The sequence below is a fragment of the Hypanus sabinus genome, unplaced genomic scaffold (genome assembly GCF_030144855.1).
Source record: "Hypanus sabinus isolate sHypSab1 unplaced genomic scaffold, sHypSab1.hap1 scaffold_782, whole genome shotgun sequence".
NCBI classification, from domain to species: domain Eukaryota; kingdom Metazoa; phylum Chordata; class Chondrichthyes; order Myliobatiformes; family Dasyatidae; genus Hypanus; species Hypanus sabinus.
In genome coordinates this window covers 22,121-166,299 of record NW_026781633.1, presented here as the reverse complement: position 1 = coordinate 166,299, position 144,179 = coordinate 22,121, and the positions used below count along the sequence as shown (strand labels likewise).

General features: G+C 44.6%; 2 long non-coding RNA genes across 4 annotated transcripts; one reads left to right on the top strand and one right to left on the bottom strand.

Annotated features, from left to right (window-relative positions):
* The first annotated feature begins 30,953 nt into the window (after window positions 1-30,953).
* LOC132390135 (uncharacterized) lies at window positions 30,954-105,768 on the top strand. 3 transcript variants are annotated; one of them, XR_009510797.1, is made up of 6 exons: window positions 38,273-38,368; window positions 42,007-42,099; window positions 49,911-49,946; window positions 64,087-64,156; window positions 104,515-104,579; window positions 105,701-105,768. It is a non-coding gene; the product is annotated as an uncharacterized LOC132390135 (long non-coding RNA). The 3 variants fall into 3 exon arrangements; XR_009510796.1 differs by lacking the exons at window positions 38,273-38,368; window positions 105,701-105,768 and adding an exon at window positions 30,954-31,412 and having other exon boundaries at window positions 104,515-104,650; XR_009510795.1 differs by lacking the exons at window positions 38,273-38,368; window positions 42,007-42,099; window positions 49,911-49,946; window positions 64,087-64,156 and adding an exon at window positions 90,901-91,033.
* On the bottom strand, window positions 42,113-110,976 carry LOC132390136 (uncharacterized). The gene is made up of 4 exons (XR_009510798.1): window positions 110,660-110,976; window positions 49,962-50,126; window positions 48,261-48,307; window positions 42,113-44,138 (listed from the first exon to the last, which is right to left on the bottom strand). It is a non-coding gene; the product is annotated as an uncharacterized LOC132390136 (long non-coding RNA).
* Window positions 110,977-144,179: the final 33,203 nt, after the last annotated feature.

Genomic DNA, 144,179 nt, shown 5'->3' with positions numbered 1-144,179 from the left:
GAATATTCGACCTCTGCTGACGAGACGGTTTCATTTCCATTCAATTTAAGCGTAATTGTAATTCCCTCTTACATGAACACCCATGACTACACCCAGTACCAAGCTGCAAAACACACAACTTCAGCTGCACACCGCACAAAGCTCACATAATATGTATAATATATAGAGAAATGAAACACGTGTGGCATATCTGTAAAAACATTTCTGCTATATGTACATAGACACACACACACACACACACACACACACACACACACACACACACACAGGCGCCCAGAGGCTCCGATATATGCATCTATGAAGCTACATGAGTCCCAGGGGACAATGAATGCTAACAAAATCTACAATCGACCGCAACAAAGCTTGTCTTCTGCTGAACGGTCACTAGGGGGCGGTAGAGACTCCTGCCTAGAGGTCCGCCACAGCGCCCCCATGGCGTGCATCTCCTTCATTTCCTCAGGCTTTAGTCATTCTCTGACTTTACCCCTGAACTAGGATGGAACTGAAATCCCAGCGGGAAGGTTTGCCATTAAAATGGGGAGTGATGCGGTTTAAACCAGAATTGCAGGGGGATGAACACCAGAAAGGCATAGCATGTAGTGGAGTGGTTTATGGGACAAAGTCTGAAAGCAAAAGGCTGATTCTGCTGGGACTCATGTTCTGAGCTGCTTGCGTTTCAACACAGGAAGCAATGTACGAACGCAGATGAGCTGATGGCAGGCGCCAACGCTCGGATGCATGATATTTTAGAATAGAGAGCAAAATCTATGAGCAGACGTCGGATTTTTTTTGTTTCTTTTCTCTGGAGCGGGGCAGTCTGGGGGAACAGCGGACAGTTGTTATTATCATTACGAGAGACACAGATAGAGCAGACGTCAGGTATTTATAGCCCTAGGATGGAAATGTCTAATCGCAGAGCACCCTCATTAAGGTGAGAGCACGTAATTTCAAGCGTTGATGAGTTCGGAAAGTTTCTGTAGTCACAGAGAGTGAATTATGATTGCCAGCGCTGGTTGTGGAGAGAGATTCCCAGGGGCGTTTAAAATGCTCTTGAACAGGCACGGAGGTGTGCAGGGAACTGAGGGAAACGGAAGTCCCGTCACCAGAAGAGCTTTAGATTTATTGGGATGTCACGAATTTATGAGCTGACGTGTCTGTTCTCTTCTGAGATATACGTTCTCGGTTCAGTAGAAAGAGCAGAGAGAGAGATTTTAACTCATTGTTATAAACATAGAAAACCAGCAGGACAGTACAGGCCATTCGGCCCACAGAGCTGGATCGAACAAGTCCTTATCTGAGAAATTATCTCGGGTTACTCATCGTCCTCTAGGGGAAGAGCTGGGTGTTTGGCGCATCAGGGAATTTGACGATCAATTAACAAACACAAGGAAAAGCCACCACTAAGAGCAGAGGCTGTGAACGGGACTAACAACAGTCACCGTGACAGAGACACTGAAGGATTCTTCACAGTGTTTCGGTGTCACCGACTCAAACCCCACCGTGACACGAATACGCCCCTCATCGGGACACCGACAAACGGACACGCCCTGCCCCGTAACAGAAACTCACTATTCAATGATACTGACGCAGAGTTACGAGGTTCACCGCAGCACGGCAACACTCCTCCAGGTATGAATAACTCCCTCCCTTAAAAAAACCCGTCCTCTTCTCTGACAACCTCAACCTCTCTTGCACTATTCCTCACCTCCGTTATGGACTGACTGTGCAACATTAGTCCAGCCTCTGACACCATGCTCTCCCGTGCAAGTTACCCCGTCTCCGTCACCCATTCCATCTCCTGAAAACGTCCCCATCTTCGTTATCTCCTACCTTCTCTACGGTACAACCCGACTCCGTGAACCGCTGCTTCAGCTAAAAACCTCCCCAAGCCCGTCGCCGCCCCACTCTCTTCCCTCTCTGTGTTCGGAGGCAATTGTGGGAGTACGAGGAGGAGTTGACGTCTCCCTCTGTATCTCCCCTTCCATCTGAAATCCACCAACAGGTTCTGAGCCTGTCCACAACTCTGCATGCACAGGCCAGTGGAGTGCTTCTCCACCACTTCCTCAGTGGCTGCAACCTCACCACCCTTTCCCTGGCCTCCTCTCTCCTCCCCTTCCTTCCACTTCCCGCAGCTCTCCATCCGGTCACACAGACACAAACACACACACACACACACACACACACACACACACACACCATCTCCGAGAGACACACACAATTCGAGTCTCCTGGAACGCCGAAGTGCTGGGCATTGGTGAGTGGGGAGACCAGGGGAGGTGAGGGAGGGAGTTCTGGACTGTTTCTGACTCTAGTAGAGTGTGCTACGATGGTGCGGGAGCTACTTCACCTGTCTGAGTCCACAAGTGTGATGGGATAACATTTAGGGAACTTCTCTGGTTGTCTGACCCCGGGAGCGTGTGATCAGACGGTTTGTACGGAGGTTCACTGTGTGTCAGACCTCGAGAGAGTGTGGAAGGGTTGTGTGGAGGGAGCTTCACTGTGTCTCACCACCGGAGTGTGTGATGGGACGGTGTGGATGGAGATTCACTCTGTGTCTGACCCCGGGAGTGTGTGATGGGACGGTGTGGAGGGAGATTCACTCTGTGTTTGACCCCGGGAGTGTATGATGGGACGGTGTGGAGGGAGATTCACTCAGTGTCTGACACCGGGAGTGTGTGATGGGACGGAGTTGAGGGAGTTTCACTCTGTGTCTGACCCCGGGAGTGTGTGATGGGACGATGTGGAGGGAGATTCACTCTGTGTCTGACCCCGGGAGTGTGTGATGGGACGGAGTTGAGGGAGATTCACTCTGTGTCTGAACCCGGGAGTGAGCGATGGGACGGAGTTGAGGGAGATTCACTCTGTGTCTGACCCCGGGAGTGTGTGATGGGACGGTGTGGAGGGAGATTCACTCTGTGTCTGACCCCGGGAGTGTGTGATGGGACGGTGTGGAGGGAGATTCACTCTGTGTTTGACCCCGGGAGTGTATGATGGGACGGTGTGGAGGGAGATTCACTCAGTGTCTGACCCCGGGGGTGTGTGATGGGACGGTGTGGAGGGAGATTCACTCAGTGTCTGACCCCGGGAGTGTGTGATGGGACGGAGTTGAGGGAGATTCACTCTGTGTCTGACCCCGGGAGTGTGTGATGGGACGGAGTTGAGGGAGATTCACTCTGTGTCTGACCCCGGGAGTGTGTGATGGGACGGAGTTGAGGGAGATTCACTCTGTGTCTGAACCCGGGAGCGAGCGATGGGACGGAGTTGAGGGAGATTCACTCTGTGTCTGACCCCGGGAGTTGTGAAGGATCGTTGCGGATTGAGCGTCACTCAATGTGTGATTCCAGAAGGGTGTCATTGAATTATCGATCGGGAGACTCGCTTTGGATTTTCAATGTTTAAACAGACTCCGATTGGAGATAGGGAGCAAGAAAATGGTGCCTCACACATTCTGCAATGTCTGGAAGCTGGTAACACTTTCTGTGTCCTCCACTCTCCTCCCCTTCCTTCCTCATCTCTCAGCACAGCATTCCGTCTCTATGATTCTTAAATGTGTGAGTGAGTAGCCGGAGGTCCTGGTACAAAATGGTCACAATAGCATCGGTATGTATAGGAAGGTGGTTACACAAAGTGAGGTCGGTGATTCAGTTATTCTGCCAGGCAGAGGAAGAACGTACAGCTTATCACGAGTCTCAAAAGTAGGTGTAGCTGTGAAGGCTTCACAATTTGTGATAATTGTGTCTTTTCCATGGAAGGTGGGATCTGGTCAGAAGCGATGGAAGACGGTTGACACCTAAGCTGTAGGGGAACGAATATCCGGGCGTGAAGGTTTGCAGTGCTGGGCATGAGAGTTTTAGAGGGAGTTGTTAAACTCCAGTTGCAGGTGGTGGGACTCTGAGTTGCAGAGCAGAAAGCGGAGTCGATGTGGAGACAGATATTGCAAAGAAAGGCTGGAATCAATCTGTCGAGCATGATGCTACTAGTGTCCTGAGCTGATCAATGCTGGAAAATTTAAATAAAGGCGGGGGTGTTCAGGGCATGAATCAACACATTGAATTCTGATATTGTATCCATTATTGAGAGTTGGTTGCAAGAGGAGCAGGCAAGAGAGCACGATTTTTCGGGTTTTCTTATTTTAAGACGTGAGGTAGCGGAAGAATTAAAGGAGGAAGGGTGGCATTACTAGGCAGAGAATACTTCACCGCAGCGTAGAGTCCGAACAGACAACAAAACTCGTCCAAGTGAAGTTTGATGGGAAGAATTGTCGAATAAGAAATGTATGACAATGTTCATGGAGCTACTTTATAGAGCAACCGACAGTCCAAAGGATTGGGATAAGCAAAAATGTCGAGAGATGGCAGACTGCTGCAGGAAAACAAGATTGTGAGTACTGGTGATTTTAGCTTTCCACCTATTGACTGTGAGTCGCATACTGCAAGAGGACCAGTGGGGTAGTTTGTCAAAAATGTCCCAGGGAAGATTCCTTAATCCGTACGTAGAAAGCCCAACGAGAGAGAACATTAATTGATCTCCTACAACGGAATGAAACAAGGCAGGGGCACAGTTTGTATCTGCTGGTCACAAAGCCATTAGTTTTACGGCGATTATGGAAAAGTGTGGGACTGCCCATCGGGTGTAGATTCTAACCTGGAGCAAAGCCAACTCTACATTGGGTCAGAAAGGATCTGGTAAGTGGGGATTTTGACAAGCTGTGTTCTGACAAAGATGTACTTGGTAATTTAGAGCCCAAAAACTCTTACAGCAGGACGTTTTAAAGAAAGGAAGTTGAGCTCAGGGCATGAATCAACACATTTAACTATAACTTTGTAGCCATCATTGAGAATTGGGTGGAGGAGCAGCTAACAGGACATCACGATATTTCGGGGATCCGTATTTTTAGACGTGCGAAAGCGGAAAGTGTTAAAGGAGCAGCGCTGACATCAACAGGCCTGAGAAAATGTCACTGCAGTACACATTCAGGACAGACAAGAGAACTCGTCTAAGTGAGGCATTGTTGCTGGAAATGACGAATGCGAAATGTAGGACAATGTTCTCTGGGCTTCATTATAGACCAGCATACTCTGACCTTAAACTGTGAACTGTGGATGTAGTCGCACCTAATCTCTGTGGTAAAAGTCTACTTGCGTTTACCTGAAAAACACCCCTCATAAATTAGTATACCTCTATCAAATCTCCTCTCAATCTTCTACATTCTAAAGTGTACAGACCTGACCTATTCAATCTTTCCTTCTAACTAAGATCCGGAAGATCCAGCAGATCCAGCAATATCTTTGCAAATTTTCTCCGTACTCTTTCAAGCTCCTTTGCAGCTTCCCTGTAGGTGGGTGACCAAAAGTGCACACAATACTCCAAATTAGGTCTCACCGATGTCTTAAACGATTTCAAAGTATATTTCATCTCCTGTACTCAGAAATTTGATTTATGAAGGCCAAAGTCTCAAAAACATTTTTTTTACGATCCTGTTTACCTGTGACACCGTTTTGATCGATTTATAGACCTGTATTCCTCCCATTCCGTCCTCTGCCTTGCACACGCCTCATCGGTTCACACACACACACACACACACACACACACACACACACACACACACACCACACACACACACACACACACACACACACACACACACACACACACACACACACACACACACACAATCTGCGAGAGAGACACAAACTCCGAGACGACTGGGACGCAGAAGGAATTGTGAGAGGCGAGGAAGGAAGCTTCGATCTGTCTCTGACTCCCGTAGCGAGTGCCTCGATTGAGCCCAGGGAGGGGTGCTTCACAAACTATCTGAATACAAGAGCATGATATGAGATGGTGGGGATGGAGCTTCCCTTTAGTGGCTGAACCCTGGCAGTGAGTCATGTGACAGGGTGGTCGCAGTTTCACTCGACGTCTATCTCCCGTTTTGTGCGATGAGATAGTGTGTCTGGAGCTTCATTTCTTCTCTGACACCGGTAGTGTGCTTTGGGATGAGGAAGAGAGGGCTTCTCTGTGTCTGACCCCGGGAGTGAGTGATAGGACAATTAGAAAGGAACTGCACTCCATGCCTTATCAAGGAATTGTGTCATGGATCGTTGGGGAAGAGCCTCTCTCTGTGTCTGACTCCGGGAGGGTAGATAGGATGGTATGGAGTGAGCCTCCCTCTGTGTTTAAGTCAGACAGACACATGGTATCGGCGTCTCCAAGCACAGATCAGGAGCCCGGTAAATGTCACTCACACGGGTGGGCGAGTACAGATTAAAAAGCAGCGATTCCCGGTAAGACCTGTGAGGAAATTCTCACCGGTCATATCTCTGGCACCGAGCATGGTCCTGTGAGTCAGAATGGAAGCAGGGTTGGGAGGATGAGGCGAACTGTAGTGAAAGGGGCTTCGGATATTTGTTTCTTTGGGTTCTCTTCCAAAGAATGTGCAACCGGTACAGAAGAGACGGTTTCAATTCAATACAAGTTGCATTACAATTCAACCGTACATGAATACCCATGAATACAAACAAGTGAGTCTCCGTTACTGCAGGTCAAAGGTGCCAAACACAAAACCAAGCGGGTGCAGAATATCAGTAAATTACATTCATGTATTATTTCATATGTTTGTCAGGCTGAAGGGAGAGTTGATGCAGGTCTCTATCATGACGAGAAACAGAGATAGATCATTCAACCGGGGTATTTCTCCCCGAGAGAGAAATGTCTAATACCACGGAGTGACAGGGGAGAGGGAGTATCTTTTCAGGAGACGTGCGGGGCAAGGTTTTGTTACCACAGAAAGCGTGGGTGATAGGCATGTGATGCTAGGGGTGGCGGTGGAGGCAAATTGATAGGGGTGTTTTACAGGCTTTTTGACAAACACGTGGATAAGCACGTTTTGGAGGGAGAGGAACATTGTGTCTGTGAAGACAAATTTGCTATGTAGTATTACTGGTGTAGCAAACATTTCGGGACAAGGGGCCTGGTCTGTTCTGTGATTTACACTCACTGCTCTGCATGAGCGAAAGATAGTAATTTGAATTCAGAGGATGGGAAGAACAGTGGAGGGGTAGATCATGGAATATGACGATGGATTGACAGAAACAAGGAACGATTTTTTTCCCACAGGCTGTATGGACAGTGAACGACGTACAAGGAGAGCCCGATCAGACCCAAGCATATGGCTAATCTGCGTTTTAACAGCGACCCTCAGTATCACGGGTATCTGCTGGAGGAATTGTGGTGAGTCTCACACCGGTCGGAACGACCAAACCGCAGAGAATAGAAAATGACCACTGTAACAGCGACTCATTCCCAACATTTCCCAGAAACACCCTTTACGGTGATATCAACACACCGCTCACTGTGGTACTGGCGGGTCTCTCAGCATGTCCACGACTCACCCCTCACCGTGACACCGACAAAACCCCGACCAACACATCCCTCAACATGATACCGACACAGAACCTAATGTAATAACGATTCTCTGTCACACTGACACGCCTCTCGCCGTGGCACCGACAGGTGACGCACTGTGACGTGAACACATCCATCACTGTGACACAGACACGTCCATCTCTTTGAACCAGACTCATCTCTTATCATGACAACAAAAGCCACTCCACCGAAACACCGATATATCACTCACCGTCACAAAGACTCATCACTCACCGTGACACCGACAAGCCCTTAGAGCGTCACCCACACAGACCACACCGCGCCAAAAAACACTACACTTACTACGACGCCGACACATCTACCTTGACCGCTACAGGTCCTTCCCCGTGACACAGACACACCCTTCACCGTGACATCGACATTTTTTTCCACTGTCACACCAATACACCAGACACAATGACACAGTCGAATCTCTCACTGCAACACCGTCAAACCTCACACTGTGACCCCGACATATCTGTCACCGTGACATAGAGATACACCGCGATGTGACCCGGTACTCCCGGTGCGCCGCAGTTGTCGGCTCTATTCCCACAACTGCTCAGGATATATATTTACGATCTGGAAGAGAGGTCCGAGTATAGTGTCCCGAAGATGGCTGATGGTACACACATGTTCACGATATTCATTAACGGTCTGGAAGACAGGATCGAGTGTTGTGTACCTAAGTTTGCTGATGATACTAAATTGACTGGAAAAACAATTTTTGCAGAAAATACTGAGAGTCTACATAAAGATATAAATAGCTTATGTGGCCGAGGGACTGGCAGACGGAATACAATGTTGGTAAATGGGATATCATCCACTTTGGCAGGAAAAAAAATACAGAAGAGCAGATTATTATTTAAATGGTAGATGATTGAAGCATGCTGCTGTGCAGAGGGAGTTACAAGTTGAGGGGCTGAACTAAAGCGCAGGGAGGTTATGATGGAAATGTACAGGGTCCTGGTGGAGCCACACCTGGAATGCTGCGGGCAGTTCTGGTGTCCTTACTTGAGGAAGGATATACTGGTCTTGGAGGAGGTGCAGAAGAGGCTCAGTAGGTTCACTTCGGGGATGGCGAGTGGGAGAATATGAAGAGATATTGAGTCGCCTGGCTCTCTACTCACGGAAATCCAAAGAAAGAGAGGAGATCTTAGAGAAACAGATAAAAAGAGATAGATACGATAGAAGCAGGGAAGCTGTTCCACTGGGAGCTGAGACGAGAATGAATGGACGATGTCTCCAGTTTCTCCTAATGCGAGGATCGAGGAAGCGAGGAAGGTAGGAGAGAAAGGGAGTGAGAGATATGGTGGGGAAAGGGGAGAGTGATGGAAGTATGGAAAAAGAGAACGAGAGAAAGAGAGAGTGAGTGAGAGAGAGATAGGGAGAAGAAGGGCCACTGGATGCGAGAGGCGAGGAAATCCTGTGGATGCAACGAGTTTACTTCACTCGGAGGGCGGCGTGAACTCACTCAATTCGGTGCGTGATCGGGCTTTGACCTGATCGTGGCTTCTCACGGACTGAAGGCCTGGAGCCCTGGCGATGAGCAGGAACAGACCAACATCCAAACCATGAACCAACGGTGGATGCATATCTCCCGGGAAATACAAGTTATGTATGAGTGACACAAATCCCTCCGACATTCTCTCCTGCCCTCAATATTTTCTCTCTTCCTTCCATTCCTTTTCTTTTTCTCCCCCTGTTTATCTTCCGCTCTCAATCCTTCATATTCCTCTCCTCCATCCCTTCCCACGGTTCTCTTTTCACTCTCTGAAGCCCTCTCTCTCCCCTTCTCTCTCCTCCACTCTGCCTCTTCTCTTTCCGGCTCCCCCCTCCCTCTCTTTCTCCCGTTCACCGCCTCTTTTCTCCCGCTTTCCCAATTTTTCGCCGGAAGTCACCCTCTATTCTGTACATCCCTCCTCCCTACTCTTGTTTCCCCATTTCTGTCACGCTTAGCTTCCATCTCTCTCCACACACTACCCCTTCTCTCACCCCCTCGACCTTCTGTACACTCCCGCTCACCTCTTCTCCGCTGATCTCTCAACTTCCCCTCTCACCCCTCCCTCTCTTTCTCCACACTGTCAATATTCTCCCAGCTCCCACCACTCTAATGTCTCTCAGCAACGCACTCCCATTTCCGCATTCTCTGGCCTCTCCGCAATTCCTCCCCCTGCTCTCGGTTCCTCTCTTTATCAGCTGTCCACCTGGAGTTCGCTGGTGTCGGTTTGACCGCCTTCTCATCACGGGTTTCCTCCGACAACGGTCGTTTTCAGCTCAGAGACGCAGAGAGTCCTGTACAAGATGGATGAGGGCAACGTGAGGTTTGCAGAAACGGATGCACAGTCTCCTTCCAACTGTGAGTGGGTCGGATAAAAACGGGGGTAGAGAGACCTACAATCTGTGTTTGATCCCGGGTGTGTGTGATCTGACGTGTGAAGGGAGCCTCACGGACTCTCAATGTTCTGTCCCCAGCTGAACCTGATGTATCGTACGTGGATCTTAATCTCAGGACCATCTCTGTTCCCCGGCTCCGGACAGGTGGAGGTCAGTTTCATCTCTGTCAGTTTGACCGCCGTTAGGTGACGTGTTCGCTCATGTCGGGAGATCTCAGGGAAGGCGCTCAATTGAACCTAACCATCAGTCAGAGGGACCCCACGAACCCACGATCCCTGGGTTCACTATTCTGTCCCCAGCTGAAAGGTGGGATAGGCGATGAGGTGGGAGCACTGTTGGAGGATTGACGCAGAGCCTGCACTCGGGGTGGGGGAGTGGAAACATAGCTGGGGAGGGGAGGTATAGAGGGAGTCATATGGAATAGGATGAAGAGAGAGTATTGTGGGAGGAGTCAGTAAAGAGCGAATGTCATAGCAAGGGCGTTATGTTAGTTGTACTGCGGGAGGGGTGTTGAGCAGGAAACATTAAGAAAGGAGCGCTGTGGGGATGGCAGAGAGCAAGAAAAACCGAGCGAGGACTGATGAGGATATAGGACAGTGGGAGGTACGCAATATAAAATTAAAATCTCACTCTACTCTTACTTACCCCAGTCTCTATTCCATCTCCTCACTGCCCTCTTTCTCCTACTACCTCACTAACCCTCTACCAATTTCCCCCGTTCTCGCCCGTCCCTCTTGTTCATCCTCTCTCTCCACATTTTCTCACACTTCTTCCTCTATTCCCCTTCTCTCTCGACTTTCACCTTACGTCTTTGCCTTTCTCCATCTCTCAACCCCTTCTCTCCCCACTCTTTCCCTCATCTCACACTTTCTACCGACTCTCTCCTTCATTCTCTCTCTGTTCAGACGCTCTACAGCCCCTCTATCACACTGCCCCTCTCCCGCTCTTCCTCTTCCCGCATCCTCTCGCTACCTATTATCTCTCTCAATTGATTTCCGTGTCCATCCCCTCTCGCTCCCCCCCCACCATTTTCCACTCACTACCACTCCACACACTCTCCTTTTCTCTACCCACCAGTCCCCTCTTTCTGCTTCGCGCACTCTCCGGTCTCTATTATCCTTCTGTTTTCCCCTCTCTCACTCTGTCTCCCTCGCTCTCCTTGTCTCTTCACCCGTCCACCTTGTCCTCACTTCTACCTCTCCCCACTTATTCTCTCTCTCACCCCTGTCAATGTTCCTTCACTCATCGTCTTCCATCCATTTGCTTCACTCTCTCTCTCTCTTTCTCTCTCTCTCTCTCTCTCTCTCTCTCTCTCTCTCTCTCTCTCTCTCTCTCTCTCTCTCTCTCTCTCTCTCTCTCTCTCTCTCTCTCTCTCTCTCTCTCTCTCTCTCTCTCTCTCTCTCTCTCTCTCTCTCACTCACACACACACACACACACACACACACACTCACACTCATATTCTCCGTCTTTCCTCCCCAGACCGTCTGATCTCCACCTATGCAGAACTGAACTTTTCGAAAGCCGAACCCCTCATTGCTGAGTTTGAGGATCACGGCAACGTCTCCCATCCTGGCGAGCAGACAATCACTGCACAGACAGGTCAGTGGTCGCAGTATTGACGTCATTCTGGAGAGTCTCACAAGTCATGCCCCCAAGTCTCCACGTTCCTAATGTACCCGAATAGACCACTTCCTCTGACAGCTCGTTCCATAGATGGTATAACATATGGGTAAACATAGAAACATAGAAAATCTACTGCACAGTACAGGCCCTTTGGCACACTAGCTTATGGCGAACATGGCCCTACCTTAGAAATTACTAGCCTTACCTATAGCCCACTATTTTACTATGCTCCATGTATCAATCTAAAAGCCTCTTAAACGACCCTATCTTATTCGCCACCACCACCGTTGCCAGCAGACCACTCAACGCACCCTCCACTCTCTGAGTAAAAAAAAACTTACCACTGACATCTCCTCTATAACGACTCCACATCACCTTGAAACTGTGTCATCTTTGGGAACCATTGCAGCCCTGGGGGAAAGCCTCTTACTATCCAAATGATCAATGCCTCTCATCATCTTTTACACGTCTGTCAGCTCTAACTCATAGTCCTTCGCTCCAAGGAGAAAAGGCCACGTTCACTCAACCTATTCTCATAAGGCATGCTCCCCAATCCAGGTAAAATCCTTATAACTTTCCTCTGCACCGTTTCTACGGTTTTCCCATCCTTCCTATAGTAAGGCGACGAGAGCTGAGCACAGAACTCCGGGTGAGTCTTAGCAAGTTCCTATAGAGCTGCAACATTACATCTTGGCTCGTAAATTCACTTCCACGATTGATGATGGCCATCGTAACCGCAGAGTCAACCTGTGCAGATGTTCTGAGCGTCCTAGGGACTCGGACCCCAAGATCCCTCTGATCTTCCACACTGCCAAGTGTCTTACAATTAACACTATATGCTGCCATCGTATTTGACCTACCAAAATGAAGCACTTCAAACTTATCTGGGTTGAACTCTATCTGCCACTTCTCAGCACAGTTGTGCATTGTATCAATGTCCCGCTGTAATCACTGACAGCCCTCCACACTATACATAAATCCTCCAACCTTTGTGTAATCTGCAAACTTACTAACCCAACACTCCACTTCCTCATCCAGGTCATTTATAAAAATCACGATGAGTAAGGGTCCCAGAACAGATTCCTGAGTCACTCCACTGGTGACAACCCTCCATGCAAAATATGACCCGCCTACAACCACACTTTGCTTTCTGTGGGCAAGCCGGTTCTCGATCCACAAAGCAATGACCCTTGGATCCCATGCCTCTTTACCTTCTCAACAAGACTTGCTTGTGGTACCTTATCAAATGCCTTGCTGAAACCCATATACAGTACATCTACTGCATTTTCTTCATCAATGTGTTTAGTCAAATCCTCATAAAATTCCATCTGGCTCGTAACGCACAACCTGCTCTTGACAAAGCCATGCTCACTACTCCTAATAATGTTATACCTCTCCAAATGTTAAAAAAAATCCTGCCTCTCAGGATTCTCGCCATCAGCTTACCAACCACTGGGGTACGACTCACTTGAGTATGATTTCCCGGGCTATCTCTTCTTCCTTTCGGGAATAATGGAACAACATCATCAACCCTCCAATCCTCCGGAACATCTCCCGTTTCCATAGATCATACAAAGATCATCACCAGAGGCTTAGCAATCTCCTCCATCGCCTCCCATAGTAATCTGAGGTACATGCCATCCGGTCCCGGCGACTTATCCAACTTGTTGCTTTCCAAAAACTCCAGCACATCCGTTTTCTTCATATCTAAGTGCTGAAGCTTTTCAGTCTGCTGCGTCATAACTACTGTCAAGAAGATTATTTTCCATAGTGAATACCGAAGCAAAATGTTCAAAAAGTACCTTCGCTATTTCATCCGGCTCCATACACAGTTAGCCCACTGTCACATTTGATAGGTCCTATTCTTTCACGTCTTATCCTCTTACTCTTTTCATACTTGTACAATCCCTTGGGGTGCTCCTTAATCATACACGCCAAGTCTTCACTTGGCCCCTTCTGGCTCTCCGAAATTCCCTTTTAAGTTATTTCCTGTTAGCCTTACAATCTTCTAGATCTCTAACATTACCTAGCTCTCGGACCCTTTTGCAAGCTGTTTCTATTCTTCTTGACTAGATTTAGTACAGCCTTGCTACACCACTGTTCCTGTACCTTACCATATCTTCCCAGTCTCATTGGAATGTACCTATGTAGAACTCCACACAAATATCCTCTACACATTTGCCAGATTTCATCCGTACTTTTTACTGGTATCATCTGTTTCTTATTTAAGATTCCAATTTCCTGCCTGATAGCCTCGTAATTCCCCTTACTCCAGTTAAACGTTTTTCTAACTTGTCTGCTCCTATCACTCTACAGTGCCGTTGGATAGCTGATAGAATTATGATCAATCTCTCAAAAATGCTTTCCAACTGAGATTTCTGACACTTGGCCACGTTGATTCTCCAATACCAAATCAAATACAGCCTCTTCTCGTGTAGGCTTCTCTATCTTCGTGAACACAGCTAATAAACTCTACCCCATATAAACCCCTTGTTCTAGAGAGATGTTAATCGATACTTGGGAAAGTAAAATCTCCCATCGCGACAATTTTGATAGTATACATTTCCAGGATCTGTTTCCATATCTGATCCTCAATATCCCTGTTACTCTTGGGCGGCCTATAAAATAAAACTGTAAATTTATTGACCACTTCCAGTTCCAAACCTCCACAAAAGAGACTCATTAGACAATCCCTCCATAGCGTCCACCTTTTCTGCAGCCGATGCTACACAGATATGTGGAGGAACTGCTAGTGTTGAAGAAACAGAGAGACTTCGGTAGTTTAGAAGAATGGAGAAAGAAGTGGTAAATGAAATACAGTGTTGGAAAGTATATGGTCATGCACTTGGATGGATGAAATAATTCAACAGACTATTATTTAGATGCGGAGAAAATTCAAAATGTAGAGATGCAAACGTACTTGGGAGTACTTGAGCAAGGTACCCTAAAGATTAATTTCCAGTTTCGGTCGGTGGTGAAGAAAGCGAATGAAATGTTGACATTCAGTTCTAGATGTACAGAATATAAGAGCAGGGATGTGTTTATGAGGCACCAAAATTCACTCATAAGACCACACTTAGAGGTTTGTTTTTGCTGTTTTAATCTCCATATTCATACTGATATCATAGTCAATAGACAATATATTCAGGAGTAGGCCATTGGGAAACTGGAGCCAGGAGCGGCAGTCAATGTGATCATGGCTGATCATCCACAAACAGTAACCCGTTCCTGCTTTCTCCCCAGATCCCTTGACTCCGCTATATTGAAGAACTCTATCTAACTCTTTCTTGAATGCATCCAGAGAATTGGCCTCCACTGTCTTCTGAGGGACAACATTCCATAGATCCTCAGCTCTCTGGGGGAAAGTGTTTTTCCTGAACTCCGTTCTAAATGGTGTACCCCTTATTCTTAAACTGTGGCCTCAGGTTCTGGGCTCCACGAACATCGGGAACATATTTCCTGCCTCTAACGGGTCCAAGCACTTAATAATCTCATATGTCTCAATCATATCCCCTCTCATCCTTCTACATTCCAGTGTATGCAAGCCCTGTCGCTTCAATCTTTCAACATATGACAGTCACGCCATTCTGCGAATTAACCTTGTGCCTACGCTGCACTCCCTCAATAGCAAGAATATCCTTCCTCAAATTTGGAGACCAAAACTGAACACAATGCTCCAGCTGTGGTCTCACCAGGGCCCTGTATAACTGCAGAAGGAACTCTTTGCTCCTATACTCAACTCTCCTTGATATGAAGGCCAACATGCCACTAGCTTCCTTCACTGCCTGGTGTACCTGCATGTTTACTTTCAGTGATTTATGTACAAAAACACCTAGATCTCGTTGTACATCCCCTTTTCTTAACTTGACACCATTCAGATATTAGTCCCCCTTCCTGTTCTTGCCACCAAAGTGGTTAACCTCACATTTATCCACATAAAACTGCATCTGCCATGCATCTGGCCACTCACGCAACCTGCCCAAGTCACTCTGCACTCTCCTATCATCCTCCTCATATTTCACACCGCCACCAGCTTTGTGCCTGCAAATTCGCTAAGGTACGTTTAATCCCTTCATCTAAATCATAAATGTATATTGTAAATAGCTGCGTTCCCAGCACCGAGCCTTGCGGTACCTCACAAGTCACTGCCTGCCATTCTGAAAAGGATTCGTTTATCCCTATTCTTTGTTTCCTGTCTGCCAACCAGTTTTATATCCATGTTAGTACCCGACCCCAATACCATGTGCTCTAATTTTGCCCACTAATCTCCTAAGTGGGGCCTTATCAAAGGCTTTCTGAAAGTGCAGGTACACGACATCCACCGGATCTCCCTTGTTCATTTTCAGAATTACATCCTCAAAAAATTGCAGACGATTATTCAGGCATGATTTCCCCTTAGTTCCATTCGAGAGGGTTGAGGGAAGATTCCCGAGAATGATTCCAGGAACGAAAGGTTTTCTGCATGAGAAACGTTCGGCAGCTCTTGGGCTGTGCTCCCGGGAGTTCAGGAGAACGAGGGAGGATCTGATAGAAACATTCCGAATGATAAAAGTCCAGGACACACTAGATATGGAAATGTTCCTTCCCGTGGTGAGGGATTCCAGGACAAGAAGGCACAACTTCAGGATTGAAGCTCATTCTTTTAGAACTTAGATGCGGAGAAATTACTTCAGTCAGAGGGTGGAAAATCTGTGGATTTTTTTTTACTACCAGCACCTGCGGAAGCCAAGCTACTGGGTGCATCTAAGGCAGAAATAGACAGGTCCTTGAGGAGACAGCGTTTCAAAGAGTATAGGAAGAAGGCTGAGGAGTGGGGATGACGAGAAGTATTAGATCAGCCCATGCTTGAATGGAGGAGCAGACTCGATGGCCCGAATGGCCTACTTCTGCCACCTAATCTTATGGTCTTATGGTCGTGTGGTCTCTCCACAGCTGCGCAAGAACGTAAGTCGAAAGTGAAGATCGGAAATAGACCGTACCGTCTGATCTGCCGACTCTGCCTCATCGTGATTGTGGTCGGACTGTCGATCCATGGTGAGTGGAATGGGCTCCCGGTGGAGTCAGACGCTAAATAATGACACCCACACGCCCCTCACTGTAACACCGTTTAAAACCCATCACCAAAACACGGACACACCGCTCACCGTAATAAAAACACGGACTTAACCATAACACAATGAAGACACGTGCTATTCACTATAATATCAGCAGCACTGTCACGGTCACGAACTTCAATTAGACACAAGAACACTCCTAACCGCGACACTGACACGACCATCTCCGGGACACACACATAACATTAGCACTGACTGCAACGCACCCCTCACTGTAACATCGACATTCTCCTGACCGTATCACTGATAAACTCCTCAGTGCCACAACAAAACACACCTCACAGTGACACCGACACGCTCTTCACCGTGACACTGGGGAACAATACACCGGGACACCTTCACGCTCCTCATCGTGATCCGCTCTGCACCGCACCATGACAAATGCACACACGTCACTGTAACACCCCTTACCGAGACGGTACCGGTACTCAACCTAGCTCACTGAGGCAATTACCCACGCCTCACCCTGACACAGGGAAACCCCTGAACCTGATACCGACACCTAAATTCCCAATGATATCGACATATTCTTCTCTGTGACACAGTCACAGAGTTCAGCGTGATACTCTTACACACACCGGGGCAATGACATGTCTCTCACCGTGACACAGACATACTTGAAAACAACACACCATGACACAGACACTCCACCCACGGTGAAACGACAAGGCCCTTCACCCTGACATTTTCTTCGCCTTGACATCGAGATACACTTTATTGTGTACCGGTACACCTCTCACCGAGGCACGGAGACTCCTATCACAGTGACACCGACACGTCCCTCACAGCAACTCGGACATTCCCCGCACGATACTGACGCAGATCCACAAAACCATCATCGGGACATTGATATACCCCTCAGCGTGACACAGACACGCCCCTCAAGGTGGCGCCTCCCAATGAGCCACAAGCGCATCCTTTAGATATTTTTGTATTATGAGGACACTCGTTTATTGTCATTGAGAAATGCATGCATTAAGAAATGATACAATGCTCCTCCAGAGTGATATCACAAAATTAAAATAAAAGACAAACCAAAGACAAACAGTGACAAAAGCACATAATATAGTCACAGTAGTGCAAAGCAATACCGTAAATTGATAAAAAAACACACCATGGGCACAATTTAGTAAAAAGGTCTCCAGTCCCGATCGACTCCAATAGTCCCGATATCAGGCAGCAAAAGGGAGAATCTCTCCCTGCCATAAACTTCCAGGCACTGCCAACTAATGCCTCGAAAGTACCCGAAGACAGCCGACACGGAGTCCGTCCGAAAACTTCGAGCCTCCGACCAGTCCCTCCGATATCGTCCCCCGAGCGGCATCCTCTGTGGAGCCCCTTCGACCTCGTCCCGGCCGCCGAAACAAGCAAAGCGTAGGTCTCAGCGGCCTTCTTCTCCGGAGATTGAATACCGCACAGTAGCAACGGCAGTGAAGCGGGCATTTCAATAGTTTCTCCAGATGTTCCTACACGCTCTCACGTCTGTCTCCATCAAATCAGGATTGTGCAAGTATCCCTACGTAACAGATCTGAACGTAACAGATATCCATACTTCAGAGAGGCGCCATTTTCTCCTCCTTTAATGTGACACCCTTCACCGTCACACTGACATAAAACTCTCTGTGACCCGTTCGGTAGCGCGATACGAAATCACGTGTCACTGCAAACGCGAAAAATCCTTCACCATTTCTCTCAGTATCGCAGATACGTCAGTCTAAGGTCACCTCGGATCGAAACTACCATGAGTTAAACTCAACCCTTCAATCCAAGCTTTCTGCGCTCAACTGTAATCTGTCCGTTCTTGAACGGATGCACAGCGATCTCCGTCACCAGTTCACTGAGATGGAAACGAAGTACAGATCTGACAACGAAACCAAGGCTCAAATCTGTGAAATTTTGACCAGCAGAAGAGGTGACGCAACATCCCGCACTTTCACTTGCTCCTCATCATAGGGCAGGCATGGAGAGAGGAAGCGTCACTCTGTGATTGACATCGGGAGTGTATGGTTCTGGTATGGAGGGTGATTCACTCTGTGTTTGACCCGCTGAGTGTGTGATGGTGCAGCTTGCAGGACGTTTCACTCTGTCACTTAATCCAGGAGTGTGTGACGGGACGTTGTGTATGTGGATTCACTCTGTGTCTGACCACGGGATTGCGAGTCGTAACATTACAGCCTCACTCTGTGACTCCCTCCGGGAATGTCTGATGGGACTGTATGAATCCAGCTTCATTCTGTGTCTGACAGCGGGATTGTGTTATGAGACGGTGCTCATAGAGATTCACCCCATGTCTGACCCCTGAAGTTATGGCACCGTGGAAAGAGCGTTTCACTCTGAATCCGGCAGTGTGTGATGGGATCGTGGAGAGAGAGCTTAAGTATGTTTAGGACTCCGGGAGTCCGGGAGAGCGGGATTCACTCTGTGTTTGAATCCGACAGTGTATGATGGGATCGTGGAGAGACAGCTTCCCTCTGTGTCTGACACTTTGCTCTGTCGTGTGTCGAGAAGCTGTTGATGGACAATCACACTCCCCCGGAGACATCGGGAGATTTTAAAAAGCGAGCAGATTAACGGAGCGGGGGACGGAGCAGGGGAGGCAGAGTAGAAAGGCTGTGGCTCGAGAGGCTTGGACGGGCAGAGACTTGCTGCCAGTGAGGTAAGGCCGGTTAAAATCCTTTAATTAATTTAATTAACCGGTGTTGGTAATAGAGGCACGGTTAGGGCAGTATGTGAGAAGTCAGGAGAGCACAATTGTCCCTGATGACTACACCTATAAAAGGTGCATCCAGCTGCAACTCCTGACAAACTGAGTTCGCGAACTGGAACTGGAGCTGGATTAACTTCGGATCATTTGTGAAACAGAGGCAGAAATAGACAGGAGATTCAGGGAGATAGTTACCCCTAAGAGTCAGGAGACTGGTAGATGGGTGACTGTCAGGAGAGGGAAGGTGAATAGACAGAAAGATCAGAGCACCCCTGTGGCCGTTCCCATCAACAATAAATATACCGTTGTGGATACTGTTGGTGGGGTCAAACTACCAGGGACAAGTTGCAGTGGTCACGTCTCTGGCACCGACTGGACACTGAACTCAGGAGGGAAAAGCGGAGAACAGTAGTGTTAGGAGATTCAATAGTTTGAGGTGGTAGATTAGTGGTTATGCGGGAGAGATCGAGAATCTCGGATGGTCTGTAGCCTTCCTGGTACCAGGGTCCGCGATATCTCGAATCGAGTTCTCAGTATTCTCAAGAGGGATTGCGAGTAGCCAGAAGTTGTGGTCCATGTAGGGTCCAATGATGTGGATAGGAAGAATGAGGAGGTCCTGTAAAGAGAGTTTAGGGAGTTAGGTGTAAATCTGAAGGACAGGACAGGCAGAGTTGGAATCCCAGGACTGCTCCCGTGCCACGTGCTAGTGAGGACAGAAACAGAAGGATAATGCAGCTAAATACGTGTCTTCTACTGCTGCCCGAGTTGCTATGGAGAGAGAGGAGTTACATGATGGACAGCAGATGTTCAGCGTGTGTGAGGTCGACTGTCTTTCTCGCAGACAAACAGAAGAGACTCACAGAGGCCGGTGACGAAGGAGTCACTGGATGAACTCTTCGAGTGCACGCGAGGCTGGTTTGAGGATCGATCAAGTGAGATTGATCAGAGGCCGTCACAGTGAGTACAAGAGTGACGCTGTGCAAACTACCGGTGTGTTTAACCCTGGCCTGGGTGAGTAGATTTTCCACTAATGTCGGTACCCTTAGGGGAGTCACATTTGATTAACTTGAAGAATTCAGAGGAGAACGGCAAGACCGACGACACCTGTTTATTCAGATTACAAATACCTCTCTCTCACCTCAGTTCTGTGGATTGAACTGAACTTTCTTCCAGACCATCGTCAGACTGTAACTCTTGCCAGCCGAACTTGAATGAGTTTGGGAACTTTATTTTATTCGCCTCTATCAGCAAAACTCTGCTAACCTTCGATTTCCCTGGTTTAAGATGCTATTTTAAGTGGTTGCTAATTGAATAATGTTTGCTAACAGCAAAACCGGACTCCAGGTCTGTTCTATTGCTGATGATGGTTTTATCACACACATTTCCGTGTACCTAACACTCCCAATCTCCGTTCTGAAAGGACGGACCTCCATTCCGATGTGGGTCCGCTGGTATTGACTGTCCCGCCACGGGGAACCTTCTCTCCACATCTACTTTATCGATGCCTTTAAACATTCGATAATTTCCGAAAACCACATCCGTCCGCCTCATTCTTCTGAGATCCAGCCATCAAAGGCATTACATGTTTGACTATTTTGCCTTAAGTCTGTGTAATGCTCAATTCAATGGGCATCGCAAACCCGCTGACACCCCTGCACGCCCCATACAGTGTCACAGGGCAAGAATCATTTCGAACAGTTCACAAAATGCCTGGATCCAGCATAAAGTTAGATGAATACCGGTGAAAAGTTCAAGGTGCATTGATTCCGATATTATCTCTGAATGAAACAACCTTCAGGTATCTAAGAATTCCAAATCACTGAATCTGTTCGCAAACTCAAATTAGTGTGTGAGGACATATTTGCCGAAATCTGTAAACATTCACATACTGGCCTGAATGCTCCTAGATCAATGAGCGTTACGAATCAGTGTGCATCTCTGTATTGCCGGACACATCACTGAATCTGTTCGCATCCCCAGACTGGTGTGTGAGGGCACATTTGCCGACACCACCCTAAATCTGCGTAATCCCAAAAATCAGTGCTCTCTCCATACACGCTGACTCCCCAGCATGCATAATAGATTATCTCAGAGCAGGAATCATTTCAAATCGATCAGAAAATGATTGCTTCGACATTAAAATCAGCACGCATCCCGAAATGCATTTGCAATTCCAGATCGTTTGACACACACAGATCTGGGTTTAACCTGTGCACCTCCATATTAGACAACAGATGCCTAAATCTGCGCACATTCCCAAATCCGAATTCAACCATAAATCTGTGCGCATGACCGAGTAAGAGCTCGCCCTAAATCCATATGCACCCCAATCCAGGTCAAACAGTTCACAAAATAGCTTCGCGTTCAAAAGTCTAAAACAAACTTCCAAGTTCTATTATTAAAGTATCTACAAGTGAAACAACCTTGTGAGTCGTCACATCCCCCAATCTACCGACACACCCAAATCCGTGTGAACCCAAACTCGCCGCGCACATGTCAAAATCTCTGAGAACCCCCAAATCCGAGTCCGCCGATACATGTACAATTGTTTATCCTGGAGAGAGAAACATTTCAAATATTTCTCAAGATAGCTTAATCCACTTTAAAAAATAGCAAGAACAAGGCTCAACGTTAAAGTGCATTATTTATCCGAGTATCTGTAAAATAAACAATTTGAATTTTAGCATTATATCCAATTCCTCCGACAACCAAAATCCACGTGCACTCCCAAATCCGTATGCACACCCAAATGGGTGCGCACTCCGAACCTGTCAACACCTCCCACTTACAGATTATCCGAGATAAGAAATAATTTCAAATAGTTCAGAAAGTAGCAACTTCCAACTTAAAAATCACAGCAAGAGCAGAGTAGAAAACTGGAAGTGTATTTATTAATAAAGTACCTATCAATGAAACAACCGTGAGATTTGTTAGGACCCCAAATCTGAGAGCATCTGCGATCGTGTACATCAACTGATTTTCCCAAAGGAAGAGTCACCTTAAAGAAATCGCGAGGGCATAGTGCAGCTATTATTAAAAACACTATAAATGAAATGACTTTCAGATACACCACAACCCCAATTCGACAGACTATAACAAATTCGTGCGCCGACACGCACCTAACCCTGTCCTCGTCCCCAATCGTCAGGCACCCGTGTGCACCCCAAATCCATAATGACGTCCTATTGGTTCCTAATCTTGTGCTGCCTCCCAATCAGAAAGTGATTTTTGATCACTTTCCAAATCCACACATCACTGTGCACAAGCACTCGCCGAAACTCTCCTAAAGAGAACAAATCTGTGTGTACCCCCAAATCCACTGATTTTACTAAATCCGTTCTCATAGCAAATCGGTTGCTGCCCATATATGCCGAAGCAGCACTAAATCTGCACAAACCCAAAATCGGCGCGCACCCCAAACCCTCTGACACCCGAGAGGCATAATGGATTATCCCAGACAAGCAACATTTCAATCAATTCAGTGAATGACCGTCTCGTGTTTAGCAAGCCATATGTGCGCCAAAATCCTTTTGCAGATCGGCGACACACCCAAATGTGCGCGTCAACCCAAATCTGTCTGCAGTCCCGTATTCAAGACTACACCCCGAACTGATTATTAAAATCCGAACGCACCCCACAGGCATATTACATGACCCAGACGGATAATCATTGCAATCACAAACTGGCTGTCTGGTAAAAACCACCACGTATCCCAAAGTCCCTACGTACGTCACCAAATGGATATGCACTCACAAAAACGTGGAGACTCTACTCTACATTTGCTCTCCCTAAGAAGGTGCGCACCCCGATATCGGAGCACTCCGCTAAATCAGTTTGCAACCCTTTATTACTCTCCTAAATCCAGGCACAACCCTAAATCCACATAAACCACATGGCTGTGCGCAACCCATAGTCGACGACAAAAAATAAAATTGCGCTATCGCAAGTTCAGTGCGCACCCTAAACCCAGGGACTCCGCCACTTGTACATCAGATTTTCCCGGAGCAACAATCAATAAAAACAATTGAGAAAATGGCAACCTCGACATTAATAATCCGCACGCAAATTTTGATCCGTCAACTCACCAAATCCCATGATCGAAAAGGCAACCGAAATCAGCGAACATCACCTTGTGCATCGTCAAATTGGTGCGCATCACCAAATCCATGTGCATCGTCAAATTGGTGCTCATCACCAAATCCATGTGCATCGTCAAATTGGTGTGCATCACCAAATCCATGTGCATCGTCAAATTGGTGCTCATCACCAAATCCATGTGCATCGTCAAATTGGTGCGCGTCACCAAATCCATGTGCATCGTCAAACTGGTGCGCATCACCAAATCCATGTGCATCGTCAAATTGGTGCTCATCACCAAATCCATGTGCATCGTCAAATTGGTGCTCATCACCAAATCCATGTGCATCGTCAAATTGGTGCGCATCACCAAATCCATGTGCATCGTCAGATTGGTGCGCATCACCATGCGCAGCCCAAACACGCTGAAACCCCCACATTCATATGTGGGGTCCGTTGTACACAGATTTTGTAATCTTGTGAATGTCTGTTTTTTTTTCTTTTGAGATAATCTAATTAGCGGGTGTGTGTCCACGGTTTTGAAGTTGTGGGGATGCTTTCGCATTTGAAGATGCACACGGATTTCTCACGTATTTGGGGTGCCTGCGATTTGGAGGTGTGCCAAAGAATTCCATTTCGATCACGTGAATAATGAATTTAATTTGAAATTTGACTTGAAGTATTTTAAACGATAATTCCTCTGGGATAATCTAATGTGCGAGGGGGTTTCTCCGCGGGTATGATATTCACATGAATTTTGGGTGCTCTCCGAGTTGATGCGGTGCCCATATTTGAGGTATACATGGATCTGAGATTGTGTACATGTAAATACGGATTTGGGGTGAGATAAAGGTTTGGGCGTGTCGGCGGATCTGAAGTTGCACATGAATTTTGGGCTGTGTGCGGATTTTAATTTCGAGGCATCCATTTTATGAGTTCTTGAAAGGATTCTCAACTGCATGTCAGGATGTCAGCGGTTTTGGGGTAGCACTGAATTGGGTCGTGCAGATATTGGGCAGCGTCAGAGAATAAGGGGTGCACACTGCTGTGGTGTGAACATGGATTTGGGAATGCGCACAGATTTAAAGTTGAGTCCACAAATATATGGGGTGTGTACAAAAAGCACCCCCGAAAACGCTGTCCAGCGCGCGAAGCGACCTGCTCCAGCTGCGGAAAGCGGGGCCATTTCGCCGAGGTCTGTAAGTCTAAACTGCGAGCGGAGTGCAGCGCTGCTGGTGAGATGTGGGGGCCGCCATCTTGCATGCCAGGATGTGGGCGGCCATCCTTTTCGTCGTCAGCATGCCCCGCCCCCGACCCGCGGATGCTTACAGGGTACCCCGGATGTGGGTGGCCATCTTTGTCGGCGTCAGCATGCCCCGCACCCGACCCGCCGATGCTTACCGGGTATCCCGACGGCTCGTCTCTGGCCACTGTGACCCTCGACCAAAGCGCCCCACACCAGCTTGCAAGGTCAATGATGGATATCCGGGTGGAGGGGCACAGGACTACATGCCTGTTTGACACGGGCAGCACTAAAAGTTTTATTCACCCGGACACAGTGCAACGCTGCGGACTCGCAACACGGCCAGTAAGTTAGAAGATCCATTTGACTTCTGGGTCGCATTCCACAGACATCCGGGCGGGTTGTGTAGCGACATTGGTGGTGCAAAGCACAGCATATCGGAACTTTGCGCTGCTGGTCATGCCTAATCTGTGCGCACCTGTGCTGTTGGGGCTGTACTTCCAGAGCCATCCCGAAAGTGTGACTGTGGTGTATGACGGGCCCCTCCCACCACTCACTGTCCGGAATCCTCAGTTCTGTGGAACTTCATCACTGCTGACCACACACACACAGCGGCACACACATCCCATCCAGCATGACAGCTGCGCTACCGACACCACTTGCAGTCTCTCCACTCTCCAGGGCCCTCCCCCACCGCTGTCAGCCAACCTGACCCGACTGTAAACCTGTGGCGACTAAAAGCAGGCGGTACAGTGCGGGGGACAGGGCCTTCATTCAGTCAGAGGTGCAGTGGCTGCTCAGGGAGGGGATCATTGAGCCAAGCACAAGCCCTTGGAGGGCCCAGGTGGTCGGATGGCGGCCCCAACCCCCCCTCACTAACTCCTATTCTCTTCTTCCAGGAAGTCTGTCACTGGGACCACTCTACCAGTTTGGCTGATGTCCCCGGGGCCAGTGCTGCTCCGGAAATATGTGAGCAGCAATAAATACTCCCCGCTGGTCGAGAGGGTTCACCTTCTGCATGCGAACCCCCAGTTTGCCTACGTGGTCTTACCTGATGGGCGGGAGGACAAGGTCTCCATCCGCGACCTGGCGCCCGCAGGTGCAGCAGACCACTACCCTGAACACTCTCCGGTAACTATGAACCCTGTACCCGAGGTGACACCGCGCTCACCAGGCCCTACATAGACTCCTCATGACACCTATATACCAGGTGCCTCGCACATGCATGAGCTGGAACCAGCACAACCTCCGTCTCCTGTGCAATCACCAATATCGCCGGCATCGGTGCAATCACAGCCGGTGCTACGTAGATCGCAGCGACAGATTCGACCACCTGATAGACTTGACCTGTAAGAAACTTCGCCACATGGGTACACGTTTAAACAAAGTGGGGGGGGGGGGTGAATGTGGTGAACTATGTGCCTGTCTGGACACGCTCCTCCCACAGGCCCCTGTATAAAGGCGATCGAGGTCTGATCCTCTGCCTCATTCTCCAGGATGTAGTATGATGGTCACTCGCTGCTGGTTCCTTCTTCAGACAATTAAAGCCGATATCTCGCCTTACGAATCAGAGTGAGTTATTGATGGTGCATCAACCACCTCACACCAGCTCCTCAGCCACCACTTTACCTGGGGTTTAGAAGGCGCCAGAAGCGTGGTCTATATATCCTAATATCAGTCTTATCCTGTTCCTCTATGTGACCGGACTTTCATTTCCCTCGCGACCCAGAGGAACAATTGTTCTGATGAATTAACCCTCTTATCACTGGAAGTGACGGCCCCCTCGCCCACCAACTGCTGTGTGTGAGGGCGCTCGCACTGGCCATGGGGCCGGGGAGCGACAGACCGAGTTTCTCGGGTATTTCCGGAATGGAAAAGCACTTCCTATAATTTAAAGCATGAGAATCAGCAAATTCCCAGAAAACCTTCAGTGTGTACGTGTTGTGTGAGGGAGGTTTTTTTTTTCCGCTCGAGCGCTGTGCTGCGGATAGGAAATTGCCGGGCCAAGTAAAGTGAAGGCGGAGAACAACACAAAGACTCTTCTAAGAGCCACCCAACACCTCACAGAGGGAGCCGTGTCCACAACCTTTTAATTATTTTTATCGATATATTTGGCTTAGTTACTTTTGAAGCAGATTAATCCATGATACAATTAATGGTAAATAACATGAAAAAGTAATCAAGCACCGTTGCTGGGTGCTGGGAAAATTGGCGGGTGATTTGAAATTAATCCTGCGCCAATCACAATGTATTCTGATTGCATGAAGTCCGACAGCCAGTAAATTCCAAGGAATCTTTCAGTATGCACGTAGTCTGTAAGGCAGTTTTCTTTCCCCTCTCTGGAGCTCTGTGTTTCGGATAAACCATTGGAAATTGACGGGCCTAGTAAAGTGAAGGCGGAGCTGGACGATGAGAGGCCGCTCTCGGCTCTGTCCGTCACTCTGACTCTGTCCCCTCACTCCCCGCTCTGTCTCTCTGTGTGTTTCTTGGGCAGGAGTAGTGGCAGAGGATTGGAGGATGGGTTATGTTATCCTGTAACTTAGGAAAGGATCGAAGGAAAACCAAACATTGTTCAGATTCTGGGGGGTCTCGGCCTGAAACGTCGGCTATTTACTGTTTCTCACAGATGCTGCCTGGCCTGCTGAGTTCCCCCAGCACTGTGCGTGTATCACTGGAAGGAAAAGCCTGGGAGCTGAGTCAGGTCTGCTGCTGCAGTTCAATCATTAAAGACTCGGCTGACAATGTCAATGCCCGGCTCAGCAAATATGCAGATCCCTTTAAAGAGTGAAAAAATGTAACTAGCAATACAACAGGACGGTGATCAATGAGCTCAGTGATTTGAGGAATGTGAGATAGAAACATGGAAAATAGGTGCAGGAGTAGTCCATTCTGCCCTTCGAGCCTGCAAACAAGAACAAGAGATGTTCCATTGTCATTCACGAACCAGGGCAGAACTGCCGTGGGGAATGGTCGGTCCCTGGGAGTGCTGTAAAACAGAGATATCGGGGTGCAGATATCGAATTCCTTCAAAGTGTAAACACAGGTAGGCAGGACGGTGAAGAAGGTGTTTGCCACACCAGCATTCATCGGGAGAATGACGTACATTTATAGTTGCCCTGTGAGCAGAGGGTGACATTAAACTGGAGAGGGTGCAAAATGGATTTAACAGGAGGCTAGATAGGCTGGAAATTCCTCATCAGAGTGTATGTGACATTAGAGAGGTTGATAACATAATGGCAGACATTGATATGTTCAGTAGTGAATCTGTTATCTCCAGGGTCATGGAGTTGGACGCTAGAGATTCCAGGTATAAAGTGAGAGAGGGAAGATTTAAATGGGACCATGAGGAGCAGGTTTTGTACACAGAATGCGCTATTTACTTGTAACAAACTACCGCCAGTGATGATATAGGTGGGCACCATTGCAATATCTCTTGCACTGTAGAGAGGGAAGTTTCACAGGGACATGGGCCAAATGTAGGTAACTGAGAATGGTTTTGTTTGTCCACTTTGTCAGCATGGATGTGTTGGGCTGAAGGGCCTGTTTCTGTGCTGCACGACTCAGTGACAACGTCTGTTGCTCTCGCAGAGCGGAACGGACAGTGTCAGTAGTGAGAAGGTTTGGGGGATGTAGAGAGGAGAGTGAATGGTTGAGGATGGGGCGGATGGAAAAGAATGTGGGGAAAAGTGAGATCACCTATTCCCAGGAACAAACTGTAAGAGTCATTTCCACATGGGGATGTTCAAAGGGACCTGGGTGTCATTGTAAACAAATCACTTGAGTTAACATGCAGATACAACAAGTAATGAGAGGGGCAAACAGTATTTTGTCCTGTGATCAGGAGGAGTGGAGAAGAGGGGTACAGATATCTCAGTGGATTCTATAGGGTCCTGGTGAGAGCACACCTTGAATGTAGTGACCGTGTTTGGTCACACTTCCTCAGGAAGGATATCCCTGCAATAGAGGGAGTGCAGTGACTGTTCCCCACACTGACTGGGCTGGTTCCAAGGATGGAGGGTTGGTTATGTGAAAGGACAGTGAGTGGGCTGGGTCTGTATTCCTTGCACTTAATGAGAAAACGAGGAAATCTGTTAGATTCTTTCAGGATGTGACAGACAGTAGGCAAGGAGGATCTTTCCCCTGAATGAGAGTTCCATAATTGAGGAAAATACCCTCAGAATGAGGTGTAAATCGCAAACACGAGAGAATCTGCTGATGCTGGAAATCCAAAGCAACACAAGATGCTGGTGGAACTCATGAGGACAGGCAGCCTGTATGCCAAAGAGTAAACAGTTAACACTTCGGGCCAAGACCCTTCCATCAGATCACAGTGTGAAGGTTCTCAGCCCAAAGCATCATTACTCTTTTACATCAGATTGCGGTGACATGCATTCAAGATGGAAATGGAATTATATCTTTTTAATCAGAAAATGAAGAACTTCTGTATTCGCTGGATAAGTAATCTGGAGCCTCAGGTGCTGGGTTGTGTCAAAGCTGAGATCACCAGTCTCTGGGAGAGTTTTCGTCACTCAGTCCATAAGACCATAAGATATAGGAGCAGAATTCAGCCATTTCGCCCATCGAGCCTGCTCTGCCATTTCATCATCACTGATCAATTTATCCTCTTACCTCTTATCTGCCCTTGTATCCCTTTATGCCCTGACCACTAAAGAATCTATGAATCTCTGCCTACACCCAGTGATTTGGCCTCTCCTGCTGCCTGTTGCAAAAAACTCCACCGATTCACCACTCTCTGGCTGAAGGAATTCCTCCTCCTCTCCATTCTGAAAGGATATTCTATTTTGAAGCTGTGTGGTCTGGCTTTAGACACTCCCACCACAGGAAAAATCCTCTCCACATCCACTCAATCAAGCTCTTCCACTATTTGATAGGTTTCAATTCGGCAACCCTTCTTTCTCCAACGTCACGGGGAAGAGAGGCCCAGAGCTAGGAAACGCTTTTCATATGACAAGCCATTTAATCCTGGTAAAATTCACCATTTGTGACGTCATGTCAGCAGAAAAGGTTCTGGATTTCAGAGATTTTTGTATTTTGGAATAATGGACAAATCTGCAAACCTCAATCATTAACCCATGCAATCCCAGGCACACAGATGCAAAATAAAGACAGATGTAAATTTAAAGCAGGAAAGTGGAACCTTACGAGGAGGTAAAGCCTGATTACAAGGCCTCAGAATATTGTACTCTCCAAATGGTCAAAATACAGCCAAGTAACAAGTTCGAAACTACCCACAACTTGCAGAATTACAGTGCCTCTGATTATCTTGGTCCATGGGATAAACACAAGCTGGGTCTGATCAACCCTGGCTCGGTCACCTGGGTAAGAGAGTCTCATGATTAACGACCCGAAACCCCCAATGACCCCAGGTTGCAGTACTGATGATGTGTCCCTTTGCACACCCGGTTCTTTAAGCCAAGTGGGAGTCAGGCCACGTTAATGAAAGGCATCGGCTAGATTAAAGTGGCTGCACTACACTACCCTATCCACCATAGTCCCACATATCTCACCATACTAAACTCCACAGCTTTATCTCTTCCAGCCTCACATATACATCCACCAGCCCTACCCTCAAACCCAATCCTAAGAAGGGGCACCCACCGCTTCTAACCCTGGCCACACACCCACAAACCCGAAGCCGAGTGTACGGAGGAGTAAGATCCAACAAAGGCAAGTGTTGGACCTGGTGGATGAAGGCATGGGCCGGATCAATGTGGCAGCGTTGCATGAGACTGAATCGAGAGTGACGAGATGAAGAAGCACAAGAGGGGTGATTCTCCGACTGCCCGCATAATCTCTTTGTTATTTTGATTTTGTTCTGATAGTCCTCTGTCTATTTGAATATGTTGGTATAATTCATATATAATTCCAGTGTTTCTTGTCAATGTTGTGTCTGATGAAATGTGTCTGTGATGCTGCTACAAATCCGTTGTTCCTTTCTCCTGTGTGCATAAATAAACTCGATTTGAACTTGACTTTGAAATGTCCAAATCTCTCCTTCGCTCTCCTGCTGCCCTGTGTCATGAACTGAACGTCTTCGTGTTTAATTTTACAATATTTCATCTAATTTTATTTTCGTACTGCTTTTGAAATTTGCGTTTCCCTTTTCAATTGCAGCCCGCACCCCCGCCTGTCTCTGCCCTCTGTCCTTCCTCCTGTATTAAACGCAGCGCGAACCGTCACACATTGGTGCCGCTTCCCATCCCCCAGCGTTCCGCTTGGTGATTCCTTTCTCCAAGCAGCCAATCGGAATGCTCAGCGTCGCCATTCTAATTAACATACCATTTTGTGCGCTGCCCATTTAGTCCGAGCTCCGAACAGTTTCTGATTATTATTGTGTTTGAAACCGACGGGGAAGTGCCTGATCCACCGAAACCCGCTCCCAAGAAGGGCGCCAAGAAAGCTCCGTCCAAACCGGCGAGCAAGTCTGGCAAGAGGTCGAGGAAGGAGAGTTACAAAGTGATGAAGCAGGTTCACCCCGACACCGGCATCTCCTCCAAGGCCATGAGCATCATGAATTCATTCGTGAACGATATCTTCGAGCGCATCGCGGGTGAGGCTTACCGCCTGGCCGACTACAACAAGCGGTCCACCATCAGCTCCCGGGAGATCCAGACCGCCGTGCGCCTGCTGCTGCCCGGGGAGCTGGCCAAGCACGCCGTGTCCGAAGGGAAAATGGCGATGACCAAGTACACCAGCTCCAACTGAAGACAAGTTTACTGACAAAACAAACGGGAAAATCAAAGGATCTTTTAAGAGCCACTCACGGTTTCATTAAAAGAGTTACAAAATATTGAGAAATGGACTTGAGGTAAGTTTGAAAATTGCTTTATGATGCGCTCATTCAGAATCTTATCTCCGTTACTCAGAAATTGCTGTCCACTATTCAGCAGAATCCCGATTTCTCTGTTACATTCCTGCGTACTGCACAGGCACGGAATCGTGACGCACCCCTTCGCTGTCATTTCCTCTCGGTCATCAGGTTTCTCTGAAGAAGACACTAATTGTTGCTTCTGTTTTAATTACCGTGGAGAATGCGGTTCTTTGAGTTTTGGCCCATTTTGGTTACTTCTCTTAACCCCATTCCAACACGAGAGCTGAACACTCACGGTTTGTTCGCACTGTATTTGTTAAAGCTTCACTTTCTGAAGGGCCATCCGCTGGTAAACTGACTTGAGTTTACACAATGACCGTCCGCGAACATTTATCAATTGAAAGAAATCGGTGAACTAAATCTCCAGACACCGTGGCAATATTAACTACACTTAGTTTAAATCTGTTTCACCAATCATAAACGTCCCGCTACATTTCTCCAGACTGTATATGAAGGGAGAATACGCATATTTCCGGAAGCCAGAATTTTTCACGGTCAAGACTCCAAGTTTATTTCTGATTTATCAAATTTATCTGACGTTGTATGCATTCAGGAAACCTGGTTTCCCACATTTAAATTCTTCCTTCCAGGATTATATTGTAATAAGGCGTGATGGATTATTTGGTAGAGAAGGTGCTATTGCAAATTTTATACAGAAAGGGAGAAGGCGTACAGTTGTGGATGTGAATGAAATGTATGAGACACTTGTAGAAGTATTTGATTCAACATGGAGCGACATTAAAGAGGTATATTATTATAACCATGGTGGAAAGCTTTCGATTGATGTGTTAGAGTATATGTAGCTCCAGCTCACTAAGGGTTGTATGGTTGGGGATTTTAATGCATAGACTTAACTGTGGGCTTATTCTCAGAATGATGGTGCTGGTTTGAAATGCAGAAGAGTTTTAGATATTTCACTGTGTCTAACTGGTTGGAGAGTTATGAGATTTAATGTCCATAATAGTTCTGAAATTGCTGTAAATTTAACTTTGGTTTCAAACATTCATGCTGCAGTGAGTGGGTGGTATGTCATGGGAGATGAAACATTGGGGAGTGATCATTTTCCTCTATTTATAAGCCTGGGTTTAGACCAAGATGCCACTTTGAGGAGGTGGAATTTCGGTAAAGCAAATTGGAGAAGTTTTAATGTTTTATGTGATGAATGGAACATCTGTGTGGATGGAATGGTGAGCATGATGTCGATTTCTGCAAAGAAAGGTTGTCACGTTATTCCTCAAATTTGCTGGAAGAGACTCATATTAAAAAGTGCATTAATAGGAGAAAAGCTGTACCATGGTGGACGGAGGAGTGTGCAGAGGCAATTATTGAGAAAAATGTGGCATTTTGGAAAGTTAAGAAGTATCACTGTCCGCGTGATCTTATTAAGTGTAACAGGTCACAGGCCGTGGTGAGGAAAGTAATGAAGGTTGTGAAAAATATTTACTAGAGGTCATATTGTGCTAGAATTCGAAGGACTATTAAACTTGGAGGTGTTAGGGGAATGATTAAGAAAGTGGGGGTGAGGGATTCATAGGGTTCCCAGTATTGATTAAAGAAGGTGATACAATTGTGACTGAAACAGAGAGGGTTTAGTTACTGGCTTGGTCATTTGCTGTAACTCATAATCAAAATAATGAAGAGACTAAACAATGTAGGGATAAGCTGTTAAGTGAATACCCAGACGTGTTGGAAACCTGCTGTAGCAATGACAGTGATGTAGAGTTTTATTTGTGTGAATTTAGGAAAACGATTATTAATACAGGGCTGACGGCTCCAGGAAAGGATGATATAAGTTATTGCATGTTTAAACGTATGGCCAGAGCTCTTTGGAGATAATATTACATTTTTGAATCCTATTTGGCATTCAGGCCATCTTCCCTCCTCATGGAAAATTGCAATTGTAGTGTCTATTCAGGATCCTGGTAAACCCCTGTTGGATCCTCCTAGTTATAGACCAATATTCCTGATGTCCCATTTGTGTAAACATATGGGATATATGGTATTAGAGTGGTTGAATTATATTTTGGAAAAGGGAGGGGACATGTTGTTGTTAATATACTGGATTAGTTTGAGGGGACAACTGCTGGTTCAACAGCACATGTCCCAAAAGCAGTCAATGTTTTTATGCAGAAATCTCAGCATCTACTTCAACACAGCAAGCTTCCAGAAACAATATAGTCAGTGGAAATGTCAATCCATCGCCTCCTATATTGTCGCGATGAGGCCACATTCAGGTAGGAGGAACAACACCTTGTATTCTTGCTGGTCAGCCTCCAATCTGATGGCATGAACATCGATTTCTTGATCTTCCGGTCATGCCTCCCCTCCCTCATCATTCCCCATCCACTTTTCCCTCTTGTCGCCTGCCCATCACCTCCCTCGGGTGTTTCTCCCACCCCCACTTTTCTTTCTTCCACGGCCTTCTGTTCTCTCCTATCAGACTTGCCCTTCTCCAGCCCTGTAGCTCTTTCACCAATGAACTTCCCAGCTCCTTACTTCATCTCTCACTCTCCCAGTTCCAGTTATCACTTTGTGTTTCTCTCCCCCTCCCCCACCTTTAAATTTACTCCTCATTGTTTGTTCCCCAGTCCTACTGAAGAATCTTGGCCCAAAATGTAAACTGTACTTTATCCACAGATGCTGCCTGGCCTGCTGAGTTTCTCTAGTATTTTGTGTGTTCTTGGATTTCAATAACTGCAGATTTTCTCCTCTTTATTACTCAATGTCAACAGGCATTCTGTATGACAACTGTCAAAGTCCCACTGCAGATATGAGACTCGAGGTTCGGCAGATGCTGAGAATAAACTGCAAAGTAACACACAAAGTACTGCAGGAGCTCAGCAAGTCAGGCAGCATCTCAGCAGAGAAATAAACAGTCTAGGTAGGATGAAGTGTTTGGGCCCATAATATTCACGATTTATTCCTCTGCATAGATGCTGCTGGGGCTACTGAGACCCGCCAGCATTTTGCAAACATAAACCTCTTTTTTTTCAGTCAATCAGTTTCCAGATGTTGCTGAACTTTCATTTGTAGCCTCATCCTCCTGCTCTGGTTCCATCTTTCTACTCCCCATCAACTCGAGCCTCCATCACATCTAGAGCCTCCTTTTTGCTGACCCCACTTGTTTCTGCTCCATCGAATATTTACCCACCATTCTGCTCATACCTTAGAGGAGAGCATTGTATTGCAACAGTCTGGCTGTGTGTGGCACGGCCCTTCAAAATCAGTGAAAATCACCCAAAACAGTCAATGGAGAAGGGCAGAGCCTATATTACCAGCAATATCGAGGAGCAGATAGGGAAACAGATTCCGGAAAGGTGTAAGAATAACAGAGTTGTCATGATGGGAAATTTTAATTTGCCAAATATAGATTAGCATCTCTCTAGAGCAAGGGTTTTTATGAGGTGGAGCTTGTTAGGTGTGTTCTGGAAGGCTTCTTGACACAATACGTAGTTAAGCCTACAAGAGGAGAGGCTGCACTTGATTTGGTATTGGGAAATGAACTTGGTCAGGTGTCAGATCTCTCAGTAGGAGAGCATTTTGAAGATAGTGAATATAATCCTGTCTCCTTTACAATATCATTGGAGAGATATCGGAGCAGACAAGTTAGAAAAGCATTTAATTGGAATAAGGGGGATTATGAGGCTATCAGGCAGGAAATTGGAAACAAATGCTCTCAAGGAAAAGTACGGAAGTAAGGCAAATGTTCAGGGAATACTTGAGTGAAGTTCTGCAATAGTTACGTTCCAATGAGACACGGAAGTGATGGTAGTGTGCAGAAACTCTGGTGTACAAAGGCTGGTCAAGAAGAAAAGAAAACATTACTTCTTACTACTTACTTCTCCTGACAGTAAGAGTGTTCACTTTGATCTGTAAATATGTGGATTTCATCTCCAGGCACAGTGAGGATATAAAATCCCCATTTGAATACACTCAGATATGAACTGATTGTTCATAGTCACAGTGCATTGATTACTCCTCACAAACATGTCTATCCAAATAGAAACTATTTGCGCCATTGCAAAATACTCCACTTGAGGTTCCTCCCCTCCCTGAATCACAATATATAGGGGACAACCACCTAAATCTGATACAGCAGCTCAAAGAAAGCAACTTCCATTTCTTTGTTACAGGTACATCTGATTTTTCTGAGTCTTTCAGAAATAATTATTGTCAAGCATTAAATGTAGATGGCTTCATTGGTAAATTGGAAGATGATGAAACAATTGATAGAGCTGTGGATAGTGTGGAGGACTGGCAATAAATACAGCAAAATGTAGATCAATTGCAGATATAGGCTGGGAAATGGCAAATGGAATTTGACCCAGATAAATGTGACGAATTGCACCTCAGTAAGGCAAACGCAAGACAGAACACTGTTATGGGCAAGGTCCTTTGGTGTTGCTGAGCAGAGAGATCATGGCATCCTAGTTCATTGCTATTTGTAAGTAGCTACACAAGATGGTATGTTGTTTTGAAATAGGCTTACAACATGCTTGCATTTATTATTCGAAGCATTTAGCTCAATAGTCATGTTCCTACTTTGTAAGACTCTTGTTGGGCCACATCTGGATGACTGCATACAGTACTGGTCGCCCCACACTTGGAAGGATGTGGAGGCTTTGGAGAGGGTGAAGAATATGTTTACCAGGATGCTGCTTCATTTAGAGGGTGTGCGCTATCACAGGAGGCGTAATAAAATGTTGTTTCCACTGGAGCTCCAAAGGCTGAGGGGTGATCTGATAGAGGATTACAGGAAGATGGAGGGTATGGACATGGTATAGGCAGGAAGGATTAGTGTTTGGGTGTTTTTGATTTGCTTTATAGCTAGTTCATCACAACATTGTGGCCCTAATGGCCTGCTGTTGTGCTGTACTCTTCATTGTTCTATGTTCTCCTTTGTTCTCAAAGCATTTTCATAGCAAACTGGCCCATTTGACAGTTACCTTGTAGCTGTTGGTTAAATCCTTTGCGATTTACAATTTGCTATTTCTAAACTCAAGGTAAAGATTCCATTTAGTATTTTAAATCTCTCACAATATCATTAGACATTTTGGCTCTTAAACCACACAAGCAGCAATGACGTTAAATTAGTTTCGTCATTCCCTGTTCATGAGATGTTCTTCTGCACACCATTGATTTAACATGTGGTAATTTAATAGCACCTTTCTGTCAGCTTAAACAGTCTGACATATCACAGAAACAAACGTTTTCACTGATAGAACTGCCAATGATCAAATGACTTATCTTTAAACGCTTTAAACACTTGTACATGAAAGTCGCTGAAGGCTCTGATATTCTCAATCCACCTTGCCTGGTACAAATGATCAATCCATGGTCAAAGTCACTAAGATCTCATTTCTCTCCCATGTTGTTGTTTGGTCTCAAGAACAAATGAATCTCTTGACCATTCTTGCATGCTTTTATGCATTAAGTTTCATCGACAATATTGGATGATGAGATATCGGCACTAACAAGTGTAATGGGATGTACGGGTGTTCCTAATAAAGTGGCCACTGAATGTATTATGCTCTGCTTGGGCTGTCCTGAACCATTTCTCTGTCATTGAGGTATTTTAGAAGTAGAGTTTCTGATAAATTGGAAACACAGCAACCAACCTCACACATGCAGCAATGTTATGCCCTGATAGAAAGGAAAATGACTCAAAACCAGGGAGAACTTGCTCATCTTTTCCAAGGTATATGGAAATCACTCAAGAGGCTTTAACATATCTGCCTGGATTCATTCAGGATGGCATTGAAATAGCATCCTAGAATTTGAACTGTTCACTCGATTGGACCTCAAACCCACGCTATAGCCTCAAGGAAATAATCACACCACCTTGTCACTCTTGACACTGTTAAGAACTCAGCATAGAAACAACTTTAGGGAAATGGAAAACAATCAGCTCAGCAAAGGCAGCAGTACAGGAACTTGCAGCTCATACTGAATGGAATCTAAATTCATACTCTCTGTGATTAAAGAAGAGAATAGTAATTTTAATATTATTCTATCTACAATTGAAAGGTGTCCCAAAGTTGTCTTCAAGGCTACCAGAGTCTGTACTTCTGCAGATAATCTATTAACTTCAGTGACAGTGTCTGATTGTACAAGACAATATGTGGGAACCGAATTCAGCCCAGATATACTATAGCCTATTGTTGAACACACACAACTTAAACTAGAAAAAATACAGTATTGCCTTTAAAACTGATCTGATTTACTGTCCCAGCTATCCAAAGATAAGTCATTCTTGTCATATAGTAGTATGTCTGTATTCATTTTACCTGTATTCTCAGTTTTCTGAAATATCCTCCCTCTCAATTTGTAGTTTCCAAAAGTCATAGGAGCAGAATTAGGCCATTTAGAACCAACGGGTCTGCCCATCATTCCATTTTGGATGATTTATTATCCCTCTCAACCCCATTTGCTTCCCCTGCTCCGGAACCTATCACAAACATATTAATGAATAATCTATCAACCTCCGCTTTATCCATCCCCAATTACATAGCTTCACAGCTGTCTGTGGCAAGCAATTCCACAGATTCACCACCTTCTGGCTCGAGAAATTCCTCCTCATCCCTGTTGTAAAGGGACATACTTCTACTCCAATGCTGTACCGTCTGGTCCCAAACTCCCCCACCACAAAATACATCCTCTCTACTTCAACTCTATCTAGGTCTTCCAATATCCATAAGCTTTCAATGTCCTTCATTTCTCTTTACCAGAGCTATCAAAAGTGAGATACCTTCCTCCAGATAATGGCCTTCCAAAAAACACTGGTCGTCCTGGTGTTTCTCCTGCTGATTGTTAACACTGAGTTTTCCAAAGCCCGAGGGGTCAGACGACTTGATATCAGATTAAACAGTAATGCAGAGGGAATTTCTTCACAGGTAGGATTGTCTTAGCTCCACTTCTTTAACCAAACGAAACAACATTCCTCTGCAACTTGCTCCAACCACAGATCATTGATCGCACAAAGCACGTAAAACTAAATATTGTCAAAAATAAGTGCATAAAATATAACTCACAATGCATGCAGTGTGCAGCACATTAAAAAAACAACTAACAGTAGAGAGCTCACTGTCCTGTGATGAGAGGTCGGTTGTGGCAGGGCATTCATTGGTTTTGTAACCTAATGGAAGAAGCCTATTACCCAGTCTAGCAGTCATAGTCCTCAAGCTCCAGTGCCTCCTTCCCGATGATTATAGGTCAAAGAGATTGGGAGATATGTGCCAGGGATCCTCAATGATGCTTTGGGCTTTGACTAAATCAAATGTGTCAGATCATTAATATTCCAAACAACATTTTATTTAAAGTCAAACATCTATTTTTTGATATAATGAACATACTGAAATGCAATAAAAAAACATTAATTTTTCCAAGTCAAATTGAGTTTATTCTTATTATCATAAGTTGAGTGAGGTACGGATTCAGTACCAAGGAAAATTTGCATGCAGCAACATCACAAAGATGAAGGGACAGACAGCACACAGAATATAGATTATGCATTAGATCTACCTTAAGTCATGTCATATGCAATAAAGTCGATTTGCCATCATGAGTATATATTTTCAGAAGTTAATTGGCTGGAATAGTAATGAATGGGAGATTGGTTTGACTAGACAAAATAGATGAATGTCACTTGAGGCAGGCATCCCCAAGAGTGCTGAAAACATTGTCAATTACGATTTCCCACGAGACTTTACTCACGGACAGTTATACAAAATCGTGTAGGTCTTGTAATGGAAATGTTCCCATGATAGTTCAGGGTTTATTCACCGAGAAGATACTTTGATTGATGCACAAGAGGGGTGGGAGGTGGACGGGGTAATATTTTGGAAATATTTTCTGAGGAGCTGACTGGTCAAACTAAATAGTGAGAACTGGTGCCGAATACTTTCCTGTATTCAATGGTGGGTGAGGTTCACCAATGACGGACTGGGCCATATTTAGTACTTATTACAGGCTTTTCCGTACAATGGCATTGATGCTTCCATATCAGGCCAAGATGAAACTCGTCAATAAACTCTCTAACAGACATCTGTAGAAATTAATCAACGTTTCAGATAATAATTCAAATTTTGTCAAGCTTCCAAGAAAGCATACCGTTTTTGGTGACATTCCAAATCTCCTCAAATTCCTATTGAAATATAGCCGCCGTCACACCTTTTTTACAGCTGTATCAATATTTTGGGTCCAGGTTAGCTCTCGGACATACTGGCACCCAGGATCTTAAAATAGCTCCCTCACTGCATTTCTGATTCCTCCATGAGGATCAGTGTGTGTCATTCACTCAACTATTATGTGTCATCTGTCCTCATACCCGAACTCCGGAAAACACGTTGAGGAATTCTTCCATGGGCAAAAAGTCAATGGTCTGAGATAACTGAGCAGCAAGTTGACTTCACAATTCTTTGTTAATTGTCAATTCAAATATGAGCGAAAGTCTGAGAATCAGATTCCCACGACACAATAGGTGACTTTGTGGTTTGTTAGAAGTAAAGGTCTGTTAAGATCTATTAAGAACTGTGCATTCCAGTGATCCACCACTCTCTGAATAAATAAAACCCTACCCATCACATGCCCTTTGAACACACGCCTTCTCACTGTAAATGCCTGCCCTTTGGTATTTGACATTTCAACCCCGGGAATCAGATACTCCCTGTCTACTCTATCTATGCCTCTTTTAAACTTATAAATCTTCATCGGAATTCCCCTCAGGCTATGGTGCTCCAGAGGAAACAACTCACCGTCCTTTCCAATTGTATCCAGTCTCAATTGTAAGCCAGACTGACGCTGTGGAAATACAGCTCCAGAAATATGATTTTTATTTCTACAAGGAGCATGTGTGTGTGTGGCAAATATCCGTCGACATTTCCTGGTACATGCTTCAGAGCATCGACTGATGATAAGAGGATGCTCACCATGACACTGGAGTAAACTCCAGATGTCTCCTTCTCCTGTATAGTAAAGGACTTCAATTTGCTGCATCCTACTACAGGTTCTGAGTTATCATAATTCGAAAATGAGCAATGCTAAAAGTTCAGGTGCAACTGTTTTATTTAAATTTTCTGCCCATTACACTACTGGTGTTTTGGCAGCAATAAAGGTCTTCCTTCTTTGGCTGTGTTCAGGGCTTCCTTCATCATGTCAGTGTTACGCCTGTGACAATAGACAATAGGTGTAGAAGTAGACCATTCAGCCCTTCGAGCCTGCACCGCCATTTTGAGATCATGCCTGATCAATTACTATCAATACCCTGTTCCTGCCTTGTCCCCTAATCCCTTGATTCCCCTATCAATAAGATACCTATTTAGCTCCTTGAAAGCCTCCACTACCTTCCGAGGCAGTGCATTCCAGACCCCCACAACTCTCTTGGAGAAGAAGTTTTTCCATAACTCTGTACTAAATGACCTTTTTTAATGATCCTCTTTTTAAAACGTTTTTATTGCGTTTTCAAATAATTACAGAAAGAAAAACAAATATACCCTTAGCCCCTCCCCTCTAACAACCCTACAGAAAAAAAGAAAATGAAAAAAAAGAAAGAAAGCGAGAGTGCCTGTATATCTGAAGATCCCCACATGCTCCACGGAGTTCGTAATAACTTTATTATATATACTTGTTTCTTTCCCCAAATAACCAATTATTTTATCTTCGGAGCAGTCATTTGAGATCTTAAGCTGTGTTGCCTTTAAGGCATTTGTTTAGTTTATTATACTTTTGCTTTAGTAATTTGTTTGTTATCATTTTCTAGTTAAAGTTAAGGTTGTTTAAAGTAAATTCGTTTTCTGTGATATATAGCGGCATGCGATGACGTCACTCCCGGTTTCGCCGTGTGTTGTGGGAGAATACCGGTTTGGAGAAACAGGAAGGAGGGGGCTTATGTGTACAGTATCAGCGCGAGAAAAGTTTTCTTTCTACGCACGAGAAACATTAGTGAATCAACGCCCTAAGTTCATGAGATAATCGATATGTTGAATTAAAAATGTTAACGCTGATTCTGTTAAAAGTAATGATGATTGATAAAGTTTATGTTTTTTGTTATTTAAAGCGTTGCGGATAGTTTGTGTTGAAATGTATTTAAAGCCAGTCAATGGCATGGGTAGATTCTGACTGTATGTTGCACTTCAATGTAAGATTGTTGTTGTCGTTTTACTTTTGCAAGTGTTTATGATGTAAATGTGATGTCAAGAAGGAAACAAATACAGTATGTTTTTTGTATTGTTTTATCAACAGTTTTCACCATACCTTAATGTGGAAGAGTGAACATTAAATGGTTAATCTTACTGGGACCGCCTCATTGATTGGTTTATGCTTGGTGTTTAGTTCAGAGTTATTTTACAGCTGTGCGAGAACACTACATAAGCATTTACGAGAATGACACCATCTGATTTCAAATCCCAGAAAATCCTGCAGTCTCGTTCCTGCAGTTCTTCCATTGGAGTGAAAATCATATAGATATTGGAGATGATGTATGTTGCCGTATGTCGATTACAATAATGACATTTGTGCTGTTCATTTTTTTCAGACAGCTGCACCATAGACCCTGAAAGTGACATCAGGAATATCTTCTCCGCAAGTTACAGTGAGCATCTGGGTTAAATCTGATCAACAGCACAAGGTCAGAAACTTAGTGTCACTACCAAAAGTTCCAGCCAATAGAAGTTCAACACTGTATAATGTGTGTTAAAGAAATGTGAAATAGTGCAACACTTGTAATAATAATTAACAATCAATGAAGCATACAAACAATGTGTTCTTCATTAGCATTTATTGTAAGACTGGAAGTGGTTACTACTGATATTGGCAACATTTATTCACCATACCTAATATCTGTGCTCTTGAGATTGTCCCCATTAAACACAAAATTATTATAAATAATTAATTTTAGACGTACTTATTTAAGACCATATGACATAAGAGCAGAATGAGATAATCTGGCCCATTGAATCAGCTCTGCCATTCAATCACTGATGATCCTTTGTTTTATCTCCTCCTCAACCCCATGAGAAAGTAAGGATACATGGGATCCAAGGAGACACTGCTTTGTGGATCCTGAACTGACTTACCCCAAGAAGGCAAAATGTGCTTGGAGACGGGTCATATTCTGCATGGAGGCCAGAGTCCAGTGTTGTGCCTCAGGGATCTATTCTGGGACTCCAACTCTTCGTGATTTTTATAAATGACTGAGACGAGGTAATTTAATGAGATGAGGCATTAATAAGATGCAAAACTGGGCTGAGAAATGGTAGATGGAGTTCAACCCAGATAAGTGTGGCCTGGTTCATTTTGGTAGGTCAAATATGATGGCAGAATGTAGAGTTAATGCCTAGACTCTTGGCAGTGAGGAGGATCAGAGGGATCTTGGGGTCCCAGGCCCAAATTTTCTTTAAATAACTATTTATGGTTCTTAGTAATTGTTCCATCCAAATAAGTAAGTTTATTTCTTACAATTTTAAAAGGAAGGTTAGTATTAATTGATACTAAATGATTCAATAGAATAAGTTCACTCTTATCCTGAATACTGACTAAAACTGGAGACAAAAGAATGTACGATAGCTAATAAAGTCTCAACATTAGGAATATAAAGCAAAAGGTCATCGGCATAATGCAAAATTTCTAAGGTAAGGACATGTTCGGCACAGCTTTGTAGGCTGGAGGGCCTGTATTGTGCAGTAGTTCCGTGTTTCTATGTTTCTATAATATCTGTTTCCTCAACATTTCATGTCCCTCCACCAATATTCCTAATATCTGCAAACCTGGCAGGAAAGCCATCTATTCCTTCATCTAAGTCATCATATACAGCATAAAAGTAAGTGGCCCCATAGGAACCCTGCGGATCACCACTAGCCACTGGCAGCCAACCAGAACAGGATCCATTTATTCCCACTCGCTGCCTCCTACCAATCAGCCAATGTACTACCCATGTTAGTAACATTCTTGTAATACCATGGGCTCTTAATTAAATGCGCAGCCTTCTGTGTGGCACTTGTGTCAAAGGACCTCTTAACGCCCAGATATACAAAATACACTGCATCCCCTTTATCTATCCTACTGGCATTCTCATCAAATTATCGCAAAAGGTACATATTTTTAGCCAGATGGTGGAGGAATTATGGAATTCGTTGCCACATACAGTGTGGAGGCCCAATCATTGAAGGTGCTTAAGGAGGAGATTGATAGGTATCTAATTAGTCAGTGTATCAAGGGATATGGGGAAAAAGTCGGAAATTGGATCTAGATGGGAGAATAGTTCAGCTCATGGTGGAGTGGCAGAGCAGACTCAATGGGTCGAATGGCCTCCTTCTGCACCTTTACCTTGCTTGAAATGTAATATGAATTATTAATAGAGTAAACGAATAGACTATAACAGAGACAGTACTTAGCTCATGACGAATTAATGTTGTCACAAATAAAGTGACTATGAATCACTGATTATTTCTACTTGGCATAATTTATAATTATTTAATTATTTCTGGTTAAATATTGCTATATTTCTACACAATTCCTGCTTAGTATGAATGTAACGAGACCCAATTTCCTTCGGGATCCATAAAGTATGTCGTTCAGTCTGTCTGTCTGACTGAAGTTTCTGGCAGACTGAATTCCTTCCGATGGATCATTGCTGGGAGTGCTCGTTCCTTTTGGGCAGCTCGCCATCTACAACACAAGTTCAGAAATATTCATTTGTTACTGAAAGCATAGTACCTTAAAACCTGGAATACAACAAATGATTAATATTGAATAGGATAAAAAAAAACCTGACACATAAAGGTTTGGAACAAGAGGAAGTGGATTATGATGAATGTTAAATTGTGCCAATGCTTGAAATAAGGGATGGCAATAAATAAAGGGCAGCAAGAAGACCACAGACATGTCATCAGGTTTGAAGGACCATGTGCCTCAATGACACTGAGTTCTATTTTGTCTGGAGTCAGGGCCTTCTGCTTTAGCTCTTGGTAGTATCAGCCATACCTAACAGGTCAATAAGTAGCGGCCAGGCGAAGATATGTCCATGGGTCCTGCCCGTTCAGGGTTTCAGTTCAGCAATAAAAATTCAGACTGGTAAATCAAAACTGGTCTGGAAAAGCAATAAAGAATAATTCTACATCTGAGTGTAACTGTATTCCTGAGTCTCCACATGAAATGCATACTAGACAGTAGAGAAAACTAAGTGGAAGTACTGACATGATGAAGGAAGCCCTGGACACAACCAGAGAGGAAGACCTTTATTGCTGCCAAAAACACCGGTAGTGTAATGGGCAGAAAATATAAATAGAACAGTTGCATTTGTCTTTCAGCATTGTTTGTTTTCGAATTATGATAACTCAGAACTTATAGTAGGATGCAGAAAATTTAATTCCTTTACTGCACAGAAGAAAGAGACATCTGGAATTTACTCCAATGTCGTGGTGAACATCCTCTTATCATCAGTCGTGTGCTCTGAATCATGCACCAAAAAATGCTGCTTGATATTTGCCACACACACATACTCCTTGCAGAAATAAAAATATTATTTCTGGAGCTGTATTTCCTCAGTGTCAGCTTGGCTTACAATTGAGACTAGATACAACTATTGTATTATACAATATTAATTAAAGTTCATAATGTGCTCCTTTGTTGCCTTTACATAGATCTAGTTTTATCAAGAGAACAGAAACATTCCCCGATATGTGACACAGCAGACTCTGCTTAGCTAATATTATAGACTGATTACTTTTGTTGAAAGTTATCAATATACGTTATCAAATGACAATTTTAATTAAATTACAAAGCAGTTCAAATCACTACAACAGGACTGACGATTTGGTATTCACTTAATGAGTGACATGTCAACAGAAACATTGAGAAAGTTTGTAGTATGATACCAAAGCAAAACGGATTATTGTGTAATGTGGGCATTGATTGCAAATTGATTGGAACTCATTGTCCTGTAATTCTGTTTGAGGCATCATGGTCGTGGAATTATGGAATTCGCTGCCACATGCAGTGTGGAGGCCCAATAATTGAGGGTGTTTAAGGAGGGGATTGATGGGAATCTAATTAGTCAGGGTATCAAGGAATATGGGGAAAAAGTCGGAAATTGGAGATGGGAGAATACTTAACTTCATGGTGAAGTGGCGGAGCAGACTCAAGGGGCCGAATGGCCTACTTCTGCTCCTTTACCTTGTCTTGTCTTGACATGTGAATTATTAATATAGTAAATGAATAGACTAAACTCAGAAACAGTGCTTAGCAGATAACGAATTAATGTTGTCACGAATAAAATGACTATGAATCACTGATTACTTCCACTTGGCATAATTTATTATTATTTAATTATTTATGGTTTTATATTTCTATATTTCTACGTGGGCTTTTCTGCCGGCTTTCACTATTACGCTGTTACAGGAGTTCTAGCCTTTCTTCTGGTGCGTCTCAAGGAGCTGTTCCCCAGACCCTCTTTTATCCCCACTCATAGGGTCTCAGATGTCACTCAGGGTGGAATGATGCCATCCCCTAACCTGCCCACGTTGCCTGAGGGCTTCCATGAAGCAGAGTACTCAATACACAATTCCGCCTCCAAGAAACAATGACCTTTTCCGTGGCTTTGTATCGCTGGGGGCCAGGACATTCCAAACTTCTCTCTCTCATTTCCTGGGTCTCCTACCCTGACTTAATAGCGATCTTGCAATTCTCAAAAATGAAGAGGGAGAAAACAGAGAACTATCGACCTGTCAGCCTGACATCGGTGGTGGGAAAAATGCTGGAGTCCATTATTAAGGATGAAATAGTGGCATATCTAGATAGGAGTGATAGGATTGGCCCGATCCAGCATGGATTTACCAAGGGTGAATCATGCTTGACTAATCTGTTGGAGTTTTTCGAGGAAGTAACCAGGAAGTTAGGCGGGGGAGATGCAGTGGATGTAGTGTACCTTGATTTTCAGAAGGCATTTGATAAGGTCCCACATAGAAGATTGGTGGGTAAAATCAAAACTCATGGCATCGGGGGGAAGGCATTTACATGGATAGAACACTGGTTGGCAGATAGAAAGCAAAGGGTAGGTGTGAATGGGTGTTTCTCGGAATGGCAGGTGGTGACTAGTGGGGTGCCACAGGGCTCGGTATTGGGACCACAGCTGTTTACCACTTACGTTAATAATTTGGATGAAGGCATAAAAAATAACATCAGCAAATTTGCTGATGATACTAAGCTGGATGGCAGTACGACATGTGATGAGGATGCTGGGAGAATTCAGGGTGACAGATAGGCTGGCTGAGTGGGCAGATACTAGGCAGATGGCGTTTAATGTGAATAAGTGTGAGGTTATCCACTTTGGGAGTAAGAACAGGAAGGTAGATTATTATCTGAACGGTTTAGAGTTGGGTAATGGAGCAATAAAATGAGATCTCGGAGTCCTTGTTCATCAGTCACTGAAGGTGAATGAGCAAGTGCAGCAGGCAGTGAAGAAGGCTAATGGAATGTTGGCCTTTATTGCAAAGGGAATTGAGTACAAGAGCAAGGAAATCCTTCTGCATTTGTACAGAGCCCTGATGAGATCTCACCTGGAGTATTGTGTACAGTTTTGGTCTTCAGGGTTAAGGAAGGACATCCTGGCTGTAGAGGAAGTGCAGCGTAGATTCACGAGGTTAATTCCTGGGGTGTCTGGACTGTCTTACGCAGAGTGGTTAGAGAGACTGGGCTTGTACACGCTGGAATTAAGGAGATTGAGAGGGGATCTGATTGAAGCATGTAAGATTATTAAGAGATTGGACTAGATAGTGGCAGGAAATATGTTCCAGATGCTGGGAGAGTCCAGTACCAGAGGGCATGGTTTGAGAATAAGGGGGAGGTCATTTAGGACAGAGTTAAGGAAAAGCGTCTTCTCCCAGAGAGTTGTGGGGGTCTGGAATGCACTGCCTTGGAAGATAGTGGAGGCCAATTCTCTGGATGCTTTCAAGAAGGAGCTAGATAGGTATCATGGATAAGGGAATCAAGAGATATGGGGACAAAGCAGGAACAGGGTATTGATAGTAATTGATCAGCCATGATTTCAAAATGGCGGTGCAGGCTTGTAGGGCCGAATGGTCTACTGCACCTATTGTCTATTGTCACAGGCGTAACACTGACATGATGAAGGAAGCACTGAACACAGCCAGAGAAGGAAGACCTTTATTGCTGCCAAAAACACCAGTAGTGTAATGGGCAGAAAATATAAATACAACCGTTGCACGTGAACTTTTAGCATTGCTCATTTTTGAATTATGATAACTCAGAACTTGCAGTAGGATGCAGCAAACTGAAGTCCTTTACTACACAGGAGAATGAGACATCTAGAGTTTACTCCAGTGTCATGGTGAACATCCTCTTATCATCAGTCGATGCTCTGAAGCATGTACCAGGAAATGTCGATGGATATTTGCCACACACACACATGCAGAAATAAAAATCATATTACTGGAGCTGTATTTCCTCAGCGAAAGCTTAGCTTACAATTGAGACTGGATACAATTGGAAAGGACGGTGAGTTGTTTCCTCTGGAGCACCAGATCATGTGTGGAATTCCGATGAAGGTTTATAAGTTTAAAAGAGGCATAGATAGAGTAGACAGGGAGTATCTGATTCCCGGGGTTGAAATGTCAAATATCAAAGGGCAGGCATTTAAAGTGAGAAGGCGTGTGTTCAAAGGGCATGTGAGGCGTAGGGTTTTTTTTTTATTCAGAGAGTGGTGGATCACTGGAATGCACAGTTCTTAATAGATCTTAACAGACCTTTACTTCTAACAAACCACAAAGTCACCTGTTGTGTCGTCGGAATCTGCTTCTCAGACTTTCGCTCATATTTTCCTGTGAATTGACAAGAAACAAAGAATTGTGAATTCAACTTGCAGCTCAGTTATCTCAGACCATTGACTTTCTTGCCCATGGAAAAATTCCTCACCGTGTTTTCCGGAGGTCGGGTTTGAGAATATAGAGTTCGGGTATGAGGACAGATGACACATTATAGTTGAGTGAATGACACACACCAATCCTCATGGAGGGATCAGAAATGCAGTGAGGGAGCCATTTAAAGCCCCTGGGGGCCAGTATGTCCGAGGAGCTAACCTGGACCCAACATATTGATACAGCTGTAAAGAAGGTGTGACGGCGGCTATATTTCAATAGGAATTTGAGGAGATTTGGAATGTCACCAAAAATGCTATGCTTTCTTGGAAGCTTGACAAAATTTGAATTATTATCTGAAACATTGACAAATTTCTACAGATGTCTGTTAGAGAGTTTATTGACTGGTTTCATCTTGGCCTGATATGGAAGCATCAATGCCATTGTACGGAAAAGCCTGTAATATGTACTAAATATGGCCCAGTCCGTCATTGGTGAACATCATCCACCATTGAACACAGGAAAGTATTCGGCACCAGTTCTCACTATTTAATTTGACCAGACAGCTCCTCAGAAAATATTTCCAAAATTTCCGTCCACCTCCCACCCCACTTGTGCATCAATCAAAGTATCTTCTCGATGAATAAACCCTGAAGTATCATGGGAACATTTCCATTGCAAGACCAACACGATTTTCTATAACTGTCCGTGAGTAACTTCTCGTGGGAAATTGTAATTGACGTTGTTTTCAGCCCTGTTGGGGATGCCTGCCTCAAGTAACATTCATCTATTTTGTCTAGTCAAACCAATCTCCCATTCATTACTATTCCAGCCAATTAACTTCTGAAAATATATACTCATGATGGCAAATCGACTTTATTGCATATGGCATGACTTAAGGAAGAGCTAATGCATAATCTATATTCTGTGTGCTGTCTGTCCCTTCATCTTTGTGATGTTGCTGCATGCAAATTTTCCTTGGTACTGAATCCGCACCTCACTGAATTTATGATAATAAGAATAAACTCAATTTGACTTGGAAAAATTAATGTTTTTTTATTGCATTTCAGTATGTTCATTATATCAAAAAATAGATGTTTGACTTTAAATAAAATGTTGTTTGGAATATTAATGATCTGACACATTTGATTTAGTCAAAGCCCAAAGCATCATTGAGGATCCCTTGCACGTATCTCCCAATCTCTTTGACCTATAATCATCGGGAAGGAGGTACTGGAGCTTGAGGACTATGACTGCTAGACTGGGTAATAGCTTCTTTCATTAGGTTACAAAACCAATGAATGCCCTGCCACTCCCGACCTCTCATCACAAGACAGTGAGTTCTTTACTGTTAGTTGTTTTTTTAATGTGCTGCACACTGCATGCATTGTGAATTATATTTTATTCACTTATTTTTGACAATATTTAGTTTTATGTGCTTTGTGCGATCAATGTTCTGTGGTTGGAGCACGTTGTAGAGGAATGTTGTTTCGTTTGGTTGTATATCTGTGAAGAAAATTGAATTTGAACTTGAGTTCCTGAACCTGTTCAATTTTTGGGATTGCAGGCAATTTCAACAATGAACACTGTTAAAGAAGTGGAGGTAAGACAATCCTACCTGTGAAGAAATTCCCTCTGCATTACTGTTTAATCTGTGTTCAAAATGTCCGGTCATTTGAGCTTTGGAAAACTCAGTGTTAACAAGCAGCAGGAGAAACACCAGGACGACAAGTGTTTTTTGGAAGGCCATTATCTGGAGGAAGGTATCTCACTTTTGATAGCTCTGGTAAAGAGAAAAGAAGGACATTGAAAGCTTATGGTTATTGAAAGACCTAGATAGAGTTGAAGTAGAGAGGATGTATTTTGTGGTGGTGGAGTTTGGGACCAGACGGTACAGCCTTGGAGTAGAAGTATGTCCCTTTACAACAGGGATGAGGAGGGATTTCTCGAGCCAGAAGGTGGTGAATCTGTGGAATTGCTTGCCACAGACAGCTGTGAAGCTAAGTGATTGGGGATGTGTAAAGTGGAGATTGATAGATTATTCATTAGTATGTTTGTGAAAGGTTCCTGACCAGGGGAAGCAAATGGGGTTGAGAGGGATAATAAATCAGCCAAAATGGAATGGTGGGGCAAACCCTTTGGGTTTAAATGGCCTAATTCTGCTCCTATGACTTTTGGAAACTACAAATTGAGAGGTAGAATATTTCAGAAAACTGAGAATACAGGTAAAGTGAATACAGACATACTTCTATATGACAAGAATGACTTATCGTTGGATAGCTGGGACAGTAAATCAGATCAGTTTTAAAGGCAATACTGTATTTTTGTAGTTTAAGTTGTGTGTGTTCAACAATAGGCTATAGTATATCTGTGCTGAATTCAGTTCCCACATATTGTCTTGTACAATCAGATACCTGTCACTGAAGGTAATAGATTATCTGCAGAAGTACAGACTCTAGTAGCCTTGAAGACTACTTTAGAAGACCCTTCAATTGTACATAGAATAACATTAAAATTACTATTCTCTTCTTTAATCACAGAGAGTATGAATTTAGATTCCATTCCGTATGAGCTGCAAGTTCCTGTACTGCTGCCTTTGCTGAGCTGATTGTTTTCCATTTCCCTAAAGTTGTTTTTATGCTGAGTTCGTATCAGTGTCAAGTGTGACCAGGTGGTGTGATTCTTCCCTTGAGGCTATAGAATGGGTTCAAGGTCCAATCTTGTGAACAGTTCAAATTCTAGGATGCTATTTCAATGCAGCTCTGAAGCAATCCAGACAGAGATGTTAAAGCCTCTTGAGTGATTTCCATGTACCTTGGAAAAGATGGGCAAGTTCTCCCTGGTGTTCAGTCCTTGTCCTTTCTATCAGTGTCATTATCAAACACATTGTCGTAACATTGCTGCATGAGTGAGATTGGATGCTGTTTTTTCAATTTATCAGAAACTCTACTTCTAAAATACCTCAATGACAGAGAAATGGTTCAGGACAGCCCAATCAGAGCATAATACATTCAGTGGCCATTTTATTATGGACACCCGTACATCCCATTACACTTGTTAGTGCCGATATCTCATCATCCAAAATTTTCGATGTAACTTAATGCATAAAAGCATTCTGGAATGGTCAAGAGATTCATTTGCTGTTGAGACCAAACATCAGCATAGAAGAGAAATGAGATCTTAGTGACCTTGACCATGGATTGATCACATGTGCCAGGCAGGGTGGTTTGAGAATCTCAGAACCTTCAGCGACTTTCATGTACAAGAGATTCCAGCGTTTAAAGATAAGTCATCTGATCTTTGGCAGTTCTATGGGTGAAAATATTTGTTTCTGTGATATGTCAGACTGTTTAAGGTGACAGAAAGGTGCTATTAACTCAAATTACGACATGCTAAATCAATGGTGTGCAGAAGAACATCTACATCTCATGAACATGGAATGTCGAAACTAATTTAACGTCATTGCTGCTTGTGTAGTTTAGGAGCCAACATGTTTAATGATATTGTGAGAGATTTAAAATTCTAATTGGAATCTTTACCTTGAGTTTAGAAATAGCAAGTTGTAAATTGCAAAGGATTTAACCAACAGCTACAAAGTAACAGTCAAACATGTCAGTTTGCTATGAAAATGCTTTGAGAACATAGAACAATGACGAGTACAGCACAGCACCAGGCCATTTGGGCCACAATGTTGTGATGAACTAGCTATAAAGCAAATCAAAAACACCCAAACACTAAACCTTCCTGCCTATACCATGTCCATACCCTCCATCTTCCTGCAATCCTCTATCAGATTACCCCTCAGCCTTTGGAGCTCCAGTGGAAACAACATTTTATTACGCCTCCTGTGATAGCACACACCCTCTAAATGAAGCAGCATCCTGGTAAACATATTCTTCACCCTCTCCAAAGCCTCCGCATCCTTCCAAGTGTGGGGCAACCAGAACTGTATGCAGTCATCCAGATGTGGCCCAACGAGAGTCTTACAAAGTAGGAACATGACTATTGAGCTAAATTATTTGAATAATAAATGCAAGCATGTTGTAAGCCTATTTCTAAACAACATACCAACTTGTGTAGCTACTTAGAACTAGCAATGAACTAGGATGCCATGATCTCTCTGCTCAGCAACACCAAAGGACCTTGCCCATAACAGTGTTCTGTCTTGCGTTTGCCTTACTGAGGTGCAATTCGTCACATTTATCTGGGTCAATTTCCATTTGCCATTTCCCAGCCTATATCTGCAATTGATCTACATTTTGCTAAATTTATTGCCAGTTCTCCACACTATCCACAGCTCCATCAATTGTTTCATCATCTGCCAATTTACCAATGAAGCCATCTCCATTTAATGCTTGTCAATAATTATTTCAGAAAGACTCAGACAAATCAGATTTACCTGTAACGAAGAAATCGAAGTTGCTTTCGTTGAACTGCTGTATCAGATTTCGGTGGTTGTCCCCTATATATTGTGATTCAGGGAGGGGAACAACCTCAAATGGAGTATTTTGCAATGGCGCAAATATTTGGATAAACATGTTTGTGAAGATTAATCAATGCACTGTGACTATGAACAAACAGTTCATATCTTAGTGTATTCAAATGGGGATCTTATATACTCACTGTGCCTGGAGATGAAATCCACATATTTACAAAATCAAAGTGAACACTCTTACTGTTAGGAGAAGTAAGAACCAAGATGCACTTATACCTCATCCGTAGCATGGACTCTCAAATTGCACCGTCCACTGCAATCTTGGTCAGCAACCAATAATTTCCTATCTTTTTCCTTCCTGTGTTCCTCAGGAGTAGAGTGACATTTGTGATTTCCCGGTCACAGGGAGCAATTCCTGACTAATTATTCTTGCACTATGAATGCCTTCACAATCGCTTCAGCCTCTTTTTGCGAATCCGTGGTGTCTTGTCCATCCACCGTCAGGATTTACAACTCTCCAAGCAATATCTCCTTATTAAAAGTGATGATACTCAATGCCGCCCAGGCTTCAATTTCTGGCATCTCTTCATGACGGAAAACATTGGAGACTGACACAAAGTACGTGTACAGTTCTCTGCCGTTTCAGTGTATCTGACAACTTCTCCAGTGTCATTTCCCAGAGGTCCAATATCCATTCTACACTCTCTTTTACTGTTTATACATCTGTAAAAGTACTCTTTGTATCCTCTTTAATATTCACAAAAAGAATTAGGTTTAATATCACTGCTATATGTCTTGAAATTTGTTATGCTCGAGAAGTACATCGTAATACATTATAATAAAACCAGTAAATCACAGTGAGATTTCTATAAAAATAGTATAAAAAAGTTAAATAAGTAAGAAATCCGATGTCAGATGGGAAGAGGCTGTCGCTGAACCATTGAGTGTGTGCCTTCAGGCTCCTGTACCTCCTCCATGATGGTAGAAATGGGAAGAAGGCATGTCCTGGGTGGTGGCGGTCCCTCATGATGGATGCTGCCTTTTTGAGGCAGCGCTCGTCAGTGATGTCATGGATGCTATTATTTCATCCATACTTTTCCTTAATTCTATTGTAATTATTCAGCACATTATTCTACACCTTCTGCATTATTAATGTTTTACCTTATCCTACCTCATTACACTGTGTAACGATATGATTTGATTTGTCTCAAGGGTACACATGCAAAACATTCACTATTGCGGTACCTATGGCAATAATAAAAACATTCCAATTCCAATCTGTTGAACCGACTTCCCTGCTATTTAGTGAAATACAGTCCACAGCCCTAGTTATGTGATTTGTCAGGACTTCAGACCTAGCATGTTTCAGCTGGAACCTGTCCAATCAAATCATCTCCATCCTTCCCCAATAGTGGAAGCAAAGTACCATGAATCTAAGCACTCTTCTCTTCCTCCAGCCAGCCCTCCTGTCACCCGGAGCCATTGGATCGTCCTGACTTAAGGAGGGACAGCTGTCGCCTAATAGGGGGCAGGTGTTTATAAGGGACTCGCGGACTGAGCCTGGGTGTGGGTTGTCCTACTCCGAAGCCGGTTTTACCCGATCTGTACCTGGGCTGCCGGCTCTGAATTCTGCTCTTTCCCTGGTTGCCGGCCTGCTCGGAATCCTGTTTTGCCCTGGTTGCCGGCCTCTTCTGCATCTGTTCTGTCCGGTTGGTCTTGTTCCACTGCTTCTCTCCTGTGCGCTGGTCCCGCTGTTCCGCCTTAGTCGCCTTGCCTGCGCTGTCACGCTGTCGGTTGCCCTTCCCAATAAACCGGTGTATCATGGTAGCCCTACTGCTCTCCCTGGACCCAACTTTCTTCTGATTCCTTGCCTTCCTCGGGCAGGACTGGCTGGACTGCCGCTGCCCGGTGGGGATTCTGCCCTTTCCACCCATTACTCACTAAGGGTTGTGCCCCGCACCTGCCCAGGTGTCCGCTCCTTGCAGATGCCTCCGTGTTTTTAGCCTGGGAGGTGGCCCTGCCCGGGATCCATGCGGCCCGCCACGAGCTCTGGGATCCTCCTGCCCTATCACGAAATCGGGGATCCAGCCCCGCCTGCATAAGCCCCTGCATGCCATGGCATCCCCATCCTGTCCTACCCCTAGTACTTCAGTGCCTGCGTTCTGCATTTGGGTCCAATCCTGTCCCCGTCCTGACAAGCTCCTGGAGACTTGATACTATCAAAAGGCTTGTCAGGAGGCAGATAAGAGTCAGGAGTCTAGATGTAGGGATGAGAGTGAAGAAAAACCAGAATGGGTAAGGATGGGATTTCTCTATTAGGTCTCCAGATAGAGTTTGAATAACCAACAGACTTATGATCTGTTATGGCTTCTGTCACATGAAGTGGATGCTTTTCACTGGGTACTGTAAAACAAATGGAAAGTTAAAAACAGTATATTCCCTGAATGGATGGTTACGTACTCGTGACATGACAGTGGTGCCCTTGTCACTTGACAGGGGTTGAAGCTGTACTGGACTTGAGGTAATGGTCTTGTGATGGTGAAATAACGTCAGTTTCCCACCAGTAGAGATCATGTGACAGTTTTTTTTTTAACTGGTTATAAAAGGAAGACTCCACCCTGTGAGGAGGGACAGCTCGTGGCTGGATTTGTCAAGTTGATTTCATGCCACTGCGTGATTTAATGGGATGACGCAGTTTAGCTGAAGGGTGAAGTTTTATCAAATGCCAAAAGTTTAAAAGATCATTGCCAGCAGGTTCTTGAAATACTGCTAGTTCCGAAATCAGTGGAGAGTGAAGATCGAAGATCGAGGAGGATCTACTTCGACGGTGAAACGGGTTCGACCTTATTTAATCCTTATTCGAAAGGATTTCGTGGACTGTTCACGTGTTAATCTCTGCGGGAAAGCAGGAGATTGAGGACAGTGCGATAAAGGAAAGGTCAGTGCCTTTAAGCCGTTCCGTTTTGTAAATTCGTCGTGGGAGAAGTTCGACATCGGGTATCGAAGTGAAGCGACGTGAAAGAAAATTTAAATAGTCTTATAAAGTCTCTCCTTTTAGCTGAACTGTGAGCATATCGAACTTTTGGCAATACTACTTTAATGAACTGTTTTTGCAATATCGCTTTAAGGACTGTTTGAGCTGCCGCACAACAGCTGTTTCCGGTTACGTTAGTGTTTGGTTACTTTTGGGGGGTTTGTTTTCTGTGTTTAATAAACGTGTTATTTGTTATACAGAACCCCTTGCCGAACTCATATATTCATTGTTGCCGGAATATGTAACAGGATGACATCAGCTTTTCTGTCAATGCAGAAGCATCTCACCCACTTCCACGTAGCAAATCAGTGGTCAGCACTTTACACCACTTAATATCTTTGAATCCAAACCCCAGCTCCTGAAGGGAAAAAAGGTAGGTCATCGGGCATCGTGAATAAATTATTGAGATTTATTTCTCGTCAGCTGAGGAATACTATGTTACCCTGCAGACTTTGTATGAATTGAACGAGCTGGTCTTTGTGCAACAGATGTCAAGTCTGATCTCTAATTGCGACTAATACGTATCCGTGGAGGGAAATCCCCATAACTGGACAACTGTAAATCCTGCATTGGACTCAGCCGACGGCCCCTGTGCTCCACCATAGACTTTCCATAGAGTCCAAAAAGAGAGAGTGACATTCCACAGATCTTCCCAGTTCACAAGCTGGGAAATCCCCTGGCTAAATTCATCTCAGATTTACTAAGTACAAACTAAGTTAATAGACATGTTTATACCATTTAGAAGACATTTGGACATGTGCATTGATTAGAAAGGTTTAGAGGGTCATTGAGGGCAAATAAGAAGCTCATTCAGGTAACTTGCTCAGAGTGGATGTGTTTGGCTGAAGTGCCTGTTTTCTGTGCAGTATATTTCTCCAAATCTATTTTATTAAGTAGTTCAGATTATTTTCTTTTTGTAATAGTGGACATGTGTTTTCAGCCGATGAATCTTTAACACTGAGTTTGTGGAAAAAGCTCCTCACTGATTGCCGATGTCAGCAGAGCAGCAGCTCGCTCTGGAACTGGCCCTGTGCTCTTCGAGTCCAGCTGATGTGCAGTCAGCTGGCAAACCAGTGCAGAGGATCAATTGTCAAACTGATCTACTGTCACTGGTGCTTCCAGCTCCCCTGTGAGCTGACTCCGTTATCGAGTGTGACTTTATATATAGTAGCACTCAGCTTTCGGGCTTAATACTGAATTAACCCCATGGACTGGCGTTATGAAGTGTCTGTGGGCCAAGATGGGATCATACCCAGATGAATTGTCGTAGGCCATGCTGAGCAGGTTCTCCAGAGAACAATTGTAGTAAGAGGACAGCTTGCATAATGTAGATTTTGAGTGAATGATGAGTGATAATCTCAAACACTTTAGAATCTCAGTGTTTCCTGTGGGACTACTAAACCTGTTCCACTATCCAGCAGAGATCAGAGGCTGGTCACTGTCTGAACTTGATAGATTCATGGTGTTCTTTGCCTTACATCCACATCAGGTTTAAAAATGTTACTGGTGTTTATCTGCTGCACCTATATTTCCAGTACGCTCATCGCTACCCTTTCAGTGACAGATCTGAATGCCACTCGTATTGACCCAGACATTTACATTCGGACCTAAAATATCCTCTTCTACACCTCACCAATTGTTCACTTACATCGAAACAGTGCATCGTATTCCAATATATTTTCTGTGCAGTCATAAAAAGTACAAATTGATCAATGTATATTTCACCCTTTGTGTGTTCTACTGGTGCCTGTCGACCATGTGGCCTTGCTTATCTTGTTGCTGCTCAGTTCTGTTATTCAGCTGATGGAAGACTGACGTATCATAGAGGGAGAAAGATGAACTTAGAGAAATGGAGACTGCAAGAACTGCTTCTGTTCTCAGCCATTCTCCATGACAACAAGAATTCTGGACTGGCTGGTTGACAGGACACGCTCAAGGAACAAAGACAGAATGAATGTTAACAACGTTTGAGGGCAGCATTCGTGAAATAACGAAGTTGAATTTGTTCAGGTCTCGTACCACACATCCGCCAATCTCTTTGACACCCACAATCTTTAGGAATTAAATGCTGGAGCATCAAGTCTACGACTGCCAGACTGGGTAACAGCTTCTTCCCTCAGGCTGAGAACCTAATAAATATCCTCGCACCACCAAGGTCTCATCACGAGCAATGTGAGCTGTTTATTGTTTACTGTTTACTCTTTACAATTCACCCGTGCTGCCCACTGCATGTATTGTGAATTTTATTTTAGCCATTTATTTGTGACAATGGTGTGTTTTATGTGCTGTGCTTTGTGGGTATATGTTTTCTGAGTGCACCATGGTTTGGAGGAACATTTCTTTATTTGGTTGTCTGTACTTGAACTTGAATTACTGAACCTGTTGAGCTAGTGTGTTTGTCGGTGCAGGTTAACAATGCACAAATTACAGAAGTGGAGGAAAGTCAAATTCACCTGTGCAGACTGAGGTAGATCCACTTTGCCTCTGATACTTTTGAGTATAAATTGGGCTCTGGAAAAATCAGGGTTAACAAACAGAGGCCAAGTGTATTTTGAAAAGGCATTTACCTTTAGGAAGAGATCTCACTGTTCATGGCTCTGGGAGAAATTCATTGAACCAGGCGGGTTTGTGGATCTTGGATATGAAGTAGAAATGTTGGTTATGGGGTGAGGGTACTATTATGTTGGTGGCAGTCTAACATGTCTGGTGCTATGAAAATGCTTTGAAAACAATGCAGAGTACTGTTGGGGGAGACAGTCTATGGGGGAAGCAACTATGGTGGCACTTCTGACACAGAGTCTGCCCCTGTGACTCAGATGACAGGGACATCAAAGATGCAATAATAACAGGGTTGACTTAGTGGGCGATTTTAATTTCCCAAATGTTAATTAGCATCTCCATCGAGCAAGGGGTTCAGATGGAGTGGCATTGTTAGGCGGGTTCAGGAAAGTTTCTTGCCAAAATATGATGATAAGCCTACATGAGGAGAGGCTGTACTTGATCGAGTATTGGGAAATGAACCTAGTCAGGTGTCAGGTCTCTCAGTTGTAGAGCATTTTGGAGATAGAAATCACAATTCTATCTCCTTTACCATAACATTGGAGAGAGATAGGAACAGATAAGTTAGGAAAACGTTTAATAAGAGTAGGGGGAAATATCATGCTATCCGGTAGGAACGTGGAAGCTTGAATTGGGAGCAGATGTTATCAGGAAATGTATGGCAGAAATGTGGTAAATGTTCAGTGGATGTTTGTGTGGATTCCTGAAGAGATGTGTTCTAATGAGACAGGGAGAGGATGGTACGGGACAGGAACCATGGGGTACAAATGCTGTTGTAACTCTAATCAAGAGGAGAGCAAAAGCTCATGAAAGGTGCGAAAGACTAGATAATGATTGAGATCTAGAAGATTGAGGCCAGAAGCGGCCAGGTGAAGGATTGATGAGCAGGATAAAGGAAAACCCCAAGGCATTCTACAAGGACAGGAATAGCAAGGGGATAAGACGTGAGAGAATAGGACCAATAAAGAGTGCCGGGGGATACGTGTGAATGGAACACAGGCGACTGTGGAAGGCGAGGGGTGGAGCCCATGGCAATGATATTTGCTTCATGAATGGGGACAGAAGTAGTTCCGGAGGATTGGAGTGTTGCAGATCTTGTTCCATTATTCAACAAAGGAAGCAGAGTTAGCCCGGGAAATTGAAGACCAGTGAGTCTTACTTCAGTTGATGGTTAGTACTTTGGTGGAGAGATCCCGTGAGGTCGAATTTATAAACATATGGAGAGGTATAATATGATTATAAATTAAAAGCATGGCTTTGTCAAAGAAGGTTGTGCCTTACGAGTCTGATTGAATTTTTTGAGGATGTAACTAAATATATTGATTAAGGTAGAGCGGAAAATTTAGTGTATATGGACTTTAGTAATGCAATTCATATGATATCCCATGGAAAGCTTATGGAGAAACTAAGCAGGCATGGGATCCAAGGGACATTGCTTTGAGCATCCAGAACTAGCTTGCCCACAGATGGAAAAGTGTGATTTTAAACGAGTCATATTCTGCATAGAGTTCGGCGACCAGTGGTGTGCCTCAGGGACCTGTTCTAGACTCCCTTCTCATTCTGATTTTTATAAATGGTCTAGATGAGGAAGTGGAAGAGGATTTAGTAAATTTGCTGATGTCACAGAGGTTGGGCGTGTTGTGGATAGTGTGGAAAGCTGTCAGATATCACAGCAGAACATTGATATGGTGCAAAACTGGGCTGAGAGTTGGCAGATGGAGTTCAACAAAGATAATGTGAGGTGGTTCATTTTGGTAGGTGAATTATGATGTCAGAATATAGTATTAATAGTAAAATTCTTGGCAGTGTGGAGGAACAGAGGGATCTTGGGGTCCAAGTCCATAGGACACTCAAAGCTGCTGTTCAGGTTGACTGTGGTTGATGAGACATACGGTGCATTGGCCTTCACCAACTGTGGGATTGAGATCAAGAGCCGAGAGGTTAATATTGCAGCTATATAGTACCCCTGTCAGACCCCACTTGGAATACTGTGTCCAGTTCTGGTCGCTGCACAAAAGGAAGAATGTGGAGACTACAGAGAGGGTGCAGAGGAGATTTACGAGGATGGTCCCGGTAGTGAGGAGCATGCCCATTGAGAATAGATTGAATGATCTTGTCCTTTTCTTCTCAGAGCAACGAAGGATGGGTGGTGACATAATAGAGGTGTATAAGATGATCAGGGGCTTTGTTTGTGCAGATAGTCAGAGGTCTTATCCCAGGGCTGAAAAGGCTAATGTGTGAGGGCACATTTTGAAGGTGTTTGGAAGTAGATACAGAGGAGATGTCAGGGGTACGTATTTTAAGCAGTGAGTGATGAGTTTGTGGAATGGTGCAGGAGGATACAATAGGGTATTTGAAGAGACTCCTGGGATGGAACATGGAGTTTAGAAAAAATAGAGGGCTATGTGTAATCCGGGGTAAATTCAAAATTCAAAAAAATGTTCGGTAAACCATTGTGGGCCAAAGGACCTGCATTGTGCAGGAAGTTTTCCATGTTCTATGTTCTAAATGCTCTTCATATTACAAGACATTCAATCCTCGGTTTTATATTCTGATTCTCTTGAAATAAAATTTTACACGGCATTTACCTTCCTGACCACAGAATCAACCAACAAATTAAGTTTTCAAATGCTGCACAGGAATCCCAAATGCTTTTGCACTTCAGATTTTTATGTTTTATTTCCATTTAGAAAGCAGTAAAACTTTCATTTCTTCTAACAAAGTTTACAACCATAAACCTCTCAACATTGGATTCATCTGCCACTTATTTGACCATTCCCTTAATGTGTCGAATTCTTCTGTATCTTCCCTATTCTTTCAAATCTACTGCCGATTCACTTATCTTTGTATCGTCTGCAAACTTTGCAACAAGGCCATCAATTCCATCAGGTCCATCAATCCCATCATTCAAATCATTCTCATATAATAAAAAAAAATTGGTCACAACACAAAGCCATGAGGAACACCAATAGTCAAGGTAATGAATCAGAAAAGGATCCCATTCTCCCCGCTCTTTTCCTCCTGGTAAGCAGCACTTCTTGAATCCGTGCTGGTATCTTTTCAATAATACCATGGGTTTATAGTTTGTTAAACAGCCTTATGTGTGGCAGATTGTGAAAAGCTTTCTGAAAATCTATGTCCACAACATCAACTTATCTATATCGACACAACATCAACATATTTGTCTATCTCATTTTTTTCTTTCTTCAAAGAATTCCAACAGATTAGTCAGGCATGGTTTTCTCAAGGAAACCATGCCTCCGACAAGCTATTCGTGCCTCCCAGAATCCCTAAACCACATCCCTTACAATCAACTCCAACATCGTCCCTACCACTAAAGTCTGATTATCTGGCCCCTTCTTTCCTATCTTCTGCCTTTCACATTTCTCAAAGAGTGGGGCGACTGGGACGTTCCGGAGTTTGGAGAACAATTCCAGTCCCATCATGCTCGGAGTCTCTTTACATCCACTGAGTGGAAAGCTTGGGATATTCCCGACTGATCGAGTTTCTTTTCACGGTTCAAAGACCGATAGGCTTGGGAATTGATCATTACAAATTGTCCTGTGATTACACAGCTTGTACCTTGGTTTACTAGGTGGCGCAGCTTGAGGGGATGGAAGTCCTTGTTCCATCTTGCATCTCAATAAATAAGTAAATAATAGATTTGGGGCAACACATCTGAACTGCGGAGGAATTTGGGGTGGGAGAAAAAAAATGATCAGTGGTCCTGGTCCAGGTGAGTCCAGCAAATAGGATAACCACTGAAAAGTGACTGCTAAGCAGCTAAGAAATAAATATAGGAATCAGAATCAAAAGGTTAATATACTCTGCATTGTTATGTAAAGTGCGTGCGCTTGTTACAGGATCAATTAGATTAGGGAGTTAAAAGTGTGCCTCAAAGACTGGAGGAAGATTGCTGATATTCATGATACTTTGGTCCCACTTTTGGGGAGGAATGGAGATGATTTGATTGGACAGGGTACAGCTGAATCATGCTCGGACTGAGGTCCTGACAAGACACATAACTACGGCTATAGACAGTCTTTCACTAAATTGCAGGGAAATGGGTTCCACAGATTGGAAATGTTATGGATGATGTTTACGTGTATCTTGTTTCTCACTTCTTCTGGCAGCAATAGTGTTAACTTTGATGTCTAAATATGTGGAATTGATCCCAGGGTCAGTGCGCACATACGACCCCCAACTGACGACACTGAGTCAGGACCTGTTTGTTCATGGTCACCTTCAATTGATTATTCTTGGCAAACTTGTTTATCCAAATAGAAGCTATTTACATAGAGCTTGATAAGGGTAGGCAGTGCGTGTATCTACATTGATTTTACTCAGGCGCTGGGCAAAGTCTTTTTGGATGGTAATCCGGAAAATTCAGATGCATGTGGTTGGCAGGGAATTGGCTGTTTGGAGTCAGTACTGGCTTTCGCATAAGAGACAGGAGGAGTGGTTGAAGGAAAACATTGGAGCTGGAGGTCTTCGATTAGTGGAGTTTCACAGCGATCTATTATGGGACCTCTGCTGCTTGTAATGTCTCTAGATGTCCTGGATGAAAATGTAGATGGATTCGTTAGTAAATTAGCAGATGATACCAGGATTGACGGAGCTGTGGATAGTACAAGGGAGTGGCAATAAATACAACAAAATATAGATCAGTTGCAGATATAGGCTGAGAAATGGCAGATGGAATTTGACCCAGAGAAATGTGAGGAACTGCAACTCTGCAGGGCAAATGCAAAGAGACAGAACGCTGTTATGGACAAGGTCTTTTAGAGTGTTGCTGAGCAGAGATCATGGCATCCCCATTCATTGCTAGTTGAATGTAGCTACACAGGTTGATATGTTGCTTCAGAGAAGCTTACAGAATGCTTTCATTTATTTGTCGAGGTATTGAGTTCAAAATTCATGTTCCCACTTGGTAAAACTCTCGTTGGGCCACGTCAGGATCACTGCATAAAGTTCTGGTGGCCCCACACTTGGAAGGATGTGGAGGCTCTGTAGAGGGTGCAGAGTATGTTTACCAGGATGCTGCCTCAGTTAAAGGGTGTGTACTATCACAAGAGGGGTAATAAAATAGTTGTTGTCACTGCAACTCCAGAGACTGAGAGGTGATCTGATGCAGGAAGATGGAGGGATTTGGACATGGTGTAGGTAGGAGGGATTAGTGGGTTTGGTTTACCAATGACGGACTGGGCCATATTTACTACTACTGACAGGCTTTTCCGTACAATGGCATTGATGCTTCCACATCAGGCCACGAGAAAACCAGTCAATATACTCTCTAACATACATCTGTGGAAATTTGTAAATGTTTCAGCTAACATGTCAAATTTTGTCAAGCTTCCAAGAAAGTATAGCGTTTTTGTTGACATTCAAAATCTACTCAAATTTCTATTGAAATATAGCCGCCGAAATACCTTCTTTACAACAGCATAAATATGTTGGGTCCAGGTTAGGTCCTCGGATATATTCACACCCAGGAACTTAGCTCCCTCATTTAATTTCTGATCCCTCCATGAGGATTGGGGTGTGTTATTCTCTCAACTATTTTCTGTCACCTGTCCTCATACCTGAACCCTTTTCAGTGCAACAGCACTCCAGAAAGCATGCTGTGGAATTCTTCCATGGGCAACAAAGTCAATAGTCTGAGATAACGGAGCTGCAAGCTGAATTCACTGTTCTTTGTTTCTTGTCAATTCACAGGAAAATATGTGCGAAAGTCTGAGATGCATATTCCCACATAGCTGTCCAGAACACAGCAGGTAACCGTTTGGTAAGTAAAGATCTGTTAAGAGCTCGTAAGAACAATGCATTCCAGTCATCCACAACTCTCTGAGTCAAAAGCCTACCTCTCATGTGCCCCTTGAACCCATGCCTTCTCACTCTAGATGCCTGCCCTTTGGTATTTGACATTTCAACCACGGGAAACAGATACTCCCTGTCTAATCTATCTGTGCCTCTTTTAATCTTATAAACTTTTATCTGATCCCGCCTCAGTCTCTGGTGTTCCAGAGAAAACATTTCAGCTTCCTTTCCAATTGTATCCAGTCTCAATTGTAAGCCAAGCTGATGCTAAGGAAATACACCTCCAGAAATATGATTTTGATTTCTGCAATGAGTATGTGTGTGTATGGCAAATATCCATCAGCATTTCCTGGTGAATGATTCAGAGCACACGACTAATGATAAGAGGATGTTCATCATGACATTGGAGTTGTTTCCTTCTGTGTAATAAAGTACTTCAATTTGCTGCATCCGACTACCACTTCTGAGCTGTTATAATTTGAGAATGAAAAATGCTAAAAGTCCAAGTGCAACTATTATATTTATATTTTCTGCCAATTACACTACTGACAGTTAGGGCAGAAATAAATGTCTTCCTTCTCTGGCCGTGGTCAGGGCTTTCTTCACCATGTCACTAGCTTCCTCTTGGGTTTCAGTGCAGTCCAGTACACATCCCACGTGGAGACTGAGGAGAAGCCTTACACTCAGATCTAGAATAATTCTTCATTGCTGTTTCTGGAGCAGTTTGGTCTTACTAGTCAGAGTTGTTATTCCTTGGCTGAACGCCCAGACCCGTGGACCTCTCTTAGCCTGGCCTCTACTTATTGACCTATTTGGTACGGCTGATACTGCCGAGAGCCAAAGCGGAAGCCCCTGTCTCCAGACAACATAGAACTCAGGGTCATTGAGGCACAATGGCCTCCAAACCTAAAGCTTGTGGTCCTCTTTCAGGCCTTTATTTTTTGCTATCCCTTATTTTAAGCATTGACACAATTTAACATTCATCATAAACCACTTCCTCCTGTATCCAAACCTTTATGAATCAGGTTTTCTATCCGATTCAATGTTAAATGTTTATTTTATAACATTTTTATGGCTCCAAGCTTTCAGTAACAAATGAATATTGCTGACCTTGTATTGTAGATTGGGAATTGCACAGAGGGTTAGGATCACCTAAAGTCTGGATGGTGACAATCTTCAATCTTCCACGACTCTTCAGTCAGTGATAAATGGATGCTTTAGTTGTGTCAAAATAATTCGTCATCGGCTAAGCACTATCTCTGAGCTTAGTCTATTTATTTACTCGTTGAATAATTCACGTCTTCCTGTTGGAATTCTTTGAGGAGAATACAAGTAGGATAGATAAATGGGATGCAGCGGATTTTGTTTATCTGGACGTCAGGAAGGCCTTTGACAAGTTACCACACAGATGGCTGATTACAAAAGTAAGAGCCCATGATATTACTAGAATGTTATTAACATGGTCAGGTCATTGGCTGATTGGTAAGAGGCAGCAATTGGGAATAAAATGCTCCTTTTCCGGTTACCTGCCAGTGGCCAGTGGTGTTCCACAGTGGTCGGTGTTGGGATCACTTCTTTTTTTTTGCTGTATATAATGACTTATATGATAGAATAGATGGCTGTGTTGCCAAGTTTCAGATGTTAGAAAGATTCGTGGAAGGGCATGTAGTGTTGAGGAAACAGGTAGAATAGGAACATACAGAACGTAGAATTGCAACAGCACAATACAGGCTTCTTGGTCCACAAAGCTGTGTCAAATATGTCCTTTCTTTAGAACTTTTGCATTATGCCGATGACCTTTTGCTTTAAATTTCTAATGTTAAGACTTCATTACCTTTCGTACTTCCTTCATTCTCCTGTTTTTGCCAGTTTTCAGGACATAAAATAAATTTTCATAAGAATGAACATTTTCCTTTGAATAATTTGGTATCAATTAATAGCAACCTTACTTTTAAAATTGTAAGAAATCAATGTAAACACAAGGAAATCTGCAGATGCTGCTAATTCGAGAAACACACACAAGATGAAGGTGGAACGCAGCAGGCCAGGCAGCATGTATAGAAAGAAGCATTGTCGATGTTTCGGGCCGAGACCATTCGTCAGGACTAACTGAAAGAAAAGATAGAGATTTGAAAATAGGAGGTGGAGGGGGAAATGCAAAAATATAAGAAAAGACCTGAGCGCGTGGGTTGAAGCAAAAAGCTAGAGAGCTGATTGGCAAAAGGGATACAGGGCTGGAGAAGGGAAAGGAACATGGGACGGGAGGCCTAGGGAGAAAGAAAGGTGGAGAGGAACACCAGAGTGAGATGGAGAACAGGCAGCGTGATGGACAGAGAGAGAACAAAAAGTGGCGGGGGGGGGAAATAACTAAATCAGGGTTAGGGTAAGAAGGCGAGGGGCATTAACGAAAGTTAGAGAAGTCAATGTTCATGCCATCAAGTTGGATGCTGCCCAGACGGTATATAGAAAAAGGAAGACATCTCCTTCGTCCTGGAATGAAAAGCCTCATCCCGAGAGCAGATGCGGCGGAGACGCAGGAATTGCGAAGAGGGGATGACATTTTTGCAAGAAACATGGTGGGAATTCAAATAGTCCAGGTAGCTGTAAGATTCAGTCGGCTTATAGAAGATATGTGTAGATAAGCCGTCTCCAGAGATGGAGACAGGAAGATCAAGAAAGGGGAGGGAGGTGTCGTAAATGGACCAGGTAAATTTGAGAACATGATGGAAGTTGGAGGGAAAGTTAATGAAATCAAAGTGTTCAGCATGCGTGCAGAAAACAGCACCAATGCAGTCGTCGATGTAGCGAAGGAAAAGAGGGGGGCAGATACTCGTATAGGCTTGGAACATGGACTGCTCCACAAAGCCAACAGAAAGGCTGACGTAGATGGGACCCATGCGGGTGCCCCTGGCTGCACCTTTGGTATGGAGGAAGTGGCAGGAGCCAAAGGACAAATTATTGAGAGTGAGAACGAATTCCTCGAGACGGAGTTGAGTGGTGATAGACGGGAATTGGTTTGGTCTGGAATCCAAAAATAATCGGAGAGCTTTAAGACCTTCTTGGTGGGGGATGGAGGTATATAGGGACTGCACGTCTATGGCGAAAATATAGCAGTGGGGGGCAATAGAACTAAAAATCACTGAAAAAATTCAGAACATGAGAAGTGTCACGAACATAGGTGGGAAGGGATTGAACAAGGTTGGATAAAACAGTGTCAGGATACGCAGAAATGAGTCCGGTGGGGCAGAAGCAAGCTGAGACAATAGGTCTACCTGGACAGGCATGTGGATTTGTGGATCTTGTGCAGGAGGCTGAGACGGGAAGTACAGGGTGTGGGAACTATGAGATTGGTGGCAGGGGATGGGAGCTCCCCTGAGCTGACAAGGTTGGTGATGGTGTGGGAGACAGTGGCCTGGTGCTCCTTAGTAGGGTCATGATCGAGGTGTAAGTAAGAGGAGGTATCAGTGAGTTGTCGCTGTGCCTCGGCCATGTAGAAGTCAGTACACAAGGCCACGACAGCGCCCCCTTATCAGCGGGTTTGATACTGAGTTTGGGGTTGGAGCGGAGAGCAGAGCTTTCGGAAGAAGTGAGGTTGGAAGTGGAACAAGTGGAAGTCCAGATGGTTGATGTTCCGTCAGCAGCTAGCAATAAAGAGATCCAGAGCAGGCAGAAGACCAGAGCGGGGTGTTGATGAAGAGGAGTTTGGTTGAAGACGGGTCATCGGTGGGGGTGGGAGTCCTTGCCGAAGAATTAGGCTCGTAGACGGAGCCGGCGGAAGAAAAGTTCAGCATCATGGCGTACGTCGAACTCGCTGAGGTGTGGGCGAAGGAGCACAAAGATGAGGTCTTTACTGAGGACAGAGCACTCTGCCTCAGGGAGTTGAATGTCGGAGGGGATGGTAAATTCCCGGCACGGGTGAGAGATAAGATCACAGGGGAGAGGCTGGTAAAGTCGGTGGAGAGGGGAGGATTAGGGTGAGAGGAAGGTGGAGCCTCTGAGGGTCCAGGAGCTGACGATGGGATTGAGGGAGAGGAGAATGCAGAGTGGTGCTTGGGGAAGGTCAGACAGGAGTCACAACCGCTGCACGTGAAGACCCGGCCTGGTGTTCAAGGCTGGAGTCGCAGTTGGGGTCTGCGCAATTGCGTTGAAGGTGTCCATGGTCGTTGGAACTGGCATTGATGATGCTGGAGTCCGGGTTTTGAATATGCCCTGGGTTGCTGTGGCAGCCGAGATCGACGGCGGGGCCATTCCATGGTCTTTGGAACCAGCATTGATGGTGCTGGAGTCCGGATTTTGAATATGCCCTGGGTTGCTGTGGCAGCCGAGATCGACGGGGGGCCATTACATGGTCTTTTGAACCAGTATTGATGGTGCTGGAGTCCGGGTATGAGAGAGTGTGAGATGTTTGAGAGAGCCATGGTTTTCAAGGGACATTGGAAGATTATTTCGAAAAAGAGAATGCTCTATAATAAATATAGGCAGCATGGTGTAAATGACGTGTTTGAGGAATATAAAGAATATAAATAAATCTTAAGGACGAAAATAGAAATGCTAAAAGAAGATACGAGGTTGCTTTGGCAAGTATGGTGAAAATAAATCCTAAAGGTTTCTACAGTTATATCAATAGCAAAAGGATAGTAAGGGAGAAAATTGGTCCCTTAGAGAATCAGAATGGACAGCTATATGTGGAGCCAAAAGAGATGGGGTCGATTTTGAACAATTTATTTTCTTCGGTATTCAATAAGGAGAAGTAAATTGTATCGTGTAAGATAAGGGAAACAAGTATGGTAGTTGTGGAAACTATGATGAGTAAAAAAGAGGAAGTACTGGCGCTTTTAACGAATATAAAATGGCAAAAGCCTTTGGGTCCTGACAGGATTTTCCCTTGGACCTTGAGGGAAGTTAGTGTAGATACAGCTTGGGCTGTGACAGAAATATTTCAAATGTCATTAGAGACGGTCATCCCTACTTCGAGACACACCGCTAATTCTGCGACACCTCTGGTGCCTGACTGCATCGGTCTCGACCATTGCTCTGGATTCATCAGCTGCGTGGAGAGCATTCACCCCTGCATGGGCAACAGCTTGCTTTATGTATCGTACTACCCTGACTTGCATATTGACTTTCATCCGCGAAGGTACAATATCCATGGTCGAACCTGACCAGCGGAGGGCCATCAACAGCATGTCTGACTATGGCCCCCTCTCCTGCTGCGATGAGGCCAAGTATATGTTGAATGAGCAACGACTCATATTCCGATTGTGTAGCCTCCAATCTCGACGGCATGAACATTGATTTCTTCAAATTCAAGAAATGAATATCCTGTGCTTCTTCCGCCCACTCCACCTCAGCGTTCCTTCGGATCCCCCCGCCCCATTCTGGTGGCTTTTTACTCCTTCACTTCCCCTCACGCACCGCCATGACCTCCTCATCAATTCTGTCTGGCTCTCCATCTCTTTTGTGTAATCCCGTGGTCCTGCGTCTCTCCTGTTAGATTCCTTTCTCTTCATCTCTTTGCCTTTTCTGCCTGTCACTCAGCTCTTCACATAATCGTTCCTCCAGAAACCAGACCCCTCCCGCACTCACTTGTCCTTCTACTCCTCCCCCATCACCTAATTCTGGCTTTTGTCTCTTTCTCTTTAATCAGAATGAAGGTTCCCAGCCCGAGCTGTCGACTGGTTGCTGAGTTCCTCCAACATTCTCTGTGTGTTTGCTTCTGTTTGTTTATTGATTAAAATAATCAGACTGGTTCAGTGGAAGAGGAATTTGTGGAATGGTCAGAGACAGTTTCATACAGTAGTTTATTTACCCAGGAACATGCCATTTCAGTTGTAATCTGTGTAAAGAGGTGGTATTACAGAGAGTTCTTGCGGTGAAGGATCCTGAATATGAGCAGTGGCAGATGTTTAAGGAGAAGGTTCGTTAGAGCCGACATTTATCCCGATCAGACAGAGGAATCACAGGGAGCAAACAACAGTCTGTGGTTAAAAGAGTTCAAGGTAAATATTAACTCAGAGAACAAACAAAGAGGCAAAGACAGGGTGGACAAAACAGTCGGGATTTTTCCAGTAACTCATGATGCGACAAAAGATAAAAATATCAAGGAAAAACAGATTAGTTAACTCAATAATTTCCATTAGTGTTTTCAGTGGGGACACAGCAAACATCCTACAGATATCTAACGGTGACATTTCAATGCTGTGCCATAATGTGTAGCAATCACCATCAGGGGTGATAAACTAATGGGACTAAAAGCAAAAATATCCAGTTCCCAACGACCTGCACCAGACGGTTTCACAGGAAGGCTGGAGAGAAAGTAGAGACATTGGAATCTGTCAAAAATCACTGTTACAGAAAGGTCCCAGTGGAGCTGAAAACCATTGCTGAAGGGTGGAAGAGAAAGGAAAACAAAGTAGGTAACTGTACTGGAGTCTATAATCTGTGAAGAAATGACAAGTCATTTAGAAAAGTTTAATGTCATTGAACTAAACCAAGAGGGTTTACAGTCAGATTCACACAGCACAGAAACAAGTCTTCAGCTCAAATGGTCCACACTGACCAAAATTCCCATCTGAGCTTCTGGTCTGTAACCGCCTCACAACGATATTATGAACAATGTTATCCTCCGTCCCATTTCCCACCTTCTGACCCATATCCTTCAAAACCTTTCCTTCCCATTAGCCTGTCCGAGTACTGCTTCGATGTACCTCATTCAACCACTCCCCCAGTAGCTCATTCCATTTGCTGTCCAGCCTGTGCTTGGAAATGTTGCCCTTTAGGTTCCTATTAGATCTCCTCTTACACCAATGCCTTCCGGTTCCTGATTCCCCAACACTGGCAGAAAGACTGTTTTATTCGACCCACACTGCAATACACCTCTGCAATACCAGCACTCATTGTCTGACATTCCAGGGAAAATTGTCCAAAACACCTTTCACAATTCAGTCCTTTGAGATCCAGTCACATCCCAGTAAATCTCCTCTGCACTCTTTCCAGGTGATTGGTGTCTGTCATACAGCAGGGCGACCTGAACTAAACACTATTTGCAAAATGCGGCGAAACCAACGTGGTGTGCATCTGCACCATTTCTTCCCAGCTTCTATATTCGGTGCCCTGACTGAAGGACAGTGTTCCAAACCCCTCTTCACCACCCTGTCCATCTGGAACCTGGTCTTGGACCCTGTAACCTGGGTTACTGAATATTAAAACAACACACAGAAAATGCTGGTGGAACACAGCAGGCCAGGCAGCATCTATTAGGAGAAGCACTGTCGACGTTTCGGGCCGAGACCCTTCACCCCACACTCAGGTTGGAGGAATAACACCTTATATACCAGCTGGTTAGCCTCCAACCTGATGGCATGAACATTGACTTCTCTAACTTCCGTTAATGCACCTTCTTACCCCATCCCTGACATATTTAGTTTTTTTCCCCTTTCTCCCTTTATTTTTTCTTTCTCTCTCTGCGCATCACTCTGCCTGTTCTCCATCTCCCTCTGGTGCTCCCCTCCCCTTTTCCTTCTCACTCGGCATCCCGTCCCATGATCCTTTCCCTTCTCGAGCTCTGTAACCCTTTTACCAATCACCTCTCTGGCTCTCAGCTTCACCCCACCCCCTCCGGTCTTCTCCTGACATTTTGAATTCCCCCCCACTTTCAAATCTCTTACTATCTTTCCGTTCAGTTAGTCCTGACGAAGGGTCTCGGCCCGAAACTTCGACAGCCCTTCTCCCTATAGATGCTGCCTCGCCTGTTGCGTTCCACCAGCATTTTGTGTGATACCAGAGTTTTGAGACTTTATAGGGGAAGTTGGAGAAGTGTGTCTTTGTACTTTCAGGGGCATTTACCACATGTAAGGCAAGTGCACAAGACAAGAGCTCTGTGCTGGGAAGGAAGTGTGTTAATATTGATTGAAGTCAGGTTATCATACTGAGACAGAATAACGTGTAAGGAGGATATAATTGGTGGAGTTTTCCAGGGATCATCAATGACTTATTGATATTAATGACCCGATGAAGGGGCAGAATGTGCGGAATCCACGGTGTCAATGATGGGGAACGTGATGAGGGGACGTGTTGTGTTTGAACATCTGGTCTCTCCAACAAGACATGGGGAAGCTGGTGAGAAGAATACTTGGTAAATGAAGCTTAATGTGGTAAAGTGTGATGGCATGCAGAGAAGCAGGAGGAAACAAAAGTCAGACAATTATTTATGTAGAGATAAATTGTCAATGAGAGAAATAGAGAGGCGTCAATGTGTTCTCCTGCACAACGAATTAGAGATGGGTGTAGTGAGTGGTTCATAAAATCATATATGACCAAGGTTCAGAGGTGAATGGTTCATTGATATTTATTGCTGTAGAGAAATAGAGAGGTTTTGTTACAGTGTCAGACAAATGCACAATGATGGATTTTGCAAAGTTAAAGCAGGTTATGACACAGACAGAGAATAATAGGTTCCTGAGGATTGTTGACGAAAAGAAAGATTTGGGGTACAGGTACATAATTTCATGAAGGTGCCAACACAGGTAGACAAGGTTGTGAAGAAGGTGCACGTCATGCTTGCCTTCATCGGCAAAAGGCTTTGAGAGGAGCTGGGATATCATATTACAGTTGTACAAATCAATAATGAAACCACACCAGGAGTACCCTGTGCAGTTCTGGTCACCACGAGAGGAAGGATGTGGTTCAGCTGAAACGATGCAAAAATGATTCACAGGAATGTTACATGGACCGCGGGATTCAGTTACAAGGAAAGATCATACTGACTTGGACTGTTTTCCACGAAGTGAAGGAGGCTGACAGGTGAAATGGTAGAACTTTATAAAACTAAGAGAGGCGTAGACAAGCAGAATCACTTACCCAGGGTGCAAGTATCAAATATGACAAGGTGCAGCTTTAAAATGCCAGGGTGAGTACTTAAAGGTGGGCATTAGTGGAGGTAAGATTAGTGTCTCCGTAAAAAGGGAGGGTGGGGAATAAATCGATCAGGGATGGGCTAAGAAAGGGAGGAAGTTTATTAACGGGTTTGAAAAAATCTATGTTCATTCCATCAGGTTGGAGGCTACCCAGACGGAATATGCGGTGTTGTTCCTCTAACCTGAGTGTGGCTTCATCGTGCCAGTAGAGGAGTCGTGGATAGACATATCAGAATGGGAATGGGACGCGGAATTAAAATATGGGGCCACTAGGAGGTGCTGCTTTCTCTGGCTTTTCATGTCTATCCACGGTCCCAGAACAGGAACACTGCAATCCAGTAACGTTGCTCAGTCTCCTTCATCCTTCAACGCTGGCAGATGGTATCTATTTGGTACTACATATGCCGAATTGTAATAACCCCTTGACAGCGTTTGTTCAGCCTGCCAGCCGAATCTGTAACTGCCATCAGCAGAAGTTGTGATATTACTGGTGACATAGCTATTGTCCGTACAGTTAGCTAAATCTGATCCCATTACCCCGTAGATGCAATAACGGACTTCACACTCATTCTCGTGAAGTTGTTTCAGAGATTAGGATTCGTGCAGTCCATTATAAGAAATTTAATGTCAGCGTTCAAAACAGTTCCATTGGCAAGAGTAATTTCTCTGGGCAGTTCAGACCAGTGCTCCCTTCACAGATCTAACATTGCTACTAAAGTAAAACACAGACTCAATCTTGCCCAAACCTCAGCACCTGCAACTGGCTTTCGCACGGTGCTGACACCGATCGAAGCTTGTGTCTTCCTTGCTCTCAGCAAAGGATCGGCTATCTCGCCTCGGTTCAGCCACATCGAATTGTCTTCAATTCCAAAAGGAAGTTACAGACTATAACGTACGATGGTCTACACACACAAATTGCTTGAAGAACTCAGCAGGCCAGACAGCATTAACAGAAGAAGTACTTTTTTTTTCAAAGATGCTGCCTGACCTGCGAAGCTCCTCCAGCATTTTGAGTTTGTTGCTCGAAGTTCCAGCAGCTGTAGATTTCCTCTTGTTTGCCAATTGTGATGACCGTTTGTCAGAAAACGTGTGGTGAAAAAACAGCGCAGAACCTCAGGATACTGACCACCACCCCTTTCTAGTGAAGATGCAAACTATCCCTTTGGTATCGATCACCCCTGCAGAGGTGAAGTCCCAGTGATTGGGTGAATGCAAGTCGGCTTTTTCCATGGGGGTTGGGAGGTACTACAACCAGAGCGCATGAGTTAAGGATGATGGGTGAAAGTTTAAGGAGAACAGGAAAGGAAAATTCTTCACTCAGACGGTTGTGAGAGTGTTGGAACGAGCTGCCAGAATGAGTGTTGCATGCAAGTTTGATTTCAATATTTAAGAGAAGTTCGGATAGCTGCGTGCGAACGATCCCTGCGAAAAGCAGAGAGGGGTAGAGAGGGAACGATGTCCTTAGTGGTGGGGTCCTGTTGAAGGTGGCGGAAGTTGCGTAGGATAATATGCTGGTTCCGGAGGCTGGTGTGGTGGTCTGGTGGGGTCAACAACCCATTGTGCTTTTCCCTTAGATAACTTCTTCTCCTCTCCTGCCTAACCCCTCCCTGCTTCCCCTCCCCACCCCTTGATCTTTCCTCTGATTGGTTTTCCGCCATCTTCTTCATAGGGCCCCTGCCCTCTGCTTCTTTAGACCTGACGAAGGTTCTCGACCAGAAACATTGACTGCTTTTTTCAACTGATGCTGCCGGCCCTGCTGAGCTCATCCAGCTTTTTTGTACGTCCGGTAAATGGTTGACTCGTGCATCAGTCTTTACATTAATTCTTACTCATAGACTCAACTCACATCGGTAAAGGCATATTTTTTTGAGGTTTGCAAAATGGCTTTGTGTGGGTGAGATTATAGTTAACAAACCTGATCACATTGTTTATGAAAAATGGTTGATTGATGAAGCCCGGGTTGGATATTGTATTAGTCGAATTTGAAAAGCTTTCAACAAGGCCTCTCATGGTGGTTCGGAGGGAGATTCCCTCTGTGTCTGATCCCGGGAGTGTGTGATGGGACGGTGTGGAGGGAGATTCACTCTGTGTCTGACCCCGGGAGTGTGTGACGGGACGGGGTGGAGAGAGATTCACTCTGTGTCTGACCCCGGGATTGTGTGCTGGGATGGTGTGGAGGGAGATTCACTCTGTGTCTGACCCCGGGAGTGTGTGATGGGACGGGGTGGAGGGAGATTCACTCTGTGTCTGACCCCGGGAGTGTGTGATGGGACGGGGTGGAGGGAGATTCACTCTGTGTCTGACCCCGGGAGTGTGTGATGGGACGGGGTGGAGGGAGATTCACTCTGTGTCTGACCCCGGGAGTGTGTGATGGAACGGGGTGGAGGGAGATTCACTCTGTGTCTGACCCCGGGAGTGTGTGATTGGACGGGGTGGAGGGAGATTCACTCTGTGTCTGACCCCGGGAGTGTGTGATGGGAAGGTGTGGAGAGAGATTCACTCTGTGTCTGACACCGGGATTGTGTGATGGGACGGTGTGGAGGGAGATTCACTCTGTGTCTGACCCCGGGATTGTGTGCTGGGATGGTGTGGAGGGAAATTCACTCTGTGTCTGACCCCGGGAGACTGTGATAGGACGGTGTGGAGAGAGATTTACTCTGTGTCTGGCCCCGGGACTGTGTGATGGGATGGTATGGATCGAGATTCACGCTGTGTCTGACCTCGGGATTGTGTGATGGGACGGTGTGGAGGGAGATTCAATCTGTGTCTCACACCGGGAGTGTGCGATGGGACGGTGTGGAGGGAGATTCAGTCTGTGTCTGACCCCGGGAGTTTGTGATGGGACGGCGTGGCGGGAAATTCACTTTGTCTCTGAAACCGGTAGTGTGTGATGGGACGGTGTGGAGGGAGATTTATTCCGTGACTGACAACGAGAGTGTGTGATGGAACGGGGTGGAGGGAGATTCACTCATCGTCTGACCCCGGGAGTTTGTGATGGGAAGGTGTGGAGCGAAATTCACTCCGTGTCTGACCCCTGGAGTGTGTGATGGGACGGTGTGGAGGGAGATTCACTCTGTGTCTGACCCCGGGAGTGTGTGATGGGACGGTGTGGAGGGAAATTCACTTTGTGTCTGACACCGGTAGTGTGTGATGGGACGGGGTGGAGGGAGATTCATTCTGTGTCTGACCACGTTAGTGTGTGATGAAACGGTGTGGAGGGAGATTCACTCTGCGTCTGACACCGGGAGTGTGTGATGGGACGGTGTGGAGGGAGATTCACTCTGTGTCTGACCCCGGGATTGTGTGATGGGACAGTGTGGAGGAAGATTCACTCTGTGTCTGGCCCCGGGAGTGTGTGATGGGACGGTGTGGAGGGGTTAACGATTCAATGACCGACTCCCAGACGGGCAGAGGGAGAATCACTGTTCCTTGTTCCTGAATTCCAGAGCATGCTTGTTCCAAGGACTGGATCAGAAATGAAGACCGGGAAGGGGGGGGGGGGGACGTCACGTGATGACATAGGATCGGGACGCTGGAACCCAGTCCTCCCGTAAAAAAGTTAATAAATTAATGTTTAAGTGAAGAAAAGTTAATTAATACTTTTTTAAGGTTACTTATAAATTACTTTGGATTGTTTTAAGCTATGCCTCATAAACAGAGGGCGAAGAAAACTGCTACCGCGAAGACCGCTCAAGTTGGAACAGAATCAAGGCCTACTTCTACTGAAGAACCGCGGACTCGGGTACAACACACCACCGGTGAAACAGAAAAGGAGACTGCGGCAGCATCGGCCATTTCTAAAGGAAAAGATCAACGAGAACTGCGCAAGCGTAAAGGAACGAGCATGCGCAAAAGAGAGCAACCAGAACTACAAAATCCAGCAACGACTGAAACCGACAGTGAATCGAGTCTGAGAGAGAGGCGGACTCTCTGGAAAAATCAGACGAAGATGGAGAAGAAGAAGAAGAAGATGAAAGTTCCTCTGAAAATACAAAAAAAGATGTTGAGGCAAATAATGCATAAATTAAATGCATTAAAAGTAATTAAAAGTAACCAAAAAGTAATTAAAGAAAACAATAACAAATATGGAGGCTATGTTTGATAAAATGACAAAGAAACAGGAAAAAATGGAAAAGAAAATTACAGATTTGGACGTCAAAATGGAAGAAATGGATGGAAGAATGAAGAAGATGGAAGATGATAATGATGCCTGGACATCAGAAAGAAAACAACTCGTGGGAAAAATTGATAAGCTTGAAAATTTTAGTAGACGCAACAATATTAAAATTGTTGGACTTAAATAAGGTACCGAAGGAGAAGACCCAATATTTTTTTTTCAAAAATGGATTCCTGAGAAATTGGAAATGGGAGAAGAAACTTTAATTGAGATTGAAAGGGTGCACAGAGCCTTAAGACCAAGATCTCAAGATGATCAAAATCCGCGATCAATTTTGATAAGATGTTTAAGATACCAGGATAAAGAAAAGATTTTGAGGGCGGCTGTCCAGGGTGCTAAAAGAAGAAATGGTCCGTTGATGATAGCAGGGAAACGAGTTCTTTTTTATCCTGATATAAGTTATAACCTTTTGAAGAGAAAGAAAGAATTTAATCCAGCTAAAAATGTTTTATGGGGAAAAGGTTATAAGTTTTTAATGCGTCACCCAGCAACACTGATAAATTTTTTGGAGGAAGGAAAAAGATTTTTTTCTAATTATCAAGATGCGGCGGTGTTTGCACAAAAACTTCCATCTCTTCGTTAATTAAACGTAGCGATTTCTAAATGTAATGGTTAAAGACGAAGACAGAGAAAGCAAATGGAACTGATGGACATTTAAGGACGATATAAGGGAGAAAAGTAAAATTTTAGAAATATTAATTGAGAATAGTATGTTTTTTTATATATACTTTTGATGTTGCGGGGGGCTGCGGAGCTTTGAATCGGTTACTACGGGATTCACGTGTGTAATCATGGCGATTGCCATGACCCGTACAATAGGGGGGGGGGGTAATGTTGTGTTTTTTATCTTTCACAACATTAGTAAGGGGGTATTTTGTTTTTTTCTTTATTTTCTATTTTTCTTCTATTGTTTTGCCTGGATGATTGGTGGGGACACACATAGCAACATGGTGACTTCTAAAAAGATTTCCCAGGATGCAATGAAAGTTGAAAGATTAGGTATTATTATAGATTGGAGTGACATAAATAAAAATAATGACTAATTTATTGATTTTTTAAGTTTTAATGTTAGTGGGCTTAATGGACCAATAAAAAGAAAAAGAATTTTAACATATAATAAAAAAATGAAAATAGATATTGCTTTCTTACAAGAAACTCATTTAACGGATATAGAACATTAGAAATTAAAATGAGACTGGCTTGGAAATGTTATTGCAGTTTCACTTAACTCAAAGGCAAGAGGAGTTGCAATTTTGGTTAATAAAAATTTACCAATTAAAATAAAAAATATATTAATTGATTCGGCAGGAAGATATTTAATTATACATTGTCAATTTTTTTCAGAACTATGGACTCTTATGAATATTTATGCACCAAATGAAAATGATGTAAAATTTATATAGGAGGTCTTTTTGAATTTGGATAATGCACATGATAAAATATTAATAGGTGGAGATTTTAATATTTTGTTTAGATCCAGTTTTAGATAGATCAACAAAGGCTATTACAAAATCAAAAGTAGCAAAATTAACTCTATCATTGATGAAAGATTTAAATTTGATTGATATATGGAGAAGAATCAATCCAAAAGAAAGGGATTATTCATTTTATTCAAATAGACATAAAACATATTCAAGGATAGATTTTTTCCTATTATCAACAAATACTCGATAGAGTGAAAAATGTGGAATATAAAGCAAGAATATTGTCTGATCACTCTCCTTTAATAATGACAATGATAATGATAGATAAAGAGGAATCAATTTATAGATGGAGATTTAATTCAATTCTACTAAAACGTCAAGATTTTTGTGATTTTATGAAAAAGCAGATACAGTTCTTTTTAGATACAAATTTACATTCAGTTGATGATAAATTTATATTGTGGGAAGCAATGATAGCATATTTGAGAGGCCAGATAATAAGTTATACTTCTAAAATTAAGAAGGAATATAAGATAGAAATAGATCAATTGGAAAAAGAGATTATAAAATTAGAAAAAAAATCTCAAAGAAATATGACAGAAGAAAAACGAAGGCAACTTATTAATAAGAAGTTAAAACATAATACACTCCAGACATATCGAACAGAAAAAGCAATTATGAGATCTAAACAGAGATGTTATGAACTAGGTGAATTTCTTGCATGGCAGTTAAAAACAGATCAGATTTCTAAAACAATAAATGCAATTCGAACAAAAGTGAATGAAATTACTTATAAACCTCTAGAAATTAATGAGGCTTTTAAGAATTTTTATTCTGAGTTGTATCAATCAGAATCAAAGAATGATGACGTTAAGATAGAAGAATTTTTATCACAAATAACTCTTCCAAAATTAAATACAGAAGAACAGAAGGGATTAGGTATGCCTTTTACACTGAAGGAAGTTGAAGAAGCTTTGGGATCACTTCAAAGTAATAAATCTCCAGGAGAATACTTTCCATAGACTTTCCATAGACTTTAGACTATGACCATAGTCTAACATAGACCATAGACTTTCCATAGAGTCCAAAAAGAGAGAGTGACATTCCACAGATCTTCCCAGTTCACAAGCTGGGAAATCCCCTGGCTAAATTCATCTCAGATTTACTAAGTACAAACTAAGTTAATAGACATGTTTATACCATTTAGAAGACATTTGGACATGTGCATTGATTAGAAAGGTTTAGAGGGTCATTGAGGGCAAATAAGAAGCTCATTCAGGTAACTTGCTCAGAGTGGATGTGTTTGGCTGAAGTGCCTGTTTTCTGTGCAGTATATTTCTCCAAATCTATTTTATTAAGTAGTTCAGATTATTTTCTTTTTGTAATAGTGGACATGTGTTTTCAGCCGATGAATCTTTAACACTGAGTTTGTGGAAAAAGCTCCTCACTGATTGCCGATGTCAGCAGAGCAGCAGCTCGCTCTGGAACTGGCCCTGTGCTCTTCGAGTCCAGCTGATGTGCAGTCAGCTGGCAAACCAGTGCAGAGGATCAATTGTCAAACTGATCTACTGTCACTGGTGCTTCCAGCTCCCCTGTGAGCTGACTCCGTTATCGAGTGTGACTTTATATATAGTAAGCAGCACTCAGCTTTCGGGCTTAATACTGAATTAACCCCATGGACTGGCGTTATGAAGTGTCTGTGGGCCAAGATGGAAACATACCCAGATGAATTGTCCTAGGCCATTCTGAGCAGGTTCTCCAGAGAAAAATTGTAGTAAGAGGACAGCTTGCATAATGTAGATTTTGAGAGAATGATGAGTGATAATCTCAAACACTTTAGAATCTCAGTGTTTCCTGTGGGACTACTAAACCTGTTCCACTATCCAGCAGAGATCAGAGGCTGGTCACTGTCTGAACTTGATACATTCATGGTGTTCTTTGCCTTACATCCACATCAGGTTTAAAAATGTTACTGGTGTTTATCTGCTGCACCTATATTTCCAGTACGCTCATCGCTACCCTTTCAGTGACAGATCTGAATGCCACTCGTATTGACCCAGACATTTACATTCGGACCTAAAATATCCTCTTCTACACCTCACCACACATCCGCCAATCTCTTTGACACCCACAATCTTTAAGAATTAAATGCTGGAGCATCAGGTCTACGACTGCCAGACTGGGTAACAGGTAACAGCTTCTTCCCTCAGGCTGAGAACCTAATAAATATCCTCGCACCACCAAGGTCTCATCACGAGCAATGTGAGCTGTTTATTGTTTACTGTTTACTCTTTACAATTCACCCGTGCTGCCCACTGCATGTATTGTGAATTTTATTTTAGCCATTTATTTGTGATAATGGTGTGTTTTATGTGCTGTGCTTTGTGGGTATATGTTTTCTGAGTGCACCATGGTTTGGAGGAACATTTCTTTATTTGGTTGTCTGTACAGAGGAACAGAGGGTCCAAGTCCATAAGACACTCAAAGCTGCTGTTCAGTTTGACTGTGGTTGATGAGACATACGGTGCATTGGCCTTCACCAACTGTGGGATTGAGATCAAGAGCCGAGAGGTTAATATTGCAGCTATATAGTACGCCTGTCAGACCCCACTTGGAATACTGTGTCCAGTTCTGGTCGCTGCACAAAAGGAAGAATGTGGAGACTACAGAGAGAGTGCAGAGGAGATTTACGAGGATGGTCCCGGTAGTGAGGAGCATGCCCATTGAGAATAGATTGAATGATCTTGTCCTTTTCTTCTCAGAGCAACGAAGGATGAGTGGTGACATAATAGAGGTGTATAAGATGATCAGGGGCTTTGTTTGTGCAGATAGTCAGAGGTCTTATCCCAGGGCTGAAAAGGCTAATGAGTGAGGGCACATTTTGAAGGTGTTTGGAAGTAGATACAGAGGAGATGTCAGGGGTAAGTATTTTAAGCAGTGAGTGATGAGTTTGTGGAATGGTGCAGGAGGATACAATAGGGTATTTGAAGAGACTCCTGGGATGGAACATGGAGTTTAGAAAAAAATAGAGGGCTATGTGTAATCCGGGGTAAATTCGAAATTCAAAAAAATGTTCGGTAAACCATTGTGGGCCAAAGGACCTGCATTGTGCTGGAAGTTTTCCATGTTCTATGTTCTAAATGCTCTTCATATTACAAGACATTCAATCCTCGGTTTTATATTCTGATTCTCTTGAAATAAAATTTTACACGGCATTTACCTTCCTGACCACAGAATCAACCAACAAATTAAGTTTTCAAATGCTGCACAGGAATCCCAAATGCTTTTGCACTTCAGATTTTTATGATTTATTTCCATTTAGAAAGCAGTAAAACTTTCATTTCTTCTAACAAAGTTTACAACCATAAACCTCTCAACATTGGATTCATCTGCCACTTATTTGACCATTCCCTTAATGTGTCGAATTCTTCTGTATCTTCCCTATTCTTTCAAATCTACCTGCCGATTCACTTCTCTTTGTATCGTCTGCAAACTTTGCAACAAGGCCATCAATTCCATCAGGTCCATCAATCCCATCATTCAAATCATTCTCATATAATAAAAAAAAATTGGTCACAACACAAAGCCATGAGGAACACCAATAGTCAGGGTAATGAATCAGAAAAGGATCCCATTCTCCCCGCTCTTTTCCTCCTGCTAAGCAGCACTTCTTGAATCCGTGCTGGTATCTTTTCAATAATACCATGGGTTTATAGTTTGTTAAACAGCCTTATGTGTGGCAGCTTGTGAAAAGCCTTCTGAAAATCTATGTCCACAACATCAACGTATCTACATCGACACAACATCAACATATTTGTCTATCTTATTTTTTTCTTTCTTCAAAGAATTCCAACAGATTAGTCAGGCATGGTTTTCTCAAGGAAACCATGCCTCCGACAAGCTATTCGTGCCTCCCAGAATCCCTAAACCACATCCTTTACAATCAACTCCAACATCGTCCCTACCACTAAAGTCTGATTATCTGGTCCCTTGTTTCCTATCTTCTGCCTTTCACATTTCTCAAAGAGTGGGGCGACTGGGACGTTCCGGAGTTTGGAGAACAATTCCAGTCCCATCATGCTCGGAGTCTCTTTACATCCACTGCTTGGGATATTCCCGACTGATCGAGTTTCTTTTCACGGTTCAAAGACCGATAGGCTTGGGAATTGATCATTACAAATTGTCCTGTGATTACACAGCTTGTACCTTGGTTTACTAGGTGGCGCAGCTTGAGGGGATGGAAGTCCTTGTTCCATCTTGCATCTCAATAAATAAGTAAATAATAGATTTGGGGCATCACATCTGAACTGCGGAGGAATTTGGGGTGGGAGAAAAAAAATGATCAGTGGTCCTGGTCCAGGTGAGTCCAGCAAATAGGATAACCACTGAAAAGTGACTGCTAAGCAGCTAAGAAATAAATATAGGAATCAGAATCAAAAGGTTAATATACTCTGCATTGTTATGTAAAGTGCGTGCGCTTGTTACAGGATCAATTAGATTAGGGAGTTAAAATTGTGCCTCAAAGACTGGAGGAAGATTGCTGATATTCATGATACTTTGGTCCCACTTTTGGGGAGGAATGGAGATGATTTGATTGGACAGGGTACAGCTGAATCATGCTCGGACTGAGGTCCTGACAAGTCACATAACTACGGCTATAGACAGTCTTTCACTAAATTGCAGGGAAATGGGTTCAACAGATTGGAAATGTTATGGATGATGTTTAAGTGTATCTTGTTTCTCAGTTCTTCTGGCAGCAATAGTGTTAACTTTGATGTCTAAATATGTGGATTTGATCCCAGGGACAGTGCGGACATACGACCCCCAACTGACGACACTGAGTCAGGACCTGTTTGTTCATGGTCACCTTCAATTGATTATTCTTGGCAAACTTGTTTATCCAAATAGAAGCTATTTACATAGAGCTTGATAAGGGTAGGCAGTGCGTGTATCTACATTGATTTTACTCAGGCGCTGGGCAAAGTCTTTTTGGATGGTAATCCGGAAAATTCAGATGCATGTGGTTGGCAAGGAATTGGCTGTTTGGAGTCAGTACTGGCTTTCGCATAAGAGATGTCCTGGATGAAAATGTAGATGGATTCGTTAGTAAATTAGCAGATGATACCAGGATTGACGGAGCTGTGGATAGTACAAGGGAGTGGCAATAAATACAACAAAATATAGATCAGTTGCAGATATAGGCTGAGAAATGGCAGATGGAATTTGACCCAGAGAAATGTGAGGAACTGCAACTCTGCAGGGCAAATGCAAAGAGACAGAACTCTGTTATGGACAAGGTCTTTTAGAGTGTTGCTGAGCAGAGATCATGGCATCCCCATTCATTGCTAGTTGAATGTAGCTACAAAGGTTGATATGTTGCTTCAGAGAAGCTTACAGAATGCTTTCATTTATTTGTCCAGGTACTGAGTTCAAAATTCATGTTCCAACTTGGTAAAACTCTCGTTGGGCCACGTCAGGATCACTGCATAAAGTTCTGGTGGCCCCACACTTGGAAGGATGTGGAGGCTCAGTAGAGGGTGCAGAGTATGTTTACCAGGATGCTGCCTCAGTTAAAGGGTGTGTACTATCACAAGAGGGGTAATAAAATAGTTGTTTTCACTGCAACTCCAGAGACTGAGAGGTGATCTGATGCAGAAAGATGGAGGGATTTGGACATGGTGTAGGTAGGAGGGATTAGTGGGTTTGGTTTACCAATGACGGACTGGGCCATATTTACTACTACTGACAGGCTTTTCCGTACAATGGCATTGATGCTTCCATATCAGGCCACGAGAAAACCAGTCAATATACTCTCTAACAAACAACTGTGGAAATTTGTAAATGTTTCAGCTAACATGTCAAATTTTGTCAAGCTTCCAAGAAAGTATAGCGTTTTTGGTGACATTCAAAATCTACTCAAATTTCTATTGAAATATAGCCGCCGAAATACCTTCTTTACCACAGCATAAATATGTTGGGTCCAGGTTAGGTCCTCGGATATTTTCACACCCAGGAACTTAGCTCCCTCATTTAATTTCTGATCCCTCCATGAGGATTGGCGTGTGTTATTCTCTCAACTATTTTCTGTCACCTGTCCTCATACCTGAACCCTTTTCAGTGCAACAGCACTCCAGAAAGCATGCTGTGGAATTCTTCCATGGGCAACAAAGTCAATAGTCTGAGATAACGGAGCTGCAAGCTGAATTCACTGTTCTTTGTTTCTTGTCAATTCACAGGAAAATATGTGCTAAAGTCTGAGATGCATATTCCCACATAGCTGTCCAGAACACAGCAGGTAACCGTTTGGTAAGTAAAGATCTGTTAAGAGCTCGTAAGAACAATGCATTCCAGTCATCCACAACTCTCTGAGTCAAATCCTACCTCTCATGTGCCCCTTGAACCCATGCCTTCTCACTCTAGATGCCTGCCCTTTGGTATTTGACATTTCAACCACGGGAAACAGATACTCCCTGTCTAATCTATCTGTGCCTCTTTTAATCTTATAAGCTTTTATCTGATCCCGCCTCAGTCTCTGGTGTTCCAGAGAAAACATTTCAGCTTCCTTTCCAATTGTATCCAGTCTCAATTGTAAGCCAAGCTGATGCTAAGGAAATACACCTCCAGAAATATGATTTTGATTTCTGCAATGAGTATGTGTGCGTATGGCAAATATCCATCAGCATTTCCTGGTGAATGATTCAGAGCACACGACTAATGATAAGAGGATGTTCATCATGACATTGGAGTTGTTTCCTTCTGTGTAATAAAGTACTTCAATTTGCTGCATCCGACTACCACTTCTGAGCTGTTATAATTTGAGAATGAAAAATGCTAAAAGTCCAAGTGCAACTATTTTATTTATATTTTCTGCCAATTACACTACTGACAGTTAGGGCAGAAATAAATGTCTTCCTTCTCTGGCCGTGGTCAGGGCTTTCTTCACCATGTCAGTAGCTTCCTCTTGGGTTTCAGTGCAGTCCAGTACACATCCCACGTGGAGACTGAGGAGAAGTCTTACACTCAGATCTAGAATAATTCTTCATTGCTGTTTCTGGAGCAGTTTGGTCTTACCAGTCAGAGTTGTTATTCCTTGGCTGAACGCCCAGACCCGTGGACCTCTCTTAGCCTGGCCTTTACTTATTGACCTATTTGGTACGGCTGATACTGCCGAGAGCCAAAGCGGAAGCCCCTGTCTCCAGACAACATAGAGCTCGGGGTTATTGAGGCACAATGGCCTCCAAACCTAAAGCTTGTGGTCCTCTTTCAGGCCTTTATTTTTTGCTATCCCTTATTTTAAGCATTGGCACAATTTAACATTCATCATAAACCACTTCCTCCTGTATCCAAACCTTTATGAATCAGGTGTTCTATCCGATTCAATGTTAAATGTTAACATTTTTATGGCTCCAAGCTTTCAGTAACAAATGAATATTGCTGACCTTGTATTGTAGATTGGGAATTGCACAGAGGGTTAGGATCACCTAAAGTCTGGATGGTGACAATCTTCAAACTTCCACGACTCTTCAGTCAGTGATAAATGGATGCTTTAGTTGTGTCAAAATAATTCGTCATCGGCTAAGCACTATCTCTGGGAGTCTATTTATTTACTCGTTGAATAATTCACGTCTTCCTGTTGGAATTCTTTGAGGAGAATACAAGTAGGATAGATAAATGGGATGCAGCGGATTTTGTTTATCTGGACGTTAGGAAGGCCTTTGACAAGTTACCACACAGATGGCTGATTACCAAAGTAAGAGCCCACGATATTACTAGAATGTGATTAACATTGTTAGGTCATTGGCTGATTGGTAAGAGGCAGCAATTGGGAATAAAATGCTCCTTTTCCGGTTACCTGCCAGTGGCCAGTGGTGTTCCACAGTGGTCGGTGTTGGGATCACTTCTTTTTTTTGCTGTATATAATGACTTATATGATAGAATAGATGGTTGTGTTGCCAAGTTTCAGATGTTAGAAAGATTCGTGGAAGGGCATGTAGTGTTGAGGAAACAAGTAGAATAGGAACATACAGAACATAGAATTGCAACAGCACAATACAGGCTCCTTGGTCCACAAAGCTGTGTCAAATATGCCCTTTCTTTAGAACTTTTGCATTATGCCGATGACCTTTTGCTTTATATTTTTAATGTTAAGACCTCATTATCTTTCGTATTTCCTTCATTCTCCTGTTTTTGCCAGTTTTCAGGACATAAAATAAATTTTCATAAGAATGAACATTTTCCTTTGAATAATTTGGTATCAATTAATAGCAACCTTACTTTTAAAATTGTAAGAAATCAATGTAAACACAAGGAAATCTGCAGATGCTGCTAATTCGAGAAACACACACAAGATGAAGGTGGAACGCAGCAGGCCAGGCAGCATGTATAGAAAGAAGCATTGTCGATGTTTCGGGCCGAGACCATTCGTCAGGACTAACTGAAAGAAAAGATAGAGATTTGAAAATAGGAGGTGGAGGGGGAAATGCAAAAATATAAGAAAAGACCTGAGCGCGTGGGTTGAAGCAAAAAGCTAGAGAGTTGATTGGCAAAAGGGATACAGGGCTGGAGAAGGGAAAGGAACATGGGACGGGAGGCCTAGGGAGAAAGAAAGGTGGAGAGGAACACCAGAGTGAGATGGAGAACAGGCAGCATGATGGACAGAGAGAGAACAGAAAGTGGCGGGGGGGGGGGAATAACTAAATCAGGGCTAGGGTAAGAAGGCGAGGGGCATTAACGAAAGTTAGAGAAGTCAATGTTCATGCCATCAAGTTGGATGCTGCCCAGACGGTATATAGAAAAAGGAAGACATCTCCTTCGTCCTGGAATGAAAATCCTCATCCCAAGAGCAGATGCGGCGGAGACGCAGGAATTGCGAAGAGGGGATGACATTTTTGCAAGAGACATGGTGGGAATACAAATAGTCCAGGTAGTTGTGAGATTCAGTCGGCTTATAGAAGATATGTGTAGATAAGCCGTCTCCAGAGATGGAGACAGGAAGATCAAGAAAGGGGAGGGAGGTGTCGGAAATGGACCAGGTAAATTTGAGAACAGGATGGAAGTTGGAGGGAAAGTTAATGAAATCAACGTGTTCAGCATGCGTGCAGAAAGCAGCACCAATGCAGTCGTCGATGTAGCGAAGGAAAAGAGGGGGGCAGATACTCGTATAGGCTTGGAACATGGACTGCTCCACAAAGCCAACAGAAAGGCTGACGTAGATGGGACCCATGCGGGTGCCCCTGGCTGCACCTTTGGTATGGAGGAAGTGGCAGGAGCCAAAGGACAAATTATTGAGAGTGAGAACGAATTCCTCTAGACGGAGTTGAGTGGTGATAGACGGGAATTGGTTTGGTCTGGAATCCAAAAATAATCGGAGAGCTTTAAGACCTTCTTGGTGGGGGATGGAGGTATATAGGGACTGCACGTCTATGGCGAAAATATAGCAGTGGGGGGCAATAGAACTAAAAATCACTGAAAAAAATTCAGAACATGAGAAGTGTCACGAACATAGGTGGGAAGGGATTGAACAAGGTTGGATAAAACAGTGTCAGGATACGCAGAAATGAGTCCGGTGGGGCAGAAGCAAGCTGAGACAATAGGTCTACCTGGACAGGCATGTGGATTTGTGGATCTTGTGCAGGAGGCTGAGACGGGAAGTACAGGGTGTGGGAACTATGAGATTGGTGGCAGGGGATGGGAGCTCCCCTGAGCTGACAAGGTTGGTGATGGTGTGGGAGACAGTGGCCTGGTGCTCCTTAGTAGGGTCATGATCGAGGTGTAAGTAAGAGGAGGTATCAGTGAGTTGTCGCTGTGCCTCGGCCATGTAGAAGTCAGTACACAAGGCCACGACAGCGCCCCCTTATCAGCGGGTTTGATACTGAGTTTGGGGTTGGAGCGGAGAGCAGAGCTTTCGGAAGAAGTGAGGTTGGAAGTGGAACAAGTGGAAGTCCAGATGGTTGATGTTCCGTCAGCAGCTAGCAATAAAGAGATCCAGAGCAGGCAGAAGACCAGAGCGGGGTGTTGATGAAGAGGAGTTTGGTTGAAGACGGGTCATCGGTGGGGGTGGGAGTCCTTGCCGAAGAATTAGGCTCGTAGACGGAGCCGGCGGAAGAAAAGTTCAGCATCATGGCGTACGTCGAACTCGCTGAGGTGTGGGCGAAGGAGCACAAAGATGAGGTCTTTACTGAGGACAGAGCACTCTGCCTCAGGGAGTTGAATGTCGGAGGGGATGGTAAATTCCTGGCACGGGTGAGAGATAAGATCACAGGGGAGAGGCTGGTGAAGTCGGTGGAGAGGGGAGGATTAGGGTGAGAGGAAGGTGGAGCCTCTGAGGGTCCAGGAGCTGACGATGGGATTGAGGGAGAGGAGAATGCAGAGTGGTGCTTGGGGAAGGTCAGACAGGAGTCACAACCGCTGCACGTGAAGACCCGGCCTGGTGTTCAAGGCTGGAGTCGCAGTTGGGGTCTGCGCAATTGCGTTGAAGGTGTCCATGGTCGTTGGAACTGGCATTGATGATGCTGGAGTCCGGGTTTTGAATATGCCCTGGGTTGCTGTGGCAGCCGAGATCGACGGCGGGGCCATTCCATGGTCTTTGGAACCAGCATTGATGGTGCTGGAGTCCGGATTTTGAATATGCCCTGGGTTGCTGTGGCAGCCGAGATCGACGGGGGGCCATTACATGGTCTTTTGAACCAGTATTGATGGTGCTGGAGTCCGGGTATGAGAGAGTGTGAGATGTTTGAGAGAGCCATGGTTTTCAAGGGACATTGGAAGATTATTTCGAAAAAGAGAAAGATCTATAATAAATATAGGCAGCATGGTGTAAATGACGTGTTTGAGGAATATAAAGAATATAAATAAATTTTCTTAAGGAAGAAAATAGAAACGCTAAAAGAAGATACGAGGTTGCTTTGGCAAGTATGGTGAAAATAAATCCTAAAGGTTTCTACAGTTATATCAATAGCAAAAGGATAGTAAGGGAGAAAATTGGTCCCTTAGAGAATCAGAGTGGACAGCTATATGTGGAGCCAAAAGAGATGGGGTCGATTTTGAACAATTTATTTTCTTCGGTATTCAATAAGGAGAAGTAAATTGTATCGTGTAAGATAAGGGAAACAAGTATGGTAGTTGTGGAAACTATGATGAGTAAAAAAGAGGAAGTACTGGCGCTTTTAACGAATATAAAATGGCAAAAGCCTTTGGGTCCTGACAGGATTTTCCCTTGGACCTTGAGGGAAGTTAGTGTAGATACAGCTAGGGCTGTGACAGAAATATTTCAAATGTCATTAGAGACGGTCATCCCTACTTCGAGACACACCGCTAATTCTGCGACACCTCTGGTGCCTGACTGCATCGGTCTCGACCATTGCTCTGGATTCATCAGCTGCGTGGAGAGCATTCACCCCTGCATGGGCAACAGCTTGCTTTATGTATCGTACTACCCTGACTTGCATATTGACTTTCATCCGCGAAGGTACAATATCCATGGTCGAACCTGACCAGCGGAGGGCCATCAACAGCATGTCTGACTATGGCCCCCTCTCCTGCTGCGATGAGGCCAAGTATATGTTGAATGAGCAACGACTCATATTCCGATTGTGTAGCCTCCAATCTCGACGGCATGAACTTTGATTTCTTCAAATTCAAGAAATGAATATCCTGTGCTTCTTCCGCCCACTCCACCTCAGCGTTCCTTCGGATCCCCCCGCCCCATTCTGGTGGCTTTTTACTCCTTCACTTCCCCTCACGCACCGCCATGACCTCCTCATCAATTCTGTCTGGCTCTCCATCTCTTTTGTGTAATCCCGTGGTCCTGCGTCTCTCCTGTTAGATTCCTTTCTCTTCATCTCTTTGCCTTTTCTGCCTGTCACTCAGCTCTTCACATAATCGTTCCTCCAGAAACCAGACCCCTCCCGCACTCACTTGTCCTTCTACTCCTCCCCCATCACCTAATTCTGGCTTTTGTCTCTTTCTCTTTAATCAGAATGAAGGTTCCCAGCCCGAGCTGTCGACTGGTTGCTGAGTTCCTCCAACATTCTCTGTGTGTTTGCTTCTGTTTGTTTATTGATTAAAATAATCAGACTGGTTCAGTGGAAGAGGAATTTGTGGAATGGTCAGAGACAGTTTCATACAGTAGTTTATTTACCCAGGAACATGCCATTTCAGTTGTAATCTGTGTAAAGAGGTGGTATTACAGAGAGTTCTTGCGGTGAAGGATCCTGAATATGAGCAGTGGCAGATGTTTAAGGAGAAGGTTCGTTAGAGCCGACATTTATCCCGATCAGACAGAGGAATCACAGGGAGCAAACAACAGTCTGTGGTTAAAAGAGTTCAAGGTAAATATTAACTCAGAGAACAAACAAAGAGGCAACGACAGGGTGGACAAAACAGTCGGGATTTTTCCAGTAACTCATGATGCGACAAAAGATAAAAATATCAAGGAAAAACAGATTAGTTAACTCAATAATTTCCATTAGTGTTTTCAGTGGGGACACAGCAAACATCCTACAGATATCTAACGGTGACATTTCAATGCTGTGCCATAATGTGTAGCAATCACCATCAGGGGTGATAAACTAATGGGACTAAAAGCAAAAATATCCAGTTCCCAACGACCTGCACCAGACGGTTTCACAGGAAGGCTGGAGAGAAAGTAGAGACATTGGAATCTGTCAAAAATCACTGTTACAGAAAGGTCCCAGTGGAGCTGAAAACCATTGCTGAAGGGTGGAAGAGAAAGGAAAACAAAGTAGGTAACTGTACTGGAGTCTATAATCTGTGAAGAAATGACAAGTCATTTAGAAAAGTTTAATGTCATTGAACTAAACCAAGAGGGTTTACAGTCAGATTCACACAGCACAGAAACAAGTCTTCAGCTCAAATGGTCCACACTGACCAAAATTCCCATCTGAGCTTCTGGTCTGTAACCGCCTCACAACGATATTATGAACAATGTTATCCTCCGTCCTTGTCCCATTTCCCACCTTCTGACCCATATCCTTCAAAACCTTTCCTTCCCATTAGCCTGTCCGAGTACTGCTTCAATGTACCTGATTCAACCACTCCCCCAGTAGCTCATTCCATTTGCTGACCAGCCTGTGCTTGGAAATGTTGTCCTTCAGGTTCCTATTAGATCTCCTCTTAAACCAATGCCTTCCGGTTCCTGATTCCCCAACACTGGCAGAAAGACTGTTTTATTCGACCCTCACTGCAATACACCTCTGCAATACCAGCACTCATTCTCTGACATTCCAGGGAAAATTGTCCAAAACACCTTTCACAATTCAGTCCTTTGAGATCCAGTCACATCCCAGTAAATCTCCTCTGCACTCTTTCCAGCGGAATGGTGTCTATCATACAGCAGGGCGACCTGAACTAAACTCTATTTGCAAAATGCGGCGAAACCAACGTGGTGTACATCTGCACCATTTCTTCCCAGCTTCTATATTCGGTGCCCTGACTGAAGGACAGTGTTCCAAACCCCTCTTCACCACCCTGTCCATCTGGAAGCTGGTCTTGGACCCTGTAACCTGGGTTACTGAATATTAAAACAACACACAGAAAATGCCGGTGGAACACAGCAGGTCAGGCAGCATCTATAAGGAGAAGCACTGTCGACGTTTCGGGCCGAGACCTTTCACCCAACACTCAGGTTGGAGGAATAACACCTTATATACCAGCTGGTTAGCCTCCAACCTGATGGCATGAGCATTGACTTCTCTAACTTCCGTTAATGCACCTTCTTACCCCATCCCTGACATATTTAGTTTTTTTCCCCTTTCTCCCTTTATTTTTTCTTTCTCTCTCTGCGCATCACTCTGCCTGTTCTCCATCTCCCTCTGGTGCTCCCCTCCCCTTTTCCTTCTCACTCGGCATCCCGTCCCATGATCCTTTCCCTTCTCGAGCTCTGTAACCCTTTTACCAATCACCTCTCTGGCTCTCAGCTTCACCCCACCCCCTCCGGTCTTCTCCTGACATTTTGAATTCCCCCCCACTTTCAAATCTCTTACTATCTTTCCGTTCAGTTAGTCCTGACGAAGGGTCTCGGCCCGAAACTTCGACAGCCCTTCTCCCTATAGATGCTGCCTCGCCTGTTGCGTTCCACCAGCATTTTGTGTGATACCAGAGTTTTGAGACTTTATAGGGGAAGTTGGAGAAGTGTGTCTTTGTACTTTCAGGGGCATTTACCACATGTAAGGCAAGTGCACAAGACAAGAGCTCTGTGCTGGGAAGGAAGTGTGTTAATATTGATTGAAGTCAGGTTATCATACTGAGACAGAATAACGTGTAAGGAGGATATAATTGGTGGAGTTTTCCAGGGATCATCAATGACTTATTGATATTAATGACCCGATGAAAGGGCAGAAAGTGCGGAATCCACGGTGTCAATGATGGGGAACGTGATGAGGGGACGTGTTGTGTTTGAACATCTGGTCTCTCCAACAAGACATGGGGAAGCTGGTGAGAAGAATACTTGGTAAATGAAGCTTAATGTGGTAAAGTGTGATGGCATGCAGAGAAGCAGGAGGAAACAAAAGTCAGACAATTATTTATGTAGAGATAAATTGTCAATGAGAGAAATAGAGAGGCGTCAATGTGTTCTCCTGCACAACGAAGTAGAGATGGGTGTAGTGAGTGGTTCATAAAATCATATATGACCAAGGTTCAGAGGTGAATGGTTCATTGATATTTATTGCTGTAGAGAAATAGAGAGGTTTTGTTACAGTGTCAGACAAATGCACAATGATGGATTTTGCAAAGTTAAAGCAGGTTATGACACAGACAGAGAATAATAGGTTCCTGAGGATTGTTGACGAAAAGAAAGATTTGGGGTACAGGTACATAATTTCATGAAGGTGCCAACACAGGTAGACAAGGTTGTGAAGAAGGTGCACGTCATGCTTGCCTTCATCGGCAAAAGGCTTTGAGAGGAGCTGGGATATCATATTACAGTTGTACAAATCAATAATGAAACCACACCAGGAGTACCCTGTGCAGTTCTGGTCACCACGAGAGGAAGGATGTGGTTCAGCTGAAACGATGCAAAAATGATTCACAGGAATGTTACATGGACCGCGGGATTCAGTTACAAGGAAAGATCATACTGACTTGGACTGTTTTCCACGAAGTGAAGGAGGCTGACAGGTGAAATGGTAGAACTTTATAAAACTAAGAGAGGCGTAGACAAGCAGAATCACTTACCCAGGGTGCAAGTATCAAATATGACAAGGTGCAGCTTTAAAATGCCAGGGTGAGTACTTAAAGGTGGGCATTAGTGGAGGTAAGATTAGTGTCTCCGTAAAAAGGGAGGGTGGGGAATAAATCGATCAGGGATGGGCTAAGAAAGGGAGGAAGTTTATTAACGGGTTTGAAAAAATCTATGTTCATTCCATCAGGTTGGAGGCTACCCAGACGGAATATGCGGTGTTGTTCCTCTAACCTGAGTGTGGCTTCATCGTGCCAGTAGAGGAGTCGTGGATAGACATATCAGAATGGGAATGGGACGCGGAATTAAAATATGGGGCCACTAGGAGGTGCTGCTTTCTCTGGCTTTTCATGTCTATCCACGGTCCCAGAACAGGAACACTGCAATCCAGTAACGTTGCTCAGTCTCCTTCATCCTTCAACGCTGGCAGATGGTATTTATTTGGTACTACATATGCCGAATTGTAATAACCCCTTGACAGCGTTTGTTCAGCCTGCCAGCCGAATCTGTAACTGCCATCAGCAGAAGTTGTGATATTACTGGTGACATAGCTATTGTCCGTACAGTTAGCTAAATCTGATCCCATTACCCCGTAGATGCAATAACGGACTTCACACTCATTCTCGTGAAGTTGTTTCAGAGATTAGGATTCGTGCAGTCCATTATAAGAAATTTAATGTCAGCGTTCAAAACAGTTCCATTGGCAAGAGTAATTTCTCTGGGCAGTTCAGACCAGTGCTCCCTTCACAGATCTAACATTGCTACTAAAGTAAAACACAGACTCAATCTTGCCCAAACCTCAGCACCTGCAACTGGCTTTCGCACGGTGCTGACACCGATCGAAGCTTGTGTCTTCCTTGCTCTCAGCAAAGGATCGGCTATCTCGCCTCGGTTCAGCCACATCGAATTGTCTTCAATTCCAAAAGGAAGTTACAGACTATAACGTACGATGGTCTACACACACAAATTGCTTGAAGAACTCAGCAGGCCAGACAGCATTAACAGAAGAAGTACTTTTTTTTTCAAAGATGCTGCCTGACCTGCGAAGCTCCTCCAGCATTTTGAGTTTGTTGCTCGAAGTTCCAGCAGCTGTAGATTTCCTCTTGTTTGCCAATTGTGATGATCGTTTGTCAGAAAACGTGTGGTGAAAAAACAGCGCAGAACCTCAGGATACTGACCACCACCCCTTTCTAGTGAAGATGCAAACTATCCCTTTGGTATCGATCACCCCTGCAGAGGTGAAGTCCCAGTGATTGGGTGAATGCAAGTCGGCTTTTTCCATGGGGGTTGGGAGGTACTACAACCAGAGCGCATGAGTTAAGGATGATGGGTGAAAGTTTAAGGAGAACAGGAAAGGAAAATTCTTCACTCAGACGGTTGTGAGAGTGTTGGAACGAGCTGCCAGAATGAGTGTTGCATGCAAGTTTGATTTCAATATTTAAGAGAAGTTCGGATAGATGCGTGCGAACGATCCCTGCGAAAAGCAGAGAGGGGTAGAGAGGGAACGATGTCCTTAGTGGTGGGGTCCTGTTGAAGGTGGCGGAAGTTGCGTAGGATAATATGCTGGTTCCGGAGGCTGGTGTGGTGGTCTGGTGGGGTCAACAACCCATTGTGCTTTTCCCTTAGATAACGTCTTCTCCTCTCCTGCCTAACCCCTCCCTGCTTCCCCTCCCCACCCCTTGATCTTTCCTCTGATTGGTTTTCCGCCATCTTCTTCATAGGGCCCCTGCCCCCTGCTTCTTTAGACCTGACGAAGGTTCTCGACCAGAAACATTGACTGCTTTTTTCAACTGATGCTGCCGGCCCTGCTGAGCTCATCCAGCTTTTTTGTACGTCCGGTAAATGGTTGACTCGTGCATCAGTCTTTACATTAATTCTTACTCATAGACTCAACTCACATCGGTAAAGGCATATTTTTTTGAGGTTTGCAAAATGGCTTTGTGTGGGTGAGATTATAGTTTACAAACCTGATCACATTGTTTATGAAAAATGGTTGATTGATGAAGCCCGGGTTGGATATTGTATTAGTCGAATTTGAAAAGCTTTCAACAAGGCCTCTCATGGTGGTTCGGAGGGAGATTCCCTCTGTGTCTGATCCCGGGAGTGTGTGATGGGACGGAGTGGAGGGAGATTCACTCTGTGTCTGACACCGGGAGTGTGTGATGGGACGGGGTGGAGGGAGATTCACTCTGTGTGTGACACCGGGAGGGTGTGATGGGACGGTGTGGAGGGAGATTCACTCTGTGTCTGACCCCGGGAGTGTGTGATGGGACGGTGTGGAGGGAGATTCCCTCTATGTCTGACCCCGGGAGTGTGTGCTGGGATGGTGTGGAGGGAGATTCACTCTGTGTCTGACTCCGGGAGTGTGTGATGGGACGGGGTGGAGGGAGATTCACTCTGTGTCTGACACCGGGAGGGTGTGATGGGACGGTGTGGAGGGAGATTCACTCTGTGTCTGACCCCGGGAGATTGTGATAGGACGGTGTTGAGGGAGATTTACTCTGTCTGGCCCCGGGAGTGTGTGATGGGATGGTATGGATCGAGATTCACGCTGTGTCTGACCTCGGGATTGTGTGATGGGACGGTGTGGAGGGAGATTCAATCTGTGTCTCACACCGGGAGTGTGCGATGGGACGGTGTGGAGGGAGATTCAGTCTGTGTCTGAACCCGGGAGTATGTGATGGGACGGTGTGGCGGGAAATTCACTTTGTGTCTGAAACCGGTAGTGTGTGATGGGACGGTGTGGAGGGAGATTTATTCCGTGACTGACCACGAGAGTGTGTGATGGAACGGTGTGGAGGGAGATTCCCTCTATGTCTGACCCCGGGAGTGTGTGCTGGGATGGTGTGGAGGGAGATTCACTCTGTGTCTGACACCGGGAGGGTGTGATGGGACGGTGTGGAGGGAGATTCACTCTGTGTCTGACCCCGGGAGATTGTGATAGGACGGTGTGGAGGTTGATTCCCTCTATGTCTGACCCCGGGAGTGTGTGCTGGGATGGTGTGGAGGGAGATTCACTCTGTGTCTGACTCCGGGAGTGTGTGATGGGACGGGGTGGAGGGAGATTCACTCTGTGTCTGACACCGGGAGGGTGTGATGGGACGGTGTGGAGGGAGATTCACTCTGTGTCTGACCCCGGGAGATTGTGATAGGACGGTGTGGAGGGAGATTTACTCTGTGTCTGGCCCCGGGATTGTGTGATGGGATGGTATGGATCGAGATTCACGCTGTGTCTGACCTCGGGATTGTGTGATGGGACGGTGTGGAGGGAGATTCAATCTGTGTCTCACACCGGGCGTGTGCGATGGGACGGTGTGGAGGGAGATTCAGTCTGTGTCTGAACCCGGGAGTATGTGATGGGACGGTGTGGCGGGAAATTCACTTTGTGTCTGAAACCGGTAGTGTGTGATGGGACGGTGTGGAGGGAGATTTATTCCGTGACTGACCACGAGAGTGTGTGATGGAACGGGGTGGAGGGAGATTCACTCAGCGTCTGACCCCGGGAGTGTGTGATGGGACGGTGTGGAGGGAAATTCACTTTGTGTCTGACACCGGTAGTGTGTGATGGGACGGGGTGGAGGGAGATTCATTCTGTGTCTGACCACGGGAGTGTGTGATGGAACGGTGTGGAGGGAGATTCACTCTGCGTCTGACACCGGGAGTGTGTGATGGGACGGTGTGGAGGGAGATTCATTCTGTGTCTGACCCCGGGATTGTGTGATGGGACGGTGTGGAGGGAAGTTCACTTTGTGTCTGACACCGGTTGTGTGTGATGGGACGATGTGGAGTGAGATTCCCTCTGCGTCTGACACCGGGAGTGTGTGATGGGACGGTGTGGAGGGGTTAATGATTCAATGACTGACTCACAGACGGGCAGAGGGAGAATCACTGTTCCTTGTTCCTGAATTCCAGAGCATGCTTGTTCCAAGGACTGGATCAGAAATGAAGACCGGGGAGGGGGGGGGGAGTCACGTGAGGACGTAGGATTGGGACGCTGGAACTCAGCCCTCCCGTAAAAAAGTTAATAAATTAATGTTTAAGTGAAGAAAAGATAATTAATACTTTTTTAAGGTTACTTATCAATTACTTTGGATTGTTTTAAGCTATGCCTCATAAACAGAGGACGAAGAAAACTGCTACCGCGAAGACCGCTCAAGTTGGAACAGAATCAAGGCCTACTTCTACTGAAGAACCGCGGACTCAGGTACAACACACCACCGGTGAAACAGAAAAGGAGACTGCGGCAGCATCGGCCATTTCTAAAGGAAAAGATCAACGAGAACTGCGCAAGCGTAAAGGAACGAGCATGCGCAAAAGAGAGCAAACAGAACTACAAAACCCAGCAACGACTGAAACCGACAGTGAATCGAGTCTGAGAGAGAGGCGGACTCTCTGGAGAAATCAGACGAAGATGGAGAAATCAGACGAAGATGGAGAAGAAGAAGAAGAAGATGAAAGTTCCTCTGAAAATACAAAAAAGATTTTGAGGCAAATAATGCATAAATTAAATGCATTAAAAGTAATTAAATGTAACCAAAAAGTAATTAAAGAAAACAATAACAAATATGGAGGCTATGTTTGATAAAATGGCAAAGAAACAGGAAAAAATGGAAAAGAAAATTACAGATTTGGACGTCAAAATGGAAGAAATGGATGGAAGAATGAAGAAGATGGAAGATGATAATGATGCCTGGACATCAGAAAGAAAACAACTCGTGGGAAAAATTGATAAGCTTGAAAATTTTAGTAGACGCAACAATATTAAAATTGTTGGACTTAAAGAAGGTACCGAAGGAGAAGACCCAATAATTTTTTTTTCAAAAATGGATTTCTGAGAAATTGGAAATGGGAGAAGAAACTTTAATTGAGATTGAAAGGGTGCACAGAGCCTTAAGACCAAGATCTCAAGATGATCAAAATCCGCGATCAATTTTGATAAGATGTTTAAGATACCAGGATAAAGAAAAGATTTTGAGGGCGGCTGCCCAGGGTGCTAAAAGAAGAAATGGTCCATTGATGATAGCAGAGAAACCAGTTCTTTTTTATCCTGATATAAGTTATAACCTTTTGAAGAGAAAGAAAGAATTTAATCCAGCTAAAATGTTTTATGTGAAAAAGGTTATAAGTTTTTAATGCGTCACCCAGCAACACTGATAAATATTTTGGAGGAAGGAAAAAGATTTTTTTCTGATTATCAATATGCGGAGGTGTTTACACAAAAACTTCCATCTCTTCGTTAATTAAACGTAGCGATTTCTAAATGTAATGATTAAAGACGAAGACAGAGAAAGCAAATGGAACTGATGGACATTTAAGGACGATATAAGGGAGAAAAGTAAAATTTTAGAAATATTAATTGAGAATAGTATGTTTTTTTATATATATTTTTTATGTTGCGGGGGGCTGCGGAGCTTTGAATCGGTTACTACGGGATTCACGTGTGTAATCATGGCGATTGCCATGACCCGTACAATAGAGGGGGGTAATGTTGTGTTTTTTTTTTCTTTCACAACATTAGTAAGGGAATATTTTGTTTTTTTCTTTATTTTCTATTTTTCTTCTATTGTTTTGCCTGGATGATTGGTGGGGACCCACATAGCAACATGGTGTCTTCTAAAAAGATTTCCCAGGATGCAATGAAAGTTGAAAGATTAGGTATTATTATAGATTGGAGTGACATAAATAAAAATAATGACTAATTTATTGATTTTTTTAAGTTTTAATGTTAGTGGGCTTAATGGACCAATAAAAAGAAAAAGAATTTTAACATATAATAAAAAAATGAAAATAGAAATAGCTTTCTTACAAGAAACTCATTTAACGGATATAGAACATCAGAAATTAAAAAGAGACTGGGTTGGAAATGTTATTGCAGTTTCACTTAACTCAAAGGCAAGAAGAGTTGCAATTTTGGTTAATAAAAATTTACCAATTAAAATACAAAATATATTAATTGATTCGGCCGGAAGATATTTAATTATACATTGTCAATTTTTTTCAGAACTATGGACTCTTATGAATATTTATGCACCAAATGAAAATGATGTAAAATTTATATAGGAGGTCTTTTTGAATTTGGCTAATGCACATGATAAAATATTAATAGGTGGAGATTTTAATATTTTGTTTAGATCCAGTTTTAGATAGATCAACAAAGGCTATTACAAATCAAAAGTAGCAAAATTAACTCTATCATTGATGAAAGATTTAAATTTGATTGATATATGGAGAAGAATCAATCCAAAAGAAAGGGATTATTCATTTTATTCAAATAGACATAAAACATATTCAAGGATAGATTTTTTTCCTATTATCAAAAGATAGAGTGAAAAATGTGGAATATAAAGCAAGAATATTGTCTGATCACTCTCCTTTAATAATGACAATGATAATGATAGATAAAGAGGAATCAATTTATAGATGGAGATTTAATTCAATTCTACTAAAACGTCAAGATTTTTGTGATTTTATGAAAAAGCAGATTCAGTTCTTTTTAGATACAAATTTACATTCAGTTGATGATAAATTTATATTGTGGGAAGCAATGATAGCATATTTGAGAGGCCAGATAATAAGTTATACTTCTAAAATTAAGAAGGAATATATGATAGAAATAGATCAATTGGAAAAAGAGATTATAAAATTAGAAAAAGAATCTCAAAGAAATATGACAGAAGAAAAACGAAGGCAACTTATTAATAAGAAGTCAAAACATAATACACTCCAGACATATTGAACAGAAAAAGCAATTATGAGAACTAAACAGAGATATTATGAACTAGGTGAATTTCTTGCATGGCAGTTAAAAACAGATCAGATTTCTAAAACAATAAATGCAATTCGAACAAAAGTGAATGAAATTACTTATAAACCTCTAGAAATTAATGAGGCTTTTAAGAATTTTTATTCTGAGTTGTATGAATCAGAATCAAAGAATGATGACGTTAAGATAGAAGAATTTTTATCACAAATAACTCTTCCAAAATTAAATACAGAAGAACAGAAGGGATTAGGTATGCCTTTTACATTGAAGGAAGTTGAAGAAGCTTTGGGATCACTTCAAAGTAATAAATCTCCAGGAGAAGATGGTTTTCCACCTGAATTTTATAAAAAAGTTTAAAGATTTATTAATTCCTCCTTTTATGGAGTTAATATATCAAGCGTAAAGAACTCATAAACTTCCAGAATCTTTTTCAACAGCTATTTTAATAGTATTGCCAAAAAAAGATAGAGACCTTTTAAAACCAACATCATATAGACCTATTTATTTATTAAACACCCATTATAAAATAACAGCAAACATCTTATCTAATAGATTATCTAAATGCTTACCAAAATTAGTGCATATGGATCAAACAGGATTTATCAAAAATAAACAATCGGCAGATAATGTAACTCGGTTATTTAGTATAATCCATCTCGCACAAAAGAGGGAGGAAATGAGTGTGGCAGTTGCTTTAGATGCAGAAAAAGCATTTGATAGATTGGAATGGGATTTTTTATTTAGGGTATTGGAAAAATATGGACTAGGAACATCATTTATAAAATGGATTAATACCTGAAATACTAATCCCAAAGCTAAAGTAGTGACAAATGGTCAAATTTCAACATCATTTCAGTTAACAAGATCAACTAGGCAAGGTTGCCCACTATCACCTGCTTTATTTGTGTTGGCAATAGAACCACTAGCTGAATTAATTAGAATGGACCCAGATATTAAGGGTTTCAGAGTTAATCAGGAAGAATACAAGATTAACTTATTTGCTGATGATGTTCTACTTTATTTAACAGATCCATTACATTCACTACGCAAATTATCTTATAGACTAGAAGAATATGGGAAAATATCGGGTTATAAAATAAATTGGGATAAAAGTGAAATTTTACCTCTTACTAAAGGAGATTATAATCAATGTCGATTAATAACTCAATTTAGATGGCCAGCAAATGGTATAAAATATTTAGGTATAAGAGTTGATAATGATATAAAAAACTTATACAAATTAAATTATTTACCACTTTTGAAAAAAATGCAGGAATGTCTTGAAAAATGGATGGCATTACCAATAACATTAGTAGGTAGAGTAAATACTATAAAAATGAATATATTCCCTAGATTACAATATTTATTTCAATCATTACCAATACAATTACCCCAGAATTTTTTTCAAGAGTTAAACAAATTTGTGAGGAAATTCCTCTGGAAAGGTAAGATGTCAAGAATATCGTTGGAAAAATTGACATGGAAATTTGATCTAGGAGGATTACAACTTCCAAATTTTAGGAATTATTATAAAGCATATCAACTTAGATTTATTGCATCTTTTTTCGAGAAAGATAAACCGGCATGGATTAGAATAGAATTAGATAAAATAGGAGAAAACGTACCAGAAGATTTTATATACAAATGGGAATCTAAATGGATACGGGAAAAGAAAGAATCTCCTATATTAAAACATTTGATTGATTTATAGAATAAGATAAATGTTGATGATGAGACAAAAAAAATCTTTATTAGCAAAGAGATCTTTAATTCAAAATAGACTTATTCCTTTCACAATGGACAATCAACTTTTATATAACTGGATTCAAAATGGGATTAGATATATAGGGAATTGTTTTGAAGGAGGTATATTAATGTCATTTGATCAATTAAAGAATAAATATAAAATATTAAATAACACTTTATTTTGTTACTTTCAATTAAGGGCTTATTTAATAGAAAAATTAGGTCAAACAATGTTATTGTCGAAATCTAATGAAATAGAAATTTTAATTCAAAAAGGAAATAATAAAATAAATATATCTTGTATGTATAATTTGATTCAAAGACAGGTATTTAAACAAGGAGTGCATAAGTCAAGACAAAAATGGGAAAGTGATTTGAATATTAAAATTGAAGAAACAAATTGGTCAAGACTGTGTCTTGATAGTATGACAAATACAATAAATCTTCGGTTAAGATTAGCGCAGTATAATTTTCTACATCAATTATATATTACACAACAAAAAAATAAAAAAAATAAATCCAAATTTATCGGATCAGTGTTTCCGATGTAACCAGGAAACTGGTACTTTTTTACATTCGACATGGTCTTGCTCTAAAATTCAACCTTTTTGGACAAATTTAAGACTTTTACTGGAACAAATTACAGGAACACAATTTCCTCATAATCCAATATTATTTTACTAGGTGATATTGAAGGGATAAAACCGAAACTCAAACTAAATAAGTATCAGAAAGAATTTATAAAAATTGCACTGGCAGTAGCCAAAAAAGCTATTGCAGTTACTTGGAAATCGGATACACATTTAAGTATAGACTCTTGGAAGAAAGAAATCTATGGTTGTATTCCATTAGAAAAAAATACTTATAATTTAAGAGATAAATATGAAACATTTCTGAAAATTTGGAGCCCTTATTTACAAAAGACAGGATTAAATATATAGATGCTCTGAAGATGAAACAATTGCTTATTAGGGGAAAGAAATAAATATACATATTAAAGTTATTACGAATTCCATGGAGCATGTGGAGTTCTTCCAACAACCAGGCATTCTTTCTTTCTTTCTTTCTCTTTTTTTTCTATAGGGCAGTTAGGGGGGAGGGGTTAAGGGGAGGGGGTAAGGGTAACATACATTGTTTTTTCATACTTTACTTTGTAACCATTTAAAAATGCAATAAAAAAAGTTTAAAAAAAAAGAAATGAAGACCGGCTTTATTACATATCAACGTTTGAAAGATCCTACGCTGAGGCCGATCTGCATTGCTGCAACTCTAAATCGAATCTACTTGAGCTCCCTCCATACGGTCTCATCACACACTCCGGGGCTCAGAGTCAGAGTTAGGCTCCAGCATCACCGTCCCAACTCACACTCCCTTGATCAGACACAAAGTGAAGCTCACTCCACACCGTCGCATCGCACACTCCCCGGTTCAGACACAGAGTGAGTCTCCGTCCAGTACGTCCCATCACACACTCCCGAGGTCAGACACAGAGTGGTCTCCCTTCCATACCATCTCATCACACACTCCCGGTGTCAGACACAGAGTGACCTCCCACCACACCGTCCCATCACACACTCCCGTGGTCAGACACAGAGTGCTCTCCCTCCCATACCGTCTCATCACACACTCCCGGTGTCAGACAGAGAGTGATCTCCCACCACACCGTCCCATCACACACTCTCGGGGTCAGGCACAGAGTGAATCTCCCTCCACACCGTCGCATCGCACACTCCCCGGTTCAGACACAGAGTGAGTCTCCGTCCAGTACGTTCCATCACACACTCCCGTGGTCAGACACAGAGTGGTCTCCCTTCCATACCATCTCATCACACACTCCCGGTGTCAGACACAGAGTGATCTCCCACCACACCGTCCCATCACACACTCCCGGGGTCAGGCACAGAGTGAATCTCCCTCCACACCGTCGCATTACACACTCCCCGGTTCAGACACAGAGTGAGGCTCCCTGTATCTTGCCATCACATTCTACTGGTGTGAGATACAGAGTTCCTTCCACACCATCCTTTCGCGCTCTCTCTTTGTCAGACGTAACGTGACGCTCCTTAAATTCAAACTTTAATGATAGTAATTTATTTTCACAGAATTTTGTTGAGAAATCTGTCCGCGACCAAGGCAGTTCATACTGGATTGGAAAATGCAACTATGGGTGAGATTTGGGGTATTGCAAGTTTCTGAGAAAAGAGTGAGTCGGGGATCGGTGCAGGCTGAGTGAAGGGAGTGGGCAATCTGTTTAGTTTGGGGACTGACACAGTCTGCGAGAGGGGAGTGGGCAGTGAGATTAGTTTGGGGACTGACGCTGTTTGCAAGAAGGAGTGGGCATTGATATTAGTTTGCGGACTGATAAGGGCTGTATGGAGAGCGTGTGCAATTGGCTTTGTTTGGGGATTGACAAAGTCTGTTGGTAGAGTGTGTGCAGTTGAATTAATGTTGGAACTGACATGGGCTGTGGGAAGAGAGTGCGAAGTGGGAGTGTTTTGGTGGTTGACACAGATCTTTAGGGAGAAGGCTAGGTATTGGGTTTATCGTGGGGACTCGCGCGGGGTCTTGGAGTGAAAGTGGGATGTACACGTATTTTGGGGACTAACACGGGACTGTGGGGAGAGACTGGAGCTGCAGAGCTCTTTTGGGAACTGACCCAGGTTGTGGGAGAGAGTGAGGCAGTGGGAACACTTTGGGGCCTAGCACATGTCTGTGGTGAGGGAATGAGGGAGGGGTGTACATAGCGGACACACACAGATCTGTGGGGAGAGAATAGTTCAGTGGGAGTACTCTGGGGACTGAGACACGTCCGTGGGGAGAGCATGGGAAGCGGGAGGTGTTTTGGTGATTGACACAGGTCTCTAAGAAGAGGGTTGAGCAGTGGGATTATTTTGGGTTCCGGCACGGGGCTGTGGGGAGAGAGTCAGGCCGTGTAGTTTGGACTGACACTGATCTGTGTGGTGGGAGTGGTGAGTCTGAGTACTTAGGCAGAAAACACAGGCCTGTGGGGAGACATTGAAGATGTAGCAGCATTTTGAGGACTGATATTGGGCCTTGGGAGAGACTGGCGCTGTGGGAATATTTTGGGGACTGACAAAGGGCTGCAGTGAGAAAGTGGACCATTGTGAAAATTCTGGATACTGACACAGGGCTGTGCTGGGAAAGTGGGATTGTGGGAAATTTTGGGGTGCCGCAGGTCGTTGGCGAGAGTGGGCGTCAGTGATTTTGGGGACTAACACACGGCTGCCTGCTGAAGGTACGCTGATATTGCTTACCCCTTCTTGATAGGAGAGTGGCCTCGAATATCGTGTTCCAAATGAAGGCTGGAGTCTTCGAATGCATTGAATGTGGATGGTATCCTCACTTTGAACATTGCAGTGAGGATAAGCGTTGCTTCATCTGCGAGAAGTCGGCGCTTCTGTGCTCAGATCTTTCTGAAAAGATCCAAGATCTCTGTCAACAGTCAATAGGGTCGACTTAAACAAGTGGCAAAACCGTCTTTATCTCACCGACTCACATTACATCATCAGCTCTGCCCCTCACCCTTGCCTTATTATCTTTCCCTCTATCGCAATCTTACCCACCATCTCGCCCACTCTTCACCTTCGTTCCTCTAAACACTCTCTCTCATCCCTCTCCACTCCCGCCTCTTCCATTTCATCCGCATTTTCTTTCTCCCGCATCTCGCCTCCCTTTCCCCGAACTCTTGCTCTTCTATCCCTGTCTCTCTCTCGATTCTCTATTCCCCCTCTACACACTCTCCCAATCCCTCTCTTTCCCTTTTATGGAACTCAACTCGCTCTCCCGCTTCTGTCTTCAGCTACTCTCACCTCAATCATGCGCGTCAATGTTCTCGATACCCCAGTCCTGTGGAATAAGAGTGCATGTATTCGCCTTATCCGTGCCCCTTGTAGTTTTGTACAGCTCTACATGGTCACAAAATAAAGCCTGAAAATTTCCGACTGCACCATAACTCAGCTCCTAAAATCCTGGCAGAAACTTCGGAATTCTCCCTCTGTAATCTTTCCAGTTCGTTGAGAGTGTTCTCAGAGCAAGGCAAGCAGAACTAAACTCCATACTCCATGTGCGGCCCGACCGACGTCATTTGCAACTGCAACGTGACCTCCGACTCCCGGACTCAGTGTCCTGACTGATGAAGGCCAGCGTGTCAAATATCCTGTCCACCAGTATCGCATCTTCTCTACCGGATTCACGGTCTGTTTTATTATCTGTGACGTAGACCACCTGAGATTTGTTCTTTTGAAGGATCAGTGGGGCGCTAATATGTAAAAATTACCGTCAAATGCAACAAGCTAATAAATGCCGCAAAAAATTGTGGAGGTGGTGCTCATACGTTCAAGAAAATGCCAGCGGAAGGGAAGAAGGTGTTTCTGGATCATTGAGATTTCGGCCTCCTGTTTCTCGTCAACCCTCCTTCCCAGACGACCATCCTTGTCACCGTCCGCCACGACTTCCTCTGCAGCCCAGTCCGTTTCCGCCACCGCATTCTTCTTCCACACTTCTTGACTCTAGCAACCCTCCGTTCACTGCGCTGCGTGCCGTCTTCGTCATCTCCTCCTTCTCCAACACCTCTCCACGTCTCCCTGATCTGCTTGATCCCCTGCAGGTCCACCCCGCTTCCATTAACCGTCTTCCTTCTTTACACGTCTCCCTCTCACTGTTTATATAGAAGTATGGCGAGGAAGGGGGAGAGGTGACGTCTAGTGTTACACCAACCAGCTCCCTTCAAACGGATATTGATCTCTCGTTTCTGAGCCTTTGCTCTGTTCTGTGTGAACAGGCCGATCGTTTGTTTGGACAAAACTTCATCCCGAGTGGGGTGGTGGGCGGATGGGGTGAGGGTAGATGTGCGGAAGAGATGCGTTAGACCACTTTAGACCAGAGCCAGTGCAGACATCCCTTGCGGCCAATCCGTTCAATAACAGGTAGACCAGTTTGGATGCTTCTGGATGGGAGGAGAGGGGTGCAAATTACCAAGCAGGGGAAAGTCTCACCGGTCAGGTCTCTGACAGAGACTATGGCTCTGTGGCTCAGAAAGGAAAGGAGTGAAATTTGGCGAGCTTTATCCTGAGGGGAGTCTTTGTTAGGTGAGCAGAAAAGAGGTACTGAGGACGAGAACGAGATTTCTCAATGGTATGCGGTCGATATACTAACCAGTATATAGGCAGGAAAATGGAGCCGGTTCTGCAAACTTTGAAAGAACATTCAGTTTAAACTGTGACTGAAATGTTAGGATTTGGAACGAAGTCTTGAGATATCTGTATCACTGGGCGCTCCTGCTCGGAAGCTGCGACCTCTGCAAACCGAGCGGTTTATTTCATTTCAATTCAATTCATTTCAAGTTTATTTGCAATTCCATCACATATGACCGCCAGGGCCAAGCTTCAAAACACAACACCAACTGTCACACGATACACCAAGCTCACGTAATATGTATAAAATAGCAAGTTAGCAAGCATATGTAGGGTATCAGTGAGATATATTCACGCTTTATGTACAGGCGCACACACGCACGCGCGCGCACGAGCACATGTATATATAATCAGCTTGAGGTCCTAGACAGTGTAAAAGCCACCGAAATCTAGAAACTACAACAACTGCTCTTGTGTTCTGCCGAATGAACACTGGGAGACAGCACAGACTCCTGCCTGGAGATCGCGCCACACCGCCCCTCGTTGTGCAGCTCCTTCATTTTCTCCGCCATCTGGCAACTCTCTCAGTTTACACCTGAACCGGAGTGGAACTAATATCCCAACGGGGAGGTTTGCCATTAAGAAAGGGGTCGATGTGTTGTTTAAGCTAGAGTTGCAGGGGGATGATAACCAGAATGATTGAACAGAAAGTTGAGTCATTGTTGGGACAGATGTTGTTAAGACGTCAGATAAAGTCAGCGAGCAAAATGTTGAACCTGCTGGATCTCATGTTCTGAGCTACGTCCATTTCAAAGCAATAAGTATTATACGAAGAGCAGATGAGCTCAGGGTCGGAGCCAACGATTGAAAGCATGATAGTTTAGCCATTGGTAAGATTTGTTTGCAGGAGGGGCAAGTCTGTTAGCTCAGCCTTCCAGTTTACCGCTGTTTTTGTCGTACTAATGTTTATATAATTTAAGCTAAGGTGGGGCTTCAGAGGTGGAACTGAGGATTGAGAAGGGTATGAACTCGTTCATGGGGCAACATTATCGACCACCGTACAGTCGGGGGATTTAGAGGAACAAATCTGTGGAGAGTTCGGAGTCTGTTGTAAGAGACATCAGGTTGTGGCATCGGGTGAGTTTAAGATTCTTGGTACTGACTGTGAAAGGACCACTGGGATAGTTTTCTTAATCAGTTAAGGAAGGAACCTTAATCAGCAGATAGTTAGTCCCAATGAGAGAGTGCAATACTTGATCTCATCCTAGCGATTAGGACACGCCAGGGGTCAGAAGTGTGTGTCAGGGAACAATTTGCATCTAGTGTTGGTAATGCCATTAGATACAGGATAAGTATGGAAAAGGATAGATGCAACCTCGAGTTAAGTTTAGTTTTGAGGTTTATAACAATACGGGATGCAAGTAGACCAGAGAGCTTGTATCTTTTACCCGTAGGATGGAAATGTCTAATATTAGAAGACCTGCATTGAGGTAAGAGCGGGTAGGTTCAAAGGAGATGAATTTGGCAAGTTTTTGTCGTCACAGAGATTGGCGGGTAATTGGAAAGTTCTGGCAGCTCTGGTGGTGGAGGTAAATCCATACAGACTTTTAACTGGCTCTTCTATAGGTACGTGGGTGTGCAAGGAATGGAAGGAGACAGATGTCGGGAGAACAAATTCAGAATTGAGATATCACAATTCTTGAACCAAAGGGTCTGTTCTGTTGTGTGATTTACCTTCTCTGCTCTGTAGAAAGAGCAGAGTGATCTGACCTCATCCGGTGGAAAGTGCAGGGAGTTAGTTTGTGAAAAGGAACTTGACGATTTATCGATAACAAGAGGGAACGACCAATTCACAGAAGGCATACGGCATGAAAAAGACGCACAGAGACACCATCTTCAAAGGGACACTGAAAACCCCCCTACAATGCTTTTGTATCACAGACACAACCCTCGTCGTAATACGAACACGCCCCTCATAGTGACAGCCACACACTGATAGACCCGGTACTGCAACAAGGAAACTTCCTCGCTGTGTGCATAGGGGTGATAGAGATATATAGAGATGTATTTAGACCGAACGTGCAGGATACAGGAACCTGGGTGACAGACAGTGCAGATCCAGAGACGTGCAGAGACCCCTTGTGACCAACCCGCTCAATAGCAGGTAGACCCTTTGGATACTTCTGGATGGGAGGACAGAGGTGCAAATGCTGAAGCTGGGGAAAGTCTCAACGGTCAGGTCTCTGGCACTGACTGTGGTTCTGTGGCTCAGCAGGTATGGGTTGAGATGTGGCGAGCTGTATCGATAGAGTGTTCCTTGTTAGTGGAACAGAAAAGAGATACTGTGGATGAGAACGAGATTTTTCAATGGTATGTGGTCCCCAAAGTACAAGGATATAGCTAGGATTGGGGAGAATGCCTTATGAGGTTTAGTGAAATCGACCTTTTCTCCTTGCAGCGACCGAGGAAGAGAGATGAATAGGTCGACGTGTATACGATAATGAGAGGCATTTATCAGTGGATAGTGTTACGAAGGATGAATAACTCTGGTGGGCAGAAGGGTGCAAGGTTGTCAATGTCCCCCTCCCCTGGGAGAATCACAAACTGTTGCTGTTACCACGCTGCTAACGAGAGAGTAGGAGAGACAAAAGAAAACATGCCAGGACATCTGTTACCGATAACAGCCTGAGAGAGAGTTATGTTTATCCACCATGTTATGACTCCCGAAAGACGTATGGCTGCGGAGAGGGCTGTTTACTTGGTACTATTCTGTTCATTAAAATTCCTCAGTGGGCAGCCGGAGTGGGCTGGTTTGATGGGCTAAGCCATTCAAAACTGATTGACACCTGAGACCCCGTGAGTGGGGATAAAAGTGAGGTCTGGGGTGTCACCCCCTCAGACGCAGCAGGAGACACACTAGTGATCATCAGAAACCCACGAGAAAGTGTGGGGCATCGGGGACCGAACGGATCGGTCAATTTCACTCACAGCGGTTATAGCAAGGCCGGTGGGGGCTTGTGTGTGTGTCCACCTTTGCCGGAGTGACGAGTCCACCACGGAAGAACGGTCTAGCTAAAGAACAGAGGGGTCATACCTCAATGGCCACAACGAAACGACGGATCCAGAAAGTAAAGGAAGGTTTGGAAGACAATAGCTGTCACTGTTTGATCGTCCTCTCTCTCTCTCTCGCTCTCTCTCTCTCTCTCCAACAATTACAACACATCGACCAGCAACTACCTGAGCCTACATGAATTGAACTGAACTTTATACTTTCTCATGATAATTCATTATCCCCTATACAACGATAGAGCTTGTTTATCATTGATTGTTATTTTAGGTTTAGTATTGCTAACGTGTATTATCTGTATATTTGCCTTGATATTGACTTGTATATTTTACTAATAAACACTGCTGAAAATAGTACCACCAGACTTTAACGGATACTTCTATATTTGCTGGTAAGACACCCAGGTACGGGGTACGTAACAATAGTCGGACACTTTTTCCCCAGGGCTGTGATGGCTAGCACAAAAGGGTACTGTTTTATGGTGCTTGTAAGTAGGAACAGAGGAGATTTCAGGGTAAGTTTATTTGCACAGAGAGTTGTGACGGCGTGGAATGGCTGCCGGCGGCGGCGGTGGAGGCGGAAATGATAGGGTCTTTTGAGAGACTCGTGGATGACTAAGTAGAGCTTAGAAAAATAGAGGTCTAATGATAAAGCCTAGGTAATTCTAAGGCAAGGACATGTTCGGCAAAATTTGTGGGCCAAAGGATCTCTGTTGTGCTGTAGATTTTCTATGTTTCTATGTTGTCTACGCTTCAGACGCCAATATATAGGAAAAAAAGGGGGAGTAGGTTCTGCAAATTTATGTACGTTCATTTGTGGTCAAACTTAGAAAGAAATTTCAGTTTAGCATTATGGTTGGAATGAGAACTTCAGGTATGTGTATCCCTGGATTCTCTTCCACGGAAGGTGAGAACTCCTCAGACCAGACGGTTTCATTTCATTTCAATTAAACTCAATTTAAGTTTAATTGTAATTCCATCACACGGGAATGCCCATGAAAACAGCCAGGATCTGGCTGTTAATTGGATTACCAACAGTCCAACATGGCATAACACACACATAACATGTATACAATAGAAACGTAGCAAACATGTGGAGGATATCAATAAAACACCTTCACACACACACACACACACACACACAGAGTTATGCAACTTGAGGCCACTGGGCACTTTGAATGCTACGGTAATCCACAATTGTTCACCACAGAGTTTGTTTTCTGCCACGTGAACACTGGGGGGCAGCAGAGGCTCCTGCTTTGAGGCAGCGGCCACCGCCATCACCTTGCTCAGCTGCTTCATGTCGTATCCCATGAACAACTCCCTCATTTTTACACCTCAACTGGATTGGAACTATTACCCCATCGGTGAGGTTTACCATTAAAAGAGGGTAGTGCTGGTATGAACGAATGTTGTAAGAACTCTCTAAAACTTTATGAAAATAAGAATGCCATTGCAGATAGTTGAGTGGTTGTTAGGACAGATGTTGTTAAGACCTCTGACAAAGTCAGGAAGCAAAAAGTTGAGCCTACGTCACTCAGTCTCTGGTGCACCACTCCCGTCTCCGGCACTCATCCCTCGCCTATTGGCAGCTTCGTCTCCGTGACCCATGCCCTCTCCTGCACACATCGCCTTCTTCATCCTCCCATACGTTGCCATACGCCCCTCCCCGTCTCCGTGATACACTCCACTCGCTAAACGCTCCTCATCTACGTCGTCGTCTTTCCTCCCGTTCTGTGACACAGGCAATTGTTGCGTGTATGAGGGAGAGTTACACCTCCCTCATTCCACTGGATATCCATAAACATGATCTGATCCTCTCTACGGCTCCGTATGCACATGCCGTTCGAGTAGTTCCACACAAGATGCATCAGTGATTGCAATCTCTACACCCTTGCCCTGGCCTCCTCTCTTCTCCCCTTCCTTCCAATTCTGGCAGCACACAATCCGCTCACATCCACATACACACACACACACACACACACACACACACACACACACACACACACACACACACACACCATCTCCGAGAGACACACCCAGTTCGTAGGCAGTCATCATAACATGACTGAGTTCACTGTGAAATTTCAGAAAGAGAAGAGGTTGAGTCGGTGGTGAAGAAGGCGAATGCAATGTTGGCATTCATTTCTAGAACAATATAGGTGCAGGGATGTGACGTTGAGGCTGTGAGCAGCATTGGGACCCTTATATATGAAAGGATGTGCTGACGTTGGAGAGGGTTCAGAGGAGATGCACTAGAATGATTCCCGGAAAGGGAGGGTTAACATATGGAAAACGTCTGACCACTCTTGGAGTGTGCTCACTGGAGTTTGGAAGAATCCGGAGGGCGGGGGGGAACCTCATAGAAACAATTTGAAAGTTGAAAGACATGGAGAGAGTGGATGTGAAAAAGTGGTTTCTCACGGTGGGCGAGTCTAGTACGAGCGGGCATGACTTGAGAATTGAATGGCGCCCATTCAGAACAGAGATGCAAAGATTTTTTTTTTAGCCAGAAGGTGGTGGATCTGTGGAATTTGTTTCCACAGGCGGCAGTGGAGGCCAAGTCCTTGGGTGTATTTAATTCAGAGATTGATAGGTATCTGTGTAGTAAGGACATCAACGTTTATGGTGAGAAGGCGGCGGAATGGAACTAAATGGGACAATGGAGCAACTCATGAAAATAAAATGAGTCGATGGGCCTAATGGCCGACCTCTGCTCCTTTGCCATACGGTCTTAAACGCATCCAGCTGCAGCTTCTAACACGCCGCGTTAAGCAGTGGGAAAATGAACTGGATGAACTCAGGGTCATTCGGAAAGGCGAAGGTGTGATAGCGAGGACACAGTGGGAGTAACTGAACCTGCACTGTAACTCGAAAACACTCGAAAACATTCCTCCCCGCATGCATAACATCCTCCCTCTCCAAAGCCCCTTCCCGAATCCGTCAAACTCTCTCTCTCCTCCACTATTCCCCGTCACTGTCACTCCGTCTCCAGCACACCACTCCCGTTTCCGTCACCCATCCCTCGCACTCAAACTATCGCGTCTCCCTGACCCACAACCTATCCTGCGCACTTCGGCTTCTCCATAATCCCGTACATACCCAGGTGCACTTCCCCCGTCTCCGTGATACACTCCACCCGCGAAACGCTCCCCATCTACGCCGTCCTTCACTCTCCTTCCACTCTGTGTCACAGGCAATAGTGGAGAGTATGGGGGAGCGATGACGTCTGGTATTTCTACTCCCCCGTTCCATTGGGTATCTATCACCAGGATCTGAGCTTCACCACAGCTCTGTAGACACAGTCCGGTCGTGTGGTTCCACATCACTTGCATCAGGAACTGCAATCTCACCACCCTTTCCCTGGCCTCCTCTCTCTTCCCCTTCCTTCCTCATTCGACAGCACACAGTCCACTCTCACACACAAACAATCTCCGAGAGACACACACAATTCGTACTACTGGGAAACCGAAATGCTGGGTACTGTTGAGTGGGGTGACCGGAGAAGGGAGAGGGTTTGGTACATTTTCTGATTCTAGTAGAGTGTGCTGCGATGGTGCGGGAGGTACCTCAGATGTCTGACTCCAGGAGAGTAATGGTTTAATATTTCGGCAGCTTCGCTGGTTGTGTGACCCTGGAAGTGTGTGATCGCGAGGTGTGGACAGAACTTCACTCTGTGCCTGGCCCCGGTCTGTGTGTGACGGATCGTAGCTGAGGGAGCGTTACTCAGTGCATGTTTCCTGGTGCGTGTGATGAGATTGTATGGAGGGATTCTCGCTCTGTCTGTGACTCCTAGTCACGGGTCAGTGGATTTCGGCGTTCAAGCTGACTCGAAATAGAGATGGGTGCCACAAAATGGCAACTCACACGTTCTGCTCCAACGGCTGCAGTCTGAACACCCTTTCTATAGCCTCCAATCTCCTCCCCTTCCTTCCTCTATTCTCCCAACACCATTCCTTCTATATGTTTCTGAAGTGGGTGAGTGAACAATAGTATGTCCTGGTCCATATCGGTACCAGCGACATGGGAAGGTGGTTTTGCAAAGTGAAGTCAGGGATTTATCTGTTAAATTAAAGGACAGGATAACTACCCGTCCCAGCTGAGGGCATGGATGAACACATTCGATTATGATATTGTGACCATTATTGAGAATTGGTTGTAGGAGGAACAAGCAGGACAGCACGATATTTCAGGGTTCCCTATTTAAAGGCGTGAGAAAGCGGAAGAATTTCAGAAAGATTGGTGACATTACAGGACTGAGAAAATCTCACCGCAGAGCGCAGGCAGAACATACAAGGCAGCTCGTCTAAGTGAGACTTTATCGTTGGAAATGAGGAATAAGAAATGCGTGGTCATGTTATGGGGCTACATTATAGACCAGCAAACAGTCTGCTGGATTAGAGGAAGAAACCTGCAGAAAGATCGCAGACTGTTGCAGTATATATAAAATTGTTATAGCAGGTGATTTCGGCTTTCCACGTATTGACTGAGTCGCCTACTGCTCAAGGACCAGTGGGATAGAGTTTAACAAAAATATTCAGGGATGATTCCTTGATCAGTCCCAGTGAGAGAAAACACTACTTTATCATCTACTGCGGAATGAGACGGCAGGTGTCAGCGCTTTGTGCAGGAGCAGACTTTGTATCGAGTGATCATAAAGTCATTTGTCTCCAGGTGATTATAGAAAAGTATAGGGCAGTCGTTGGGTTGAGATTCGGAAATGGAGCAAGGCCATATTTGTTGGGTACAGAAAGGATCTGGAATGTGTGGATTTGGACAACATGTTTTCTGGAGCTTTAATTACCTTGGCAGCTTTACGTCACAAGATGCTGGATGTAGAGTAGAAATAAAAATAAGAATTGTCATTGCCAAAACCAACTTCCAAAAAATGAAACCCATTTTACCTACTGACAGGTTTCTATGACAACAAGGCTTAGGCTACTGAAATACTACTTCTGGTCAATCTTGCTGTGTGCTTCCGAAACGTGGACTGTAAGACCAGAACTCAAAAGAAACTTAGAAGCAACAGGAAGGTGGTTTCTCAGAAGAATGCTGAAAATATCACATAGTGATGGGGTACTAATGAGACAATACTCCAACGTCGCCATAGAGCAAGATCTTTAGTGAGAACATTAAATGAGAGGAAACTAAAATTCCTGGGCAATGTCATCAGGAAGGAAGAAATGCAATGTTTTGTATTATATATAACCATCTAAAAATTACAGCACAGAAACAGGCCATCTCGGCCTTTGTAGACCGTGCTGAACGCTTACTCTCACCTAATCCCACTGACCTGCGATCATCCCATAACCCTTCATTCCTTTCCTGTCCATATACCTATCCAAGTTTAACTTTAATAACAATATCGAGCCTGCCTCTAACACTTATACTGGAAGCTCGTTACACACAGCCAGCCCTCTCTGAGTAAAGACATTCCCCTTTGTGTTACCTCTGAAATTTTGCCCCCTCTCCCTCAACTCGTGTTGTCTTGTTTGAATCGCCCGTCATCTCAATGAAAAAAGCCAATGCACGTCAACTCCATCTTCCCCCTCATAATTTGAAATACCTCCATCAAGTCCCCCCCTCAACCTTCTACGTTCTAAAGAATAAAGACCTAACTTGATCAAACTTCTCTAACTTCCTTTAATGCCCCTCCTCCTCTCTTACCCCATCCCTGATTTATTTATTTTCTCCCTTCCCCTTTTAGTTCTCTCTCTGCACATCACTGCCTGTTCTCCATCTTCCTCTGGTGCTCCCCTCTCCTTTTCATTCTCCCTAGGACTTCAGCGCCTTGTTCCTTTCCCTTCCCCAGTTCTGTATCTTTTTTTAGCCAATCACCTTTCCAACTCCTTGCTTCACGCAACCCCTTCCGGACTTCTCCTATGTTTTCGCGTCCCTCTCCCCTCCGATTTTGAAATCTCTTACTATCTTTTCTTTCAGTTAGTCCGGACAAGGGGTCTCGGCCCGAATAGACGACAGTGCTTCTTCCTATTGATTCTGCCAGGCCGGCTGTGTTCCACCAGCCTTTTGTGTCTGTTGCCTGAGTTTGCAGCATCTGTAGATTTCCTCGTGTTTCCTATACACAATACTCGGATTTATAAAGGGAAGCATACCAAAAGCTTTCATCACCACCCTATCCACATGAGATTCCACCTTCAGGGAACAATGTACTATTCTCCCTCGATCACTCTGTTCTACTGCATTCTTCAATGCCCTACCACTTACCATGTATGTCCTATTTTGATTATTCCCACCAAAATGTAGCAGCTCATACTTATCAGCATTAAACTCCATCTGCCATCTTTCAGCACACTCTTCTATCTGGCCTAAATCTCTCTGCAAGCTTTGAAAAACTACTTCATTATCTACAACGCAACCTATCTTCATATCATCTTCGGATTTACTAATCTAATTTACCACCCTATCATACAGATCATCAATGTATATGACAAACAACATTGGACTCAGTATAGATCCCTGAGGCACACCACTCGTCACCGGCCTCCAACCTGACAAACAGTTATCCACCACTACTCTCTGGCACCTCCCATCCAGTCACTGTTGAATCCATTTTTCGACTTCAAAATTAATATCTAACGATTGAAACTTCCTCACTAACCTTCCGTGCGGAACTTTGTCAACGATGATACTGGTGTTCTGAGCTGTGTATATTTCAATGCTGTAAGTTTTTTTTTAAAGGCGGGTGAGCTCAGGGCATGAATTAACACATTTTGATGATATTGTAGACATTATTGAGTCCTTGCAGGAGGAACAAGTCGGACAGACCAATATTTCTGGGATCCCTATTTTCAGCCGTCTACATACGGAAGGAATTAAAGGAGATGGGGTGACATTACTCGGGAGGGAAAATGTCACCGAATGCCAAACAGAAAACCTACGGTCACGCAGGGCGCAAAGCACAGAGGTAATGTACAAGACAGAAAGATAACTATCAGATGCATAATATAACAAGCAGACGGATAACAAGACAGAGATAGACCAGGCAACCGGTAGCTTTCTCATCCGCCCCCCGGAGAGAAATGACTAATAGCGCGGTGGAAGTGGAGAGGGAGTATCTTTTCAGGAGAGGTGAACGGCAATGTTTTGTTTGCCCAGAGAGTGCGATGAGTGGAATGTGCTTTCCGGGTTGGTGGTGGAGGCAAATCGACATAGGCGTTAAATTGGCTCTTTGGTAGCCACGTGTATGTGCAGGGATTGCATGGAGATGAGCAACTAAGTCGTAAAACCGGCTTAGATAGAATGTATAATTGTTATAGCCGAGTTTCGGGCCGAAGGGTCTGCTCCGTTCTGTGATTTCTGGTCACTGCTCGGCATGAGGAAACAGAGCGATTTGAACGCAGAGGGTGGGAACAGCAGGGATCAGGGACTATGACGATGGATTGGCAAAGACAAGGAATGATTTTTCAGCAGACGGAATGGGCAGTGATCGATCCACAAGGAGTGACAGATCAGACTCAAGCAGATGGATAATCTTCGTTTTAACAGCGACCCTCATTATCACGGGTATCTGCTGGAGGATTCATGGTGAGTTTCACACCGGTCGGAACGACAAAACCGCAGAGAATAAAAATGGCCACTGTAACAGCGACACATTCCCATCATTTTCCAGAAAAACCCTTTACGGTGATATCAACACACCCCTCACTGTGGTACTGACGGGTCTCTCAGCATGACCACGACTCACCCCTCACCGTCACACCGACACAACCCCCACCAACACATCCCTCAACATGATACCAACATATCCCTCAACGTAATACCGAGTCACTGTAACATTGACACGTCCCGCACTGTGACGTAGAAACATCCCTAACTGTGACACAGACATGTCCATCACTTTTAAGCCGACTTATCTCTTATTATGACAGTAACTGCCACTTCACCGAAACACCGACGTAACACTCACCGTCACAATGACACCTTCCTCACCGTGACACCGACAAGCCCTCAGAGCGTCACCCACTCAGTCCGCACCGTGTCAATAACACTACACTTACCGTGACACCGACACATCCACCGTGACAACAACAGGTCTTTCCTCGTGAGACAGACACGCCCCTCACCGTGACATCGGCATTTTGTCCACTGTCACACCAATACACCGGACATTATGACACCGACGAGACTCTCTTTGCAACACCGTCACACCTCGCACTGTGACTCCGACATATCTCTCACCGTTACGTAGAGAAACACCGCGATATGACCCGGTGCATTTCTCACATTGAACCAGAAACACCTATCACAATGACAGCTAGACGTCTCTCACTGAAACACCGACTCGGTTTGACACGGAATCAACTATCACCGTGATACTGACGCAGCTCCCATCGTGTCACCAACAAAAACCTCGCTGGTAACATACTATACCCCTCAGCATGTCCCAGACAAGTATCGCACTGTGGCGCCGACGCCCCTCACTGTGCCAACAGCACACACCTCACTGTTACACCCTCACCGTGACACTGACAGACTATAAACGCCAAACATCCTTCACCATCTCAGATCTCTCCTGAATGAAACTACAAACTCCTTTGGGCAGAAAATCAGGAGATCAACAGGAACCAACGCCAATGTCGAATACCAGTCCAAGAGTTAAAATCAACCTTTGAATGTAAGATATGTGAGATTTCCCACCCGTATGACCCCAGAGAACCTGTCACAAGGAGACTCCGAAACACACCTCACAGTAACACCGACACGCCCGTCACTGTGACACTGAGACACCACTGACACCTACAGGCTCCTCAACGTGACCCGTCCAGCTCCGCACCGTGACAAAGACTTACACGTCACTGTAACACCCATCACCCCGAAGCAAATACCCACACCTAACCCTGACACAGACAAAACCGTTACTGTGATACCGACATCTAAATTCACAACGGCGCCGACAAAGTTTTATCCATCATACCGACACACACTTCAGCGTGGCAACCGAACACACACCGTGGCCATGACATGCCTCCCACGGTGACACAGACACCATTCTCAATGAGAGCAGCATCCACACGTTACACAGATACTCCACCCACCGTGCCACGAACAGACTCCTCACTTTGACATTTCCCTCTCCGTGATGTCGAGAGACACCTCCATCACAGCAACACGAGCATGCCGCACACTGAGACTGTGAATTGATCATCACCACGATACCGACACAGACCACATTGTAACAACAACAAAACCTTCACCAGGGCATTGATAACCCCTCAGAGATACACAGAGACGCCCCTCATGTTTCCGATGACGCCTCTCACTGTGACACCGGCACATCCTTCACTGTGACACGCTTCACCGTGCCACTGACTCAACACTCTCTGTGACCCGTTCGGTAGCGTGACGCTGACTCCCGTTTCTCTGTAAACGCTAAACATCCTTCACCATCTCTCTCAGTATCACAGATTCGTCCGTCTTTTAAACGAATGCACAGCGATCTCCGTCAGCAGTTCACTGAGATGGAAACGAAGTACAGATCTGTCAACGAAACCAAGGCTCAAATCTGTGAATTTTTGACCAGCAGAAGAGGTGAGGCATCATCCCCCTCTTTCACCCTCTCCTCATCACAGGGCAGGCATGGAGAGACGATGCGTCACTCTATGTTTGAACCAGTGATGTGTGATGGGGCTGCGTGGAAGAAGTTGCATCTTCACTACTGTGTGGATCCAGCTTCACTCTGTGTCTGACAGCGGGATTGTGTGATGGGGCAGTGCACAGAGAGATTCACCACATGTCTGACCCCTGAAGTGTGTCATGGCACCTTGGAAAGAGAGTTTCAATCTGAATCCCGGAGTGTGTGATGGGTTCGTGGAGAGACAGCTTCAGTCTGTGTCTGATATCGGGAGTGTGTGATGGGACGTTATTGAGAGACGTTTATTCTGTGTGACAATGGATTGTGTGATTCGATGTTGTGGAGTGCGCCATTGGAGAATGTGGACGGAACTTCGCCTTGTGTGTGAACACTGTGGGGTGTGATTGAACGGTTCAGAGGGAGCTTCACTCTCTGACACGCCAAGAATTGTGTGATAAGATGGGAGGAAGAAGATTCACGCTGTGTTCGACTAGGGTGTGTGCGATGGGACCATTTGGAGGCAGCTTCTCCTTCTGTCTGACCGGTGGAGTGTGTGATGGGGCCATGGAGAGAGAGATTCATTATCCGTCTGATTGTGAGTGTGTGATCGGACGGTGTGCAGGGAGTTTAAGTCTCACCCTTCACCCCGTGTGTTTGTGATGGGACTCTGTGTTTGACAGTGCGTGCGTGTGATGGGAAGGTCTGGCTGGGCGGTGGGGGGTGAGTGCTTTTGGGATGGGATGTGCCGTGGTCATGATTGTGTCTTACACCAGTAACGGTGACGCGTGCCTGGACGGAATGCCGCCCCATATCTGAAACCAGCGTTGTTTGATTGGACGGTTCGGAGGGAGCTTCCCTCGTTCTCTGACCCCTGTACTGTGTGACGTCACTGGCTAGAAGGCGCATTATACTCTGACTGACCACGGGAGTATGCGGCGGGATGGTGCAGAGACTGTCTCATTTCCTATCTGATCACGGGAGGGTTTATAGAGGTAGTGTAGAGGGTGGTTCACTCTGTGTTTGTCCGCAGTGCTGTGTGATGGGAGAGTGTGCAGGGAGCTTCACTCCATGATTGACCAAAGGAGGGTGTGATAGTGTGGTGGAGTGAAAGCTTCAGACCGAGGTTGACCCCAGAGCTATGGGACAGTGTGGAAGGAGGTTCACTCTGTGTCTGACCCAGAGAATGTGCGATGGGACAGTTTGGAGAAAGCTTCACTCTGTACCTCACCTCGGCAGTGTGTGCCGGGACGGTGGGGAGGTAGCCTCAATCTCTGTCTAACCACGGCACTGTGAGATCAGACGGTGCAGTGGGAGATTCACTCCCTCTCTGACACCAGGATCGTGTTTTCGGATGCTGTACAATGAACTTTTCTTTGTGTCTGACCCCGGGAGTGTGCGATGGGACAGGGAGGAGGAAGATTCACTCTGTGTTTGACCACAGGAGTGCGTGATGGGACCGTTTGGATGGAGGATCACTTTGTGTCTGACCCCAGGAGTGTTTGATGGGACGGTGTGGAGGGAGATTCACTCTGTGCCTATCCCTGGGAGAGTGTGATGGGTCCACGCGGAGACAGATTCACTCTGTGTCTGACCCCGGGAGTGTGTGATGGGTCCACGCGGAGACAGATTCACTCTGTGTCTGACCCCTGGAGTGTGAGATTGGACGGTTTGGAGGAAACTTCATTCTGTACCTGATCGCGGGAGCGTATGATGGGGTTGCGTGGAGGAAGATTCACCCTGTGTCTGACCCCGGGTGTCTGTGATGGGACGAGGTGGAGGGAGATTCACTCTGTGTCTGACCCTGGGAGAGTGTGATGGGTCCACGCGGAGACAGATTCACTCTGTGTCTGACCCCGGGAGTGTGTGATGGGACGGTGTGGAGGGAGATTCACTCTGTGTCTGACCCCGGGAGAGTGTGATGGGTCCACGCGGAGACAGATTCACTCTGTGTCTGACCCCGGGAGTGTGTGATGGGACGGTGTGGAGAAGCTTCACTCTGTGTCTGACCTCGGGAGTGTGTGATGGGACGGTGTGGAGGAAGATTCACCCTGTGTCTGACCCCGGGTGTCTGTGATGGGACGAGGTGGAGGGAGATTCACTCTGTGTCTGACCCTGGGAGTGTGTGATGGGTCCACGCGGAGACAGATTCACTCTGTGTCTGACCCCGGGAGTGTGTGATGGGACGGTGTGGAGAAGCTTCACTCTGTCTCTGAACCGGTGAGTGTGTGATGGGTAAGTGAGGAGGGATACCGATTCAATGCCTGACTCCGGGACGGACGGAGGGAGAATCACTGTTGCTTGTTTCTGAATTCCAGACCATGCTTGTTCCAAGGACTGGATCAGAAATGAAGACCGGCTTTATTTTCTATCCCCGTTTGCAATTCTCTACGGTGAGGCGAAGCAGCATTGTTGTAACTCAAAATCAATTCTTCTTGAAATAAATTCAACACAGGAAGAGGTATGTTTCTGATCGACGGAAGGTATATATATATATATATATGTGTGTGTGTGTGTGTGTGTGTCTGTGTGTGTGTGTGTGTGTGTGTGTCTGTGTGTGTGTGTGTGTGTGTGTGTCTGTGTGTGTGTGTGTGTGTGTGTGTGTGTCTGTGTGTGTGTGTGTCTGTGTGTGTGTGTGTGTGTGTGTCTGTGTGTGTGTGTGTCTGTGTGTGTGTGTGTGTGTGTGTGTGTGTGTGTCTGTGTGTGTGTGTGTCTGTGTGTGTGTGTGTGCGTGTGTGTGTGTGTGTGTGTGTGTGTCTGTGTGTGTGTATATGTTTATATACACCAGAGTGAATCTTGTTTCACAGTCTCCCATCACACACTACTCCCGGGATCATGCACAGAGTGAAGCTCCCTCCACACCGTCCCATCACACACTCCCGGGGTCAGGCACAGTGTGAATCTCCCTCCACAACGTCCTACCACACAGTCCCGGGGTCAGACACAGAGTGAAGCTCCCTCCACACGGTCCCATCACACACTCCCGGGGTCAGGCACAGTGTGAATCTCCCTCCACATCGTCCTACCACACAGTCCCGGGGTCAGACACAGAGTGAATCTCCCTCCACACCGTCCCATCAAACACTCCCGGTGTCAGACACAGAGTGAATCTCCCTCCACACCGTCCCATCACACATTCCCGGGGTCAGGCACAGAGTGAATCTCCCTCCTCACTGTCCCATTACACACTCCCGTGGTCAGACACAGAATGAATCTCCCTCCACACCGTCCCAATCACTCACTCCAGGGGTCAGGCACAGTGTGAATCTCCCTCCACATCGCCCTACCACACAGTCCCGGGGTCAGACGCAGAGTGAATCTCCCTCCACACCGTCCCATCAAACACTCCCGGGGTCAGACACAGAGTGAATCTCCCTCCACACCGTCCCATCACACATTCCCGGTGTCAGACACAGAGTGAATCTCCCTCCACACCGTCCCATCACACATTCCCGGGGTCAGGCACAGAGTGAATCTCCCTCCTCACTGTCCCATTACACACTCCCGTGGTCAGACACAGAATGAATCTCCCTCCACACCGTCCCAATCACTCACTCCCGGGGTCAGGCACAGTGTGAATCTCCCTCCACATCGTCCTACCACACAGTCCCGGGGTCAGACGCAGAGTGAATCTCCCTCCACACCGTCCCATCAAACACTCCCGGGGTCAGACACAGAGTGAATCTCCCTCCACACCGTCCCATCACACATTCCCGGTGTCAGACACAGAGTGAATCTCCCTCCACAACGTCCCATCACACATTCCCGGGGTCAGGCACAGAGTGAATCTCCCTCCTCACTGTCCCATTACACACTCTCGTGGTCAGACACAGAATGAATCTCCCTCCACACCGTCCCAATCACTCACTCCCGGGGTCAGGCACAGTGTGAATCTCCCTCCATATCGTCCTACCACACAGTCCCGGGGTCAGACACAGAGTGAATATCCCTCCACACCGTCCCATCACACATTCCTGGGGTCAGACACAGAGTGAAGATCTCTCCACACCGTCTTATCATACATTCCCGGGGTCAGGCACAGAGTGAATCTTCCTCCACACCGTCCCATCACATGTTCCCGGGGTCAGACTGAGTAAGGCTTCATGCATCTTGCCATCTCATTCTCCTGGAGTGAGATACAGATATAACTCCTTCTGCACTAGCCCTTCACACTCTCCCTGGGTCAGGCATAAAGTGACACACCTGAAATTCAATCATTCATGATACTACTTTAATTTCACAGAATTTTGTTAACAAATTTGTCCAGGACCAAGGCAGTGCATTCTGGATTGGAAAATGCAAAGATGGGTGAGATTTGGGCTCTTGCATGTTCCTGAGAATAAAATGAGTCGTGAGATTGATACAGGTTGCGAGAGTCGAGTGGGCGGTGGGTTTAGTTTGCGGTCTGGCACAGGCTGCGGGAACGTTTGCGGACTATGGTGCTCTTTTGGGAACTGACCAACGTTGTTTGAGAGTGTGAAGGAGTGGCAGTATGTTGGGGTCTGTCACATGTCCGTGGGGAGAGATGAGGGAGGGGTGTACTTTGGGTTCAGACACAGATCTGTGGGGAGAGAATGATTCAGTGGGAGTACTCTGGGCACAAAGTCACGTCCGTGGAGTGCATGGGACGTGGAAGATGTTTTGATGATTGACACAGGTCTCTAAGAAGAGGGTTGAGCAGTGGGATTATTTCGGGGACTTCGGGTGCTGTGGGGAGAGAGTCAGCCAGTGGGTGTACCTTGGACTGACTCTGATCGGTGGGGTGGAAGAGGTGAGTGTGAGTACTTAGACAGATAACACAGTTCTGTGGGGAGACATTAAAGACGTGGGAACATTTTGAGGACTGACATGGGGCTTTGGGGGACACTGGCGCTATAGGAATATTTTGGGGACTGACACGGAGCTGTGAGGAGAATGTTGGGTACTGTTATTATTCTGGTCACTGAATCCGATCTGTGGGGAGGTAGTGAGGGAAGGGATTACTTTGGGGTCTGACGCAGGGCTGCAGAGAGAGAGAGAGAGAGAGAGAGTGGGTCAGTTTGAGTATTCCGGTTACTGTAAGAGGGGATGTGGGAGATTTCGGGGTGCCACAGGCCAATGGTGAGGGAAGGCGTCTGGGATGTAGGGGATTGACACACAGCTGCCAGCTGGAGGTGCATTGAAATTCTTTGCCCCTCCCTGATAGGAAAATGGCCACGAATGTCGTGTACCAGATGAAAGCTGGAGGCTTCGAATGCGGTACATGTGAATGGTTCGGCGAGTTTGAGATTTGCACTGAGTTTCGTCAGCGCTTCATCTGTGAGAATTCTGCACATTTATGCCCAGGGATTTCTGACCAGATCCAGATTCTCTGTCAACAGGCAGTGGGTCCGACTTGAATCAAATGATAACGCGCTCTTTCTAACCCATTTCCTTCTCTGACTCACATTAACCCATCCGCTCTGCCCCTTACCCTTACCCTGTTTTCCTCTTTCCCTCTATCGCAATCTTACCATCTCACCCTCTCTTTACCCTCGTCCCGATAAACTCTCTCTCTCATCCCTCTCCACTCTCGGCTCCTCCATTTCATTTGCATTTTTCTACCCCCCCCACCACGACTCTCGCCTCCCTTCCTCCCAACTCTTCCCGCTTCTATCCCGGTCTCTCCCTCGATTCTCTATTCCCCCTCTACTCACTCTCCGCATTCCTCTTGTTCCCTTGACTCTACACCACTCGCTCTCCCGCTTCTGTCTTCAGCTACTCTCACCTTAATCATATTCGTCAATGTTCTCGTACCCGCGCCCTGGGGAAACAGAGTGCATGCATTCGCCTTAGCCGTGCCGCTTGTAGTTTTATACACCTCTATGAGGTCACTGAAAGAAGTCTCAGAATTCCCATCCTCGCTCCATTACTGAGTCCCCCCTGTCCCGGCAGCATCCTTGGATATCTCCCTCTGCAATCTTTCCAGTTCGTTGAGATTTTTCTTGGAGCAAGGCAAGCAGAACTGAACTCCATACTCCAAGTGCGGCCAAACCGATGTCATCTTCAACTGCAACGTGACCTCCGACTCCCGGACTCAGTGTCCTGACTGATGAAGGCCAGCGTGACAAATGTCCTGTCCACCTGTATCGCAACTTTTCTACCGGATTCACGGTCTGTTTTATTATCTGTGACTTAGACCACCTGAGATTTGTTATTTCGAAGGATCAGTAGCGCGCAAATATGTAAAATTAATGTCAAATGCAAAAAGCTAATAAATGCCGCAAAAATGTGGAGGTGGTGCTGATGCGTTCAATAATATTCTGGCGGAGGGGGGGAAGAAGGTGTACCTGGTTCATTGAGTTTTCAGTCTCCTGTTCGTTGTCAAACCTCCTTCCCAGCCGACCATCCCCGTCACCGTCATCCATGACATCCCCTACAGCCCTCCCCGTTTACCCCACCGCCATCTACTTCTACAAACCCTGTCTAAATCACCCCTCCATCCCCTACACTCCGTGTCGCCTCCATTATCTCCTCCTTCCCCAAATCCTCTCCCCGTCTCCCTGACGCGCTCCATCCCCAGCAGGTCCACCACGATTCCATTAATCCTCTTCCTGCTCGACCCGTTTCCCTCTCTCTCAGTTTATATGGATATTTGGGGAGTAAGGGGGAGAAGTAACCTTTGTTGTTTCTCCATCCAGCCCCCTTCCTCCAGATATCGATCTCTCGCTTCTGAGCCTCTGCAATGTGCTGTGTGAACAGGCCGATCGTTTGGATCGATAACAATTCATCCCAGTGACCGCTATCTCACCACCATATCCGTGCTCCCGACAAAACCAACCCTTCTTCCAATTCCATCCTGTTCCCTGCACACTTCCGGAACAGAAACGCATACACATTCTACGAGCCGGCACAAAATTCAAGACTTCAGGATCGGCAGAGTTTTGGGGATTGGTGAGAGGGAAGCTTCGGAACATCGTAGTTTCTGAAGGGACCCGGGGCAGTGAGCTTCAATTTGTGCCTGAACCCGGTTGTGTGCGCTAGGACGGTCCGGAGAAAGCGTCACCCAGTCTAAATTCAGGAGAGTGTGATGCAACTGTGTGGAGGGAGTTTCACTCTGTGCCTGTCCCCGGGAGTGAGTGTGGAGGGAAGCTTCACTGTGTCTGACCCCGGAAGTGTATGATGAGACGGTGTGGATGGAGATCCAGTCTGTGTCTGAACCTGGACGTGTTGAATGGGATGGTGTGGAGAGATTTTCACTGTGTGTGTGTGCGTGTGTGTGTGTGTGTGTGTGTGTTTGTGTGAGTGATGAGCCAGAATAGAGGGATAGAGCAGCGGGAAATTGGTTTTGAGCGGAAATAAGAAGTTTTCTATCTTTGACTCTTCAAGGAGGAAGCTTGGGTGAGAGAAGACACAGAACTGTTGGTGGATTTGTTTACTGTTTAATTATTGTTTCTTTCTTTATATTCGCAAGGTCAGAGCAGTAGCAATGTCTGGCCGGACAGTTGAATACTCCTTTGCGAGATGTGGGAAGGCAGGGAGTCCTCAAGAGCTCCTGACAACTTCACTTGTAGGAAGGCTATCCAGATGCGCCTTCTAACACACTGTGTTACAGAGTTGGATCTGAAACTAGATGAAATCGGGATCATTCGGAAAGCCGAGGGGGTGATAGGGAAGACATACAGAGATGTATTTGCACCTGATGTGTAGGATACAGGAAACTGCGTGAGAGCCAGGAAGGTGAAAGGTGTTAAAAGCCAGAGTCAGTGCAGAGACCTCTTCTGGCCAACCTGCTCAATAACAGGTAGACCACTCTGGATACTTCTGGATGGGAGGAGATAGGTGCAAATTACCAAGCCGGGGAAAGTCTCACCGGTCAGGTGTCTGGCACTGACTGTGGTTCTGTGTCTTAGAAATGAATAGACTGAGATATGGTGAGCTATATTGATAGGGTTGTCTTTGTTGGGGGAGTCGAAATAAAAACTATTGTGGACGAGAACGAGATTCCTCGATGGAATGCTGGCGTTATCGTAAGGGAGCCAGATCCACGAACTTGTGTATGTGCAGGTGTGCCCAAAATTAGAAAGTACATTCAGCTTAAAATGTGGCTAAAATGTTAGGATTGGAACGAGGTGTTCAGATATGTGAATCACTGGGATCTCTTCCTCGGAAGGTGCGCCGTCTATAGTTGAGACGGTTTCATTTCATTTCAATTCAATTCATTTTAAGCTTAATTGCAATTTCAGCACACATTACCGCCAGGGCCAAGCTCCTAAACAAAATACCAACTGTCACACGAGGCACACAGCACATATAATATGTATAAAATAGAAAGATTAGAAGCATATATGAAATACTTTAGCGCTTTATGTACACGGCCGCACAAGCATGCATTTACATATATAAACAGTTTCAGGTTCCAGGCGCATTAAAAACCACCGAAATCTACAAACTACAACAACCGAGCTTGCCAAGCGAACGCTGGGAGACAGCACAGAGCCCTGCCCGGAGGCCGCACCACACCGCCCCTCGTTGTGAAGCTCCTTCATTTCCTCCGCCATCTGGCAACCTGTCAATTTACAAATGAACCGGAGTGAACCTAATATCCCAGCACGAATGTTTGCCATTAAAAAAAAAAGTGTCGTTGTGTTGTTCAAGATCGAGTTGCAGGGGGAGGATAACCAGAATGATTGTACAGATAGTGGAATCATTGTTGGAAGATGTTGTTAAGACCTCAGACAAAGTCAGGAAGCAACAAGGCTGAGCCCGTTGAGACTCATGTTCTGAGCTGCCTCCGGTTCAATGTAGGAAGTATTGCACGAAAGGCAGATGAGCTCAGGGTAGGGGGCAACGGCTGTAAACATGATGGTTTAGCCATTTGTAAGATTATTTAGCAGGAGGGGCAAGTCTGTTATCTCACCCTCCCAGTTTACCACTGTTTTGGTTGTTCTAATGTATATGTAGTTTAGGCTGAGGCGAGTTTTTCGAGGTGGAACTGAGGAATAAGAGAGGTATGAACTCCTGATTATCGACCACCGGGAGTCTTACCAGCAAAGATACAAGTATCCGTTGGAGTCTGTTACGATTTTCAAAACAGTGTTTATTAGTCAAATATACAAATCAATATCAACAATGCAAATATACAGATAATCCACGTTAGCAATACTATACCTAAAAGTGTGGGTATAATAATAATCAAGCTCTATCGTTGTCTAGGGGATAATTCATTAACATGGGAAAGTATAAATTTCAGTTCAGTTCATGAAGGCTGAGGTAGTTGTTGGTTCTTTTGTTGTAACCGTTGGAGGGAAAGATCGAGAGAGAGAGAGAGAGAGTGCGAGAGAGAGAGAGAGAGAGACAGACAGAGAGGGAGAGAGAGAGAGAGAGAGAGAGAGAGAGAGAGAGAGAGAGAGAGCGAGAGAGAGAGAGAGAGAGAGAGAGAGAGAGAGCGATCAAAAGGTTGAGCTACAGTCAATCAAACCTTTTATTTTCTGGATCCGTCGATATGTTGTTGCGGCCATTCAGGTATTACCCCTCTGTCCTTTAGCTAGACCGTTCTTCAATGGTGTACTCGTCACCTAGGCAAGGGTGGACACACAACCAAGCCCCCACCGGCCTCGCTATAAACACTGTTTGTTAAAATTGACCGATTCACACTGTTTGTTAAAATTGACCGATTCTTCGTTCGGTCTCCGATGCCCCTCACTTTTTTTGTGGGTTCCAACATTTAAGCAGTGCTCACTAGTGTGTCTCCTGGTGTAACTGAGGGGTGTCTCCCCAGAACTCACTTTTGTTCCTACTCACGGGGTCTCAGGTGTCAATCAGTTTTGAAAGGCTTAGTGCATCAAACCAGCCCACTCCAGCTGTCCACTGAGGAATTTTAATGAGCAAAATAGGACCAAGTAAACAGCCCTCTCCAAAAGACATAACAATAAATCAATGGCTTCTCTCCTCCCTCTTATCAGCAGCAGATGATTCAATTTGTTTTCCTCTTATCTGTGTGTCTCTCTCATTCTCTCTCATGAGCAGCGTGGTAACAGTAACGGTTTGTGATTCTCCCAAGCGGGAGACCTGGGCAACTCTGCACCCTTCTGCCCATCAGAGCAGTTCATCCTTGGTAACGTGGGCACAAGCAGTGTGGACAGTCGGCATTTCGTTCTCTGAGGAGGACCTTTAAAAGGCCAGAGGGCATATAGTTCATTAGAAAGGAAGAACAGTAACTCAATATTTCCTTCTTGCACTGTTTCTGCAGTGTGTAACTTCGTGGATGTTCTGTATATTTTCCCGACACTGCTGCTGTAAAGACACACTTTAGTCAGATAGTGATGTTAAACCTGACTCAGAATGTTCAGAGAAGATGTGCGTTCAAGTCAAGTCAAGTCAAGTCACCTTTATTGTCATTTCGACCATAACTGATGGTACAGTATACAGTAAAAACGAGACAGCGTTTTTCAGGACCATGGTGTTACAAGACACAGCACAAAAACTAGACTGAACTACGTAAAAAAAAAACAACGCAGAGAAAGCTACACTAGACTACACACCTACCCAGGACTGCATGAAGTGAACAAAAAAAGTGCAGGCATTACAATAAATAATAAACAGGACAATAGGGCAGTAAGGTGTCAGTCCAGGCTCTGGGCATTGAGGAGTCTGATAACTTGGGGGAAGAAACTGTTACATAGTCTAGTCGTGAGAGCCCGAATGCTTTGGAGCATTTACCCAGAAGGCAGGAGGGAGAAGAGATTGTTACAAGTTTTGATTTGTATACTCATCGTGGTGGGCACAGTGAATGAATGCAAGTGGCGGTGGAGGATGCAGATGAGACAGAGGTTATTAGATACCAGATGAATGTGTGGAGAATGGAGTTATGCAGACCTAGCTCAGGTTGAAAGGATTGATTTGACAAGGCATACAATGAGCATGTCCTTAGGTTCAGAAAAGCACATTGAGCAGCAGGGCCTGATTTCCTGCTGTACCGTTCTATGTTGTTGAGACCACGTCTGGAAAACTGTGAACATCTCTGGTCGGCCGCCACTGGAAGGACTTGATTCACCTAAAAAGCCGGAGTAAGAATTCACGGCTTTCGTTGCGGGGACTGGAGGCGATGCAACACCAATTCTTCTCTCCGTCGCCACAGGCCCCGCTGTAACGATGCAATCGTGGGATAATGAAAAGGGTGTCCAACTTAGAATATATCACATAGAAATCTACGGAATATTAAAGACCATTCGGCCCACAATGTTGTACCATCTATGTAACCTGTTCTGGAATCTGCCTAAAATTCCCTACCGCATACCCGTCATTTTTTATCTAAACTCTACTTACCTATCGAAAAGAACCTTAAAAGTCCCTAATTATTCCGCCTCCATAACTGTGCCCGCAGTCTATTTCACGGACCTACCAAACTCTGTGTGAATAAACTTAACCCTGACATCCTCCCACACCCCGCCCCCGGACCTACTGCCAAACACCTTAAAAGTACGCCCCCTAGTGTTAGCCATTTCACACCACGGACAAAGCCTCTGGCCATCCACACGATGAATACCTTACATCATCGAATAGATCTCTCTCATCAACCGTCGGTCCAAGGAGAACAGGTCGTGTTCACTCAACATATTTCATAAGGAATACGCTTCCATCCAGGCAATATCCTTACGAATCTCCTTTGCACTCTAATTGATCCACATTCTTCCTGCGTGAAATGAAAAGAAATGGGGTCTACCTAAGTTCCTATTTAACCTTAACTGTACATCCACGTTCTCGAACTCAATTCCAGAGTTGATGAAAGCTCACCGACCATACGATTTCTTCACATTGACTTCCTGCGCAGCATCTTTGAAAATCTTATGGATGGATAAGGATCCCAATTTCTCGCTGATATTCCACACTGCCAAGAGTCTTATCATTAATATTATATTATGTACTCAAATTTGATGTACCGAAATGAACCGCTTTATAAATACCTGGGTTGAACTCCATCAACCGCTTCTCAGCCCAGCTCTGCACCATATCGACGTCCCGCTGTAATTTCTGACCAGCCTCCAGACTAGCCACAACACTGCCAATTGCTGTGTCATTAGTAAACGTACTAACACACCCCTCTACTTCCTCTTCCAGGTCATTTACAAAAATCGCAATAAGGAGAGATCCCAGAACAGATCTCCGCGGATCACCACTGGTCACAATATCCCATGCAGAATGCAAACCATCTATAACCACCCTTTGCCTTCTGTGGGCAAGCTAATTCAAGGTAAACATGGCACGTCTCATTGGATCCCATGCCTGCTTAATTTCTGAATGAGCCTCGCGTGGGGGACATTATCAAAAGCCATACTGAAATCCACGTATACTACCTCCATTGCCCTAACTTCATCAATGAATGTAGTTTCATTGTCTGATAATTCTATCAGGTCTGTAATGCACGACATGTCCTTGAAAAAGCCATGCTGACTACCGCTAATCTGATTATGTCACACCAAAGACTCACGAGTCCTGACTCCCAGGATCTTCTCCAACAACCTGCCCACGTCACTAGTCAATAATTTAATCCCTTTCTTGAACAAGAAACAACATTTGCGACTTTCCCTTCTTCCAGTACTTACTTCCACCCAAGTGACGATGCAAAGATCATTATCAGAGACTCAGCAATCTCTTTCATCGTTTCCCACCACAGCAGGCTGTCTCGGTGAATTATCTAACTTAATACCTTTCAAAACCCTGAACACACCCTTTGTCTCAATCTCATTAAGTACCTCTGCTACCTCCTCCGATTCCATGCACACGCTTCCACTACTGCCCCTCACTGTTCCTATTCTGACACGGCTCCACTTCTTGCTCTTCACATACTTTACCATGTGGTTTTCCTTAATCCACCTCACCAAGACCTTCAGAGTTTCCTAACTCTCCTAATTTTATTCTTCAGTTCCTTCCTGGCAAGCTTGTAATTACCTGGAACTCTGTAAGTATCTAGCTTTTTATTTGAACCTGTCGCGTTTTCATGTCTTCGAATCCAGATTCTTCACATCTCTTGCACACCATGGTTCTTTTACCTTCCATTCATTCCCTGCCTCGATGGAACATGCAAATACAAAACGCCGTGCTTCTGTCCCCTGCTCTATCTCTGCCGTGCATTTCCCTGAGAACGTCTGTTCCCGAACTGTGCTTCCAAGTTCCTGCATATTAGCATTTTAAATGCCACAAATTGTTCATAACACTAACGTTACATTGTTTATCCCCATGAGTTTAATTGAGTTTAGATTAACCAGTTTGATAAATTCTAAGGATTCCTTTTGGCCTGAGAGTGTAGTAGTTCATAAACATATTAAGGAAAACTAGTATGGTATATCAACCACTGTTTACATGTAGGTCAAACGATACTTTAATTAGCATTGTCGGTGTGCTATTAGTGCCTGAATTACAGGTATGATACAGAAACAACATAACAACCATTTATCAGTATACAGAGCAGTATTGGTTTCCCACATATTCGCCTGACAGTAGGTGGGGGATATTTTTACATGTGGAGTTGTAATTTGTTCAGATTACTATTCTGATTTGAAGAGTCTTAAAACAGGTCTTTCTGCTGGAGGTCAGATTTACTGTTATAAAATCATTAATTGTAATTCCACATACAACGTATTGATTTACATGTCATCTTCTTCAATATCATTGCTCACAGAGGTGTTGGGGGGAAGGAGCGAGTTGACTATTTTGCTGAAAAGCAGTTAAGAGTCAACTCTGGTTATGGACCTTCCACTTAGAAATCAGAAGCTAAGGAATTGCGGGGTTAACAATTGTGGGCTTTTTCCATGACTTCTGGCATGATGGGAACAAGGGCGCTTAACAAATGGTTAACATATCATACCAATTTACTGAATGTATTACTGAATACGTAAAAGTGTTAAGTTGATGGGAAAAGGCGGTTAAACAAGACGGGAAGGAATTATACAGACGTGACTTAGAATTGGCCAAACTTTACTTAATTATTCCTTATGTCATGTTGGGAGACATGATTCTGGGTCGTGTAGATTTTGTCATAATGAAAAAGTTGCTCACATACTATTTTAGAGTGAGGCATATCAGATAGAAACGAATCAGATTCACGATTCCATACAATTTTTAAGGTTAATAGTTTTAATTTTAAAACTTTCCGAATTTATGGGAGGGATTTTAACTTAATTCACAACATTTTGTTCCATTGACTATAATCTATTGGGTGTTTTTGGGTTAATTTATCATTGACCAGAAAAGAAAATAAGCAGTGAAGGTTTTATTTACAAATTTCCAGCTCCGTATGACAGTCCAGTTGGTGGCAGGAAAGCGCATTTAGGTTAGACTGTCCACCGCTCCTTATTCAATACCCGCCCTGTCCTCTTTTCCGTGAACCACTCACTCAAGGGGGAGGCCGAACCTAGTGTGATTGATATTCGAATAGACAAACAGCACCTGAAGAGTGCGGCAAGGTCGGACTGAGATTGATGGACGTGAATGGGAAAAGATCGACATATTCGCTTACCAATGGATGATCGGCTTTCCGGAATAGTTCTTTGACAGAAATCTGGTGGGGCCACGGGGGTTCAGGATTGGCAAGACAGTGGTTTTCCGCCAACTCCTATCTACCCTCCACACACACACACACACACACACACACACACACACACACACACACACACACACACACACGCGCACACACACGCACACACACACACACACACACACACGCGCACACACACACACACACACACACACACACGCGCGCGCGCGCGCGCACACACACACACACACACACACACACACACGTACGCGCACACACACTATTGTCACGGAGAAGTCAGTCGATGAGGCAACACGGCCGGGAATTATAACTGAGGGCGAAATTGATATGCTGGAGCCCGGAATGGAGACACTTCGGCCGCCTCTGGATTGTACTCAGGACCTGGATTCATTAATGAGCTGAAGCACCCAGGTGACCGGATACTTCACGGTAGTGTACGTCATCCACAGGAGGATGAAGCTGCCGGAGAGGGTGAAGAGTAAAACCACAGACCTCCTCCTGCTCTCCATCTCCAGGTCACTGCGACTCTCCCTCTTGCTCTTACCCTTCAGCCCCTTACGGACCCGACTGGCCACTAAAATGTGCCTGACTGTCAGAGCGTTGAGCAGCAGGATCCCAGCATAAGGTAGAAATGGGGTTAAAAATGTATCAAACCAGTCGTGTCCAACCCACCCGGGGTCAGTGAAGTAATTCTCCAATTCAACACAGAGCCACGGTATATTGTCGATGATCATCAGGTGTTGCAACGTGAAACATCGCGGAAGGTTTTTCAGACAGAACAGTCGTTTTCAGCTTCGTGCAGCAAATAATGACAAACCGATCAAAGGTGAAAGCGACGGTGAACCAGACAGAGCAGTCAGAGGCTGTGAATCTCAGTACATGGATAACACTGCACACAGGGGTGATGTCCAGGAAATTTACCGGGAAGTAGTACACATTCAATTGAAACAATATGACCTCGGTGACAATAGTCAGTAGATCCGCCGTTGCCATGGCCACCAGGTAGCGAGTGGTGCAGGTGGAGGGGCCGCACTTCCCCCGGGAAATTGTCAGAAAATTCACTGGACAGAGAGAGAGAGAGAAGGAAAAGAACATCACCCAGAACACATTCTCGGGGACGTAACACGGGATCGAGATTCAGCTGAAGATCCGGGGCTCGAGACTGAAAAATATGGAAATCAGACACGGGTTACAGTGTCCCTGACCGGCCTTTTTCAACATGGAGGTAGGACGAGCTGAGGAATCGGCGGCGAGAACACCGAGCGGCATGAACAACAATGATCCGTGGTCTCCGGAATCCAGTCGGTGATGGGGCCCATTTCACTGATTTAACCGTGACTGACCGGGCCTCTGGAAACTCTGCATCTGATGGGTCCAATAAAGGATCCGGAGGGGAGCCACACACACAAATTACTGGAGCAGCTGGCACGTCAGTCAGCACGAATGGAGTTGAACAGACTCGCCGGGACCGACTTCAGGACGAAGCCGTGCTCCAATTCAAGACACAAAATATTGGGGTAAATTAGGTCGTTTCCAAACAGCCGCCAAGCAGATTAGATTGGAACGTGTAGTGGTGTGTGTGTGTGTGTGTGTGTGTGTGTGTGTGTGTGTGTGTGTGTGTGTGTGTGTGTGTGTGTGTGTGTGTGTGTGTGTGTGTGTGTGTGTGTGTGTGTGTGTGTGTGTGTGTGTGTACGCCAGAAGCCAGCAAGCAAACAGCTTTATTATTTATCCCCAGCGCGGGTCTTACACAAACACACTGGACAAGGATTGTCTGAATTTGCCCTATCTGTATAACACTCCTCACACTGTATTCCTCAATGAAATTTCCCATCGTGTTTCGAACTTCAAGTCCCCAGCCAACATTCCCTGTAAATTTTATCGGGCCAAATTTATCTCCCTACCATTAAAGTTTTTCCATTATTCACGAGGAAGAAAGATTGCCTCATCGAAAATATTAATATTAGCTCAAGATTGTTTCCTTTCTTATGTCTAATCATACACTAACATCTATCATCCTTTCCTGGAGACTTCCGACCTGCATTAATAATAGCCCTCTTAATTCACACATAGACAACTCAACATCAGTGATACTATCATTGCTACACATGACTGGCTACATACCAGTGCACTCACTGAGAACCTTATCCCTACACATTTAACCTCTTTGCTTAAGTTATCTTGTTTATGAATCGCGGCAAAGGACACAGTCAATAACCCAACCGTCTCCATTTGAGTAGCAATCATTTTACCCTCATCAATCAATACTGAAACATCAGGTTCATTACGGACCGTACTACACATTTCCTTTAATGATTAGCCAAACTTCCCTAAGTTTAATATCCCTTCCAGAATAATCTCAATATGTCCTCCAGTAAAGGCTTTTCGCAATCCTCAACGATTTCCTCAGCACAACCTGTAGCCTTTTTATTGTTGATAAGGTCACTGGGAGACTGATGCTTCTTCACTTGCCTAAACTCTTCAATTCCCTCCCTAATTGATTCTATGCACTCTTCAGTCCACCACGGTGCAGCTTTTCTCCCATGAATTCCATTTTAACAGGACTCACTTTCAATACTATTGGATGAATAATGTGACATTACATTTTATTGTTAAAATCGACATCAACCTCAACATTCAGCCCTGACAGACGCTGATCACGTAAAGCTTTAAGCTCATCCCAATTTGGTTCAACAACAAAAAAAAAATCACGTCCGCCCGATTTGCCTCTTGTCCCTGATATAAATCTAAACAACGGCTTATAAAGACAGTCAAATGTCACTTCCCAAACTTTCATCACCCATAGCGTCCAACATGCTGACGACAGCCAATATGTTCTGAACTAAAACTAAATATCTCCGTGTATCAGGGTTATTATAAATATTGTGTTTCGTGGTGAGAGTTTCCTGAACACATATCACATCGGGAGGATTTCACAAGTCAGATATCATGTATTTTTATAGAGTATGGAACATTGGAAATCATTTTTTCTCGCATTCCTCTGCAATATTTTAATCCCATAATGTCGACTGGGATTCAGACACCAAACGCTTCAGAGCTTCCTTTACAGCTTCCCACATAGCATCAGTTATAACAAGATACTCCTCTGCAGGTTTCAAAATACTTTCAATTTCCACAGTTTGATGTGACAACTCAGCAACAGAATTCGCCAGGTCGGTTCTAAACATCACGAAAGTACCGTTAATAAGAGAACTGTCATGCCGACATAGGTCCATTGATTTCACGGGCTCTTCTCCCACTGGGAAGAGAAGAAACTATCATCGTTTTGTTTAACTGTGTACAAGATCACTCTCACTGACTGACTTTCATATGAACTGACCGTCGTATGAAATCATATTTGGCGACAGGCACGTCGGCCGCTGACAACTGCGGGAAAAAGTAGATCTGAGCAACGACAGGCCGCGTGCACATCTGCCCCAATCTCAGCCCAACCACTTCTGCTCCTTCGCCATTTTGGAGTTGATCGATTTGCTGCAGTCGGTAGGTCGCCAGCCCGCCGTTAGTCTCTTCGGGCGGTGTTTGTTGTGGATCGGGAACAGTGCTGAGGAGCGAACTAGGAGCAAACGCAATAGGACTGCTGCACCATCAATAACTCTCGGAGACGTGAGCTAAGGTAGGCTTTTATTGGCTGGAAGAAAGCACAAGCAGCAAGTGACTACCACAGAAGCAGTCAGCAGGGGGGCCGTGTCCAGACAGGTATATGTAGTTCACCACAATGACTACAACTCCCAAGCGGCTATGCGCCGCCCCAGCCCACAACCCCATTGCAACAACTGCCGCTGAGAAAATCCAAAGACTGCCCGATTTCCCGTTATCTAGGCAATATCCTTGTATACCACCGTCCAAAACTCCAGAACTTTTTTTTCTCTATAGTTTTATTGCAACACTTCAGGTGCGATTAAACTAGAGATCCATGAAAGTGCAGAGTAACTACTTCACACCAGAACTCAGCGCCGCGACTAGTAGTGACCACTACCCATCATCCTATGCAGCTACTTTCAGTGAGTTATTGTCATTGGCGCTCCGGCTCGCCGGCGAATGTTAACAGTGCCGTGTAAGATTTCTCATCCTGTCTCTCGTCCGTTCTCTTCACCTCAGATTACAAGTTAATTGAAACAAGTGAGTGAACCATTTGCCGATACATTTATAAACAACAGAACGCGTTAGGAGCCAGGGTTACTTGTGAGATAATGCCAGCTGTATGGTAACGAATCACGGCCAATCGTCCCACCGAGTCCGCACTGACAGCAGATACACCATCGCACTGATGTTTCATTAATGAAGACCGTCTAATATGTTCTGTCGGTTCGCAATCAGAGCAAGACTTTAACGAACAATTAACCGACCTATTGTGAAGGCAAATTATATCGGTAACCACAGCCTTCAGGAACGGAGCGTCAAATCGATCAGCTTTGAAGTCACGCTCCAGCCGGAAGGACGTCAGTAGAATCGAGGAAGGTGTCGTCTCTTTAACAGAGGCTTGCTGAATTCGGGACATGTGAGAAAAATTTTATAATTCGGTACAGAAAGAATACAAATTCATGTTGAGAGAGAGAGAGAGAGAAAGACAGAGAGAGAGAGATCAGCATTTCGATACCAATTGTGGCCATTGAGGCTACGATTAATGTCTCTTTTTTTCGCCTGTGTCTGAAACAATACACCGAAACAGGTAAATATTGAATTTACTCGACAGCACAACGAACCAAGGTGAGTTATAGTGAGAGGTTTCATAACTATTCCTTCAGGAAGGGTAGGGTCCGTTCTTTCACCACTTTCAACAATGGGAAGTGCGTGTTGAATCAAATGAAACATTTCAGTAGAATGTTCAGCTTGAGAGACGCCGAGTCACCCGGGCACTGAAAGCATTAAAAATCACGAGTGCTCCAGGTGAGGCTCGAACACAGCCTCGCCATTTCTCCGCCGCGTACTGACATATAAGTACCTCGCGCTAACCGATTGCGCCACTGGAGCCCAGTGCTGCAAACGCGTGTTTTTACATATGGAAAGAAAATTTAGAAGCCTCTTACAGATATCATAGAACATAGAGCCTATGTATTGCCATACCAGCTAAAAAGCAAATCAAAGGCACTCAAACTCTAATCCCACCATCCTACCATGTCCATATATCTCGATCGTCCTTACATTCAAGTGAATATCAAATCAGTAGATGGGCACATCGTATACCACCTATAAATTTCCTGATATTGCAAGTATTGCTGGTCGAATCTCAGATGGAGACGAGAGAGCGAACAGGGGCGAGATACGCCAATGTGTGGTGTCACAGCAACAACCCTGCACTGAACGTCAGAGAGAGGAAAACAGATTATTGTGGACTTCAGGAAGGATGGAGATACCGATCCTCATCGGGGGGGGGGGGGGGGGGAATCAGAAGTGCAGAGAAGAAGCAGTTTCCAGTTCATGGGTGTTAAGATCTCTGAGGACATAACCCGGTGCCAGCATATCGATGCGGTTATAATGAAGGCAAGAGAGCGGCTATACAGTACTTCCGTACAATGTCCTCTGTATGTTACTCAAAAGGGCATCTTTGGTTGGTTAAGAGTGGGAATGCTTCTTTGTCTGATAAGCGTTTCTCTCGCAGTTGTTTAGCTTTAGACTTGCTGCCGTGGGGTTTGTATTCATTTGTTATACATTTGTTCATTGCTAACCAATGAGGCTGGGAGCTTGGGGGAGGGGTGTCCCGGGTTTTCAGGAGAGGAGGGAAGGGGACGCCGAGGAAGGCGGACGTGCGCTGCACTGCTTGGTTGAACAGCGGGGTGGTCCCAGGACGTGGAGGTCGGAGAAAAGAGACGAGGGGCCGAACGAAGTGCACGAAACTGACTGAACTTTGATGTTGGCGCCTTTTACTTTTTCTTTTCTTTCATATATATACCTAAAGGTTCCAGGAAGCGAGGGGCGAGTTTCTTAGGCTCGTTTTTGAGAAGGATGTCTTTGGATGAAAGCCACACCATCTGCCCAGGTCGATACTCAGGCGCAGGAGTCTGGGGATTGCGCAGATTTATAGGGATGCTTTCGAAATTCTGAGATCTCACAGAATTTTGGTGTCTGCGGATTTGGAGTTATGATGTGTCTAAATTTTGCATCATTCACAGATACTTTCATAATAGATATACTTTTAATGTCTAAAAAGTATTCTGGTTATTTCATGGTGGCGGCGGCAATTTGGTGATCGGTTTGAAGTGATCCTTGCTCTGGTAAAATCTAATGTGCATGTGTGCATGTCAACGGGATTGTGGTGCAGACTGAAATTCGGATTGCGCCAGTATAGGGGTGCGAGGTTGCATATGTGACTCCACGCAGATTTTCTGTACAACCATACTTTTGTGTAGTGGTTGATCTCCAAATGCATTCTGGGGCTTATGTGAATTTTTATTGCAGAGGCCGGCATTTTCTGAATTCTTTAAAATGATTCGCATTCTGAGATTATGCTTGGGACGTGTCAGATTGATAAGGGTGCGCGCCGATTTGGGGATAGAGCAGATTCAGGACGTCACCTACAAATTTGCGAGGCAGTTATTTACGCAGTCATCATGTGTAATACCCGAAATGATTATTTTCTGGGACTACGTAAAACGCATTTGAGGTTCCCAGCGGGTTTGATGCACACGTGGATTTTGGGAGTGCTCTTTCTTGAAGATGTGTGCGTATTTGGGGTACACATGGGTTTGAGATGCCCATGAGATTTTTCCGAGAAAGATGCATTCGAAACAGTTGAGAAAATGGCAGCCTCGACGTCAACAATCCGCACTCAAAACATTCGTGTGCAAATCTTGATCCGCCAACACACCCAGATCTATGTGTATCCCCAGATACGTGTGCACGGCCATATTTGACACTAAATTTCGAGTGATGTCTAAGTTTCTTTCTGAAATCTCACCGGCGGTTGTTTTTTTCGACTTCTCTTAAATTGCACTAATTTCTAAAAGCGCAGCGCAGTACCTTAAAAAGTAAGTTTTAAATATGTTGCAGTATTGATTAAGAATTAGACCAATAGTCTGTAAAGTTGCCCAGCGCTCAGGATTATCGGAATTTACTTTAGCAGAGGCTTTGCTTCGATAAATCAAAACAGCCCGCCGTGAATCCACAAAACATGTGCATATCACCAAATCAGTGCGCACTCCAAACACACTGACACACCACATATATAATAGACAATTCCAAAGCAGAATTCATGTCCAACAGTTCAGAATATGGCTGTTCCAACATTTAAAATTCGCACCACCCGAAAATATGATTTTAACTGTTGATTGGTAAACAAACAGCCCCCGGAATATACGAACAGCACAACATCTAATTATGTCCCCGTAATTGACTACAGACCCCTAAATTGGCGCGTATCCCCAAATCCTTGTGCGTATTTGCTGCCAAACCCTAAATCTATGCACACCCAAATTCAGCGCTCACGACATATATTTGTGGATCAATTTTAAATCCGTGCGTATTCCCAAATCCAAGTTCACACCATAGCAGTGTGCACCCCTTATTCTCCGAAAATGCCCATTATCTGCACGACCCAATTCAGTGCGCACACCAAAACCGCTGACATCCTGACATGAAGTTTAGAATCCTTTCAAGAATTCATTCCTCGAAATTAAAATAAGCACACAGCCCAAAATTAATGTGCAACTTCAAATCCGCCAACAAGCCTACATCTTTATCTCACCACAAATCCGTGTTTCCATGTGCACAGTCCCAACTCCATGTACACCTCAAATATGGGCACCACATCAACTAGGAGCGCACCCTAAAATTCATGCGAATATCATACCCGCGGAGAAAACCACTTGCACATTCACGTGAATAATTCACGTCAAATTTCAAATTAAATTCATTATTCACATGATCGAAATGAAACAACTTTGAGATTCGGCACTCTTTCAAACCGCAGTCACCGCAAATAAGTGAGAAATCCGTGCGCATCTCCAAATGCAAATGCATCCCCACAACTTCAAAACCGTGGACGCACACGCACTAATTAGATTATCTCAAAAGAAAGAAAATAGACAAAATCTGTGTATAACGAGCCCCACAAATGAATGTGGGGTTTTCAGCGTGTCTGGGCTGCGCATGGTGATGCGCACCAATTTGACGATGCACATGGATCTGGTGATGAGCACCAATTTGATGATGCACATGGATTTGGTGATGAGCACCAATTTGACGATGCACATGGATCTGGTGATGCGCATCAATTTGACGATGCACATGGATCTGGTGATGCGCACCAATTTGACGATGCACATGGATTTGGTGATGCGCACCAATTTGACGATGTACATGGATTTGGTGATGTGCACCAATTTGACGATGCACATGGATTTGGTGATGCGCACCAATTTGACGATGCACTTGAGCATGGTGATGTACGCTGATTTGGGTTGCCTTTTTCAGTCATGGGACACAGATAGATTTGCTGAGTTGGATCAAAATTTGCGTCCGGATTATTAATATCGAGGCTGCCATTTTTTTCCATTGTATTTTATTGATTGTTTCTCCGGGAAAATCTGATGAACAAGTGGCGGAGTCCGCGGGTTCAGGGTGTGCACTGAACTTACGATTGCGCAATTTTATTTCTTGTCGATGAATATGGGTTGCACACGGTCTTGTGGTTCATGTGGATGTGGGATTTCGGAGTGTTCTCTAATAAAGGGTTGCAAACTGAATTAGGGGAGTGCTCCGATATCGGGGTGCGCACCTTCTTAGGGAGAGCAAATTTAGGGTAGAGTCTCCACGTTTTTGTGAGTGCATATCGATTTGGTGACGTGGTGGTTTTTACCAGACAGACATTTTCTGTTAACAATGATTGGGTCTTCTAATATGCCTGTGGTATTTGAGGATGTGCGCAGATGTGGGGCTGCAGGATTAGTGTTCCGGATTTTAGTGTAGTCTTGAATACGGGGCTGCCCACGGATTTGGGTTGAGCGGTGTGTCGCCGATCTGCAAAAGGACTTTGGCGCACACATGGCTTGCTAACCACGAGACGGTCATTTTCTGTATTGATTGAATATTCCTTATGCCTCTCGGGTGTCAGAGAGTTTGGGGTGCGCACCGAATTTGTGTTTGCGCAGATTTAGGGCTGCTTCGACATATATGGGTGGCAACCGATTTGCGATGCGAACGGATTTAGTGAAATCAGCGGAATTGGTGATGTACACGGTCTTCGATGCTCCCGGATTTGGGGTCCTGACAAATCTAACGGTTGTTTAATTGATAGATACTTTATTAATAAATACACTTCCAGTTTTCTACTCTGCTCTTGCTATGATTTTTAAGTTGGAAGTTGCTACTTTCTGAACTATTTGAAATGATTTCTCCTCTCGGATAACCTAATCTGTAACTGGGAGGAGTTGACAGGTTCGGAGTGCGCACCCATTTGGGTGTGCTTACGGATTTGGGAGTACACGTGGA